Below are 144,179 nucleotides of genomic sequence, written 5' to 3' on the forward strand. Positions count from 1 at the left end.
AATGGGTTCCAACCAGTTTGCATTTTCTGAAGAGCAATCATATCTGGTCTCTGAACTGAAGAACTGAGCAGTTGATTGGATTCCTTGATCACCAGCATTGTAACTCAAAGTAAAATCTGAGGAAGTCTGCCAAGCATTGGCTCTCAGAAGATTAGGATAATAACACATTGATTTTCAATAAGTAGAATTCAACCCGTGTTGCAGTCTGTATATTCACATCCAAGCAACTGAGAGGAAATAAGCCATTAGAAGAATTTCTATGGAAACTTCTTTGTTTTGCTGTTCTGTATTCCTAAAATTTTCTGATAACACTGGACTTGGAAACATCAGTATGCAGCCTGCAGATTGGATCAGGCAAGAATAATCCACGGATTCTAAAAACAGGGAGAAATTTAATGAGGAACAGGATATTTGAATGGATTTAAAGTGTCTGTCCACAGAGTCCTTCACTGTTGTGGGGGAGACTGAAACTTTAGTAATTATGCAGTGAAGACTCAGGCCTCACTTTGTACCTTGACTGGTCATCAGAGTTACTGTCACTCATGAAGAACTGATGGACATTGTACATCTCCAGGTGTGACATTCCCAGGAGGACTTCACATCACCTATGCAATGTTCCAGCTAAGAAAGTATAACTTTAATAAAATCATGAGGAGACAAGGCACACACCCCAAAGGAGAAGGTTTAAACAAAGAAGCGACTGTATTTTTCCAAAATGTTAATATCATGGAAGATAAAGAAAGGCTGTGGAAATGTTTCAGATCAAAAGAGGTCAGAGACATGACAAGGAATCCAACACTGGAATGCAGGTGGGGCAAGGCTATATATGACACTAAGTCAAATGACAGTTGGAATATAAATTATAGATTAGGTAAAAACATTTGCTGATACTAAATATTTGCCAAAGTTGACAACTGCACTTTGGTTATGGAATAGGATATTATCATTCTTAGGATATATACATTGAATTATTTATGGTCTGAGGCCATTATATCTTTAGTTTATCATTGAATGGTTCAGGAAAAAAAATAGATACAGCTAGATACTTAAATAGAGAAAATGAGGTAAAATATTAAAAATAGGTTAATCTGAGTAAAGGGTATATGGGTATTTTTCATATTTTCATTTCTACAATTTATAAATTTGACATTTCAAAATAAAAAGTTTGAAGTATATCATTGATCTGGGGAATGTTTATTTCTCTTGGCAAGGGATTGCTTGCTTGTGAAGAATTCAGCAAATGAATCCCTTGACTTGGGAAATCTAGTGCTTTTCAAATATGATGACTTTGCAAATTAAAATTTGGATGCAACTTTGGGATTATGTCGAGAAGGCAAGGCAAAAGGCTAATTTTATTTCTGTTTAGGGGCTATTTGGTTACAAGAAAAACAAACCCATGTTAACCAAAAAGGACATTTATTATAAGGAACCAAGAGAAATTCATGAATCCCAACTGTGGGAAGTACTGCTGGCCTCATGGGAACTATAAAGATCTTTCTCTCTCTCTCTCTCTCTCTCTCTCTCTCTCTCTCTCTCTCTCTCTCTCTCTCCCTCCCTCCCTCCCTCCCTCCTTGCCTCCTCCCCTCCCTCCCTCTCCCCCCTCCCTTTCTCTTCTTCCCTCCCTCCCTCCCTCTCCTTTCTCCCCTCCTTCCCTCCCTTCCTCCCTCCCTCCCTCCTTCCCTCTCTCTTTCATTCCCTTTCTCTCTCACCTGGTCAGCTCTGGCCAGAGCTACAGGCTTTCCAGATAGAAAAGTGAAGCTACTTCTTTAGCAAAGGTTATAGGAGGCTCTGCCAAATAATGATATGGATTGCTCAGACACCCCAGATATGTATTTTTATATTGAAACTAGAGGCTTGATGCGTGAAATTTGTGCATGGATAAGGTCCCTAGCCCTGTCCGGTGATTAGGGCTGATCTGTGGGGCGACTGGCGGGGTGATCAGGGGGCTCCCTGCTGGCACCTGTCTTGGCTGGCCTGGGGCCTGGGGGCTGGGGGCAGCTCCTCTGTTGCGCGTCTGCCCCCTGGTGGTCACTGCGCGTCATAGCAACTGTTTATTCCACAGTTTGGTCGATTTGCATATTAGGCTTTTATTATATAGGATTAAAGAAGAGTCACTGACTATTGCTCTTTAATTAGTATCTTAGTACAATGGTTTATCTTACAGTTAGTATAAGATAAAAATACTAATTTCAGCAGTGATGTACTTAGATTTACCTTTTATAAAGAACACACTGACATAACATGGAGAATAGATTTTAGAGAAGCAAAAGAGAATTGGGGATATTGTTAGATGCTATTACTATAGTCTAAGAAAACAGTGGTGACTTGGAATGGGATCATAGCAGTGGAGATGGAGAGAAGGGAATGGATGAGAAACATTTTTAATAAGTACAACGGGCAAACATTGGTGTTGTATTGAATGCAAATGATTGGGGGAGAGGAAGTTTTCAGTATCTCCCAGGTTTCCCGTAGGAGTGAATGTAGAGCCATTTATGAGATTGAAACATTAGAGGGGGAGTACTTTGAGAAAACAAAAAGGCACAAATGGAGCTCTCAGTTAGCTAGTCATAAGGGCTTGGGACACTGAAGAGAGAGCTGATATAGAGAGTGCATTGTGGTAAGGTGGTAAGTGTATCACACTTAAGCCATGGAAATTTATGCAGTAACTTCATAAGAAGAAAGAGAGGGAGATGGTAGAAGGCATTTGATCCAAACCCTGAAGAACTCCCAACATTTAAGGAATAAATGGAGGGAGAAGATCTTCAACAAGAGACTGAGAAGAAACGGCTTGAGATGTAGGAGAGAAATCAGGGGAATGTAGTGTTGTCAGATGCACTGATGGGTTTCAAAAAGATGCAAGTGGTGATAGTCAAGTTAGGTAGGGCGGTATCATTCTTATCCCCTTTATGCAAGTGAGATACCTGCTAAAGCTTAGAGAGCTTGAATGACTCAGTCAAGATCTTGAGGCTGTTAGCTGATGAAGATAGAGTTTGGGCTCACTTCTCTCAAATGCTAAAGCCTGTGCTTTCAAGCTTGTCTCATTCGTTTAGTCGATAAAAATTTATATTTACTATCCATAATGAATATTGGAGATAACACGATGAACAAAATCTACACATTCTAGGCCCATACTCATGAAATTGTGATTTGGTGCATGTGAAAGGTGTGATTTGTAGAGAATGGGTAAGCCGGTTGTATTTCCTGTTGCTTCAAAAACACGTGACTACAGCTCGGCCAGTGTGGCTCAATAGTTGAGTGTCAACCTATGAACCAGGAGGTCACAGTTCAGTTCCTGGTCAGGGCACATGCTCAGGTTGTGGGCTCTACCCCCAGTGGGGGGCTTGCAGGAGGCATCCAATCAGGGATTCTCTCATCATTGATGTTTCTATCTCTTCCTCTCTGAAATCAATAAATTACATTAAAAAAAAAAAAAACCCAAAAAACAGAAACATGACTTCAGCTTCATGGTGTGAAACAACACCCATTTGTCATCTCCCAGTTCTGTAGGTCAGAAGTTTGGGGGCTGGGCCTGCCTGGCTTCTATGCTTACAGTCGCAGAAGATCGAATGCAAGGGGGGGCGCTCACCTAGAGACCGGAGGGGAAGAACGTTTTCGGGCTCACTCAGGTCGTTGGCAGCATCTACTTCTTTGCTGCTGCAGGACTGGGCTCTCCATTTCCTTGCTGACCGTCAGCTGGGGGCCTTTCTTAGCTCCTAGAAGTCTCTTGCAGCTCTTTCCAGGGCTTCTCACAGACCTTTTCACAGCGTCCCAGCTAATCCCTTCAAAGCTGGTAACCACGAGCCCTCATGTAGAATCCCCCTTTAGAGATAAATCTCTGACTTCTCCTCTGCTGTCCGCAAGACAAACCTCTCTGGTATTTCTGGTTGTTGTTCTTAATCTTCACCTGAGGATATTTTTTCCTTTGATTTTAGAGAGAGTAGAAAGGAGGGGGATACAGAGAGAGAGACATCAATGTGAGATAGACTCATCAACTGCTTGCCTTCCCGTATGCACCCCAACTTGGGCCTAGGGATTGAGCCTACAACAAGGTATGTGCTCTTGACTGGAATTGAACTCATGACTCTTCAGTCCAAGGGGTGACTCTCTTAACTACTGAGCCAAACGGGCTAGGGCCGTGTTCGGCAAACTGCAACTCACAAGCCACATGCGGCTCTTCGGCCCCTTGAGTGTGGCTCTTCCTAAGCCTTAGGAGTACCCTAATTAAGTTAATAACAGTGTACCTACCTATATAGTTTAAGTTTAAAAAATTTGGCTCTCAAAAGAAATTCCAATCGTTGTACTGTTGATATTTGGCCCTGTTGACTAATGAGTTTGCCTACCACTGGGCTAGGGTAAACCTCTCTGCTTTTTAACAGCACATGCGATTAGGCCCACCTGGATAACTTCCCTCTGGCAGTGTAACCTAGCATAATCATAATATCTCATTATACTTATAGGTTCCAACTATACTCAAAGGGGAGGAGATTATATAAGGGTGAGAGTCACTGAGGGTCAGTCTCAGAACTCTGCCCACCACACAGGCATACAGCCCTTGTTGCTTCCTTCTGCTTGAGCTCTCTAAGTCTCTCTTTAACAAGTTTCATTTTTTTGAGGGAGAAGGATGCATGTGGGGAACAGTCCGTAGACTTGACAGCATCAGCACCTCCAGGAGAAAAGCTCGGTCTCTTTCCCTGGGCCCCGTTTTCAAAGTGGAAAACTGGAAGATGATTCTGCAGCAAAGTGGATGCTTCACTTTCCAGGACGGCACAGATGGGAAGCCGAGCTGCCTTCCTGGGAAGAGGGCCTGCTCTGGTCTCCACGGACAGCCACCCAGAAGGGAGCAGGTCGTGTGAGAAGTTGAAGAAAGAGTGCAGTGCCATGCACGAAATTCTACCCCAGCTGCTTGTCACCTTTCCCAGGGAGATCCAGACAGACCGCTGCCCAGAGAACAAGAATCCAGGATGCTGGTGATTAAGGGGGAAGTAATGCTGTGGGGATGAGCAACACCCGGGGCTTACTGCCCAGCCTCCCAGCAAGTCTGCTGCTTGCTGCTTTTCCAGGTGAGGCAAGATGTCCTTTGGAGAAAGCAAAAGGAGAGACAGGGATATGACAAAGCAATTAAGAGGGCTGTCAGCCTCCGAGAATCTGGGTCCTGAACTCTTGGCTTTCAGACTTGCAAAGCTTTCAAAAGACCAGAGAAGCATCCATGGAAGGGAAGGGCAAGCCTCTGACAAGCATTCTGTGTATGAGCTGCAAAATTGCAAACATACCTGGCATGCTCACTCAGAAGCCCAGTAGAATCTGAACACTGCTTACAGTTGTAAGTTATGGGACAGCAGGCCCTCCACTGAAGGTGGCTTTGAAACAAAGAAAGATCATCTGCCCTTTTTTTGGGTAGTTCAGACCCCCCTCCCCCCCCCACCTGCACCCCCCTCCCCCCCCCCCCCCCCCCGGCAGGGACTTTGCTGTGGTGTCTATGTCTTGTGCCTCTTCTGTAGTACAGAGGAATCACATAGAACCAGTGGCTGGCTGCTTGCACGGAAGAACGGAGGTAGCAGAAATCTTAACACATTGCGTACCGCATAGAAATCTCTAAGACATACGCCAGGGACCGCACGTTTTTGGGCAAACTGCACGTTATTTAAATCATCATAATGCACTTTAGGTGTTGTTTTTCAATAATTATAACATTTTTATTTACAAAAACAATTAAACAATTAAAGTTCCTAGTACTTTTTTAACGTATGGTACTGCGTAAAACATTTTCCTCTATGAAGAGGGACCAAACAAAATTTACATAAGTATCTAGATTCGCTCCTTTTTCCATGGGCGTGAAAAACGAGAACACTCGTGAGCGGTCCTTAACAGATGGCGCGCGAAACACGAGAAAACTCCTGAGCGGTACGAAATGTGTTAACGTGAAGAGTGTTTGGATGAAAGGACTCAGATACAGACAGGCAGGCCTGGTGGGGTTAAAACCTTTATTCGTCACCTTGCACTTGAATCCTTGTCTCATGATGTGCTTCTGAGGAATCCCAGCGAAGACAGAGCACAGGCTATGCAGAGCACAAACAAGTTGGTAGTATGTGCTTGGGTAGAGTAGGGAAGTTTTAGAGCCTTCCTTCAGTTACTGTCACTCCCTAAGAGAAGATCCTGAGCTATGGGCGGATGTGGGCTCCTAACATAACTCATTTTCTTGATGGGTAGAATGGGGGACACATTAACAGTGACTTACTTCAGAGGACCACTAGACAATTAAGTAGCAGCTTCAACTCACCATGACATATTAAAACCTTTTGCTCTTATTTTCTATGGACAAAACAGCTTTTGGCACATTCATTTTAATTTTTGTATACTTTTCCCTTGGTTAGACCAGAGAGAGGCTTAAAGGCAAAGGGTGGGCATGGTCTTAAAATAAGATACTCTTGCAAAATTTTGAGCAGTAAATAAATATGACCTCTAAGAATTTCACAGGCAATTTGTCACTTACTCATTGTTACTATTATGATTTCCATCTTACAGTTGCAAAAGCTGAGAGCTAAGACTTAGAATACTATCTAAAACATAGTAAGCACACAATAAATCCTAGCCATTATTTTTACTAAAAATGTTGATTCTATGATTTAAATATCATTTCAATCAAATAATGGGACAGAGACAAAAGGCTTGCATTTGCAGCAGAAGTGGAAGGAATAACTAATATGCTAGTTAAAAGACTCAGGTTTCAAATATCTCAACATTTTTAATTTAGGCAAAAAATTACAGCACAAGTATAGGATGTGGGAGCCCTGGCTAGACAGTAGTTGACCACAAATTTTATATGAGCCAGCAGTGTGATGTGGTTACTCTAATGCAATGTTCAGCATCATTCTAAGAAGGCATCTGATCAGAAGATGGGTGCAATCCTCCTCGGTCAGATCAAATGTGTTCACTGGAAGGACCCACATTTAATAAGTGCTCTTGCTGAAGTGGGAAGCGACCCGAGGACTTTCAGAATGGTCAAGTGTTCTGGAAGCCCTGCTGTGTGAGGAACACTTGAGGGCACTAGTGTTTACACATACGGGTCTGGGAGGTAGAGTGTAATCATGAACTGTGGAATCAGACCTGAAATGAAACAGCTCCTCTATTCTGTAACTTTGTGACCTTGGGCATGATACTCTCTGCATCCAATTCCCTTTTTTTTAAAAAATTGGGACACTTACATTTCTGTTTACATATTCAAACAGAGTATTTGGCATATACCAGATGTGCAGTAAATAGTGGTTTTCATTCTTTCCGATATTTGGAGGGTTGTCATATAAGTAATGAGCACCCCCCTCCCCCCAAGATAGAACTAGGGCCAATCAGTAGTAGTTACAGGGGAGTAAATTTCAGTTTGATATTGGGAGTAGCTTAGTAATAATTAAGTTGTCTTACAAAATTCAGATGCCTCAAAGACCTGGCCTCTGTCTAGAGCGCCATACTTGTTTAGCCAGCTCTTTGTATGGTGGACATCTCAAACATTATGTGCTTAAAGCAAAATTCTTGGTTTACCTACATTGCCTGCAAGCCTGCTCAACCCTTAGTTTTGCACATATCAGTAAATTGTTCCACCACCTGCTCGGTTCAAATCAGATATCTTGGATTTCTTCTTTCTCTTACCCCCCTATCCCTATCTCAAATCACAGTCAATCTAACTAGCTTTGTTAACTGTATTCCCCTAATCCATTTACTTCTTTCTATCTCCAGGATTATGACCACAAACCAAGCTATCAAATCAAAATCTCTTCTCTGATTTACCACAATAGTCTCATATTTTATTCCCTTCTTCTACTTCTCCTGTTTTGAATTCTATTCTTTACATATGAGCAGTATTTTAAACTCTCCTGTTCAGTAGCTTCCCTCTGCACTTAGAATAGAACCCACAATCCTTATCACAGTTGTCAAAGCCCAACATAGGATGGTCTTTGCCTATCCTTCCAGCTTTGTCTACCAGCACCCTGAATCTAGCCCACCAATTTCCTGTCACATTACTTATTTTTCCTCTTTCCTTTGCTAGGACAACTGATTTCTACCTTAGGCCCTTCATCTCAGCTATTTCTTCTGCTTTGGCCACTTTCCCCCCTCAACTCCAGTATTCTCTCCTACCAGAGGCCATCCTTGGCCACCCTCCCTGTAGTAGTTTTCCAGTTACTCTCACATGATTCTATTTTAGCATGTTGAATTGCACTTGTCACTGTCTGATGATCTTCCTATTCATTACTTTATTCCCCATACATATGGGTGTGTTAAATATGTATTTAATATACAGATGCTTTTTTTGGTGATTGTATAGGAACAGATATTACGGAAAAGATTCTTGCCCTGAGTCAACAATACAACTAGATGACTATTGAAATCTCTGCTAGTTCCACAGATTCTATGCTCTTATCGGCAATTTTCATCTTCAGGAACTCAAAAGTTGTTTTAATGGTCAAGAAATCCTGCTTTGTTTGCATATTTAAAGAAAGAATAAAAAAAGAGAAAGAATGGAAGGAGAGAAGAAAAGTGCCTCTAGGACAAGTGTAAATTTGGAAATGAGTGCACCAACACAAGATCAGTTAAATATAAAATGTGTTTAGTTGATAGACCTGAAATAAATATCACATAGGCTCCTCAGCACTAATAGCTATGGATATCTGTCCACACATAACCTTCTACCATGTGCAGTTTTATCACTGTGTCTGTCGCAGATGTTGGAATTTGTACTTTTCTATGAAAATCAAAATGCAGATTCATTCTCTTCCGTCGACTTCATCTATTCCTTGTTTCAACTATATAAATATTATTTGCATGTCATGGGTTTCTGACCTTTACTGCTGGAGACCAAATCGATTACCTATGAGCTGCTCAATTTGCAATCATTTAAAATTCCAGACTTTCTCTGGCTCAGAAAAAGAACAATGGAAACTTGTCACAGAGCTTTCTCTTGTTCTGTTTTTATCCCTTCATTTTTTTCCACTTTCCCTTTTTATCCCCAGCAGTTTTCTCCTTTTCCTTTCTGCATGTCCCATGAGCCTCTTAGGGAAACTCAAGTTCTTCCATGAACCCATTAAATTCACTGGGTTGGTAGACCTTGACTCTGCTGATACAGGTGTTCTGGATTTGAAGGTGGGACCCAGGCGACCCAGGGACACTTCTGCCATGTGAGCTGCATGTGGTTTGTCTACCAAGTAGCAGCATCTCTCACTCTCACTATCCCAGCACCGCTCTGAGGACAACCTGATCTGTCTTTAATCTACGCCGACCACAGAGCAAATGTTTTAAATAAAATCTCTGCATGAGTGAGTCACTATGCTTCTGGCTTCTATATGACATACCGAAGAGTGATGGTTTACTTTGCCTGAATAACAAAATTAATATAAGAGAAACATTTTTGTTATGTGGTATCTTAAAAAAATACAACAAGAAGAAAGAAGAGACATATGGGCCTGAGCAGTAAAAGTTGGATGAAAAAGTTCCACTTGACACAAGGAAAATAAGGGAAAAAATGTAGTAAATTTTCTTGGCAGAGAAGGGTAAAAAAAAAATCAACAGGAAGATGTAGAAAAAATACTTTCACTAAACAGCTGCAGTGACGCCAATACTGCCACTTATGTAAGGTCACAGTCTCTAAGAAGATCCATTTATATTAGCATTTTAAAACGATGTTTTATATTTAATTCGTTTCAGTTCATAGGTTGCTTGTAAGTTGGTGGAGTCTTCATGACAGTAGAGGACCATGTTGATGTTTTTGTCTCTCCTTGGGGAGCTGGTTTATAGATAAATGCAGGAAAAGTGGTTTCCTCCTCTGGCGTGGATGGAGGAGATGTTTATGGCGCTTGGAAGTTTCTATGCTGTTGCATCTGACCCAAAATGTCAGATTCCTGTAATATCAACTCAGTTTTCATGATTCTAAAGCCCCAACTCAGTGTTTTACAGCCAATGAAAGAGATATGGCCTGAAGACAGGCAAGATGCTCTGGGTGCCTCTAAGACCACTTAAGAGTGTGGATTAGCTTGTATAACAGATTTTTCCATGAATTGATTCTGATTCCAGAATGAAAGGGACTTTCTTTTGGTCCAAATCATTCTTTCATCAATAAAGACAACCGATAAAAATGGAAATACTCCTGCCTAGCTCAGCAAATGTTGTGAGGAAAGAGAATTCCATGATGAAATGGCAGACCGATGGAAGGTCAAAGAAAGCTATAAAGCTTCATATTTGAGAGAGGACAGGCTTAGTGTGGGCCCGTCTCTGTAGCCATAAATTGGGTTATTCTGCCAGTTATTATCTTTGTTGCAGACAAGTTATTTTTCCTCTTTGAGATTCATTTTCCATCTCAACGTGAGGCTACTCACACCTACCCTATTCTGTACAGTGGGAATTATTGACATCATGTATGCAGAGTGCTACCATGTTTCTGGTATGTGCAATTAATGATTCAATAAATCTCAACCTATATAATAAAGAGCTAATATGCAAATGTTCATCATGCCGTCATGCCGTAACGGCTCAGACACTCAACACTGGGGAGAGAGGAATGGGGACCAGCCAGGCACAAATGAGCTCATGAGAGGAATGGGGGCCAGCCAGGCACAAATGAGCTCACGAGAGAGGAAGGGGGACCAGCCAGGCTGCAGCCCGGGAAAGGGACATGCCAACTGCTCTGCTGTCCTGGGCGCCAGCAGCTGCACCTGGGCCTGCAGCCTAGGAGAGGGACAAGCCGCATATCCCACGGTGCCGGGTGCCAGTGGCTGCACCTGTGCCTGCGGTCCAGGAGAGGGACAAGCCACCGACTCCGCGGTCCTGGGTGCCAGCGCCTGTGCCTGTGACACAGGAGAGGGACAAGCCGCCTGCCCCGTGATCCTTGGTGCCAGTGCCTGCCGCTGTGGCCCAGGCGAAGCCGCCCACCCATGGACCCCTGCAGCTGCAGCCAGCCCAGATGAAGCCAGCCCAGGTCCCAGGTGCCTGTGACCAGTCGGAGGAGGGAATCTGGGTCCCGGATTGAGAGAGGGTGCAGGGTGAGCTGAGGGGACCCCCCCCCCCAACCCCGCATGAATTTTGTGCACTGGGCCTCTAGTATTTATTATAGAATACTTGCTGAGAACATCTTTTAAAGGCCCCTTCTCTTCTGCCTGGCATGATTTCCACAGGCAGCTTTTCCTTCTTCAACTCAGAAGTCAAGAGTGGATGCTCCATAAGTAGCAGCTGTATGCTTTGTTCCTGAAGTAGATGCAATTATTACTCTACAAACACAGTGGAAAAATTAAATTATTTTTACAAAATTTGATGAAATTTTACTCTGTTTCTAACTCACTGGCTTAGCAGAAAATTGAATGTCAATAAAAATTGGGGCTCCTGTGGTTTGAATGATCTTCACTGGCATTAGGTAGTATAGGTCATTCAGGGGCTAACCCTGGCATGGGCTTGTGGTGGGGGGTGGGAGGGCTGAAGCTTTTTGCCCCCTTGGGCATTGGTATCATTGCTAAGATCAGGACCTGTTTTTTGTGTGTGGGATTTTTGGAGTCTAGCCTCCCTAGGTTGATCCATTTTGCCCACTGAGGTCTGGCCACTTTTCAGGAAACTGAACAGAAACAGGTCTAGGGTCTCTGTTATTCATAGGACTCTTAAGTTCTCTGTGTCAGAGAATTTGGGGAACCACACTTCTCCCTTTTTCTCTTCTATATCTCACCTTCTCTAGTACTTCCTTATTTCTCTCACTCCACATGAGGATCACCTACTATAATCTACTCAAAGAATCCAGGATTTTGAAAACGTAAGCCAGAAAGCAAAGCCATCTCAGGCAACTTCAGATTTTGCCCTGTGATACAAACTCCATCACACAAGGGAACACTTCAACTTCATTCTTTTCTCATAGGGAGAAATCATGTTTTCATCACCATGGATTAGCTTCCATGTGCCCATTTTGAGCATGATCAAAAGGGGTGTTTGACAGCATTGTTTTCAATTGGCATTTTACAAATTTAAAGTGGTTAGAAACATTCCTTACTTAGGAGGAGGAGTGGGTGGTTGGAAAAGAGAACTCAGCCTTGAATTATTTTTTGAAAGACACTACTTGTTTTAGAAAAGTTTGGATTTAGAGAAGAATTGTGAAGGTGGCCCAGAGGATTCCCACATACCCACACCCAGCTTCCCCCATTATTAACATGGCGCATTTGCTCCATTCTGTCCCTGATTTTTGAATTAAACAATTGACGTGTGATTACTAACTGAAGTCCACATATTATTTAGATATTTTGACCTGTTGTCCTTTTCAGGATCCCATGCAGGACACCACCTTACATTTAGTTGTCCTGTCTCCTTGGGTTCCTCTTGGCTATGATAGTTTTTTAGGATTTTCTTGTTTTTGATGATGATATTGGCAGTTTTGAGTACTGGTCAGATATATTGTATCATCTGCTATATTGCATTTTTTTTCTGATATTTTTTCAATGTTAGATTGAGATTATAGACATGGAGAGGAAGACCATAGAAGTAGAGGGCCATTCTCATCGCATCACATTGAAGGCACATGCTGTCAGCATGACTAACCTTGATTACCTAGCCGAGATGGTACTTGTCATGTTTCTACACCATTTCTTTACCCTCACTTTCCAATCTGTACTCAATGGAAGGAAGTCACTATGTGCGGTTCACTCTTATGGGGTAGAGAGATTTGCTCCATCTCCTTGATGAGGAAATATGTACATAAAATATTTAGAATTCTTCTCTATGGGAGATCTGTTATCCCATATTTAAGTAATATATATTTAAGTAATATATATCCATTCAATATTTATTTAATAACTTCTTTATAACAGTACTAGAGGCCTGGTGCATGAAATTCATGCACTTGGGAGGGGTCCCGCAGCCCAGATTGTGAGAGGGTGCAGGCCAGGCTGAGGGACCCTACTGGTGCACAATCAGGGCTGGGGAGGTACGTGGGAGGTTAGTCAGCCGGGGAGGGACTGTGGGAGGGCTCCAGGGCCCATCTGGCCCATCTTGCTCAGTCCGGATTAGCCAGATCCCAGCAGCAAGCTAACCTACCGGTTGGAGTGTCTGCCCCCTGGTGGTTAGTGCATGTCATAGCGACTGGCTGGCCAATTGATTGCCCCCTGGTGGTCATCATAGCGAGCGGTTGAGTAGCCTTAGCATATCGTTAGCATATTATACTTTGATTGGTTGAATGGATGATTAGATGACCAGACACTTAGCATATTAGGCTTTTATTATATAGGATGGACTCCTGGTTATTTTACATGTTGGGTTATAACCCAATACTATGTTATTTATTTTGCCCAAATATTCTAGCTTTTACATTTAGCAAATTTCCTGTGCTTTTTACTCAGTGCCACCCCATCCCTTTCTCTTATGAAAACTGATATGAAAAATTAAGATTGAATAATTCTCCTTTCTGTAAACACACATAATGTCAGGTGATTTTTAGGAGTGGAGAAAGCAAGTAAACAAGTGTCACCAAGTTTAGAATGCACCCATGAACTTCTGAATCTGAAGTTGTGAACTAAACACTATCCTCCCAAGTTTCTCAAGTTAGTTTACATTGGGCAGAGGGCCACTTTCTGCTTTTACAGGAGAGAAAACTCTACCAAGATCTGAAATATCAAATGGCTCTAAAAAGCAAAAGTTGGTTCGTAGAAGTTAAAAGATTAGATATAGATGGATTTGATTTCCTTCAAAATACATGCAAATTGTGAAATCTATAATAATAAAAAAAGCATAATATGCTAATTAGACTGGACATCATTCTGGACGTCCTTCCGGACGACCTTTCGAATGAAGCCTGGGCTGCGAGGGAAGTCTGGGTCCCGGGTGCCAGAGGGAAGCCGGTGCCAGCAGCCGGGGGAAGGAAGGCCTACTTTTGCACAAATTTCGTGCATCGGGCCTCCAGTTAAGGTATAAGAAGACTCAAGGCATAGCCTCAGTTTAGGTTGTTCCCCCTTTTCCTGTCTTAAAACTTTTGAAAAATAGTTCGAGATATTTAAGCATTACCAAAATCATTCTGGGAGTATCTTCTAGTAAGTTCAATATTGTCCTCTGAAACTTAAATTTGATACCCGTAGTGTTCAAAATATTTAATAAAATTGTGGAGTAGGGTCATCATATTTTAGCTCTAGAGATAGGTTGGCTAAGTCAAATAATTACCTTATGTACTTTATGTGTGACCCTGTATATCAAGTTCTGTATATAGGTTCTTCTGGCTTTTGGTTCTGTTCAAGATGGAACAATGCATCCTTTTCTCTTATGGCTCTGATTTGCACAACAGGGGAATGGAAGGTAAAAACTCCAGTAGTGACCCCACTTATTTACCCACAGAAACTAAAAAAAAGGTACCCCAGTGGTCTTATTAGTGGGGGACCCTGGCGTTTGTTCTTTCTTCCTTTTCTATCTTGTCTGGCCTGAGGGTGGGCTCTGTCACAGAGGAGCGGGTGCTCTCAGTGCTGGCAGCTAGCATGCAGGCAGAAGCCCCTGTTTCCATGAGTGTGTGAGAGTGTGGGGCCCAGAGAGAAGATGGCTGTAGAAGAGGAACCCCAATTTTGTGTCTGAACTTACACTCATTCCAGCTTCACCTCTTAAAGGCAAATTTGTGAGACCCAAAGAAACATAGCACAGGCTTTGAGACCTGGACTAGGATTTAAATGATACTCAAAAATCAATGACACACACTATGTCAGTGGTCGGCAAACTCATTAGACAACAGAGCCAAATAACAGTACAACGATTGAAATTTCTTTTGAGAGCCAAATTTTTTAAACTTAAACTATATAGGTAGGTACGTTGTTATTAACTTAATTAGGGTACTCCTAAGGCTTAGGAAGAGCCACACTCAAGGGGCCAAAGAGCCACATGTGGCTTGCGAGCCGCAGTTTGCTGACCACTGCATTATGTCAAAAGAACGAAGAAGAAGAAAAATGTGTGATCTTTTTTATAACATTCAAAACCTGTTCATGATAAAAACCCTCATGAATTAGGGATAGAATGATGCTTCCTTAACCTGATAGTGAGCATCTACAAAAGGCCTGTAGCTTCCATTATGCTTAATGGTGATAGATTGCTTTCCCCGCAAGATTAAGAACTAGGCAAGGATGTCCACCCTCAGAACTTCTATTCCACAGCACACTGGGCGTCCTAGCCATGCAAATGCACAGGCACAAGGAATGACAGGCCTGGAGATGGAAAGGGAGGAATGCATGTGTAAATAACCTAACGACCTACGTAGAAAACTCCAAAAAGATACAAAGTGGTAAATGGTTTTAGCAAGTTTACAGAATATGAAGCAAATATACAAAAATCCATTGTATTTCAGTATGGTAGCATTGAAAAATTATACATTTCAAAACAGTATCATTTACAATGGTACAAAACATGAAATAGGTATTTCAGTTGCACATGATAATTTCTCACTTTAATTTGTTAATTTATTTTTTCAGAGAATATCAGCATGTAACCACCAAGCTTAATGCATGGTTGAATGGGGCTGACCGAAATGTTTGGACAGGAATTTTAACCAAACCTGTAGATTAAGTTAGAGCTGAAAATGTGAACATGGGAGTGAATTTCGTTATTTTTTATAGAGGCAATCCTGTCCTTTTGAAGGTAGAACTGAAAATAGCCCGCTACTATTGCCCCAATATTGAATCCATGACCTTAGGTGGAGATTTTCAGACTGTCTTCCATGGAGCCACAGGTTTTGTAGAACTGCCTCAGGGTCAGGGTCAAGAGTAGGTCTGTTTTTGTGTGTACCTATATGCGTGCAAATGTGAGTGAATGGAGGTGTGTGCATGTGAGTGCAAGTGTATTAACGGGGGTATTAATTTGAATTATACAAATGTGAGTGAATGGAGGTGTGTGCATGAGTGTGTTATGTAAATGTGAGTGAGCATGATTGTGTTGTATAAAGGTGAATGAATGGTTTCTGAGCATTCAAATGAGTGTGTGTGTGAGTGTGTGGTGAGGAATGGGAAGGCTGTCGAGGGAGGTTCTGTCTGCATTTCTGTTTTCCCCACCATCTCAGTCATAGCAGCTTTATTTGTGTATTATTAGAATTCTATATAAAATTTTTTCTTTAGAACACAAAGAGTTTCATGGTTAAAATAATTGTGAAATCCACTGATCAATTGGAGAAAAGACTAACGAAATATGCAGGGATCCTGGGGACAGGCGGCAGGTAGACAGCGCAGCTCTGCTCCCGGAGCTGGCATTGGCTCAGGCAAGAAGAATTTTTCCATTACCTAGCAAGGGTAATTTGGGCTTTGAGGACAGGAACCTTAAGTACTGAGGAATTAAAGGACTGGTAGGGAGTTCAGTTGTTGATAGGAAAATTACAGGGAACTAGTTGGTAACGTCATTGAGGCAAGAACACATTTTGTGTTAAATTGGGCTGTAAAGGTCTGAACCATAACCATCAGAAATATGATCTGGTAAACCATGGCTTGGGAAGAGCTTTGGGCCCAAGGTCTGGGCTGGGGCCAAATCTGGCAGTGCCCTAATGTCCCCACGCAATGCCCTTCAGGGAGTGGGTCTTGCATCATTTTATTAGCATCACCTGGGAAGTCTGTTTAGCAAGCAGGTCCTGTATCCTCCACCAATTCACTGAATCAAGACCTTGGGCTGGGATTCAGAACCTGCTGTTTCTAACAAAAGCTCATCCTGGGGAATCTGATACCCTCTGAAGTGTCAGAACAACTCAACAAGTTCCCCAAGTTAACTGTTGCTAAGAATCCCATTGGTGCTGGTTAAGCTTTCAGCTCTTCAGGCTCAGCCCCTGAAGATAGCTGCTGGAGAGGAAGCTGGGCTGTTTCTTTGCTGGACTCTTCTTATCATAGATAATAGCCCTGGGGACAGTGAAGGAAGAATCATGTTTGCAGAATTCCTAGTTTTTATTGAAGAACCATTGTAACATTACAGATAACTTGAAAAGAATATTTTAAAAACTATTTTCAGATAATTTTTCTCTCACTAGGAACAGTCTCATGAGATTGAGAGAGAAATACTGTATGACACAGAGTGTTGGTTTTGGTGTAAAAATCAAGGGGCCTGTTTGTCATTATTTTCATAAATATGACATGTGATTTGCAAAGTAAATCAGTCGACATCAAATGCCATTACTTTTCATGCCTGTTCAGAGAACCATTTGTTAACCTCAAGGGATGCTTCATTTAGATGAAACTCCTAGGGGTTAACATTTTTGTGTGCATTTCTCTTGGAAACTTACTGTATAAAAGTACAAATAAATTATTTCTCAAAGGAGAGGGTCTGTGCTCCTCCATCTCACAGGTGAGTCAGTGGGACAAAAAAAAAAAAAAAAAAAAGCTTCACCTGCTGAAGTACCTCCACCAGGACTTAGCCACGTGGAGACTTGAACCACATGGAGACTCTGCTTTGGTCAACGTGGACTTGAGAATGAGATTCTGCATAGTGGCTGGGGCAGGATGCTGGTGGCATTGCCCCGGCAACACGAGCCCAGTGTCCCCGCCCTGGCTGTGCGGTGGGAGGGGAGAGGCCTCAGGCCAGAGGCTGGGGTGAGGGACACTGACGTCGTTGCAGGCTGGGCTGAGGGACCCCCCCCCCCATGCATGAATTTCATGCGCCGGACCTCTAATATATATATATCTCGTAATAATTACCACAATAAGGTTAGTGAGTACATCCATCACTTCACACTATTGCCATTTTTTAAAAGCAGTGAGAACTTTTAATACCTACACTCTTAGCAACTTTCAAGTATGCAATAAAGTGTTGTTAACTGTAGTCACCATGCTGTACATTACATCCAAGAGCTTATTCATTTTATACCTGGAAGTTTGTGCCTTTTGACTAATGCCACGCATTTCCCTTACCCCCCATCCCTGGCAACCAGTAATCTACTCTCTGGTTCTATGAGTTTAGATTTTTAGATTCCACATATAAGTGAGAGAAAACAGTATTTGACTTTCTCTGTTTGACTTATTTTACTTAGCATAATACCCTCGAACTTCATCCATGTTACTGCAAATAGCAGGATTTTCTTATTTTTCATGGCTGAATCATATTGCATTCTGGGGTGTGCGTGCCTGTGTGTGTGTGTGTGTGTGTGTGTGTGTGTGTGTGTGTGTGTGATTTTCTTTATTCATCCATTGATGGCAACTGAGGTTGTTTCCAAATAATGATGCAAGGAACATGTTTTGATTACTGTAGCTGTGTAATACAATTTGAAATCAGGGATGAAGAGGACCATACTTTTCTAATACAATCAACAAAATTCAATAATTCCCTTAAAACGCCTAGGATTTCTTTCAAAATAATAAGGAGAGGCAAATCAGTTGGTGGATTTGACTTGAGCTTGTTTCCTCCTGATCCCTACTCTATCACACTGCGGTTGTCCGTAAGCTTTCTAAAGTAGGTGTCATCATGCAGCTGGCGTTTCGCCGTGTTTCTTCCCGTGACAGTGGGAAAAGTTTTATTTCTCTTTTGCAGAACGTAAGTGCTCACCTTTGTGTCCGTGGCTGCAAAAATTAGATGAGTTTTTAATCTCAGCAGAACATTAGTTTTCCCATAGAAATTATAAATTTAAGTTATGCACCGTGAAAGGGAGTACAAAAGCTGAGAAAAGTTTATGAGAACAAAGCCTATATTCAAGTTTCCTATTATTTAGTATTTTAAAGTGCACATTAATTGAAGACTCTTGGTCTTTTCTAATGAAATTTGGAATAAAGGGATTGGAGAGTAGAAGCAGACTGAAATGGGATGTCCCACTGCAGTTTCTTTAGTAAATAGAGAAACTTTTATAACTTCATTCACAATTTTCATTTGAGTATTGTTCAGAGAAAAAGCTCCCCCATATCCTCCTTCCCATTCTGTTACTTCATCTTCTTAGTCCTTTGGCAGAAAGGAAAACTGAGAAGTCTGGACATAGAAATTCCAGGTTAGTAATGGAGAGCCATGCCTTTGACTGTGACTGGAGGCTTTCATAGGTTTACATGGAGTTCCTGCAAAGTGTTTCTGTGGCCATTGCCAATCTCACTGCCTCAAGGTTCTGATGGGCCTGTTTTCAAATACTGAAAGTGGGGAAATTTCCATGGAAGTAACTCTGAGAGGTCTGCAATTACTGACAGTGCCAGTGGCTTAGCAGTGCCCGGCAGGAAGAGGTGTTCCTGATGAGTAAGGCATCGGGCTGCTCAAGGCATCCAGGTTGGCCTGGATAGATAGTAACAGATAAGATATGGTCAGAAGTGCTGATACTACTGCCTTGGAAGTTTTGGAAACAAACTTTGCATCCAGAGAAAAAACAAACAGGCCAATAAACAAAGAGTAAAATAAAAAAACAAGAAGCAAGCAGCTCCTTCATACACAAAATTAAAGGAAAATGAGTCACAGATGAACATGTGCATCGCTTATTTTACTCTCACTTTTCAGACATGGCCCTGATCACAGGCTAGACTCATGCATGATTTTGGCCGCTGGGCCTCTAGTTCTGTAATAAATGAGCTCACAAAGATGGCATAGCAGCGAAGCAAATGCTGGCAATTTGGGTAGAATTTGAGATTTCGAGTAAAATTTCAAATTAGTAAATAAAAAATAGAATAAAGTTAAAAGTTGTTGCCTAGAACACATGACCTGGGTCCCAGTTCTCACACTTGTGATTTCAAGGTGACCTTCTGTGACTGAGGGGCAAGGTTCCGAAGGCACGGTTTGTTTATAAAACATTATCAAAGTCCAAGCAGAGGCTCATCCTAAGAGATGGGTTCTTTTAGAAGAGCGAGCTTTTTTCTTTGTTTTGTAGTTTCCGTGTCTATGAAACCAAGGTGGGGAATCTGGGCCCCTGTCCGCCCACCGCCTTCACCCCATCTCAATTCACTGTTTCTCTAGGACTGTTTCCACAGGGAGGTAAACGCTAGGGCAGAGGGGCTGCTTCAAAGCAAATGAGGCCCTTAATTTATCATAAAAAAGAAGACTGGTTGTTAAGGTTTTATTGGATTACAATAAAGGCCCCTAGTGCTGGGAGTCTGTGGTTTAATTCCCGGCATCGCTGGGGGAGCTTGAAATCATAACCACAGATTATAGCAATGAGCTTCCAAATTTCCATCTCCCAAGCAAAGATGCTGCTTTCCTGCAGCTAATGTGGAATTACATGCTCTGCGATTTCAGGATGTGTATTGGAAAATCTTCTGTTTGGATATCACTTCAGGAGGGCCGCCATTCTCTCATCACCTCTGCGGTTACAGCTTCAATGTTCTTTAAAAAGGGAAGAAAAAAGGACAAAGCAAAACAAAAGATGATTGTTGTGACTCCCTCTGTCCAGTGCTCTTATGCGCTTTGAAGGTTTTCATTAATTTTTTGCTTCCCCTGAGTTCAGTGAAAGTTCTTATAAGGTCACCCCAGGTTGTAGCAGAGGCTTATGCTGTTCTCCTAGGTCCCCCTGTCTTGCAGGCGTCCCCTTATGAAGTTGTATTGTATCAGCTAAACAGACTCTAAAATCCACTATCTTGGATGCAAATTGGACATACATATATGTATATATGCATTTAGTATTATTTGCATATTGTTTACGTTTTTAATTTGGGGGGGGGCACAAACAGACCATGTTGGACCATGTAGGAATGAAAGAATAAGTCGAAGACATAAGCAGATACATTTTATCTTTCTTCTTGTATATGGGACTGGTAAAGAAAAAGGATGTCCACTTGAGTTCCTTTCTTTCTCAGATTTTTGGTGCACATGCATGTGTTTAATGAAATGGAAACAAAATCTGTAACATGTATGTATCATTAATCACACTGCTTGAAACCCCGGATCATACTTGTCTCCCATGTCAAGGCTCAGAGCTATCTCCAAATTATAGGAAGCTGTGGTCTACTTTCTTCCTTTTTAAAAATCATTTTGATTCTTCAGTTACAGTGGACATCCTATAATATGTCCGTTTCAGGTGTACACAGTTGGGTAGACAAGCTGCGATCTGCAGAGTCGGTGTTTGGAGGGAGGGGGTTGCCTTTCATCTGGTCTATCAACAGTGAGGTCTTCTTCCTCCACCTCCTGATAGGAGCAGATCATCAGGGCTTTTCTCTGTACTGGCTGGGACGTTCTTCCCTAGAATGTGTAATTCATAGAGGACTAGACTTAAGCCATGAAGAAGCATGTTACCTCATAGAAGTGGGAATCCAGACATGGGATCCTGGGAGTCCTTTTAGGGGTGGCTCAATAACGTTATCCAGGACTTCGGCTGATTTGGTTTTTTGTTTCCAAATCTACATTCTTTCTCTGTAAATGGGATTAAGCATCTCTGCTCATGTTCACATGACGTTCCAGTCCCCTATGGGAAGAGTAGGCTCCACTCCCTCCACCTCTTCCTTGCCCCCCTCCCCCCCTACTGATTTTGGGCTTGGCCCACAAAAAGCTCTGGCCAGTGGTGAGAGAGCAACAGGACACGCCTCCAGTCTCCACAGAAACTTGAATGGAGTGGGTTGGCTCCTCTTTCTCTGCAGGTTGCTGCCTTCAGCTGGGAGAACAGCAGGTTTCAACAGCAGCCGCTCCTTAGCTGGGTCTGGAACCAGAAGACATTTGGGGTTGACCAGGGTCCAGGATCCCACAGCCTTCATATGACAAAGGGAAATGAATTTGTGTGGCCGGAAGGCACTAACACATTAGAGTTGTTTATTGGCACAGGAAAAATTACTAGAAGGGATCATTGGGAAGTAAAAGGGGATGTCTGTAATACTTTCAACAATAAATATTTTTTAAAAAAGAAGCCTACCCATTCTTAGACAGGATAGCTGAGTTTAGAGGGATAAGAGATTAAATGAAGTAATTTGGACGAAAGCATCTTCAAGAAAGGCACTAAGCTTTAGACTGCAAACCCCTCGAAGGAACGAATCACAGAGCTACGCTATAACAGTGTGAGACGTTCTTATCATTGACAGGTGAGCTGTGTGACTCCTTTTAGGTACAAGTTTCCCAGGAATAACAGCGTAGTCTGCCCTCTGTTCCTGCAGAGCAGGGTGTTAATCTTCACGTGGCTCCTTACTGGAGTGTGCGTGCGCAATGAATGGCACCACCATGGCATCTACTGGTGTGTTTTCTGCTAGTTGCAGCTTCATTTGACCACAGCCTCTCTTTGCTCTCATTGACTGTTAGTGATGTCAAAGCAAAAAGCCTGTGCTAAGGGACAATTGGAAAATAACTCAGAGAGCGTACTGGTTCTTTTTACTTGCAACTAACTCAGTCAGTTTAACGGGAGTATCAGGATTCCCCAAGGAAAAAACTCAAATCACTTTATGAGCACTTGTGTTTTCATGGAGTACTTGGGAAGTGATACTGAAGACAACAACGTGATTCCACAAGGACAAGCCCTGACTGCAATTTTTTATAAAATGAAGGTCAAGCCTTTTTTCCCCTCAAAAATTTTAAGTACTAGCTCCCAATGGCACTGTTATTTGCCATAGCCTTGGACTTTGAATTTTATGATAATTTTTATGGGAGGAAGGACTGCATTTAATAAAACTTGACTAAAACAACATTTTTCTTCATCATCCAAATAACAATGAACCTCAGGACATTTGCAGAAAAGATATGTGCTGGGTTTCTGGTTAACTTGGCATAAGGAAAGTGAGAAAGACCCAGGAATTTTTTTTAAAGAGGGAGAGAGTGGAAGGGAGAAAGAGTGAGAGAGAAACATCTATGTGAGAGACACACGTTGGTTGCCTCCTGTAGGAGCCCCAGGGGGAATGAACCTGCAATGCAGGTCCATGCCCTTGACTGGGGGGCGGGGGGTGGGAATCAAACCCAAGACCCTTCAGGGAGAGGCCCATGCTCTACCACTGAGCCACACAGGCCAGGGTGTAGGGACCTTGTATCTCTTCTCCCTTAATTTGGACTTTGCCTTGCTCTTTGAGAATGGGAACTGGATGCCAACTGATTTGGGTCTGGTTTTCCAAGTGACTCTGGAGGGTGAGATTGCTGTGGTTATTTTTCACAGTTGGAAAGAGAGCTCCCTAAGTTTCCCACTGCGTGGGGAGTCATGGACTTCTCATAAATGGAGTCTTGAATTCCTGACTGTCTTGTGTGAGGAGGATGGGGGAAACCATGGGTGGAGACCTTTCTCTTCTAGTACAATTACCCTAAAAGGTTCAAGTCTGTTAGTCATTGAGTATGTACTGTTAATTAATCGTATCATCAAATTGCTTTTATCTTTACAAATGGCAGGGATCAGGACACTTATTAATCCTTAATTCAACAAAGATTGTGTTGAATTATGTGGCCTGAAGCATTTTACTAGGATTTAGGCATTTGCTGGGGGTGGGGAAGGGACATGAATAAGTTAGGAAAAATCTGGGAGAATGGAGGACTTAGGGTGGGTACTTTGGACAGCTACAAGACAGCAGAAAGACTGGGCTATTTAGAGTTTGGCATGGTGTGGTCTGAGGGTGTGTGTGCGTGCAGAGGTGCTGGAAGGAGGGCACTTCCCTGTCATTTGGTATCTAGAGCAACAGATGCTAACCATCCTACAGTTACAGGGCACAGGCCCCTACAAAGAACTGCTGTGCCCTAAACACAAACGTGCTTTTGTGGAGAAACTGGTTGAAGAAACGCTGAACCAGGAAACCCAGACTCCCCATTCTTGGCAGTTTTGCTCTGAGTCCTGGTGGCAGCAGTAGAGAGTCATGGTCTAATTTATGTAGTGCTCCGGATTGTGGTATTTTCCTAGCTCGTTGTTGTTGCCTGCACTTGAGTCCAGAAATCAGTGAGTCAATGGAGAGGTGAGTCAAAGCAAAAGTCTACAGCAAGAGCAGGCGGGTAATTTGTCTAAAGCATCATAAATTACACCCAGCGCAGCAGATCTTCATATTGTAAAACTAAAAAATAAAATCCCTTGTGTGTTTGCAAGCAAGACATCAAGAACCTAGTAATCTTCTATCCTATTTTCTTTTCTCTGCTGACTAGTTGCATACTGATTCCTTTTAGGCATCATTGGAAAAGGGTGCTTTAACTTTTGTCAGAATGGTAGCAATGCTTTAAGTATCTAAGCAGACTGATAAGTCACTGGTACGCTATGGATTAGGAACTTTCCCAGTGGAATCAAGACAGTAAAATGTACCTAAGTGATAATGTGCCTATGAAAAGCATCTCTAGTACCTATAGTTAATGAGGTGGTTTGAATTACTCATTTCAAAAACAGGAACAGGTTGGGACCAGAGCAGCCAACATATGTTTTCAATTCTGGGCAGACACACCTCTGCTGAGCCCCCCTGTTGCATGGCTGGCCTTTGCTCGGCTTTGTTAGCCTCAACACTCCTGAGTGATTTGTGTTGGGCTATTAAGCATGAAAGGAAAGCACTGTGATCTTTTTTTCAGGGAAAGAATAGATAGACTGTCCCTGTGTAAATACTAGAAGGGCATTATGACTTCTAAAAGTTGGCTCAAGCTACTTCCATGTAACAACGCCTGGGAGGCCCCTTTGAGTGGTATCAATCATGGGTAATGATGTACTAATTTCTTGAAAATACAGTGTGGAAAACCAGTGTCTGTTTGCAGATGTCAGGTCTGATATACAGGAAACCAGCATTGCTACTCTTTGAGAAGGATCTGTGTATGCAAACGGAAAAGAATTTCTTATAGCCCTCCATGAAGACCAACAGATAATCTGACAAACAGCCCGGGAAACAAGCAAGACCAGGGAATAAGACAGTTTTGGCAAGTGATATTAAGAATCAGTCCTGGTAGAAGAAGCTGATGCCCAAAATACTCCATGCAGTCTCTTCATTTTTGGTTCAGATTGCTGAAGAAATAGATTACAATGGGGTTGGTAAAGGAATATAAACAACATAGCTCCCTCCAGTACACCCCCAAAGATCAATCAAATAAATATGCATTGCTAAACAGGAGGGACCCTTTTGATGGCTTGAACCTATGTTTAGTTCTTATCCTTAATCTGTTAGGAAGGTCAAAGGCAAATGAAGAACTGTCTTTCGATGACACAGAAGGTATAGTTTTCCATCAACCTGCACTGCATATCTATGTATTGGCCTCGATTCCTCTTTCTAACAGCAGTGTCTCAACTGGCAAGTATTATCTTTTTCACATAAACACCGCCTTTTATGCATTGTAAAGGAATAAATAGGCTGTGTTTCTTGTGTGAAAAAGACAAAGCTGTGGTACATGTGTCCAATAGACTATTACTCGGCCATAAAAAGAAGGAAGTCTTACCATTTGCACAGCATGTGTGGACCTAGAGAGGGTATTATGCTAAGTGAAATCAATCAGACAGAGGAAGATAAATACCACATGATTTCATTGATATGTGGTATTTAAAGAACAAAATAAATAAATAAAATTGAAACAGACTCACAAACACACAGAATTGGTTGGTGGTTGTCAGGTGGGATGGGGTGAGGGGACTGCGTGAGAGATGGAGGGAGACTGGGGATGGGTGAAACAAGTGAAGGGATTAACAGGTACAAATTGGTATCTACAGAATAGTGATGGGGATGTGAAGTATGGCACAGGGAATATAGTCAATAATATTGTATTACTATCTAAGGCATCTGATAGGTCCTCAACTTGGCGGGATGATCACTTAGTTATATATTGTCCAATCACTGAGTTATCCACCTGAAACTAATAAAATATTGTATGTCAACTATAATTAAAAAGTAAAAAAAACCATATTTATACCAACACCCATTCTTTCACAACAGTCAAGTTACCAAATAGGTGGGTATTATTTGAAGGTGAATTCCTCTATCTCTTAGAGCAGGGAAGTGAATGTAGGGTCTGTGTCTACTACACTGACTTAGAGTCTTCCCAGCCACAAGTCAACGGAATAGGCTATAAAGGTGTGAAAGGCCCCTCCCATGGTTGCCTTGGGCCTGAAGAGCTCTCACAGCTGCCAGCAGCTCAGGCCTTTCCAAGACCATGAGGAAGCTGATCCACCTGAGCTTTCTGTTTCTGGGGAATTAATCAAATGGCTAGGTTATAATGCTCTTTCAAGAGAATTACAATATGAACGCCTTTGATAGATGTCCAATGATTCTGAACTGCATGAAGTTTATGAGTTTCTCAGGAAATTAAGTGTGACCCTTATTTTGCCAAGGTTAATTGCCCTTGCAATTCTGGCACTGCAAAGCCTATGTCCCACAGGAATTTGATTGAACTTTGTAGATGCAGAGCTCTTGCACCAATTGTGAGTTTGTGTTACGTGATTAGAGTGACAGAAAGATTAGGGAGAAAAAGAATTGGAAATGTGATATGTGACTTAACAGATTTAAGTTTAGATTTGGAAGAGAGATGCCAACCACAGGCTCTGGCTCATATTCAATTTAAAGGGGATTATATCCCATTCCTTCTAACCTCTAAGGGTTTACTTTCTATGGCAATAATGGTGAAGATGAAAGTAAAAGACAGCGGCAGAAGGAAGGTCAAGTTGGTGTGACTGGCCTGGGTTGATGAGTGGAGTGGCCAGGGTGGGTTTGCCCAGACCAAACCTTGCCTGCTCAATACTTCAGCCTCACCGTTTGTGATGACAAGAATTCCCAAGAGGAGGCTCTGTGCTCCACAGAAGTTAGTATCTGGGGGCTGGAGTTAAGGCCCACAAAAATAGTTGGAGGTGGAGGAGATGATACCATTAACTGGCAAATACTTTTTTTCTGGAGCTCAAATTGAGAAGATCAACGGACTCCCCTTGATTCCAGCAACTATCCTGGAAGATCACAGTATTTATTTACACTGGTGTCCCTCTCTTAAGGAAACACAGCACAGTAGATCAACTAAGTAAATATTATAGGTCATTGTTCACTTTTGTTGACTCTTAGCACTGAGGTGCTGTGACCTTTGCTGCGGAGTTCAGGATCTGAAGGAGGGGCTGATGCACACATGAAAATGCTACACAAGAAATATGAATTTAGAAGGCATTGGGGGCCAGGTGGAGCCTCTTTCTTGAAGAGACACATGGACTTCTGGCCTGGTCTGCTATTTTATTTACTTGAATACACATTTTCCCTTTAGCAATGCATACAGGCAGATAAAAGGTAAAGTTAGGTAAACAGTAAAAGGATGATCAGGAATTGCCTTGAGCCACCACTCTCTCAACAATTGGGTGCTTAGCGTCAGCCCTGCTAATTCCCAAGGTCCATCAGCCTTCTGAGTTCCTTGGTGTACTGACAGTATTGGCAAGCGGTGGCTTCCCGCACTGAGGTGAATCAGGTGATTCAGCTCCAGGTTGGGTGAAAAAGGGCAACTAATGAAAAATCATCAGAAGGCCATTACCATGAAGGTATTCACTGATTCCTGCTGTAACTCTGTCAGTTTCGTTAGTTCTCTGTGAAAGGCAGTCGCAGCTTGGAACGGGTTTGGTAAGAGCGCTCTTGTTGATGCTGTGTCTTAAGTGCAATCATTCAAAGATGTATTTTCAGGATCGGAATCAAAGGAACATTCCTCTGCAATCTGCACAAACCTGCTTGGCACGTGCTCTTGTTTATGGAAAATCCGAATGTATATTTGTGTTCTTTTGAAAGGGGTAGGAGTTGGAAGGGAGGTCACTCAGGAGATTAAGACTAGCTTTCCACTCAGCAAGCTGAATTCTTGAAGCCTGATCTGATTTCATAAAGTAAGCAGAAGTTTGTGCTTGGTCTGGACTCGGGCTGCCATGTAGACAAAAGAAGGGAATCCACTCCATTCAGGGCCGTAGCAGATTCTACCTGGAGGATGCCCTGGGATGGAGGAAGTAATGAGGCCACAATGAAGAAAATCTTTCCTGCTTTAGATGCATTATCTCATTTATTTCTCACAAACAACTCCAAGAGGTAGCAATCACTGTGAAAACTACAAAGGTGAAATAAGCTCAGAGAGCATTTTGCCTAATGCCACACAGCTAAGAAATGGTAGAGTCAAAATAAATATATGCTATGCAAAATACATTTTGGAAAATGTCATACATATATTACAATTTACTTTCCTGAACCCATCACCCAAGTTGCACAAATTATCATAGCCAACCTGTTCACCCTTACTGTGGCCCCACCCCCCAAATGGGTTATTTTGGAACAAATCCCAGATACCGTATTTCAGTATGTATTTCCAAAAGCTAAACATGTACTAAAGATACAATCACAACACTACTTTATACCTAAGTTAAAATAATTCCTTAGCACCATCAAATGTCTAGTAAGTATCTGGATATTTCTGATTGTGGGGCTAGGACTTTAACACACAAAGTGTGAGGTGTAGGTGTGTGATAAGGTTCATGGAGATAGTTGGTCCACTTTGAAAAACTTGAGCTGCAACATCCTTGTGTCATAATTTCTTCAGATGGAAATCTGTTCAAGATCAGCTATGGCTCTCTAGGACCTCTCACAAGCAAGCAGTCATTCTGCATTTAACTTAATTTATATATAGATATAAAAAGTAAGGAGAGCCTGGCCGGCATAGCTCAGGGGTTAAGTGTCGACCTGTGAACCAGGAGGTCATGGTTTGATTCCCAGTCAGCCCACTCCTGAGTTGTGGGTTTGATCCCCAGTGTGGGGCCACAGAAGACAGCTGATCAGTGATTCTCTCTCATCATTGATGTTTCTATCTCTCCCCCTCTCCCTTCCTCTCTGAAATCAATAAAAAATATTTTTTAAAGTAAGGGGAATGAGGGGGAGGTCTAGTTCAATCCCTCACCTCAGTCCCCCCAGCATATCATTGGTATTTGGGGAAGGGGAGGATAGTAATATAGACAGGAAAACAGAGAAGGGCTGGCCCATCTTTTCCCCTCAGAAATAAAGCAGCTATTTTTTATTCTGAGCCAGGAAGTAATATTTTTCATGATCACTTTGTTCTCATCAACATGAAGCTAAGTAATAATTATGTAAAGGAATAAAATGAGGTTTTGTTGTCATTTCTAGAAAAGGATTTTAGCTGAAGCATTAGGTCACTAGCCTCTGATTTCTGAACTTAGGTAGAAATCCTGTTTTGCTCTTTGGTCCTCCTTTCCTGCATTCCTGGAATTCGTGAGCTGTGCCCTGGTGTTTCTGGGAGCAAGGGCTGAGGTCTGGACACGACTTTTCAATTAATGCAGATCATGTCTCCAGGTCTCTGGGATGTTAGTATGTGACCTGGCTGGAGGCCTTCAAATTACTGAGGGCAGTGATCAAGGAAATGCATGTATGCTCTCGAATATTTGAAACATGTGACAAGCACGTGCAACTGGAGCTGCGGCTGGCCATGCTTGGCTTTCTCACCTACATGCTTTCTCCGCTGACAACGTGTGTGTTGCTCCGTTAGACTGAGTTTGCCTGGTCAGGTCAGGAATGCAGCTGTGCTTTTAGCTTTCAGGTGGGGGAGGAAAAGTCACGGAATGGGCCAGCTATACAATCTACAGGGCCCGGTGCAAAATAAAAATGCACGGTTCCATGATTAAACATTATTAAAGCTTTCAGGGCAGTAATAGCAGAGCCCCTTTAAGCAAGGGAGCTGAGCATCCTCTGGAGCAAGGACAGTAAAGTTGGAAATAAGCAGGTTAATCTTTCTGGTGCTTTTAAGAAGGAGAAAAGTGAGCTGAGATCTGACTGGGTGAGGCAACAGTAGTGAGAAAATGCCTCAAGTCTCCTGACACAATTTCAGGTAAATTGGTCTGCATGCTCCCTAACCTATGGAAGTGAGAGAGAGAAAGATCAGGGGTTACCTTGCAGCAAATTAAAGCCTAAGTAAAGGGTGAGTTCAAATGCAGAAGCAAAGTGGAAAGCCTTGTGGGAGAGGACCTGTCCCACAGGAATGAAAAGTCCTTTCTTTTCGCCCACTTCTCTCTCCTGCTGCGATCCCCTTTACAAGGTCCTCTTAGAGAGAAAAATGTTCACAGTCCAACAACAAAAGACCCAAAGCAGGTTCTCACAGTCTGCGAGCTGATCTTGGCCTTTGCAGGGACTTGTACTTCATAGAAAAAACATGTAGGCCCTTCCTCCCGATTTTGCATCTGGAAAGGGAGGCCCCCCCCCCCCCCCCCCCCCCCCCGTCCAAGTGTTGAGTGACATCTTCGAGCTCATTTCGTTCCAGTGAAAGTGGAAAATATCAACTAAGGTTTCAAAGGAAAGGAAATGTATTTTCTCATCAAATTTGGCATTATCTATTTAGCAGGCGGGTCTTTAATCTTTGGTGCGGTATTTTTCCATTGTATAATTCTGAGTTTGCCTTAAATCTGTCTCGCTCTTTTAACTTCGGCCTTCAAAAACACGAATGTGGTTTGCACAACTTATCTCCCTTTTTCATTTGTTTCCTTGATACTTTTGATTATCACTCACCAGGGTTTTTTAGAGAAGCTTATGATTTTGCCTCTGCAAATGTTGAAGGTAACACAGATAAAGAGCCTTTTTAGTGTGAATTCATTAATGACTTAGATAAAAAGAACTTTCCACTCCAGCATCCCCAGAGGACTAAATGATTTGGGGCCTGTTGATATGAACACATAAATGAGGAAGTGCAATAATAGACTTTTAAAAAATCCCATTAAATTTTTAAATGAGAAGGAAAGCCAGTCACTTCTGTTGCAGTATTTGAGGACTTGAGTGAATTTTCTGGAAACCCTCCTTCCCCTGAGAACAGGAAAATAGAAATATGAGGTTGATCTCTAGGAGTTGAGCTTTAAATTACGTACATTATTATGCAGGTCACTGCAGAGCCTTGTAAAGACCAGTTAAGGGGAAGGAAAGACTCTTTGGCTTAGAAGTCAGAACTGTAACCTGGTGAAATGTATTAAAAGCATATGTCAGTGGGATATGCGAGCAATGCAAACAGAAAGCTCACCAGAGGTGCATGTTGGCAGTGTCCCTTTAAATGCTAACCAGTGGGGGTGGGGTGGGGGATGAAGCCTTAGTAGATGGACTTCAAGCACCCTTGACACACTGGTAAGTCTAATCCTGTGATTGAGGTGGCTTTGTTGTATTTTCTGAGACTGATTTCACATACCAATGGGACTACTTATTAACTCTCCTGGTCAGTATTCTCTGCTCAGCCTGATGAGTGTGCTTGGCTAACTTTGTTGGTCAGCTTTGATTCACAAGTAGATCATTCCGTTTCTGAGATGATTTCTGTTTTCAGTGTAAATTCAACTGAAATTTTGGTCTTATACATAAGATGGGTGGTTAGGTGTAGTGAGTCAGCCCTCAGAGGACCATGCCGGGGTGCTGGCGTCAGGCATTCATGGCTGACCTGCATCTCTCTGAGTGTCCTTGACCTGTCTTGGGGCCCTGAGCATTCTGGGAAGTTTGGATGTTTAGCAATGCCCTCTTCTCCCTCTTAGTCCTTGTTTCTATATATTTTGTTTACTCCTGAGCCCCAATTTAGATCTCATCATACAGCAGGGCTCCAAGGCTCCAATCAAGAATGACACAATCAGGCCCCAGGCTTTTCCTGTTGGATGCAATTTAATCACGGTTCATGGAAATTTGTCTAGAAAAGGCCATCCACCCATCATGACTTTGAACTCATTCTCTTAATAAATGTTACCTTTCTCTATACCTCCTCGATGCTGCCTTTGCTTATCTTGGGTGGGTACCTCCTGATCGGTCACATTCTCAGATATGCTTTAGCTTCACAAATCGGGTTTTCATGCATGTCTCTTGCTCATATCTTCTGACAGCTTATCTCAATTCTCTATCTATATTTTCAGCTCTCTTACACCTCTCAACAGTGACTCCTTCTGATGATCATGTACACTCCTTCCTTGGTTCCTCTTCCTTGGTCCACCTCCCCCCACCACTCGTCCAGTCTCTCCAAGCTTTAAAAATCGCCTTTCAGAGCTGGATGAAACTTCCTCAGTCATATCATCCCTTATTCTGTGGAGTCTAACCAAAGAACAGCAAGGAGAATTTGGAGAAACCAATGAAACATGATAAAACAACCTGATAAACCCGGACAAGGGAATATTCAGTGTCGAATGGCTGTTGGGCAGATCTGGGCAAGGCCATGAGGGCTTGCAGATGGCAGAGATTTTTGGAAGGAATGGAAGGAGCACGAAGGTGTCATGGCTCCGGGGAGGGAAAGTGTTCAGTGGGAATCCCCCTGTGGCAAATTCCTGGGCACCGAGGTGGGCTGACCTGCATCTGGAGCAGGTGGAGATGAGCCACCAGGGGATTGAGCGTGAGCTGCTCTAGGCAGGAAGCCTCACCCACACACCTGTTTTCCATCCTCAGCAGGTGGTGACTCTGTGGTCACATTACCTCTGCTTTGGAAAATATAGGTTGATTTGCAGCATATTTTCTTGGCATTAGGTAGGGGGCCTGGGAGTTCATTTTAATTCATAGGAATTCTCTGGGGTTACAAGGATAACAGTGAGTATTTCTAGTCTTATGAAATTTCATATTTTCTAAAAACTTGAAAACAGAATGTCAGACTTTGATTTTAAAAAAAAAATCTTTAAAAAATTCATCCACATTCTATACTCTACTACCCCCAACTCTGCTGCCATTTACACATTTTCCCATGGCTGTAGTTGAATTAAATCTTGCCGTGATTAGCTTTCTGTCAATCAGAATCCCATGTCAATAATATCTATGCATTTTGTTAAAACAGCAAACATTTTTATAAATGACACACATTTAAAGGAAAAAGTCACCTTTAAGGTAAAGCACATTGACAAATGTTTCTTTAAGTGAAGCTAATTGCATGGAATATTTTATGACCTTTCCATGGAAAATGTTACAGAACATCTCTAGAGGATTTCAGGGGAACTTTTATGGCGGTTTCCTGCTCCATCAGCATTTACAGAATCCTGTGGAAAGCAGGGGTGCTTGCTGCTGCATCTGGTAATTCCTCGGCATCAGTTCCTGTTGGGTAACGGAGGAGCCTGGAGCACACACACATTTGTGCAGAGTGTCTTAACATGGTGTTGAGAGCTATTGTGACCACAAGTAATCAGGGGTTCTAGGATCGACTTGAATGAGGTGCTGTTGGGTTAGGTGCTTCTAGAAGGGAGAACCTGACCAAGTGTCCACTGAATGTAGCCCACTGAAGTGCTGTTCACTTTGTCCCCGCAGCCCTCAAATGAAAGACCTTTAAAAAAAAATCTCACATCTAGTAGAAACTAGATATTTTAACCCTGGTATTTTATTGAGAGACTAGAGGCCTGGTGCACGACATTTGTGCACTGGGGGTGGCGGGGGGGTGCCTCAGCCCAGCCTGCACCCTCTCACAGTCTGGGACCCCTTGGGGATGTCCGACTGCTGGCTTAGGCCTGCTCCCCACAGAGTGGGCCTAAGCCAGCAGTCGGACATCCCCCAAGGGATCCTTAGCGCTGCTGTGGAGACAGGAGAGGCTCCCGCCACCACCACTGTGCTCACCAGCTGTGAGCCCGGTTTCTGGCTGAGTGGCACTCCCCCTATGGGAGTGCCACTCAGCACTGAGTGTCTGCCCCCTGGTGGTCAGTGCACATCATAGTGACTGGTCTGCCGTTTGGTCAATTTGCATATTAGCCTTTTATTTTATAGGATTTTAAATGTCACTATATGACCAAAAAATTGGTACCTATTATATTGAAGGCCTACTACATGTAAGGAATGCAAACCAAGTACATGTGCAAAATGTACTGCCCATTGCCGAAACCTGTTTGGCTCAGTGGATAGAGCATCAGCCTGCGGACTGAAAGGTCCCAGGTTCGATTCCGGTCAAGGGCATGTACCTGGGTTGCGGGCACATCCCCAGTGGGAGATGTGCAGGAGGCAGCTGATCGATGTTTCTCTCTCATCGATGTTTCTAACTCTCTATCTCTCTCCCTTCCTCTCTGTAAAAAATCAATAAAATATATTAAAAAAAAATGTACTGCCCATAAACTAATAATCTGTAGTCAGTCATGGCTTCATTCACATTTGCTCACTGTGGTCACCACTCAGTGTGACAGGCACACTGTGAAGCCACTGTGCTTCACATCACTCCCATTTCTCTGCAAAACAAATGTTAAGACAGTTATCAAGGCTCCCGCATTATCATCTCAGGATGATTGAAAACAACCCTTTGAAGTATTAAATTGATTGCACATGATTATATCTTAACTAGACAGTGATTCTATGTTACCCTATTCACACATGATGTAAACTCTTTAATCTGACTTTGTAATAGAGAGTAATTGGCAGCATCAAGGGAGGACACCTGACATGAAATCAATACTAGGGTGTCTGTGTTGTTGGCAGAGAATCTGTGCAGTGGAGTTAGGAGATTTGAGTTAGAGGTCCTCTCGGCTGTTGGGTGTTGGATGAAGCTCTGACATTAATTGCACCGTGACATCACTAAAGCTCAGGTTTTTCTGATTCTTGACCTACTGTCTGCACACTTTACCACTCTGTCTTCTCTTGAAGGGGTCTAATAATTGGAGACATTGATAATACCACTTGTCACTAAATCAGAAAATGTGATTTTCTCAACACTTCCCTACCTACAATGATACTGAACATGAGTGGAATGGAGATTATTATCTCAATTTTTACAGAAGAGAAAGAACGTTTGAATGACCTGCTGTAGTGCACAGGTCTCCTTGTTGAAAAAGGGTGGGTAACAGAACCCAGGGATGCAAAGTCCTAAGTTTCAGATATTGTCCAGTGACTGGAACATGTTGACTCTCTGGAGGAAATTTTAAACGTTGTTAATTTCTTAGGATAAGGAAACACCAATGAGCTCAGATCTTAGTCTCCTTAAGTTTTTTAACATCACTCCACATGGCCCCTGCCTTCCCCAGTTGCTCCTATGTTGTTTTCCTTGTTCACATGGTGGTGTGTCTCCATGATGCCAAAATAACTAATCAGTTCAAGATATTATTTGAAAAAGTAAAACCAGTAGTGTTTAGTGTCATGGAGACAAAACAACCAGTTGATTTGACTTTTATCCATTTTCAATCAGCGGTTTTAGAACCATGAAGAAATAGCCTGTCTTTTCTCATTTTATGAGGTGTTTTTCCTCCTCCCCTCCCTCCCTCATATCCTCCCTCCCTCCCTCCCTCCCTCTCTCCCTCCCTCCACTTTTTTAAAAAAACACAATTTACTTATTTTCCATCCCAGGTAACAAATGGTTATTATGGAAATTTGAAATATAAAACGTAGAGAGAATACAAAAGTTAATATAACTATAGTCATATAGAATACTCAAGCATTTTTCCAACATGTTTAAAACAAGTACTATGGCTTTCTCTTTCCTATAATTAGCTTGCTGAATTTCCACTACATGTTGGGAGTTTCCTCTTTGTTTCTAGTTTATTTATTATATACCGCCCGATATCTGACCTCACAGACGTCTGATGAATTTTCTGCAAGGTCTTTATAAAATTCTCTTTGATCTAGCACTAGTTAGCAGTGAATAGTGGTGTTATCCTATTTTTACTCAGACATTTTACTAATTTTTATTATTTTTACTATTTTTACTCGCTAAATATAGTCTGAATTGGGAAAACTAAGTCTTAGATTTTGAGACCCAACCGTGTGTGGGAGTAATTGAGTATTTTTGCTATGTGATGTCATATCATGTCATTGATTCATCCAGAAAGTATTTGTTAACTACCTCCTGTGTTCCAGACACTGTTCTAGGTAATGGGGGTGTGGTTATTGATAGGGAGCCCACCAGTCACTGAGGAAGATATGCATCAAGTATGTCATTACCTGGGAGGACAGGTAGGAGGGAGAAAGGAGGAGAAGTGTGCATACTGGGCTGAAAGCCAGATGTAAAGGCTGACATTCTTAGGCAGGGATTTATGCCTGAATCCCATGGATCTGAACATCTTACATGCTCAACTACACACACTTCTCCAGCTGTCTGGGTGTCCTAACACTATGAATTCAAAGATCCTCCTCCTGCTGGTGTGGTACAGGAAAGAAGCAGAGAGAAGATTAACTTTAAGAGTTCCCTGACACAGAAAGAGGAAGTATTCAGTTTGATGTATACACATGTATAAACATATATACACTCCCTACCTCCATCGCTTCCTCCCTGTCTCTCTCCCTCACTCATCTTTTTCCTTGGGGTTTGACAGATACAGGTACAGGTATTGCTCTGCAGGCTTCCAGTGTCACTGACCTCAGTTCACATAAAGTGAGCATGGAATTTCTCTCCAGCTAAAGGTTTATATGACTAATTGCTTGATAGTTTTGGAGGCCAAGCATTGGTGGGGAGCAGCTGTGTGGCAAGATCCTTGACGGGAGGAACAGAATTTGTAGCAGTTCTAGGTCGTTCCAGCTGGAATGGACACCTGGAGGTAGAGTCACACAGCTTCACACTAAGGAATTCAGGAGCGGATGCTTTAGGAGGTCCTCAGCTGGTTTCATGCTGGGCCTGGGCCTAGGGGAACAACCTGGGGTAGGAGTTAACGTGGGTACAGACTCACTTTTGACATAGTTAAGAAATTACTGATAAGTTTTTGGAAAACACTGTCACAACAGAAAAATACTGAAGTCCACGTTGGAAGAGCTGGGTTCTAGTCCTGGCTCTGTCAGTAACCACGTGACTGTAGGCACAGCATTAGGCTGTCTCGGCCTCCGCTTCTCCATGAAACACGAGGTTATGAACTAGAGGACCCATGGCATGCCTTCACACTCTATGATTCTGTGACTCGAGAAGAATCCAAAACAAATTCACAAAGGAGAGGATTTCATCAAGATGACTCCCCTGAACTCTCCTTTAGGACTTGATGGTGGTCACGAGGCAGAACCCTTGAGACATGTAAGGGACAATGCCGTGTCATAAAAAGAGCTCTGGAATTGGAGTCAGTGGACTCCGTTTAGCAAGCATGGGCCCCTGTGAGGATTATTCTTAAATTCTTTGAGTCTCAGTCTACTCATCTGTAAAATAGGGCAGAAACACTCACCCTCACAGGTCCCTCGTGAAGATCACATGTGATGACACGTGTGCAAATCCACGGCACAGCACCCGACACACAGCAGAGGATCAGTCGGCCAGTCTCCTCCCCTCGCATCCTCCTGAACATAACTGGCTTTGCTTACTAGTATGATGAAATCAGAGGTGCCCCTTATAGTCCAGTAGTCCACAGCCCTCTACAGATGGTGGGCTGCCCCCCCAATCATTATCTGCTCTGGAATGCTGCTTTTGATGGAAACTGGACATTTTGTTAGATTGAATTTTTGTCCTGGGCAGCTCTGCTGTTGGGAAATTCTGCTGGGACCACTGGTAGTATCATCCTCTGGGTTAGCAATTACGATAACTTCCCAACTTTCTACTAAATTCAGCCATTGGAATATGCCACAGCAGCATCCCCATCCATCCCAGGGCCTTGTAGTAGCTTCCCGGGGCTGTGCGTCTCTGTGCTCCTGAAAATGCACTCTCTTATGGGAAGGATGTCAGTAGCCGTCAGCTGACTTTTTGCCTGGCTAACCATATATATGTATATTATTTTTTAAAAAATAATTTTTAAAAAAGTATGAGAAAAGGAGCAGAAGAAAGGAGAGGGAATGTAAAGTAAAAGAAATGCAAGCAGGGAGGAAGGAGAGATGTCAACAGCCTTTTCCAGGGGACTATAGATTCCCTTTCTCTGACTTAGTAGAATCAGGATATAATTAACAGGGGCCTCTCCCAAGCCACAGACTTTCGGAAGCAGAGAATAATATATTTCTGTACTAACTCAATAGTTTGGGAGCGGTTCTAAGTGCTGATTCTCTGACACAAGCCCATAGATTCTGTACTGGGGTCACCTGCGAGCATTCTGTTACATACCGATTTCTGGGCTTCAGACCCAGATGGACTGACTCAGAAGCCTGAGATGGGGCCAGGGAGTCTGCATGTTAAAAGGAGCACCCCAAATGATTCTGACTTGATGCTAAAGTCACTGTTTCAGGAATCTAACAAGATGGTATATCATCTTTTCTCAGAGCCAAAAGCTAATAAAAACATCCTTTTTATGTTATTTCAGTTCTTCAGCAGGGGGTATGGAGATGGGTAGGTGACCCTGTCACCTGGACGAACATTGTAGATATATGGATATACATCTATGAGACGCTCAAGATCATGGGAATGGCTATATCATATCACTGTGCTGTATGTGACTTAGCAATAGTGGGATCATAGGTGGCAACCTTCAGATTTGAGATTCCCTCTCTTCTCAGACTCCTCATTGTGGGAAGGAAAAAGCAAACACAGCTGTCTTTCTTCCCCTCCCTGCCATCCCTTGTATGAGAGCTTCCCTAGCAGCACCTCCTGCAGACCAAGCGAGGATGCTGGTGTAGCCAGGGAAGTTAGGGTGCCAAGCCCCTGGAACACCAGATGGGGGTGGTGGGGACTACCACACACTTTCTGGTATGGATGTTTTTTTCCTGAATCTCATACACCAACTGACTTCACCCTTGCCATCTCTCTAAGCCTGACTTGATGTACCACCGTCGCTTTAAAAGTTCAAATCCAACACAGTGTGTTTATAGAGAAGTTTTAAACTGTAGCTTCACAAAGCTGGTCACCTGTTTTCCTGCATCTGTGAGCCCGAGTGACCTCTAGCAACTCCCTTTGCATATATTTGACACCCAATGCAAATGCCCTTTGGATTAATGGCACACTCCACTGTGACTGTTATTTTCCATTGGCTGCATCGCACTCGATGTGCACAAAAGACAGAACCACAGCCAACCCACAGCTGCTTATAGGGCGTGTACTGTCATTTTGGTCAAATTCCTGGACTGTCATCCACCATCTATCACAAGTGTCTTTCTTCAAAGGGAGAATAGGAAAATAAACTTTGACTTTTGCAGGCAAAAAGAGCAAAGAATTGGTTCAGTGATATGAATTTTATTAATTATGCAACTTTTTTGGAGAAGAGGTAGAAGTCTGCTCTGTGTTTGGAAACACCAAAGAATTTAACAATTTACCTCCTGATTTAAGCAAAACACTGCCATAGGCTAATATATACCCCTTAGTCCGCCTCCTGTACACCCCCTCCTGGGGATTGAGCTGGCAACCCAGGCCAGGGCTCTCTCACAAATATAGCCTTGTTTCAAACAAGTATTTTGCACAGCTAGATAAAGTACATACAAAAAAAAATAGTGATAAAGGGGGCATTAGTGACTGCTTTTTTAGGGTTTACGCCTAGGAAAATAAGGTTTTGGGTAAACATTACAAACAATTAATTTAATTGAAGTTGAACTCGCCATACTGGGAACATTTTACCACTTGGCAATTTTTTTTTTAAATAAAAAAAATTCTTTGAGTGCTAATTTAATTTTTGGTACCTGGGAAGAATAAATGTCAGAAATGTTGGGTTTATATGTATAGTATATTTACTATTTTTATTTTAGTTGCAAAGCTTAGATAATATGAATATTATTGTTTATACTATTTCTTCCATCCATATAGAAGAATTCTGATCTTTAATAGTAATTCAGCTTCAACTTTATTTCAAAAGAAAAGAAAGAGAAACAGGGAGAAGGCAGGTATGATGTGTTCAATATACTGGTCATAGGTTCCTGGCTACACCCCCTTAAAAAAGAAAAAGTCTACCTTCTGCTACAATCCTGATGACTGCTGGGAATGCAGACCTGTTAGCAGCAGGTGCTCATCTGCCACAGGGATTGTTTGATTCCAGCTGGGCTAGTCTGATGCCCCTGAGAACTAGGAATTGACATCCAAATATCAGTTAGGTGGCCTGTGAGGAACAATATTGGAGCTAGAGTCAGTGCCACGGCCAGGTGCCAATCACACTACAGGAGTATGTGAAAGCTAAAATCGTTGTAGAGAAGGCTGTCTTTAGCAGAGAACCAAGCATGCACTTGTTATATATTGCCTCATAACAGACTAGCATAAACTTAGAGCCTGAAAATAATGGACATTTAGTAGCTCACATTGTCTATGGGTCAGGAATCTGGGCATGGCTTACCTGGGTCCTTTGACTCAGGGCCTCTTACAAGGCTGTATTCAAAGTATCAGTTGGCAGTGAGGTCTCATCGAAGACGCTTCTGGGAAGGATCCACTCCCAAGCTTACTTACATAGTTATTGGCAAGATTCATTTGCTAGCTTGCTATTGCCTCTGGGCCTCAGTTTCTTGCCAAGTGAGTTTATTTCTTTTTAATTTTTATTCATTGATTTTTGGAGAGAGAGAAAGAGAAGAAAAGAGGAGAGAGAGAGAGAGAGAGAGAGAGAGAGAGAGAGAGAGAGAGAGAGAGAGAGAGAGATATTTGTTGTTCCACTTATTTATGCATACATTGATTGAGTCTTGTATGTGCCCTGACCGGGGATTGAACCCACAACCTTGGAGTATCGGGATGAAGCTCTGGCCAGCTGTGCTACGTGGCCAGGGCTGAGAGTCTTTTCTCTTTTCACAGACATGATTAACAGTAACTGCTAAATTAGGTTGCATCTACAACGTATGTATAATTTAAAATTATGGAGCGGACAAAACCTTTATTCTTAAATCACCGAGGCTCAATGTTGACGGACCAATGAAGCAGGTTGCTTGCTGGAATAGCCAATATATATAGCAGGTGAATTTCAAATCCATGTGCCGAAAAATTTCCTTAAAAGCTAGTGGGTATATCGGGAGGCAGAAGGAATTATTTTAACTCTGCCTCCTCTCACACCCCCATGCTCCTTCCCACGCAATACAAAGCCCCTGATTGAGTGATTGGATCTGTACTTTGAAAAGAAAGAGACTCAGATGGCCTTTCTTTTTTCCTTCTCCTTCTCCCCCTTTTCCTCACCATTCTAATGAAACTTGCAGACATGGCCAGGAAACCGAGTTATTTATAGGAGGGGGAGGAATGTGTGCGCTAATTGTGCTTAGTCTATTCCTAAGTGCGTAATCTGTTTGCTATTAAATTTTACAATCTTTCAGCAATATACAGATTTTTTTAAAGGGGAGAACTTCATAAATCTGACAAAGAAAAACCAAAGTAAATTATTCTAAAGGTTCAAACCTTCTAATCAAAGTCAGGTTTAAAATAAAAATTTATTTGTAGGATTAACCTCTCTTATGGCCCTGATCTCTCCCTCCCCCCCAAGTTTATTTTTTTTCTTCTAGATTTGGAAGGTTTGATATGACTGCTCATGGCTGATACAGGTTTTCGGTGGTGAGTTATCAGGCATGCGTGTGCCCGTCTGCACAAGGAAAACTGGGTCAAATGGGAAATTACTACATTCAGTGTCTGAAGAAGGCACTAGGCCCTTAAACTGTAAACCCACTCTTTTGACAATTTAATAATGAGGGTAACTGGAATTTTTTGGTCCATCATAAAGTCATTTGGGTAGAAAATTGTCATGGGAAATATTCCCAGGCCTTCCTCCCCCCCCACCCCCCTTATAGCCTCCACTGAATCCCCGGGAACCTGCTTATTGGAAATTAAATACTTATTAAAGGAACTAGAAAAATCAGAATCATTCTTAGGTGAATTTTCCATAATGGGAATTATTTCCTGTTTGAAATTTGTTTGAGTATGACTGTCAAGACCTCAGGGAGTAGAAAATTACTCAAATCACTTTAAGAAAAAATCAGTTTATTAAAAGACTGTAGCCTCTTAAACCCATAACTGGCAAACCACCAGGAAACCTGGAGGCTGGAGGGGGCCATGTGGAGTCTCCAACACACAGCACTTTCCCTATTTCTGTTTCTGCCTCCTCTGCCCCCTCCTGCTTCTGAATGTGATTGACCAGAATTCTTCATTATTTTCTTCTACCTTATAGCTTCTGCTTGTTCATACTGTTTTACTTCAGGCTTTTTTGTAGCTTTAGTGTATTATGATCTGTCTTACCCCTCTTACCATGCTGTCATGTGATAAGTTTCTTCTCCTTAGTTTCTTCTGCTCAGTTGGCTTAGTCATCCAGTATTTTTAGTTAAAATTCTTGAGAGGGAATCTGATGAGTTTACTTTGATTTTTTAAAAATGTCATTCCATTCCATGCTGTAGGTTGCAGGTCAGTTGGTGATGTGGCTGTTTTTGAGTCAGTTGCCAACTGCTTTCAACCATCTATGGCTTCGGGTTGGAGGGAGCAGCCAGGTGGTCCACACAAGGCCCCCTCTGCAGTTGGAGCTGTAGACATGTTTTGAAGGTTCACTTGCTCTTCTCCAAGGAAGGTAGTAAGTACAAGTCAGAATTACAACCATGATGTGAGTCTGATCATTTGCTATTTCTGAGTCTCAGGGTGGTTTTTTTTGCAAATGAGATAATATTTACTTTTCAGAGCATTTTTGGTTATCTGTTGCTGAGTAACAAACAACCCCAAAATTTAGTGGATTAAAACAATAACAAATTCAGTAAATTAATTTTTTTCCCTCATGATTTATGGATTGACTGGAAAATTCTGTCTCATGGGGTGTCACTGTGGGATGTCTGGAAGTTCAAAATGTCTTCACTTACATTCTTGGCAATTTGTGCTGGCTGCTCCCTGGCAGCTCGGCTGGGACCAGGGTCCTAGATTTTCCTTCACATGGGCCTCTCTGTCTGACTGCTCCAATGTGCAAATCTGTGTCAAGTCTCCACTGCATTATTCCTGCTAATGTCCTATTGGTCAAAGCTGGGCACATGGCCAAGCTCAGCCTCGATGTGGGTGGAGGCTCACAAAGATGTGAATACTGAGTGGCATGGTTCACCGGGATCCCTGAAATCATATTCTGTAATGCAGGTTTTGTTAAACCAAATGAGGCAACAGATAGATAATGGTTTTTAATGCACATAATTGACACTCAGTAACCACCTTAATATTTTCATTGAAGTGTTGACAGTTTTCGACATATAGCATAGCTATATTGTATTGTATGTTTCTGTGTTTAAAACATGAATGTGTTCAAAATAAGCATCAACATTATATCACACATTTGGTAAATTTGGAATTTTGGTAACATCGGGAATTTCTTCCTTCTTACAAGACATTTCAGGTTTCTCAGAAATTTCATCTAGACTTCTCTCATTCTTAAGAGACATTGCTTCTTATCTCCAGAGACCTCACAGTAACTAAGAAAACTACTGAAGAATACTGTTTGAGCACAGGTATTCAGCGTTCCCAGAATGAGGTAAGCTAGTTAGGGAAAGCATCTCAAAGAGGGAGCCTTGAGCACTTCTTAGGTGAACAGGAATAATCATTATATCAGCCCTGGACTCTGAACTCTTCTGATTTCGAAAAAGAGGAAACGGAAGCTTAGAAAGGAGAAGCAATCTGCCCCAGATCACTGTCAGTGAACAAACCAGAATTTGAGCCATTATCTTCTGATACATTTACCCATCGACAAACATTTACTATATATTAGGTTCTGTATGTATGAGAAAGGACAAAAGAAACATGTCCCTGACTTTGTGGAGATTACAGTTTAACCTGGGATAAAGGCAGCAAATAAGGAAATGAGTTAACTAACAAGTAATCCAAAATTGTGATAAACTCTATAAACAATCCCAACAGAGTAGAGTGATTGAGAATATTATTGGAAAGAGAGAGGTTGGTCAAGAAAAGCTTCTCTGATGGGGTAAAATTTTAGTTGCATCCCAGTGGGGGAATGAGAATGAGGCAGCTGTGTGAAGAACAAGAGAGAACATTCCAGACAGAGGGATTGGTACTTGTCAAGGTCCTGAGCCTGGACATCAAAGAGGAAATCAAAACTAAAACCCCTGAGGCTGAGCACCACGAATGAAGAGATGATTGGCACATGATGAACTTGGAGAGGTTGGAAGGCCCAGATTCTGCAGGGCCTTTTAGGTCATGAAAAGGAATTTGGATTTTATTTTAGGGACAGTGAAAACCAACTGAAGTATTTAAGCAAGGGAGTGACACCATCCAATTTATATTTTAAAAGGCTTACTCAACAAACATTGATTGAAAGTCTATTTTCCAGGGACGCTGCCAAGTGATAATTGGCAGAAAATTAACACATGGACCTGGAGGGACACAGATAGCATAATGGATGGGAGTGTGTCTGGGGAGACAGACACATCCATTATTGGTCACAAGAGGGTGGTGAGTTACATAACAGCCTATTTTGTTGTGTTGCTCACAAAATCTTCCACGAACCTGTCCATGGCTGTACTGAAGTGAGAGACCTAGGGAGCTAATACTATAGAACCCATTTCCCAGCCACAGCTGAGTCATCCAGGTAGGACACCTGACCCGAGGAGAGCTGGCCCACCCGAGACCAGGAATACACTAGGTCCCCACTTAAGTATATAAGCCGCACAGAGACGGTAATCGCTGATAGTGAGCACTGGCCTTGAAGGTGATGCAGCCACAAGGCTACCATTTATGTTGGACACTGCAATCAGAAGAACCAGAAAGGCAGAGAGGAGCAGAGGGTGAGGGATAGCTAACTAACGATGCTTGAAAGACACACTGAAGAGTATAGGTTCCTAGGGGCTTCTCAGTTCCAGCCTTAGTAACTCCAGGATCATTTGTTCTTTTGCCTGTGAAGCTGTCCACTGGATTCTTATGGATATTTGTGCCTCTCCTCGCCTTCCATACTTGGGTTGGATCTTCAAAGATTTGTATGCTTTTCATAATCTGGAAGCAGAAGAAAGAGGTTATAGGCAGAAATAATAGTTTCTTCAAAGGCATTAAATCATAATCATTCTGACTGAGCTGTTGTAGAAGGTGCTCTTGGTAAACACTGTATGCAACCTGGGTATAACCTCCAGTCTTGATGATGGAAGCAAAAGAGAACTTGAGAGGATGTTTGGAACTAAATTTCCATTTACAGGTCGAATAGTTGGTGGTGATGGAAAAAGTGTATTTTACCCTACTTCTGTGAATTCCCCTAACCATATAAAAATCCCATGCACAGTTGTCATTATCTACCATACCACCTGGAATTTATTCCTGTACCACCAGTCCACAGCCACTAGTAAACATGGGCTTATTGCAAATTGAGGTCCAAGTTGTGTACTTAAAAGGTAAGAACCTAAGCATGCAGTGGCATTTACAATAAGAAGCGTAAGTTCTATTACACCATGAACAATAAACCGACTTCTAGTTGGCCAGTTGCCACGCCTTTCCAGTAGCCAACTGGCAACCAGCTCACCCCCATCCCTCTTGGAATTTATAGATGTTTGCTGGACAGTGTGGGAAAGGGTGTTTTACAGCAGCAATTAGTTTATTCCTGGGGTAAACAGTAGAACTCAAGGATAATTGCAGCAAGAAATTTGTTTCCTACTGCAGTGTGAATAACCTGTGGGCAGCCAATTGGCTTGTTGCCCTACAAATCCCAAAAAGGACGATTGGCAACTGTTTTGCATTTGTGCCTTGTAGGGATTTACAGATGCACAGTGGGGAGGGCAGAAAGATGGGGGGCTGCCTTTTTCCATATGTTTGCAAAGCCAAGGATGGTTTTCTAGGAGGGGTTAAACCAGAAGGAGCAATTCTGGTCAGTGGAAGGGGAGAGCTTGTTTCTCTTTAAGATTCAGCTTGTGTGCCAGTTGGCACCTCCTAGATTCTGCTATAGGGCCAACCCAACACGCAGGCAGCAGAGTCACTTAATCCTACTGACTTTGTTGTTTGCTGCCTGTGACTGTACTGAGCTTGCTGGAGCCTGAAGCAACATGCGACTCAGACTGCGAGCAGCCAGGGGCCCATCTGCCCTGGCCTTGGGTGAACTGACTGTACCACCCTCTCTACTTTGCTTGCCAGCCAAGTTGGCTATTGTCCCACATTTCTTTTTCAGGTGTGGCATCGCAGAAGCTGTCATTATTGTTGTTGTGTTTGCATTTTATGAGAACACAGACGCAAGAGTTTCCAGCCCTGTATTACTCCCTCCAGTGCAGGCTATCATTTGATTGTCAACTCAGGCAGCAGCAGTATCACATATTTGGATGGCCATTCCTTTTATCATTATTGTGTCACTAGAGGCCTGTTGCAGGAAGATTCCTGCAAGAATAGGGCTTCCTGCTGCCGGAGTGAAGCAGAGAAGGGAGCGAAACCCACCGAGGCGGGCTTTGCTCCCACCTCTGCCTCCATGCTTGCTTCCCTCCCGCCTCCGCAGCCCTGCTTGCTTCTCTGCAGCTTTGCTCCCTTCTGCAGTGCTTGGCTTCCTTCTACGTTGTCTTCAGTCTTCGTCCGTGTCCATGTATGCGAATTAACCACCATCTCTGTTGGGTTAATTTGCATACCCATCTGATTGGCTGGTGGGCATAGTGGAGTGATGACAATTTGCATGTTTCTCTTTTATTAGTGTAGATTATGTTTTAATATTTACATATGATTCTGAAGGAAGGAGTTCTCTCTGCTGTAGAGATGGGCAAAATTACTAGGAAAATCCACAAGAGAGCTAAAGTTAGAGATCTTGGTCCTTGTTGGTAAGGATCATTTGATCTTTCCATGTCATGGGGTGATGTGCAAACTCTTCCTTGAATAATTGGGAATAATTTCTCCCACTAACTCTGAGCCCCACAAAAGTAGCCATTGTGCCTTTTGCATCTCTTGCCTCCTAACTGATTTCCGTGTCTCTTCTTCTAGCCTACAATCTGTTCTGCATACATGGCAACTCTGACATCAAGATTAAAGTAATTTAATAAGAGCCTACTCTTTTGGAGATAAAGCTCAACATTCTCGCATGGTCTTGATTTGGCTTCAGTCTCATCTCTTAGGCCCCTCAAATCAGTTCTTTGTGATCCAGTCATGCTGGGCTTTTCCTGTGATCCTCAAATGCATCCTGATTCCTCTTCTCACAGGACCATTGCACACTTTACATACACTTCCTAGAATACTCTTCCCACTGGACTCTGTAGTAGTTAACTGCTTCTCATCTTTCAAATCCCAGCTCACACATCCTCTCTTCCCTGAATCTCCAGACACTGGCACGCTACCCCGTTATTCCCTCACAGAGCATCTGTAAATCTCCATCACCCTCATCACAATCTGTATTTCCACATGAATTTGTGATTGCTTGGCTGATGTCTACCTTGCCCCCTCAATGAGAACAAGGACTGCTAGTGTCAGGCACCTTTTTGCCCCTGGTGGATGATTGAATGGAAGTGGTGAACTCTGTGGGTAGAGATAGCATGAATACTGTCAAGAGGGAGGTGCCAAATTTAAAGTTAAGAAGAAGTAAGAGGAAAGGGAACTGAGGCATACAGTCCAGAAGGGCCTTTGAAGGACACCAGTCAAGGTCAGCAACAATTTTAGTGTGCATGAACTAATGAACAAGAGGTGAATTTCAAGCCAGCAAACCTCTGGACTTCATTTTCAAGTCACGCATTAATTGTTGGTTTTGAAGAGGCAGCATTATAGAGGTAGGATCACTGATCTCCAAACAAAGGTATTTTCTCTTTGTCAGGGCTTGCCCTGTCCTAAGTGTGGGCAGACCAGGATTGGTAGGTAGCTCAGGTGGCCAACGCTGGTGCCAGAGCTGTGGATGGTTGGGCATAGAAGTTCCTCTGGGGCAGCCCTAAGGGTCTTGCAGCAGAATGTGATTGTGTATGTGCACAGAAAAGAACAAGAGAAGAAGGTTAACTCATAGGGCAACAACCACAGCACAAAAATGTCAGAGAAAAAGGAAGGAGTGAAGAGGAAATTGTTGGCAGAGATGTGGCAAATTCAAGAGAACAGAGCTCACAATTTGCCCGGGAAGATGGAGAGATGTAAGAACAAGGGTGTGGTGAAGGAGGCCAAGAACATAGAAATTGCCTGGAGATTTATTCAGGATGAGGTTGTTGATCATATTGGAAAGAGCAGTGCTATTTGAGTGTTGGGGGATGGAAACCAGAGATCAGGCTATTGAGGAGGGGGTTCCGAGAAAGTGGGAAGTCATGGAGGTACACTCGGGTTGAAAAATATTTAAATCTTTCAACTAAGAAAGTTGCCAAAGGCAAAGACCCTTGCCTGCCATGGAGCTGTTGGACAAATTGTTCCATTTTTCTCATCGCCGTTCTCAGAAAGCCCAGGGCCAATCGCATTCCCGCCAGATGTGTGGAGGGTCAGGCCTGAGATGGACATCTTGGGAGGTGATGTTGAGGGATTAGGGTGTTGTGTGCTAACACTCTTGGCAGCGCCAGTGGGCACGAGTCCATCCTCAGGGATGGTTCTCCTTGGCCTCACCCGCTCTTCTTCTTGTTAGGTTCTTATTTCCAGGAGGACTAAATCTACCACAGAGTATTAAAACTGGTGTTTGGAATATGATCTAATTAATTCATGTTGCTTTATCTGAATTCAATAGCAGCAGAAGTCTTGGCTTTTAACTTTTGTTATCGCAGGCTGTGCAGCAGTACCGGGGCAGCATACTGAGATTTAGGAGGGATGCGTTTGCTTCTGGACACAGCCAAAGGCCTGGTGGGGATGGTAGGAATCAGCATGAGTTAGGTTGACTAGCAGAAGCTGGGCCATTGATGCATTCAGTCCGGGTATGGTTACAGGTGGAACAGGTACATACAGCACATCTGAAAAGCAGGTTCACTTTGTGGAGGAGAGAAAACTCTGCTTAAGATGCAGATAGGATTGAAACCTGGCTATTGGTAAAGTTGTAGGGCTAGAGGGAATTTCAAGTGTGATATGATTTTATGCCATCGGAGTAAGGACTTGCATATCATCCTGCAGATGGTCTACTGTCTCCAGCAACTGGTAAAGGGCGGCATTTTTGTTCCAGGCTGCAAATGGCCTGGGCACAATCTTCAGATTCCCAGGCAACCTGTCCCTGATGATTCCCAACCTTTACATGCAATTTCAGAAAATTTCAAGCGTCTTAAAGTAACACAGCACAAGAATTCAAGGCACAACTTCTTGGCAGTAGGATAAGAATGCTGGGCTACATGTTAAGTAAAGACCTTTCCCAACCTCATGTCCTATGAGTCTGCAAATTTGATCAAGTGTCAGACTCTGAGGAGGAGTCTGCAGTTAAGATCAGAACAGCAGGAGTCTACATGATGTCGCCCCAGAGCGTAAGGATTTCTGATTTAAATATTTCATCTGCTCTTTTACAAAGTCCTTCCACTGAGTGGCCCAAACAAAGAGACAATGTTGATCCAAGGATGTGTGGCTGAAACTTTTGTGAAAAGTATCTGGGTCTGCATATGGACCACAAGCACCTAATTAACCTCTATACCTCTCCTGTCCAAGACAAGTAGCTATTTAAATGTAAATTAATTAAAATTAAATTAAAACTCTGATTTAGTTGCCCCAGTCACATTTCAAGTGCTCAGTAACCACATGTGGTTAGTGGCTGTCATTAGATAGGGCAGATATAGAACATTTTCATCATCACAGAAAATTCAACTGGACAACACTGCTCTAGTCTTTTCAGATGTTCATGTTTTAGAGGTGGACTTGTAATTCAACCCGGACCTGTTAGAAAAAGCTTCACAGAGGAAATGACAACTGAGATGAATCTTGATGGATCATTCACAATGAGCCAGTAGATGACATGGGTGAACTGGGCAGAAGGAAGAAGCTGGGAAAGTCATTCCAGACTGAGGAAACAAAATAGCTTCATGAAATCTTAGTAAAGGTTTTTTAGCTTGGAGGGGTAAGTTGTGCGAGGGAGCCTGATGGAAGGCGTGATTGAGTAGGTGAACTGGTGAGATATAAAGAGCTCTTGCTTATTATTACAGGGACTTTGGATTTCTATCCTGGGCATGAAGGGGAACTATGGACAGATTCTCTGTAGGGATCCATTGGGAATGACTTTGTCAAATTTGGATTTTACAAAGATTCCTCTTGCTAATGTGTGAGGATGAGGATGAAATAAGATATTTTGGGAGAGAATAGAGGAGGTAGACTATAAAAGCGATTGCATTTTAAGGGAAACATTGAGCTCCTGAACCTAAAGCATTGGCACTGAGCCTAGACAGGAGGGGAGTGATAATAACAGTGTTTAGGAAGTGCTGGCTGTTAGTTAAGGAGGATGAGGAGGAATGAGAAATCTATGCTGACTCCTAAAATTCTGTTTTATATGACTATGTGGAAGGTGAGTCTGCTGCTGGATCAATAGCCAAGATCCTAAAATAGAAAGATGGGTTTGGGAAAGAATGATGAATGATGCATTCTTTCTTAGACAAGTTGAACTTAGATATGTTGGGACTACTAGTTGGAGATATCCAGTAGACAGAAACACAGGACCTAGAGTTTGAGTGAGAGGACCAGTTCAGTGTTGTAAATTTAGAGTCATACATGTTGATGTTGGTTGAAAGATGCTCTCCCCGAGAGAGTATGTGGATTGAGAAGATTGTCAGGTATGGAACCTTGAGGCACACCAACATGGGGAATAAGCAGAGAATGGTGACCCAGCTATTGGGAAGAGACCTCCAGCAAAGTGGTAGTGAAACATGTATGAATGGTGCTACATAATTCATAGAAATAGAGAATTTGTGGAGGAAGGAAGTGGTCAGCAGTGATAGATGCCAAGGGTAAATTTAGTAAGGAGGATTTCATTTGATATACTTAAAAGTTCATTGTTTCAGAGACTGAGGTCAAATGTAGGTGGAGGGACTTTGGCTCAGGTCTTTAAGTAGATCCTTTAACCAGGAATATTGAAAGTGTCCCTAAACCCACTGTAAATAGAACACCAATTTTCTTATTCCATTTTTCCTCAAGCATCAATATACCATGTCCATACTATAAATCTTTAGGCTTTTGTCTTTTAATATACAATATATATTCCTAAGTATTTTGCACTTCTATGGATTCTATCTTCTTAAATAGATTTGATATTTCTCAAGGGTTGTAGCCATGCATTTTATCTTTAAAAAATATTTAGTAAAAGGATTTCACATAGTAGGAGCTCTAGTAAGAAGATTTGAGACTTTGTTGTTTTAAAAATATCTAAGAAATTCCTGAAAAGATCTCCATTGACAATTTTTGGGTCATACCATGGGTAATCAATGTAGGAACATTTGTTCCAAACATCTACATCCTCAGTGACATAGAAAGAGGGATTGTAGAGAGTCTGAAAGCATATATTTCTCAAGCCACGCATCTGACAAATATGAAGGTTTGGACCTTTGGCTATTTCAGATTGGAATGATGATAAGATGAGTAATCTGAGTTTGTCATCCAGATGATAACCAAATACTGTCAGAACATGCTTGTATAATATTATAATCATTAGAAATAACAAAAACATTACAATTTACTGAGTAGCTGTTATATTAACTATTGTTTGTTTAAGATGTATGGGAGGCCAGGCACTGTGCTAAACTCTACAATACTTTGTAGCATTAAATTTTTAGGTGCTATTAGCTCCATCATATATGAAGGAAGCAAGGACATAAAGGCTAAAAGCATCCTGGCTGTATTCACATGTTCAGTTGAGGGAAAACCCAAGCTGCCTGACCCTAAAGCACCTGTGCGTGTGACCCCTAACCTCTAAATGATGTCATTTATTCTTCAAGACCTCCTGGAAGTTGAGCATCATCAACACCACTTTGCAGATGGTGAGCCAAGACTCTGTTGAGTTAAATAAATTGTCCAGGATTACAGAGCCCATAAATAGTTGAGTTGGCTTTTCAATTTAGGTTGTTGATTCAAAGCCCTTTCTCTTTCCACTGTGTTTTCCTTGTTTCTAGTGTTTCATCTTCACCAACTGTCATAGACATTACTGATAGTGAGGAAAATGAGAGAATCCAAGGCTGGCCAGGCCCCAGGGGATGAGCTCATCCCTCTCCCTAGTGCCTGGCAAGACTGGAGCACTCCCTGCTTGGTATCAGCTGAAGAATATTTTTTTTTAAAGAAAAAACATTGATGTCACTGCAACAGTATTCCATGTTCATTGAAGAAAAGCTGGAAAAGAGAGAAAAGATGAAAAATAGCCAAAATTTTCATTGCTAATACTTTGTAAAAAGGAAATATATACTTATTTATTTGTAACTTTTCTTGTGTAAAATTACATTTCCCATTTCTTTAAATATTTTTTGATGATATGATTTTGTCTATATTTTAAACAGTACTCTAATAACATTGAGTACCAGTAGATGACAATACCATAGTTTACTGAAATAAATTTGGTTGTTGTCATTGAGGTTAACATTTTTGGTTAATGTCTGTTGTGATCTGTTGTGATTTCTTTATGACCAACTCCAATAAACTGAATTTCTAGTCATAAGGAATAATATTTTAAGTCCTTTGCTATCTAGTGATATATATTGACATATATATGCATATATATTGCCTTTCAGAAAATTGGTGCCAATTGGTGCTCCTACCAATATAATATGGGTGTATCTATTTTCTGTACTCTTGCCAATTTAATGGATGAAAAATTGTATCTCTTCATTACTGTAAATGAAATTTTTGCTTACAATTATGGCAGCTGAGCCATGCTCTCCTCCCCTAAATTTTCCATGTCCTAATACCTGTGTTCTAATCACCCCTCAACCTGTGACTATGGTGCCTTATATGGTAAAAGAGACTTTGCAGATGTGATTCCATTAAGGGTTTGGGACTCACATTGATGTCCCTCCCTCCCTCCCTCCGTCCATCCGTCCCTCCGTCCCTCCCTCCTCCTTCCTCTCTCAAAGCATGTCCTGGGGTAAGGATATTACAACAGGATTATTGTAATGATTAAATGAGATAAAGCATGTGAAGAATTATCATCATATCTCATACCCAGTAAGTAAGCAATACATATTAGATATTTATCTTATGATCATCATCTTCCCTTTTATGGTTTCTTCTTTTGCTAAATACTTGAGGGTAGGAAATTTTGCATTTTATGTTTAATTCATTCAGCGTCTTCCAGTTTTATTAGTTAATACTTGCTGTTTTTCAGTCTCTATCCATTTATTCCCACCACTCATTAGAGCCATTTTCCCCTGGCTCAGGCATTGAAGGAGAGCAGCAGGTCACTGTCATCTTTACTGTGATCTCTGGTGAATGTGACAGCTTGTCATGATGGCCACCTGGGAAGACTGGCTACTGATGGATGCCTTGCTCTTTTCTTGGTGAAGTGCATGATGGAGGATGAAGGAGTTAGAACTTGGACTTTCCCCATCACCCTCTCAGCTGAGTCTGCAGAAGATCAGCTGCATTTTGATCTGAGTAATGGCAGGTGATGAAACCACCAATACATTCCAGGCTTATCTACCAGCTGGCTCAAAGGTGATATGTAGATAAAAATGAGCTGTAAGCCAAGCCTTTTGCAAAATAAAACTTTCTAGAAGTTGAACATCTGTTAAAAGAAAGCAGAATTCTAGGCAGTATGTATTTAGGAGCAATTTGTATAACCTGCCAGTGCTTTTTGTTATCATGATTTTTCAGATAAAATTTGCTTTTGGAGGTGGTGGGGGTAGGTAGACATCAGCAGTAATGTCTTTTAAAAACACTCCAAGTACATTGGGTTTTCTTCTTCGCTTTGATTTTGGATCAACATCTTTGGCAGGATTTGGAACCTGCATTTTTTTTTTTTGAAGGAAAGAACTTTAGTGCAAAGTGTTTTTACTCTCTTTATCAGCAGAATTCTGAGGTCATCATTACAGAAAATGGTGACTTGGTTGATAATGTGGCAGAGCATTTTGTTCAGAAATCTAACTATGTCTCATTTGCCCTGTGATCTTAAGGATGTTGCTTATCTTCTGTCAGTCTTTTTTTAAAATATATTTTTATTGATTTCAGAGAGGAAGAGAGAGAAATATCAATGATGAGAGAGAATCATTGATCTGCTGTCTCCTGCATGCCCCCCATTGGGGATCGAGCTGAAGACTGGGCATGTGCCTTGACTGGGAATCAAACCATGACCTCCTGGTTCATAGGTTGACGCTCAACCACTTGAGCCACAGCTATCAGTGTTTTCATAAACCAACCAACCAACCAACCAACCAACCAACCAACCAGAGTATGATAAGTGGGTTCTGTATACCTGCTGTGCCTTTAGTTTGAAGCAACAACAGCTATTGTGACAATACGTTCACTTCACCTCAAGTTGTCTGTTTAGGAATATCTGTTGAATATCCCAAGTTGTGAATAAAGGAGAGAAAATAAGGCAGGATGACTGTTCATCATGACAACAGTAGGCATGCTCTTTGTGTAACACGTGAGCAGCTCTGGGCATTTATATGCTCTGATTCATCTGCACCATCTTCTCTCTTCACATGCTTTAGGATGCACTTGCTAATCCATCTACTGGAATCCTGTATATTCCATCTGAATGACTTCCATTGGCTCAGAACTCCAGTTGCCACCTTTCTCCTTCCCCCTGTCCTCTGATAGACATACCAAGCCTCCAGCACCTCCCAAGGCATCTCCCTTTCTCCCAGAAGTGCTGCCCTCTCAGCAGAGCCATGTCTGTCCCCACATGCTTTCAATTCCTCTTCCTTTTAAAGCTCCAGTTCAGAATGCTGGTTCCTCACCTGTCATAGCTGTTCTCTGTACTTTCCTGCTCAGAGTGGGTCCCGCCCTGTCTGTGGGTAATGCTACCTGGTTGCTTCTCCCGCTTTCCTGCTTGTCGCAGATTCTTTAGCTGATCTTGGCTCTGGTGCAGGCTTTGGATTTTCTACGTCTGGTTGCAATGGATGTTTACCTTCTCACGTGAAAATCAGAGTCCATCATATTTCTATCTTCTAGTTTTGCAATAGGCACGGGCTGTGGCATATTGTATTTCTTCTGCTTGTTGATCTGCATGGTGTTTGGTGGATGTATGGACAGATTTAGATCAATGTGTCCCCTGTCACTCTGGGGCATGGTTTTCCTGATGAAAAGAAAAGAAAACAGAATCTTTCTATTGTTATCATTAAAGGAGAATTCCTCGCCATGCCCTTTTTGCAAAGCTTACAAAAAATCTTACAAATATCCTAATCTGAACTATATTCAAATGTTTAGCCCCACAGTCTGGCTGATAGATCTGATATGCCTTGTTCATATAGTTACTTAGAAATAGAAAAACAAATAAGTTCTCAAGATATGGGAATTTTCATTTCCCCCAACCCCTAAACATCTTTTGTTGAATCACTTCTGGTTCTTTAAAAAATGTTCTGAAAGTTGTGGTTCCAAGATCCTATAATTAATAACACTCTTAGACCCAGGCAAAAGGGCTCTTCTGGGCTCTATACCTTAGAGGCCATGCATCCATATCTCTCTCTCTCTCTCTCTCTCTCTCTCTCTCTCTCTCTCTCTCTCTCTCTCTGATCTAACACTTGATGCTAGCACACTGTTAGCAATAGCCCTAAACATTTACTCTTATGACCAATATTGTTTAAGCCCCAGAGAAAAACTCCTCCATATTTCTTACCAAATGTCCTCAAAATAAAAGAAACTGCATCCAGATGCTATGAAGGTTTGTGGCTTGACCCTTGCTGACCACAGAGAAAGCCACTGCTTTGGAGTGTAGGGAATATGCTTTGTAGCTTATCTAAATTCAAATTTTAATTCAGAGGAAAGACAAATTAACGTGTGATGAAGTAGATATACTGTTTTGTCAGAACACAGTAGATTCTTGCATAAACAAAGGGCCCGGTGCTCATTTTCTTGCTTCATGTTCTCATTTGCTATTCCAGAGGGACTTATAAATTCTTGCAGGATCCACAGGCTGAGAAGTGTTTCCCAATATTAAGTAATCCATATTACTCTTCAATATGTATACATGTCAATAGCATGCATGATGTGTGATGCTGATTCTTTACAATGCCAACTGGTTAGATACTAAATACTAGAATTGCAAATAATTTTATTTTTACTAAAAATTTAATAAATTTTAATCTTTTTTATATTTTAATAGATAATCTTGAATCCTTAGAGGAAAAATAACTCTTTTGAGAACAATTCATTTTTTGTTTTACTTATAATTTTTTAAAATGAAGATGCACCAGAATTTGTATATTTTGAATGCAATTAAAAGTTGTGTTTTAATCCTTTAGAGACTACTCTCAGTATATCATAAATTATGTGAAAATCAGTATTGTTACAATATAATAAATTTGCTGAAATAAAAAGCTAGAAAAATAATAGGATAACTTTATATAATGTTATTAATTATATATTTTTTCTATTTGGTACTCTTCCAAATATTGCCAAACTTACCCAGGAATAATGAGAATTAAACTCAGTCCTCCCTCTTACATACTTGGTCAGTTCTTGGTTTTATGGTAACTGTTACTTTGTGTATTTCTTATTTTGTCATTATGAAGGTTTATTTTTCAAAGTTGAGGTTAGGATATTAAAATCAAGCTTTTATTTATAGTACTAGGGGCCCGGTGCACAAAATTCGTGCACTGGGTGTGTGTGTAGGGGGAGGTGTCCCTCAGCCCAGCCTGCCCCCTCTCACATACTGGGAGCCCTCAGGCGTTGACCCCCATCACCCTCCAATCGCCTGATCGGCCCCTTGCCCAGGCCTGACGCCTCCGCCAGAGGTGTCAGGCTTGGACAGGGGACCCCCATCTCCCCCCGATCACTGGCTCTGACCCCCGCCCAGGCCTGAGGCCTCTGGCCCAGGAATCATGCCTGGGCAGGGGACCCCCATCTCCCTCTGATCACTTGCTCCACCCCCCGCCCAAGCCTGACGCCTCTGACCCAGGCTTCAGGCCTGGGCAAGGGGACCATCATATCCCCCCAATCCCCAGCTCCGCCCCCCCAGCTCCCCGCGGTTGCAGGCTCTGCCCCTGCCCAGGCCTAACGCCTCTGGCCTGGGCGTCCGGCCCGGGCAGCGGGGACCCGCAGCTGCAGCGGCCCCGCGATCCTGGGCTCCGCTTTAGGCCCAGGCAAGGGACCCCTAGCTCCCGGGACTGCCAGCTTCGACCGTGCCCAGCTCCCATCGCTGGTTCCACCCCTACTTCCTGCTATCACTGGCCAGGGCGGCAAAGGCGCCTGATTCTCCGATCATGGCTAGGGGGCAGGGCAAAGGCGGCCCCGGGGCCGCCTTTGCCCTGCCCCCCAGCTCTTAGCTCCCCCCTGGGTTTCCAATCACTGTCAGTGGCAGGGGGCTTCTTCCTGCTTTCCCTTTCGCCTCCCTGCATTGTGCCTACATATGCAAATTAACCGCCATCTTGTTGGCAGTTAACTGCCAATCTTGGTTGGCAGTTAATTTGCATATAGCCCTGATTAGCCAATGAAAAGGGTAGCGCCATACGCCAATTACCATTTTTCTCTTTTATTAGTGTAGATTGCTCCAGGCCCTGCAAATATTTGGGGACAGGTCTGCCTATAACCTTTCATGGTAACTTATTGTAAAGATTTTTCATTTTGTTATCCAAAAAATTTTTCTTGTGTCAAACAGAAGTCTTTCCTATCTTAACTTAAGCCATTTCTTATATTTAAGGACACCCCCCCCCCCCCCCCCACACACACACACTCTCTCTCTCTTATATACATGTGGTGAAAATTACATTTTATAAAATGTATCTTACTAACAATGTACCCGGAAAAGGCAAATTTGAAAATTATGTTGGTGTTCTTACATTTTTGTGATTAATTTCTCAGGTCTTAGCTCCCTACCACATACATAGGTGTTTCTCTGTTTTTGAGAGGTCAATGTGGACTCCTTCCTGTTATGAGAATATCACTGAAAACTGTATAGTATGTGGGGAGGGCACTTTAAAGAAATACATTGGAAATACATTTTACAGGGTAAGAGCTCATTTCTTTGTAGCTTATCTAAATTCAAATTTTATTTGGCTCATGTACTGCTAAGCGACTGTTCGGGGTGTGTGTCAGCTTAGCTGGCTTGCAGGTTACTGGCTCTGTCCCCTGAGGACTCCATCCTGCTGGCTGGAGACTTAGCTGCCCATCCATAAAATATAGAGCTACTGATTCCAATCCACTACCTGTCTCACAGACATGCTGAATGTTTTAATGAAAAGTACTTTCTCTTGGGGAAGAAAAATTAAAGGATTCGCTCTATAAACAGATAATTGTTACCAAAATGTTCTTTTCATTAGTTCCTTGGATGCCCTTATGAAGGTTCCAGTCCATCTAAGGATGGGGATTTATAGATAGCATTTGTAAGAGCACATCAAGCACACTCAAACATTAAACAAACACAGATGCGCAAATGAGATTATGAAGTTGCCCAACAGTGGTACAGCCTGTACCTGGGAATTGATGGGAGGGACTGATTTTTCATTCCTCGATAATTATTCTCACTCCCTACCATACGTTTGAGACCTAAACTGCATGAGCTGGCCAGCACTGAAATGGCAATCTTTTTATAAAACCCTTGACAGTCCTCCAAGGTCAGAGCAAAATTCGGAACAGATTGTCTAAAACGGGGTCTACACTGTCCCTTAGAGTTTTTAGAGATTATTAATTTTTGACATTCAATACTATTTTATATTAGTTTCAGGTTTACAGCATAGTGGTCAGTTATACAATTTATGAAGTGATGTTTCTAGTACTCATCTAGCACCATGCGTAGTTATTACAATATTATTGACTATGCTGTACTCTACATTCCCATGACTATTTTGTACCTACCAATTTGTCCTTCTTAATCCCTTCACCTCAGCCCCTCTCTGAATTGACAATCCTCAGTTGGTTCTCTGTATCTATGAGTCTGTTTTGTTTGTTTTGTTCTTTAGATGCCACATATAGGTGAAATATTATGGTATTTGTCTTTCTCTGTTTGACTTATTTCATTTCACTTAACATGATACCTTCTAGGTCCATCCTAGAAGGTATGGTAAAATTTCATTATTTTCATTACAGAGTAATATTCCATTGTATTTGTGTACCACAACTTTTCTATTTACTTGTCCATTGATGGGAACTTGGGTTGCTTCCATATTTTGGTTACTGTAAATAACACTTCAATGAACAGAGGGGTGTATACATCTTTTCAAATTAGTGTGAATATATATCTAGAAGTGGAATTGCTGTGTCATAAGGTAGCTCTATTTTTAATTTTTTGAAGAAAGCCCATACTGTTTTCCACAATGGCTGCATTAATTCGCAATCCACCAATAGTGCACGAGGGTTCCCTTTTATCTTCATCCTCCAACACTTGTTGCTTGTTGCTTTATTGGTGGTAGCCATTCTGACAGCTGTGAGGTGATTTCCATTGCTCTGCTGATTAGTGATGCTGAGCATCTTTGTGTATCTATTGGCCATTTGTATGTCCTCTTTGGAGAAATGTCTATTGAAGTCCTCTGTCCATTTTTAAATTGGATTGTATGTGAGGATTTTTGGTGTTGAGTTGTATGAATTTTTTATAAAAGTTTGGATATTTGAACAACAACAACAAAAAGCAACCCAAGGTAAGAAAGGAAATAATAAAGATAAGAGCAGAAGTAAATGAAATAGTCTAAAAATATATAAAAGGTCAATAAAGCCAAGAACTGCTTCTTTGAAAAGATAAATAAGATTGACCAATCTTTTACCAGTCTCATCAAGCAAAAAAAGAGAGAGGACCCAAATAAATAAAATCAGAAATGAAAGGAAATATAACTGACATTAAAGAAATACAAAGGATTATAAGAAAGTATTATGAACAATTACCTGCTAACAAATTGAACAATCTGGAAGAAGTGGATAAATTCTTAGAAATATATAGTCTTTCAAAACTGAATCAGAAAGAATCAGAAAAATTGAATACACAGATTATAACTAATGAAATTGAAACAGAAAAAACAACAACCCGGCAAACAAAAGTCCTGAAGCAGATGGTTTCACAGGTGAATTTTACCAAACATTCAAAGAACTAACACCTATTTTTCTCAAACTATTCCAAAAAATTCTATGTATATGGTAGCTCTGCTGTGTCTCCCATTTTTGTTATGGCTTATATAGTAAGTGTCCTGTGGGGACCAGTGGCACAGTCTCCTTGATCACCTGAGCCAGATGCTCCAGGAGTGCCCTTTGGGTAGGTTGTGCTCTCCTGTTGTAGTTGAACCTTGATTGCTAGTGGCCTATCAGCTGGGGTGGGTGGTGGGGTGGACCCTCAGGCTGACTGCTGTGAGGATTGGCCAGGACCACAAGCTGCTATCTGGATGCTGACTCCATGGAGTGGGATTTGCCCCAACGGGGTCTGGTGCCCCTTTTTAGGTGTGCTGCTTTTGGAGCTAATCGGATGGTGCTCTGTCCTCTGAAGCCAGCCACCAGGTGTGTTGGGTCTAGTGCCTCTTGGGTGGGGCTCTGCTGTAGGCCACTATCAGATACTGCCTGCAAGCAGCCTGGGGCTACCTGTTAGGAGCTACAAAGCGACACATAGTTGGCAGCTCTCTTTACTGGTCCTGTATGCATGTGGGAGAGGCCACACTGCCAACTGAGGCTGGCTGCCACCAGTACTGGGCCTGCTGCCACCTGCTAGCTGCTTGGCTGCCCGTAAGGCTCAGCCACTGAAAGAGCCTCAGACAGTAGGCGAGGTTGGTGAGGCAGGGTCCCGGGGAGGCACCAGGGTGGGGCAAGTGGTGTTTACCAGGTTAATGCAGATTCACATTTGGTGCCAGTGATGAGCCTGAGGCCACTCAGCAAAGGTTTCAGGGTGCACTGAGGCCAGCTGCCACCAGCTGGGGCCTGCAGACATTGCCCTGGGCGGGCCTCAGGGAGTTCTCCTGGTGGGGCTAGTTGGCTGTGTGAGGGTAGAGCTCAACACAGGCACAATGGGGGCAGTGTCTGTAGCCCTCACCCTGAAGCCACACAACTCAGTTTCTCCCTATATGTCTCTGGCACCCACTGAACGTGACCAAATCTGGAGAGTTTTTTTTTTTTAATATATTTTATTGATTTTTTACAGAGAGGACGGGAGAGGGATAGAGAGTTAGAAACATCAATGAGAGAAACATCGATCAGCTGCCTCCTGCACACCCCCTACTGGAGATGTGCCTGCAATCAAGGTACATGCCCTTGATGGAATCGAACCTGGGACCCTTCAGTCCGCAGGCTGACACTCTGTCCACTGAGCCAAACCGGTTAGGGCAAATCTGGAGAGTTTTTAAAGAAAGACGTCAATGCAAGTCCAGGCCGGCTGCTGGAAGAGCCTTGGGTGAGGCATGAGTTGGGTGGGGCTTGGTGTCAGGACGTTGTCAGGGAGGAGCAAGTGAAGTTCACTGGACTAAGGCAGATTCAGATTTGGCTGCATTGGCGGGGGGGATGAGGAGGGAAGGGGAAGGGCTCAACATGGAGAAGATGGCACCCATCACTATTTAGGAGGTGGGCTCAACACAGGGACAATAGCAGCTGTTCCTACAGTTTCCGCCCTAAAGCCACCCAACTCAGTTTCTCCCTGCATGTCTCTGGTGCCCCTTGACCCACTCACTGTCCTCCGCTGGAGCCCAGGATGAGAGCCTGTGAACAAGAGTTTGTGTGTGGGCTCTTTTAAAATATATATTTTCAATTTATTTCAGAGAGGAAGGGAAAAGGAGAGAGAAATAGAAACATCAATGATGAGAGAGAATTGTGGGTCAGGTCAGCTGCCTTGCCTCCTGCATGCCTGTATGTGGGCTCTTTCAGGGGATGCCTGGGTTTCCAGGAGCCTTCTGTCTCACCAGGATGGACAGAATCCCTGCTGATTTTCACAGCCAGATGTCATGTGGGCTTTTCTTCCTGTCACTGGGGTTCTGGGCTAAGGAGCTCAGCTTGGGACAGAGACCCCTGTCTCCTCGAGGGAGACATCCACAGCTAAGATATCTCTCCAACTCTCAATCACCACACATGGGCGTGGGCCAGCCTGGTGCCTGTTTCGAGCCTTTGCCTCTCTTACCAGTCTCACCGTGGCTTCTTTATATTGTTAGATATAGGACTTCTGTTCACCTAGTCTGCAGATGGCTATCAGGTTGATCTGTAATTAGTAGTAATTTTGTTATTCTCATGGAAGGAGGTGAGTACAGCATCCACTTACTCTTCTGGCTTGTCTGGAACTGAGTTTTGAGAGATTTAAGAGCTCATTTAGATTGGTGCAGATGCCAAGCATTAATCCTGAAGGATACAGAACTAGTTACCTGTGAGCCAAATGTGTAGGCTTTGCAATTCCTGTAGATTTCAGGCATTGCTGTAGCAACAGTTGAGCTTTTGGAGCACCTGAGAGCTGCCTAGGCTTTTGTTCAGGCACTCCCTGTACTGCAGCCCTGCAATGCAGACCCGAGGGCATGGACCAGAGGTCTTGACTTTGGGGATTTTATTACTTCTTCCCTCATTGAGACCATGAATGACACAAATGAGAGGAGATTCTGATGAAGATAATAAAACATTGATTTGGATATCCACACCGGTGGCCTCCTCTACCCCAATTTACTAAACTGTTGCTCAATCCTCTACTTGACTCTCACTCACACTGGCCATCTTCTGTTACCATTTGGCAGAAGGCTTCTGCCCTACATGTTCCTGTCTTGCACAATGAAAATGGTACCCATAAGGTCTCAATCAAATTGTCATGTGAATTAGTTTACATTTCATGAGGAAGATAAAAATAAACTCGATTGGGATTGGAAAAACCATTTCATATCATCAACCTCAAGCAGTCTTCATCTGCAGTTATTCCAGTGTGGTTTCATCTACTTTCTAACCTATCGCCGAATGCTGTCCTTGACGGTGACTCAGGCCATGCTTGTATTGCCCAATTCTTGTTACGACTTGGGAGGTTGTTGTGGTCAGTTTGTTTTTAATATGTTGCCCAATCTTTCCATTTTTAGTTCCAGACTATTGCTTTTAACCACTTTCAACTATTTCATTCTTCACAGAATGACACAGTACTGTATACAATCTAGCTCCAGTACTTTTTCAGTCTAATTCCAGGGTGGTGGCCACATACCATGGACTCTACGAGAATGGCAAGTGGGAGATTATTATACCATTTCTTTTCATCCTCTTAAGGGTCCACATGGAGGGAGCCTACAATGATCATTGCACTGATTTCCCATAATAATCCTATGATGTAGGTGACATTAAACTCCCATTTAATGTAGTTGTGGAAGCAGAGGGCAGGAAGGTTTAGTCAACTACCCAAGGTCACCCAACTAGTAATTGATAATGTTAGTGACCTGAATACAAGTCTAAGTGACTCCAAAACCCATCTTTGTCGGCTGTTTGTTCACCTGCCTCCCCATTCATCTTTTCATTTTTATTTTTGGGCCTAGAGAAGAGCTTCACTATATTATACCAACTGCAGCACAAAGCATAATATTTACATTTGGAAGGAGTACCCCACCTAGGACCTGGCCCAGATGCCCTTCAGTAGGAATGTGAGGAATGAGGGATCCCTATGAGGAGGCAGGGACTAACCTTTAAAGCAGTGGTTCTCAACCTTCTGGCCCTTTAAATACAGTTCCTCATGTTGTGACCCAACCATAAAATTACTTTCGTTGCTACTTCATAACTGTAATGTTGCTACTGTTATGAATCGTAATGTAAATATCTGATATGCAGGATGGTCTTAGGCGACCCCTGTGAAAGGGTCGTTCGACCACCAAAGGGGTCGCGACCCACAGGTTGAGAACCTCTGCTTTAAAGTGAGGCACCTGAAAACACCCATCCACTGTCCCTGAAGGATGTGCCTAAAAGAAAAAACAAATATCCTTCAGGAGTCAAAAAGACCTGACTCCTAATTGAACTTCTGGGCTGATCAAACATAAAAACGTGTGGAGTTCCTAAGCAAAGTCGTATTGCCAAAATCCATTCCTATTTCACATTCAAAACACAGTTTTATTCTGTTTTCATCGGAGTTCTTCCTACTGTCATGATCCATTTGGCTTAAGAGAAGGAAGCCCCACACACCACATCTGCCCCCATCCTGCTCCTGCATTGGAGCACCTGTCCTTAGAAGCCACACAACTAAACTATCACTGAAAAAATGCAACGGCCATAGAAATCTTAGGAAAGGCATTAAAATAACAAACGTGCTGGATTCTGAGTTCCAAGAAAGCGGTTTGATCTTTTAGTTCAATTAAAGAATGTTAATGGAGTCAGAGCATTTCCCATGGAGCTCTGTTGTACCTAGCTTTGCGGTCCTTTATCAAATATGCATTTTAGCATTGGACTTGGTAGTGAGCCATTGCTCATTGGTGGGAACTACTCTGTTGAAGCTATGTTTGTTCTTCAAATGCAACTGCAGTTGTTTGATAACCTGCTGTCTCTGTATGTAATAATAGAAACAAATACAGCAGTGATGGTAATTTTTTTCCCATTGAAATTTCACTGTCAGTTTCATTCATGCATAGTGACTGAGTGTGAGGTTACTTTCTTACAACTATTTGTATTCTGCAATGTGTTTTACTTTAATAAAAATCAGGACATCATTTTGCATATTTCATTGGTCTACATGAGCCTGGTTTTCATCCGGTAGCTTCACATGTTACCCCCTTACTTAACTTTGAGTAAGCTGGTACTGTAATTAATCCAAATGCAACAACAAAAGGTTGAAAAATTGAACAGGATCTCAAAAATAATGCTCCTATCATCGCCTCCAGATTTCTTTTTTCCTTAATTCATAACATTTACTCTCGTAAATGTATTTGTCTTATTCAGTGAGCAGCTGCATAAATCATTAGGAAATGGCCAGGAATGCAGAAATGCCCCAAATACCTTTCTCTGTCTTGTTAATATTTTTTTTAATGTAGCAGAAGTAGCACAGGTGCAGCCAGTGTTTTTATAAAAAATTCGAACGAATTTTCTTTCAATTCTTCAAGCATCCTCTAAACCGAGGACATGGAGCTGTAGGTCCTCAACCTCTGTATTTTGATGGACAAATCTTTTTCTACTGCAATAGGTGACTTTTCTGATATTCCTGATTTTATATTGTTTTGTGGAAGATACCTAAACTTCAGTTAAGTCTTGGAGGAGAGAGAGAGGGAATAGTGAGTGAGCAAATCATTATTAACAATTAAATTCTATAGATCAAATAGATTATATTAGAGCAGAGGTAAGTGATACTCAAAACTTATCACTTACTAATAATTTTACTATAATCTGTGCTCTTTTAAAAAATATATTTTTATTAATTTCAGAGAAGAAGGGAGAAGGAGAGAGAGCCAGAAACATAAATGATGAGAGAGAAATCTTTGATTGGCTGCCTCCTGGGCATCGAGCCTGCAACCCGGGCATATGCCCTTGACTGGAACTGAACCCAGGACCCTCCAGTCTGCAGACTGATGCTCTATCCATTAAGCCAAACTGGCCAGGACTTATCTGTGCTCTTGAGGTGACTTTTTTTTTTTATCGTGTCTGTGTGGTGGAAATACTATATAGTGGTGTGCTACTGTGCCTCCTTCCAGCTCTGCGTTCAGAGATGTCACATTGGTAGCTAGACATTGGTTGTGATGGGAGTATTTACACCATGGAAATTGGAACACACTTTAAAATGTGTTTTTTAATGAAATAGTGGAAGATTATTTCACCTTAAAAAAGAAGGAAATCCTGCCATATGTGACAACATGGATGAACATGGAGGAGATTAGTCACAGAAAGATAAATACTGCATGATTCCACTTATGTGATGTATTTAATATAATCAAATTCATAGACACAGAGAATGAAATGGTAGTGCTAGAAGTTGGAGTGGGGAGAGAAATGGGGAGTAGCCATTCAATAAGCATGCAGTTTCAGTTAACACAAGATGAATGAATTCTAGGTCTGCTGTACAACAGTGTGCCTAGAGTTAACCAAATGGCATGGGGCACTTACAGTTTTGCAATGAGGGTAGATCTCATGTTAAGTACTCTTACAACACAACAAGAGCAATCACAGTGACAATAACAGTGAGCTCTCCAGGGGATTCTCATGCCCAGAGAAGGTTGAGAACCAGTGGAACCCACCTAAGGAGTTGTCATGAGGAGAGACTTCCTGGAAGGGGCAGCGGCTGCATGGAGACTTGGAAAGGACACGCGAATGATCCAGGGGAAGAAGGAGGTCCGTTCTGGGCATTCCACTTTGCTTCTTCCATAATGCCCACACAACATACTGTAGTTACTCCACAAACTCTGGTTAAGAAATAACAATAAAATTGTCATCCTACTTGTGAGTGTTCACCAGCACACCCCAGGGCAGGACCACATATGTCAAAGAATAGATGAGAGAAAGATCAACACCTAGGTGTTAGTGTAATAGGAACTTCTGGAACTTCTTGGAAGTGTCTTTGGGGGTATAATTTTTGAAGATGGAGAGTGTGTGGGGAAGAGGGTAGGTAGGTAGGACCTCTCTCTCCCATTTATCCCTAATTTAAAAGAACAACTCCACTGTTTTAATATTAGATTTCTGAGTAGCATTACTTGAAAAAAGTTTCTGTTAAAATAATGTAGTTTTTCAAAGGACTGGACTGGAAACAGGATTATCTTGGAAATCAGGCAGTCCTGCAGCCAACTGAGCAGTGTGACCTTGGACATGCTCATTCACCTCTGTGCCTTGAAAAATATAACAATACTAGATACCAGGGCATTTGTGAGGATGGAAAATAGAGGTGAGGCTCTTAACACTGTGCCTGGCACATGAGAAACATTTTTATTAGGGTGACTATGGCTCTTCCCTGAACGTCACAGAAGTCTTAAGCCTGTTAAACTTCATCTCCAGATATTAGCTTTATAAGCCAGTGCGTCAATTTGACCATCCTTTCAGTTTTAAAAGACAATATTTAGTAGTGTGATAACTTCTAGACTGAGCTAATGGAAACTTTCAATCTCAAAGAATGTAATAGCAACAATAATGATTTATCTTGTGGCTTTTGATGGCTCTTCACATCCTTCTCATTTGAGCTTCCACACCATCCAACTGGGCCAAAGGGGAAACACAGACAGCGTTCTCATTGTTACGGAGTAAAATACAGAAGCACAAGGAGTAAAACAACCCACTCATCAAAGTTACTGTGGGTCTTACTTTTATATATGTACTAGTATACGGCAAAAGTAGGTGTATAATTGTGATACGAATAAATAACATAATAATGGATAAATAATAATACAAGGATGAACTGTTTCATGTATTTGAAACTACTTTTGTAAATCTACTTTTGCCCATCTATGCATATATGTTTTTACATAGACAGCCAGTCTCACTCTATTTCCCTGATTCATTCTGACCCAAGAAATATTGAAATAAAGGTCACTTCCAATTCCACCCACTGCCACATAATCTACGAGGCTTCCTTATTCCATTTTCTGTTTTGGACAGAAATTTCCAAATTCCAAATGTGACCTGGAATTTCCCCCAAACACTTCCTCCTCCTGCCGCTCCTGTGCCTGAGCCCCGGCACTGCACCAGGAATTCCTAGTTGTGAGAACAGCCTCCTTCCTCTGCTTGCAATTCAGGTACAGCTCTGGCCAAAAGTGAGATTGAATGTTGTGATCATCATGGAGTTAGTCATTTTCCCGCAAGTGGCTTTCTTCCTGTCCTCCTGCTTCTCTGTCCCCTCCCTCCTCTCTTCTGTCTGTCCAATGTGGTCTCCTTTCCTGTCCTCCTCAGGGTCCTGCACAGCTGTGCCTCACCTGCATAGAGCAGGTGTTCACCATGCATTGAACTCAGCATCAGGACCAAACCAGACACACACAGCTCTCGCCATCCTGACCCTGCACAGGGATGATTGTTAATACGATTGTCAGCAACAAGGACCCACAGGATTTATTCCTACAGTAAATCTAGAATCATGGGAAGACTGTATATAACAGGAAGCATATTAATGCACTAGGCAAATCACGATAAACAGCGTGCAAAAATATAATAATTGTTATGGTGTCTGGTGAGTACAAGGTGTATTGGGGGAGTCACTTGGTAAGTGATATAATTGTCTAATCACCCTTGTGTACACCTGAAACTAATATAATAGTGTACAGTAACTCTAAGTGAAGACTAAAATTTTCAAAAAAGGTAATAGTTGAGGGCAAAGGCATTCCTTTAAGACTGATTCTAGGTGAAATTCAGAGTAATAATTTATAGACCTACAGAGAAAAAATACTGCGGGGGAGGGGGATGAGGTATTAGAAACATTATTTTCCCCTGGAAGGAGTACAAAAAGGACCTGCAGAGAAAGTTAACTGAGGCAGTGATATGCAGAGAATTACAGAGGACGTGATATGAGGAGAGAACAAGGCAGGGCTAGGGAGAACTTTGAAAGGGTGGAAACTTGGACTTCCCAACATGGGGAGGGATTGGTGGATAGATGTGGTTAGAAGCGAAGCTTGGCATTAACACTGGCAAAGAATCGACTCAGGCATGTTGGGAAGATGGATGAAAGAACGCGTGAGATGAAAGGAAGGGAGATTGAGTAATAGTCCTTCATTCCAAATAGTCACTGCTGAGGGGAACTGAGCAAACAGCAGAGCTTAAAAGGACTCATGACTGGATATGCTCAGGGAGAGTTGAAACCCCTTCCTTCCATTCCTGTTTGAAAATATAAACAACATGCAAATTCAAATTAAAAAAAAAATTCTTCCTGCGTCACATTGAGAAACTCATTTTTCTTTGTTGTTGTGACTCACTCTGGGACTATTCTTACAAGAATGCAATTTGTAGGAATGAGCAGACCTGTCTGGGGGGAAAACTGGAACCTCTGTGGAATGTTTACCCATTCCTGGGACCAGAGATTTTTTTTCCCCCCTACAGAGGTCTCTGTTCCTTTTAAAAGACTCTCTTTTGGTTCAGGCTTGAGGAAGAAAGTTTCAGATATCACGTCATGACTGGGGACATCTTGAAATAGCCCTAAAAAGAAAGCAATGGATGATGCTCAATGACTTATGTCAGTTTCCTTAAATTAAACTTTGCCCAGAAGGGTGTAGAGAGACGGCCAGACTTGGAGAAGGGGTGGGATGGTCGATGGTCTCTAGTGGGGCATGCTAGCACAGGAATGAAGAATGATGGGACAGAAAGTTCAGGGCTTGTTTCATCAGGATGGTGGACAAGAAGGATATGGGGAGAGCAAGTGGTAATTATTGCTCAAATCAAATCATCAAATCAAATCTTGTGTTTCAAGGAAAATCTTTTCATGGTACACAGCATTTGCTTCAGGGGCTTAAACGTGCAAGTTTAGGCTATTGCCTCAAAAATTGAGCTTTGTTTTGATACTCTTCAAAATACCAAATGCCTTGCCTCCACCCCCTTGGTTTAGAGGCCCCCACACAGCCAGCCCCCAATGCCCGATGTTCCAGTGTACTTCCTAGAACTACCTAGAACCTCCTAAAACTCTGTTGACTCCTGTCACACCTCTTAGTCTTTCCTGAATGCTTCCTATCTCTTAACAACTAAAATTAAGATGTAAAATTGTGTTCGCCATTGCTTTATGTGAGGAGGGATGTGAAGTGTTTTTACTATATTTGCCAAGTATAGTTGTGAAAGTCTAACTCTAAGTACTATTATAGGGCATATAAATAATTTACTTTGAAGACTCCATGGGAAACATGTCAGAGAGATATTGAGTCATCCTTTGTAAGAGATGTGACCAGATAGACAGAGGTCCTACTGACTGTTCCCAGCAGACATGAAATCCAAACTGAGGACCATGGACAGAGAACACAGCGGGCCCACACATGAGCCCCAAATTCAGTCTCAAGAATCAAGTCTGAAGTGCTAGAGTTTCCGTGGTGGCTGTTTCTCACATCAGCAGCTAACTCCATGATGCAGGGTAACAGCAGAGAGGCACATATTTAACCACACTGAAGCATAAGCCTCAGCCTTGCAGGGAAGGCCAGGTAGTATCCAGGTAGAACCCTGGAGAAATTCCTGGGACATTCACTGGCTTAGAAGATTGAAATCTGCATGTCTGATTCTCTTCTTCCACTTATAGGTGAGTTATATTCCTGGGAGAAAGCAGATCTCTCTTATATTATCATTGAATGAGCTTGTGTTCATAAGTTTTATTTTTCCCACTAAATTTCAGCTCGATGTCATGTAATACTTTTATATACCGAGCACCTCAGAAAGGAGTAGGCACAGAGGAGTTGTTAATTAAATTTTTTGGTTAAATGATTTAAATGGAAAAGCGGGGTAATTGAATCAGACTCAACACAATTCTAGAAGGTTAAATTTGTAAATTTGAAAAAAAATTTCAAATTGTTTTGATCATGCAATGAAAGAGAATTGCATATTTTTTTCAGCAGGGTTTGTTTTGCAATCTGAATTTTTTGGACTTTGCTTTGAAAAAGGTTGAAACGAAAGGCATGGCAGTGAATCAGCAAGTTAAGAAGGTTAACGATTAGTCATAACTTTAATGACAATTACACCATCTCTACCTTTTAAAAATAACCATATTTTAATTATATTTTAATCATAAAGGTCAGAGGTAGTGTAAGTTTAGAGAATCAGAAACACAGACTGTGTTGGCAAAACTGCTATATCTCATATGTGTTAAGTTGGTCAAATTAACTAAAGCAGATGATGAGACGCTTTTGTTTCATAAATGTCACTTGCTGATTGGGTGATTTTAATGATCTTTAATGTTTCACACTGAATTGGCTCTGGGGAAACCTTTGAGTCAGTCAAACTTGGTCTTTGACCATTAAGATACATGGCCACTCACTAGATCAATGATCATTGATAAAGATTGGTTTAAATTGGTTTCATCCTGGGAATTCTGGGAATATTGTTCTTACCCTTACAAGTAATATAAAACTCAACTCAAATTAGTTTAAACCAAGAGGAAGCATTTGTACAGGGCTATGACTGGCCTATTGCATCAGTTGAATTAGGCTTAAAGGAAGTCAGTAGGACCCATTTCTGGCCTCTAGTTTCTCTAGGTACCTCCATTGTCAAACCCTTGTGGTAGCCACTTTCTTAATGTGATATTCAGAGAAATATTGAAAGGAAAGACTTTTCACCAAGTAGCTCAAATGGAACCCTCCAAATCCACAGCTCAGGTTGGTCTAATTTGGGGTAGATGCTCACAGCTGGACTTGTGGCCTGGGACATGGAAAATCACTGTTGTCTGAGCCTGTTGCACTTTTGGAGCTGAGGGCTGGAACTTGCTCCACCAGAAACACAAGGGCTGAAAGTAGCAGCATGTATTACCCTCAAAACAAACACAGAGGGGGGTAGATGGTGGGCAGCAGCACCAACACTTCTCACAAAATAAACATGTCTTTTCTTCCTTGGTTTTAACTTGCCTCTCAACACCACCAACCCTATTCCTTCTGCATCCCCTCAGCACCTAGGTTTGCCTGAGTTGTCAAGAAAAAGTAAAGTTATACAGCAGTGGTTGGTCTCCTCCAAATTGCCATCTCTCACATTTTCACATGGGTCTAATGGAACATATTATGTGCCTCCAGCTCAAAAAATACTCTTTCTAAAAATAGCCCCCTTTTTCTTCTGTGCCATCTGCACTTCTCCTTCTTAGTGTAGCCAAAGGGCAAAAAAGCTCTCAAACACGTCCATTTACACAAATAGACCCTGAGAGTATTCAAATTATTATATACTAGTTTCTATTTATAATCCTTGGCCCGAAAAGTAGGATTATGGGAAGGGAAGAGGGGGAGGAAGGAAATAGACAGAACGATGTATATTGTAGAGAATGGAAAGGCATCACTTCTGTGGGTGATGGTTACATATCCCCATTCATGGGAATCATGCTTGGTCATGCCTACTCTATAGGCTCAAAGTCCAAAAAAAATCAGATATTTGGATCAACGTCCTACTTCATTCAATATGTTTATAATGCTGTATAATAAAAGCCTAATATGCTAAGTGTGCAGTCGTCCGGTTGTCTGTTCAATCAATCAAAGTGTAATATGCTAATGATATGCTAAGGCCGCTCAACCTCTCACTATGATGTGCACTGACCACCAGGGGGCAGATGCTACTACTGGTAGGTTACCTCGCTGCTGGGGTCTGACCAATCAGGACTGAGCGAGACTGGCCCAACATGCCCTGGAGCCCCCTGCGGTCCCTCCATGGTTGGCCAACCTCCTGCATCCCTCCCTGGCCTCGATGGTGCACCAGTGGGGTCCCTCGGCCTGGCCTGCACCCTCTCGCAATCCAGGAGGACCTCTCAGGGGATGTCAGAGAGCCAGTTTCAACCCGATCCTGCAGGCCAGGCCGAGGGACCCCACTGGTGCATGAATTTGTGCACCAGGCCTCTAGTGACAAATAAACTTTGGAAGGGACCAAGCTAAACACATTTTTGGAAAAAGAGTATGAGGTGATGTGCTGCCTTAATTAGTTTCTTTAAAGTAATTTGATGTCATATTAGCTCTCATTTCTGAGGTTTGTACTTTTAATTGGAAAGAAGACTCATAGTGAGGGTTGGTATATAATATTCCATCTTTTTAATGTGAAATATATCTATCTTGATACCTAATATAGACAACCCTTATGTACACAGAAGTATAATGTAATCATAATTGTTGATTATCTGGGGACTGTGGGGGGGCAGTAATCACATTTTTTTCTTGTTTGAATCATCTGGAAAATCAGTATTTCCTAGGAAATATATTCCCAGACAAATTAGTAATCGTAATTTTCTTGTATTCTTAATTTGGTATAGTAGCAACTTTGCTTTATGGCATGCATTGCTTTCTGAACATTTGGTATAAACGTTGGGAATATGAGAGGCATAGGGTATGGTAAAGAAAGGAGTAAAACAGAAGGGTATTTTCATTTATTGAACGTCTAGAATGTTATAGGTACTGTGTTCTAAGTACTGATTCTTTGCCTAGTTTGTGACCAATTTCCTACTTGCTCTCTCCACTGTCCACACTGGCCTTCTTTCTCTTCCTTAAGTTCATGAAGCTCATTTGTACCCTGTGGCCTTTTATATTTGCTGTTTCTTCCATCTGGGAGACTTTTTCCAATGTCATCTCCTCAAAAAAGTGATATCTGGCCATCCTGAATAAAGCTGTTTCCTCCAGCCCCCAGTAGCTACTCTCTTCCCTCTTCTCCTGTTGTATTTATTTCTGCTTAAACTTTTTATTTTTAACTAGTTTTAGGCTTAAGAGAGAAGTGCAAAAACAGTACAAAGAGTTCCCCTATATCCCTTACCCCTCTTCCCCTAATGTTATCATCTTGCATAGCCATACTCAAAGATCATGAACAGGCAAATTAACATGGTTACAATATTATTAACTAAACTGCAGGTCTTAATTCAAATTTCACCGATTTTTCATTAATGTCTGATTGTTCCAGGATCCTGTTTTATTTTTATTGTAGCCCTTACATCATCAGAAATGATACTATTTGGTCATTTTAATTATTTTCTTTTTCCACCAGTATGTTAAGGTTTGCAAAGGTAATGAATTTGCTCCTTATTTATCACCGGGTCCTCAATGTTTAGGAAATTGCCTAGTGTGTAGAAGGTACTAAATATTTGTGGAACAGAAGAATGGATAAATGCTCCTGGCAGGTAGAGCTAGCATGGCCTGAATGTAGTTTTATTACTTCCTGCATCTTGATAAGAAACAAATGCCCATGGAATAGTTGGAAAGGGAGTGATGCTAGTAAGGCTAATTCTCTGCCTTTGTTGGACGCTCCTTACTTCTCCACTATTTTTAAAATATATTTTTATTGATTTCAGAGAGAGAGGGAGAGAGATAGAAACATCAATGATGAGAGAGAATCATCGGTTGGCTGCCTCCTATACAACCCCTACTGGGGATCGAGCCCACAACCCATTCATATGCCCTGACCGGGAATTGATCTGTGACTTCCTGGTTCATAGGTTGACGCTCAACCACTGAGCCACACAGGACAGGCTCTCCACTATTTTTTAATGCTTTTGTGTCCATGAAATAGTGAGCAAGTGGTGATGAAGGTGAGGCTGTTCTAGTAAAGTTTGGATTCCAATCAGTGGTAGGATCAAATGCTAACTGTGACACCAGTCACAACTTATTGAATTTTCTAAGACATCCTGAAGAGATTACCAACATGATGGAGGAAAAACTGCTTCTGGGGAATGAAGTGTTGGAGACCAATGTCTTTAGCTGCTCCTAGATCAGTGTAAACTTGGATGTCTGCATATAGCAGTGCAAAACTGTGATTCCCTTATAATCCAATAGCACTGAGCATCTTCAGAAGATTCTTGCACCTCAGTTTGGCATTTGCTTCATCTGAAATCTGATCATCGCTTCTGGCCAATGGAGTGGTTTGTTGTTGTTTTTCTAGTTAAGGAAAATGGAAAACATTCCATGTGTAAGATACCATGACCTGTGACTTAGATACAAAAAGTCAGTCTTACCTACAGAAAGTCAGCACTTGATGGTAACAAAAAGCATGCATTAGCTTTTGTACAGAAAGACATACAAGAACAAAACAAGAAACGCCTCTCTGTGAAAAAGACATACCACTGTTATAGTGCAGAAGTTTACTTGTCTTCACTAGAAAAACAGGAATCATTTCACAAAAATCTGTTTCGATCATATCAGATTTAAGGATTTTTTTTCTTTTGGGTTACAAGAAGAATTTAAGACATTTCCTATGAAAAAAAAGAGTCATTTGTTTAACCACCCTGTTAGTGTGTGCAGCGAGACTTCTGTTACATAAAGGAGGTTACCCAAAGGTAAACTGTGAAGCAGCATGTACTAATTATTGTTTAAATATGAACTGATGATTCACAAAAGAACCTGGTAAAAAAGTTAATGAACATCTCTTAATTTGGTAAGTCTTGCTGTGCCTAAAGATTGTGTGTTAGTTATATATTATTGAGTTCGTGATTTTCATCCCCTTCTACAAGCTCCTCCCCGCTCTGGCAGTGGGGAAGAAAAAAGCTCTGGAAACTGTGAATCCCCCACTCCCCCAGATTCATGGCCAGCTTCCTCTTGTGTTTCACTAACAGAGAATGCAGAAGGACTCCCCAGGAAGTTGGAATACTACCTTGTTAGTCCACAACAGCAAAGGGCTCCTGACCTAAAAGCAGCCTATTTTTAGGATTTTGTCCTTGGAAGCCAACCTGTTATTGAACAGTTGGAGCAGGAGAAGCTATTGCAGTTTCAAGGAATTCATTATAATCTGTCTCGCCCTGTTAAGGTATTAATTAAAGGTGGTGTTTTGTTCTCTTTCATAAAAAAAATGTATGCATTTTAGCCTCTTGTTGAATCTGACACAGGCAGTGGAATAGAAGTGGCTATCCTATTTGGTAGTGTATCGGCTTAAAAAGAAATAAAGAAAAGAAAATCCCTGAATGGAATTTAGGCATATCTTCTCTTTGGAGCTGCCTTTTCAATAGTACTGTCATTGTTATGGTGATCATTATTATTCCGAGATTTAGTCATTTAAATAAATAATTCTCAATGCAGAGTTTAAATGTTTCCATAGGAAAATCATCTTGATATTTTGTGCTCAATGAAAAAAAAATGAAATGGGAAAGAGATCTAGGGCAAATTTTTAATAATATGGATTTTTCCCCCTTTCACATAGTGCGAAAGTCGCAGTGATTGCCAGCAGCTCTAAAGCAGTTAGACCACTTTCAGAAACTCAGTCACCTCTTAAACACTTAGAGGCCGAATTGAGTGAAAACCCGTTTTCAGAAGAGTTTCCAAGGAAGTAGAAAGTTTCCACACCCTACATCTTGTATGGAAAGAAATGGAAACTGGGCCCCATCTGCCAAAAAGTCTGCATTGTTGTGTCACAGGCTGTTGAACATTATAATCAGTAATAAAAGCATGAACATGCGTGATGCTGTGTTAAAATACACTTTGAAGAGCTTCGCCTAATCAAAGTTTTTGGATTTATTTTATTTCATTTATTTGCAATGCTAACAGTGTTTTCCACATTCCCAATAACAGTAAGAAAAGCAAGAGAGGGGAAAATAAATAAAATTGAAATAGAGAGCTTCAGAATTGAAATACTAAAAACTTTTTTTTCTTTCCCTAAAATCACTCGGAAAAATCCTAGGATCGTCTATCTAATGAGCCAAAGACCAGGAGTAGAAATTTTAGTCTATATTTTAAAATTAGGAACATAGTATATACTCATATAAAAATTTAAATGGTTCAGAAAAGTAAAAATGACTCCCAGATTTTTCAGATAACTACTGTTAATATTTCTAGATATAATTCTAGACATCTGACCACACACATGTATAAATACGTAGTTTATATATAATATTTGTATATGTATTATTTTACATAAATGACTACACGCTTCAGGTGTTTTGTTTGTTTGTTTAGTTTACCCAACTTTTTCTTCCTCAACAGTATCTAATTGAAATTTTTCCAAATCAGTAAGTGTGGATATATTACTTGATTCTTGCTTTTATTCTTTTACTTATTATTCTGTTATATGGATATTACACAACTTACTAGTAGTCAGTCAGTTGGTCATTTAGATTGTTTTATGTTTTTTGCAATTTGAATAGTATTAGGATAGATATCCTTGTAGTTTGATTGTCTTATTACATACATTTCTAGAAGCCGAATTCTTTCATTTGTTTGTCCATCTTTCAACAAGGATTTTATAGAGCGCCTATGTTATGGTGGGTGGTGAGGTTACTGATAATGACAAAACCCAGGGTGGGTCTCTGGGAATGCTGAAGTGGGCTGAGGGAAGGATCATTGGAAGAAAGGAGAGAAGACTGAGAGGACAGGGTATTTGGTGAGAGATTCATGTGGATGTTGAAATCATTCACAAGTGTGATAGGCATAGGAATAGGAAGGAAAGAGTGAATCAATAAAATATCCAACATATGAGAGAGAAATAGAGCAATCAGAATAGCATAGAGGACAATAATGACAAACATAGGGGACAGGTATGGTCTGGTGGCATTTAATTCAAAAGAAGCAGGTAAGTTTGGAAATGACAATGCAGAGGAAAGAAAGCATAATCACTTCACCTCTAGAATCTGAAGACCTTGGGTTTGAGCAAAAATCAGCCTAGAGTGAGGAGATTACCGGAGGCAGTGTCTTCAGGGAACCTCAGCTTTACTTTGCAGCAGATGTGAGGGAACAGACCAGAATTGGAGTTGAGGATATGGAAGAGGTTGCTTATTCTGGCCTTGAGTTCCATGGGGCAGACAGAGTGCTATGAAAATGGATTAGGAGAGAGACTAATGTAGGAGCTATGTCTTTGGTTTGAATGCAGCAGAGAAAAATCACGTTGGGTTGACACAGTACCCACAGCTCCCCGTGGGACAGTCAGAGGTGGTTCTGTGTGATCCAGACACTGGAGGCTATTCCCAAGGGACAGCCAGTGTGATGGACTGGATGAAAGCCACTGTGAGGTCTGTTTACCCAGGGAACGGGAGCTGTCTGTCTCCCCCTAAAGATGCCAAGTGGAAAACCTCAGGTGAAGCGGCGAATGTGCTTTGAAGGCAAGCTGACCACCCTGTCTGAGGACCACGGAACATACTTTATAGCCCATGATGTCCAACCATGGGGAAAGAGAAACTCTGAGTACTAGTTTCATGGAGAATTGGAATGGACAGTTGTGACATTGGTTTGTCTAAAATGGGAGTGATAAAGGCAAGAAGGGCTGGTTTCCAAGCCTTCTGCAGTCTGTGCTCATGCTCAACACAATAACCTGAACTTGCAGTGGTGTCTGAAGTATGTGTGTGGGGAGGCAAGGGACAGTCTTGTAGGACTGAGCCCTTAAACTGCATATTCTGACACTATCTCCAGGTGGAGAGCATCAAAATTGAGTTAAACTGTAGGACACCCTGTTGATGTTGGAGAGTTACTTGTTGGATAACGCCCTCCCCACCCCCCACCCCCCCGCCCCTGCACACACACTTGCACAGATTGGAATTGGTAACCAGAACCTTCTAGGCAGGAAAGAATTGGGGAGAAAGAAGTCTGATCAGAAAGGGAGATCATGGATGGAATGAAGCACGAAATGTTAAAGATCTAGGGGTCTCAACACATCTGAAGGCCATGTGTGCTCCAGGAATAAGGAAGTAAAAAGGCTGGAGAATCTGAAGAGGCAGGAGGTTATAGTCAGAGAGGGCATGAAACACTGGAAATTGAAATTCAGAAGTAAAGAAATGGGGTAATGCCATGTAGACCATGGTCTTAGACATCATATAAGGGGAAGCGATCAAACCAATTTGCAAGTAGAGTGTTGCAGCTTGGGCTATTGGTCACTTGTTGCTGTGGTAGCAAGTAACCTCAGTGCCTGACAGATTTCTACAAACGAGAAACCCTTTGCTCATGTCAGGATGAGGTTGGTTGTGACCAGGCTCTGCTGGGCTTGGCTGCATGTCCAAGCTGACCACTCAGCTCCTGTTTGGTATGTGCTGTTCGTTCTGACGGTGGAGGACAAAAGGAAAGAGGTAGAACCAAATTATAGAAGCACACTTAAAGGTTCAGCCTATGTGCGGTGTAGCTCCTGTTCACTTAATTCCATGGGCCAAAGCAAGGGGTATGGTCCATCCCCAAATCAATGCTATAGACATTTATTTTGCCTATAGGGAAATATGGTGAACAAATAATACAATTTACCCTGGTTGATAACATGGACACTGAGGTAGTTCCAAATGTTTCAGGTTCTTACTAGGAAGAGGAAGATTGTAAGCCAGTTGCCAATCATTGCAATAGCTAGAAATGTATAGTTAATATAATCATAAAACTGTCTTAAACATTATGTTAGTATTGAGATAGTAGCCAAACTGAAATTTGTGTACTTATATCCTCTTATAAAACTATATTCTTCAACTAAAAGCCAACTAAGTGCTTCAGCAAAGCAAAATAAATGTAGTGAAGTAGACACAGATCTGTAAAAGCTCCTTACATTCGCTGTTTTCTTCTCTCAGCAATTTCTTATTTAAAAAATCTTCATAATCCTTTTCCTGTTGATAAAAGTGGATGAGTGAAATGGCAGTCCATTGTGTGAGTTGGAAACTCTTCATGTCTACAATCAAAAGCTTGGCTAACTTCTTGCATTTCTTTTTGTACTTAATTAGACACTAAAGATATAGAGCCATTCTTTTCTTGGAAAGTCCAACTAGTTGCATGACTAAGCTTTAATTAAAACAAGAATCTGGTTCTGCTCCTGCTGTGTCCTGTGGGGGAAGTACCCATGGGGATCCCTTGATGAGACTCTCATCGGGACTTTATAATTCAACTTGTTGCAAAGGAGTGAGAAGTGACTAGTACCCATTCCTACCTACCATCTTCCCTAGGAATATCTGATACTTTCCAGATCTTTTGAAGTCATAGAAAGGGAATACTATATGATGTATCATGCTATAATAATGAAAATAGCTAACATTTATGGAGCTATGTACCAGGCACTTGGTTTGTGCACGGACTACCTTACTACCTTAATTGAACCCTCAGAATGACAATTCTATAAAATGTTGTTATCAGATCCATTTTGTAATTGAGGAAAGTAACACATAAAAAGTTTAAGTTACACAAATTACACACACACACACACACACACACACATAATATATGTAATAAGTAGTGGAATTGAGTTTCAAATCTAGGTAATGTGGCTCAAAAGCCTAAATTAACCAATACAAAATAGGAGTGGTTCCCAAATGATGTGCTGAAACATTCAGGGATACTAACTCATGAGTTTGACAATCTCTTTGCTTGTCACCTATCAATCATGGATTCCCTGTTCCTCAGCCACATGGCTTGACTTTTCTAAAGCCATTAAACGTGAATCTTTACCTTGTTCCCCACTGAGTAGTAGTAGCTGGAATCTTCCTGCCCAGTAACCTGCCTGGAATTGGGTGACCTTGTTGATAAACAGAAATTTTATGGGCTGAACGTTTGTGTCTCCTCAAAATTGGTATATTGAAGCTTTAATCTCCAATGTGATTGACGTTTGGAGATGAAGCCTTTGGGAGATAGTTAGGGTTACATCAGGTCATAAAGGTGGGGCCTCATGATGGAGTTGGGGCCCATATAAGAAGAGACACCAGGGTGACCGCCATAGCTACGTGAGGACAGAGAAAGAAGGTGGCCATGTGCAAGCCAGGAAGAGAACTCTCCCCAGAGCCTGACCACGCTGGCACCCTGACTTCAGGCTTCCAGCTTCCAGAACTGTGCGAAAATGAATTTTAGGCTGAACAGTCTGTGGTGTTTTGTTATGGCACCCCTAACCAAATAATAAAATCAGGTACTGAAAATTTTTATTGTCATTTGATTGATGCTTAGCATACTAATGTTTTGCTAACTGATTTCTTTTAACTCAGCCTAATAACCGATGGGCACTATGAACTGGATAAAGTAAGGTCATAAAAAACTTGAGCAAAGCATCAACCTCTTTTTTGCCTGAAATATACAGACAGATCTTCCCATCTTCTTTCCAGTGGGCTGCAGCAACCTAGTCACCAGTTGATGTCTTCAGAGTGAATTCACAAAGGAAGCGTAGACAAGCCCCATAGACACTATTGCTCAGCAAATGGACCACATTTGCTGCCATAACACATAGCTCAGCCCTGAGTGAGACTGCAGCTTGTCTGTGGCTACCTAGGAGAGATTCCGACTTTGCTTCAAACGTTAGAACACACCGGGATGGTGCTAATGGTTGTAATAACAAGAAAGCAAACAAGCACAATCACATTAAGCCTAAAAAGCAGAATGTGCTGGCGTGACAGATGACTCATTGCATTTTGTGCTGCAACGAATATAATTTTAGTACTTTGGGGGAATGACTCTCTATAAGAGTGAGTTTCCTTTTTTGTTATTTTTTTGTTGAAAACTTTTCTGGAAGATGAGCTTGTTCATAGTTGCTTTAGTGACTATTAATTGAGAATTGAAGGCAAACCTTAGCATGCTAAGAATCCTGCATTTCTGTGCAAAGGGGAAAACTAAGCTCTGTGGTTATTTCATGCTCCATTGCGCTTGTGAGTTCAGATAAGTTTAGTGTTTAAATATTCATATAAATTTCTGTATGCTTTAGTAGTGTATCCTATTGCAGATGTACTGGAGAGTTCTCTTACTGCATTTATATAAACAAGATCTTAATTAAAATATAAAAGTAAGACAAAATACAAAAGCTTATTTTTAGCCTTGTAAAAGATGTTGATTTATTAATTTCATCGTTTTCCTTCATGGTAACTATTTTGGTAGGTCTTTCTGATTTTGACCCTCATCCATATTGTATTTTTCATATTTCATACTTAATATTTTTTACCTCATTTTTATTGTTGACACTATTACATATGCCCCCATTTTCCCCTCCTTTGCCCACCTCCATCCTCCCACCCCCCTTCCTTCTGGTCATCACCACACTGATGTCTGTGTCCATGGGCTCTGCAGGATGAAAGGGCTAAATAAGATAAACCACCAATCTATAATAATAATCTATGATAATAAAAGTGTAATATGCTAATTAGACGGGACATCCTTTCGGACAAAGCCCGGCCGGAGGGAAGCCCGGGTCCCGGGTGCCAGAGGGAAGCCAGTGCCAGCAGCTGGGGGAAGGAAGGCCAACTCTTGCACAAATTTCGTGCACTGGGCCTGTAGTGTTACATAAGATCTTAAATGTCAGCTCATCATAAATGTTCATGAATATCCTATATAATAAAGAGCTAATATGCTAATTAGACCAAACAGTTGAACGACCATCTGGACAACATTTTGGACGAAGCTGAGGCTGCGAGAGGCTGCGAGGGCTGAGCCCCTTACACGAACTTCGTGCATCAGGCCTCTATTCATATGTAACATTAAATGTCACTTTAATAAGACATTGTACTCTCAGAAACACGCGTCACGTCACTCAAACATAGCATTCTCTCTGCTCTTTTCCCCTGAGGCTTGCTTACCTCTCCCCATTCTTTAATTCCATCAGATCCTTTGGAGACCATATATCACATGACACATTTGTAAGCAAGAAGGCGATTCCTAATACAAACCAACTGACATGACAATGCAGGACCATTCACGATGATGTGGAGGGGCCAAAAATTTTTAAAATCCCAATGGTCTTGCTTGATTGCTCTGGAAAATTAGAACCAAACTCTAGAAATTTGGGAATGGTTTGACTAGAGACAGGTGAAGTGCTTGGTTGTTCTAGAATACTCTGTGGCTTTAAGGTTGAGTCTCTGGTAGCCTATGCATGTTCAGACAGAGCCCATTTCAAGATGTGCAAGGGCCAAGTCTGTGCCTCCTCTAGGCAGAAACATGGCTTCAACTTTGGGAATGAAGAAGTCTAAGGCCTTACAATGTGCTCTCCAAGAGCAAAGATGCTCTTTGACGATGAATTCCTGACAGTTCATGGATTTACTTCATTTAGCTCAGTACACGACAGAGATAGTTAAGAATGACCAGTCTTTGATTATGTTTGGGTCATCTGTCTCTTCCTTTTTGTGTCTTTAAAGGGAGTGATCTTCATTAGATACTCAGCTGACTTTTATTCTATACCATTTTCCTAAGTTTGTATAAGTTTCAAACACTAGGCAGCACATTTTAAAGTTGTGTTTGGTTGCATGGATTTTTGGATACAAGCTACCTACTGTGCAATATCTCATTTTTATCAAAATAAAATGACGTTTGAAGTCCGTAGAAAGCAAATGAATTTTGTTGCTATGGATATGGTCTGGAGGAAGCTGGGGGTCTTCAATGTAAGACAGGCAGAGTGGGGAATGGAGTTTGCAGGTGTGTGCACCAGGTCTCAGAACTTCCTTGAAGTTTCCTGCAAAGGGTTGGGCCATTCCTCTTCTTGGATGGTCCTGATTCTTTCATAATCATCCACATGTTTCTTTCGTTAGCTGCATGAAAATAACAATATGTGATTCCTTCCACTTAAGCAAAATCATCCTCTTGATACTCAAGGAACTCGAAGGTCCCCAAATTATTTCAGTTCTAACAACCAGTTTTCTTTGGAATGAAATAATTTAGTCACTGGTGGAGCGATGATACTCATTTTAACACTTTGCAGAAGAAATCAGTTAAGACTTTTTCCAGAAAGGAAAATTGTGGAAATGTAGTGTTGACATACGGGTTTTCTGTCACTGAATTGATCAGTCTGTAACCTGAGATTGTTTTGGGGATTTCGGCCATCTCCAGGCTTTTACCTTTGATGCTCTGATGATACACTGATTTTCAAGTCAGTTGACATTCAGAGAGTACATGAACCCACTGAAGGAAACATTCCACAGCCTTGTTTTTCATTCCTCACTCGCTCTCCTTGATTTGTTTACACTCTTGCGATTACTGTCATTTGATTGTCCAACTACTTCCCACTGATAACTGTTCATGTTGCAACGATTTGAAGACAACAGGAAAGTGAACACAGTGTACTCAGTTCTGTCTACAGTCAGACTATAATCTTGCGGCTGCCTTTGGAGACTATCACAGAATAAGATGCACTTTCTTCTAAGTTTGGCAGAGGGCTAATGTTTGGATGGGAAAATATGTTCGAATTTAACTGAGATCCACATTTCACATGTTTTTGCTAATATAAAGTAAGGTGGAGATTGGGTAATTGATGAATTCAGAAAAAAAATAACTTCACATTCAAGGCAATTTACCTTGTTAATCAAACCCAAACACTATAATACTTTTTAAGCATATGTAGGAATCATCCATTGCTGTGTTGGAAATATATATATATTTTTAATCTTTACCTAAGGATATTTTTCCATTGATTTTTAGAGAGTGGAAGAGAGAGAGAAAGACTGAGAAAAACACATTAATTGGTTGCCTCCTGCACACGCCCTGACTAGGGCCCGGGCAGGGGAGAAGCCAGCCACCAAGGTACATGCCCTTGACCAGAATCGAACCCAGGACCCTTTGGTCCACAGGCCGGCGCTCTATCTACTGAGCCAAACTGGCGAAGGCTTAGAAATATTCTTGATGAATCAGTAGAGGGAACTAAGGTATTTTGAATGTTTAATCAAAATGTTCATACTGGCCCCGCCGGTTGCTCAGTGGTTAGAGCGTCAGCCCACAGTCTGAAGAATTACAGGTCCCATCTGGTCAAGGGCATATACCTCAGTTTGCAGGCTTGATTCTTGGCCCCACTCAGGGCGCTTGCAGGAGGCAACCAGTTAATGTGTCTCTCTCACACCGATGTTTCTATCTCTCTTTCTCTCCCCTCCCTTTCACTCTCTAAAAAAATTAATGGAAAAATGTCCTTGGGTGAGGATTAACAAAAATATTCATAGTGTCCTCTGAGTTGGATGACTAAATGAAATAAGATGAAGGAGGATGCTCACTTTCAGTTTAGGTAAAATTGGTTTCATAGCTAAGAGAGCTGTCTCTGGTTTTGATGTAATATTTCTAGGACACAGCCAAGAATATCAGATGTGGATATCCTTTCTCACTTTCCCTTCTGAATCTCAGTTAATTTACTGTTTTTAAGGAGCTAGGTTGACAGGGAGCAATAACGGATGGAGGCCATATGACCGGGTGGGAAAATTGACGTTGGCTATATTCTGTTCTCTTTCCATGCCTTGAACTGACATAAAAGTCTTTATTTCAGGGACCTTTTACAATGTTTAAAACATGTCTATTGCTCATGATAACATGTGCTCATTCATAGAAACATCTGAAGTGTTGGAGAGTCTTGATTCAATTAATGTTGATTGACATGAGGCTTCTGAAGTGAAAAATTGGTTGTCCTGCTTATGACTTTTCCTCCACACACTCTTTATGAAGTCAGTATTTTCAGGAAATAGCTCCTCAGTTTGCCTTCTCATCTGGTTCCCATAGATGAATATTACATAATATACATGGACAGTGACGATCTTATTTACTCACAGTGTCCGACTCATCTCTTAAGCATTTGTTCGAAGGAGTTTAGACATCTGGGTCAGAAATAAGTTCATGGTATGTTTTCAATGATTTCCAAATGTACCCATTCAGAGTGGGGTAAATGAGCAGAGAGAGACCTGCATGAGAGTTTCTTCAAATCTCCGTAAACTCAATTTAATACATATTTCCCGGGGCAGGGGGAGAGGGGTGGAGACAAGTCAATTTCTTCTTAATATGGCGATTTTCTTGAATTTAGTGAAAGGATAGCCTTTGTAAGTCTTTGGATCTCACAGGCAATCATGGTTCTTGGATACTTTAACAAAAAATAAATAATACTGTTAAAAGCACCATATTAAGCTATTACAAGACTTTTCCTGTTTTGTTTTGTTTTTACATGGGAACACCTAAGGAATTCTGAAACCATGTCAACAGCTCTGGATGAATTGGTACAAGCACTTTCTATTATTTAGTTTATTTTCAAATGGTTCAAGAACTGGACTGCTTTCTGGTCCTGAAGTGTCCCTTAGCTGCAGGCAATGAAACGGCCACACAGGTCCTTTTTCCCTGCTGCTACTTAAAACCAAGCGCTGAATCATTTGTGGGAGTCTGAACTTTTTCTGGGAGTCCACCAACATCTAATTTCTGTATGTGGATACATTTAAAAGGATAATTAGATTTAGTTAGTCTCATTTCCTTATTTTCCTAAACTATTTCCTAAATTTCAACAATCAAAATACCATACTTCTGAATGTGTTTGTTTTGTTTTCCATCTTCTTTAGTGGTCGGGTATGTATTTTCCCTTTACAAGGCTTTCACAACACTTTTCCATGCCCAAGAATTGATGACTTAAAAAAAAATCCTCACCCAAGGATGTGAACAGATCACTCTAAAAAATAAGAAGTGTTAGAAATAGAGTACGGAGTGGTGGTGGAGGAGGAGAGATCTTTCAGAAAAAGGGAACAAGATGTACAAAGATGTAAAAATGAACAAGGATTAAAATGGTACATGGCAGGTGGAGGAGATGACCCTGGACAGGTGGAAAGAGGGTCGAGGTGACCTACAGAACATCTCTCCCAAGTGCAACAACCTCTGCTAGAGATGAACAGGGCAGGCTTTCTGCCATTACAATGTATTCAATCTATATGAAGAGACATGTAATTTTTTTTAACCATTGTGTAAATAAATTGGTGTGGGAGCCTGGGGAAGCAAGTATTTGTTTGGTTTGGGGAATCATATAAAGACTCCTGGGGGAAGTTGCCCTCAGTTGGGCATTGCACGTGACGGTCCTAGAACCTCTAGTTTCTCTTGTGGCTCCACCAACCCTATGGTGTTATTATGACCCATGGAAAACAAAATGCTTGCATTTATCATGTTTGGTTTGAGGGGATCTGGCTTTTTGCCCTTGTTGTGAGTTGTTCCAAGCTGGACGTGGTATGTTTCCTAAACTATTTTAAAAGTGGTTGGCGTTATATAAGTTGAGATTTTTGAATCATTTCATGCAACCTGAAAATTCTGCATGTTTGTGAAAAATGAGCCTGTTCCTGGACATCATGTGTATTTCTCAGGTGGCCGCACTGTTTTTAAAAATAAAGGACTTCAAAACCTCCCGCTACGTTTTTCAGCCCTGACCCAGTGTTCCTGAAGCACGTGCAAAACAATGACACAGGGAAATCATTGAGCATAGGGAGGGTAGGGAGGGTACTGAGGTGTGGGTGTGGGGGGGAGGGGGAGAAGCGGGGAAGCAGTTCAATTTAAAAGTTTGTTCACAAATATTGTGATTTGTTACTTAACAGTTGGATGCACTTGTCATTTGGAGCTTTTCTCAAGTGCAGGAGCGTGTAATGTATTAAGGTTTATTTGTGTATTAAGCAAACATCTTTGGTTGAAATGTGGCCGGCATATTTAACTGAATTGAAATTGAGGAGACAACAAATCCTGGAGATTGATAATATTTTGAGCAATATTTAAAAACATACAAAACATTTAGTTAATGCTCCAGGATTTTCTGGACCTACTCCTGTCTATAATTTTTTTTTAAATGAGGAACATTCAAAATAATTATCTGGGTATCTTGTTTTTCTTATGATTCGGCATGGACCATACTTGTAATATTTCAGTACACTGTCTAATCCTGTTGAGGCTGAAGCCCCCCTGGGCTAGTGTTGACCTCTCTCTCTTCTCACCATATTTTGACTAGTTAATTTGCCTGTGAGCTTATTTTTTCACAGGCATCCTTTGTTCCCTTCTCCTGTGAGGTGTAGAGATGTCCAGATGTTTGTCTCTTAGAAGGATGAGTTGCTGAATGCATGGTTCATAATGGAATGAATGAAGGATGGGTTTGTGAGATGAACTCGACACCTTCTGTTGCAAGATACAATGTTAAGTATCTGCATAATTTAAGATTAGCCGCGCTTTTGAAAATAATGAAGCCACTCAGACACACTGAGGACTGTTGGATTTTCATCACCTTATAATCATTTACATATATTGCATTTGCATACCCTTGTTAGAGATTTCTCCAGTTCTCTAATATTATTCAAGAACAGAAAAGAGAACTTGAAAAAGGACCGGAGTAGTGGGTCCCCAACGCCCTTTAGGAAAGCAACTAATTTTTAATGGTAGAACTACTGGTTGAGTGAGTAGGGGGCTATGTCTGTAGACTCCTCCTCATTCTTACTCACTTAGGTAGCTTGACCTTCATTAGATTTCCTGAGGAGACTTCTTTACTAACAAGAGAATGTGTTGAACAGCCAACTTGAATATCAGTCTGCTTGGCATTCAGAGCCTCATAAATTATTCTGTTGGTTCTTTGACACAAATCAGTCTCATGTGAGTTTGAGTTGCCTGATTACCACTGGCAATGCTGATCATTAACTATCAAATCTGTGTATCTGTAACCACAAAGACAAAACTCTGGAGTAAAGGAGGATAATTGAAAACATTTTTAAGTACCCCGCATCCATGTCACCCCAACTATTAAACATGGGCTCATTGTGTAAACAATTGTAGCTCATTATATAAATCATTGTAGACAATCCCTATAGCCATTGCAGAATATTATGGACAGGCGTAGATGCCCTTTTTTCTAAGCATAAGGTTCTCAGCTAATATTAGACAAATATAGCTTACACTTATTGAACACTTATGATAGACTAGGCACTGTTTAAGTGTTTTACTAATTTAAATCCCTAAAACAACATCATGAAGTGCATATCATTTTCCCATTTTCTAGGTCAGAATACTGAGGCCTTGAGATTTTTAATAACCTGTTCAATATCACAGAGCCAGTGGAGCTGTGATTTAAATTGAGATGGTGTGACTTTCATACAAATTCTTAATCATCATTAGGCTTCCATATTTATTTATAATCTGTGCCCTGATATTTCCAATTCACATAAGTTAATGCGCTCTCTAAATAATTGGCAAGCTTCGAAAGCCTTCTTGACCATCAACCAATTGCTCATGACTACATAATCCTTAATCTGGTTTTGCCCTGAGAAGATTCAAAGTTAACTTTGCTCCTATAAGTAATGAAATACTTTCTTCCAAATAAGAGTAGCTCATGAAAGCATTTTCAGTGATGTCTCTGTTGCCATCCCAATGATGTCATCTTTCTTCTCGGGTGGCTCAGGACAGTATTGGGCACATATACAATGGTGCAGAATAATAAAAATTACCTCCATAGGGTCATTGTTTGTAAATGTAATGAATTATTCAGGATATGGGAAAAATACTCTGAAGTAACAAATATATATATATATATATATATATATATATATATATATATATATATATATATATATATATATATATATATATATATTTGGGCTTATCTTCCAATTCTACCAAATTAAACTTGTTTCTATATAAAACCCAAAGCTTTCAGGGACACTGACATGGTTTTAGGTAGTCCAGTTCAGGCTGAAGATGGTTCTTTTTCGTTACTTTTGAGAGAATGATTTCTCATAGGAGAGAGTTTTCATGTTTGTTTTTGAAGATAAACTTTGGGTAAAGCATAAGCTTATACTGTGTTTCTATTGCATACACTTTACATTATGGAATGTGGTGTGTACATCAAATCAGCCCGCATCTCCCAGCTTCCTATGCCTAGTCTGAAAATGAGAGGGTTGGCGATGTGATTGCTGAAAATTATTTCAACTGCAGTGTCTGTATGAAATCTGCAAGTTAGCTTGGTGGGAATCCTATAAGAACAAAGGCCAATTTTTTGATAATTTCAACAATTTTCTAGATAAGTTAAGTGAATTTTCAAACAGTTTGCTAGATTAAGTAAATCAAACAATTTTCTAGATAAGTTAAGTGAACCACTTTTCTCATTTTCCTGAGTCTCCCCCTTCTTTTCATATACCATCAATGCAACCAAACTAAAGGACAGTTTATGTCAAAAGTAAATAATGAGTATTTATAATGTTCACAGCCCTGCATTTAAGAATCTTGATCCTAATTGATCATATAGATCTGGCCTCTGAAGCCCTTGTCACCAGATTGAAAAGAGATAGGTGGGATGAGAAGATTAGATCAGCTCTACTCTAGCCCTTGAAGGAAAACTTCTGTCCCCATCTTTTTCATGATCTGAAATTTTGAGTTTAGTTTTCTGCATCATTAACGTGAATAAAATTAGTTTGTGGGGGAAAATAGCAGAGAAAGTCATTTGACCAGTTTTGAAAAAGACTGCTTTTGTCAGACCAATAGAACTTTTCATCCCATGTTCCCAAGAGTCTCCTGAACCTAGGGGACAGGGATGTGTGTAAAATATAAGACTAACAAAGTAGCAGGTGAAGATTAGAGACTACAGGAGCTTGGAGAATGTAGAACCAAGTGTACCATCTGCCAAAATAGATACAGAGACAAAGAAGCATGGAACAGTCTGTCAAACTTCAGCAGGAAGGCAGGGCGGGGGTGGGGGGTGGGTTAAGAGATCAACCAAATGACTTGTATGCATGCATATAAGCATAGCCAGTGGACACAGACACGGGGGGAGGGGGGAGGACATGTGCGGGGAGGGGGAAGGCCGGCGGGGAGGTCAATAGGGGAAAAAAGGAGACATATGTTCTATTTGTAATACTTCAAACAAGAAAAACAAAGTAAAAAAGAGAAAAGTAAAAAGTTTACCACTGTTGATCATGCCCACCTGTCAGGACACTTTTCTAACTCTTAATGAATATTGTAAGATAAACCAGTAATAGAAATGAATTCATAATAAACACATTAATGTACTCTTCAGTAGCATGGAGTGCACGTGAAAGCCAGGTATTTAGCATCGCAGGACCTGAGTGTGCTGCCTGATTTGCCATTATTCTGTTTCTGTAGTGTTCCCATCTGTATGGTGGTTCTGATTTTTTCTGCCTCCCTAAAACCCACCTCTGATGTGGTATCTGTAAAAGCTGTTCATCTCACTGGGATCAGGACTGCACACCAGTTACATAAAACAGAGGAAAAGTTTCTCCTCCCCTTCTGATAAATGTGGGTTAGATTTGGCACCAAGTCTGGGTTCTGGAATGTAATGAGCAACTCAGTTATTTCTTTTGAGTTTTGATAAGTAGAAGGTAATGCTCCTTACCTTTGAAATCTGGCTATAGAATCATACTACACTCCAGAACATTCATATGCCTCCACATTTTCCTGGGACTCTCTGCCTAGAGCCTGTTCTTTACTTTCCTGGACCATTTCTGTGACTTTGATCCTTTTGTATTGGTTTGTCCTTCTGGGCGAGAGCACTGGTGCTAATGTGAGTGTGAATGTAGGATCGGAACCATACAGGTGGAGCTGGAATAGGATGATACATTACAAGAGAGAGGAAGCCAGTTTAGGAAGACAAACTTTCCGAGCTTATAACTCACTCCAGCCTTATGAGATAATCAATGTGGGGGTGTTCTTCAGCCTGCCTGTTCATTTGTGTAAGCTGATGATAATCTGCAGTTTGGCCATTTCAAAGGAAAAGGACCACAGAGCATCTTCGGCCACCAAAGAGCTCATCTCTTAGAAAATATTTTGATGAGCTAAGTGTAATGAATCAGATGACATACGGATTGAATTTCCATCATTATACTCATGGGATGCCTTTTTATTTTATTTTTTAAAATGAGAAGAATGCAGTTGACAAACAAGGGTTAGCTTTTTCTGAATTGAATATTTAGAAACCAGTTCAAGAGATTTTCCTGACTCTGAATGAACAGCAATTTGTTTGCCCATTCCTCATTGTATCATTTATTTGGACTCTTTTGGCCTTTATTTGTCCATGAGGCCAAAAGAGAAAATAACTGAACTTGAGAAAGCTGATTGTAAAGGTAAGCATCCATTTAAGAAAATTCCTTAATAAGATTTAGCTGTTTCAGAGTTTGCTGTGTATTTATCTCAGGAGGAAATTTTTTTAGGATGTCAGGGGAACTTCCATCTTAACGATGTTGGATGGTCAGATAAATTGCATTTAGGATTGTCTTTGGCTCAAATTTAGATGTAGTGGGCTTTATTGCCTATTCTGTTCTCATTTTTGGCATTTCTTCATCCTCCTTTGATGTCCTAGTCCCGTGGTTGGCAAACCCCAGCTCTTTGGCCCGTTGAGTGTGGCCATGAAGTTTCAATCGCATTGTACGTGCACTCCTGCACGTGGCATTTTATGGAAGAGCCACACTCAAGGGGCTGCAGTTTGCCGACCGCTGTCCTAGCCTACCTGAAGACCAGTCCCCTAGGCTTTTACATTGGGGTGTCCCCACTGGCATGACAAGAATCCCATTATCAATGCTTTATACTTCTCCAGTATCAATTCCACAGTGTCCAAGCAGTATGTTAACTTAATTATATAAATTTCTCTGAATTATGTCCAAATCTTTTTTATCTGGGTACCCTTTGCTAACTTGAAGTATCATCAATATGTGTAAGCTAATAAGGTATCTAAGTGGTTACTGTAGAGGTGAGGGTTTCCAGAGGTCTGGCCAGTCACCGTACTCTCTCACTGTGATAAACTGCATGGATGACCTCAGTTCCTCTCTTTTCTTGGAATCCCCGCCCTTTGCCATGTGACTCTGAAGCTTCTCCCACTTGGGGTGGAGTGTGTTTTTTTACAACTTGACTTTGAGTTTATCCATGTGACTGCTTTGACCAATAATATATTAGTAGACATAAAATGACCAAAGGTTCCAGAAACTCTTAAACAACTGGATCTGGATCACTTATGTGTCTGTCTTCTGTCATCACGAGAAGAACATGCTCAGGCTAGTCCAGTAGAAATATGAGGCATACATGGAGCACTGTAGTTTCAACTAAACTGTCCCAGACAAGCCCAGCTGAGGACATCTGACCCCAGAAGCATGAGTGACCCCATTCAAGATCAGTAGAGTCAACTGACTGAGCTAATTGAGATCAGTCAACCTCTAGTTGATCACAGATGCATGAGCTAAGTAAATGCTTATTGTTGGATGCAACTAAGTTTGTTTGTTATGTGGCATTACTCTGAAGGCATTTAACTGATACAACCCACTATATCCTCTTCCTAAAAAGTTCCTGAGGTTAAATTACCATATAACTTGTAAAAGTCATAATAATTTTCCAATTAACCATTAACCAAAGTACTGTTTAATTAAGGAAGCAAAATATTTTACTAGTTATTTGCATGGCTTTTACCTATATTATTTTTAAACTAGGGGCCCAGTGCACGAATTTGTGCACCTTGAAAGGAACTGTGGGCTGTGAGGCTGTGGTGGGCACAGGGGCAGCCATTGGACTCCAGACTATGATGTTTGGAGAAATTAGGAAAAAATAATTACCCTTGTTAATGAATGAATGAACACATGGAACTGGATATATCTGAAGTAGAATCTGGATGATAGTCAATATGGAATATCATGACTGACTCTTTTATTTTAATAGATTTTTTTTTGAGACAGAGAGAGACATTTGTTATTCCACTTATTTATGCATTGCTTGGTTGATTCTTATATGTGCCCTAACTGGGGATCGAACCCAGGACCTTGCATACTGGATGATGCTCTAACCAACTGAGCTACCAGGCCATGGCCAGAGCTGACTCTTAATTAAGGAGCCTGACCTTTAGTCTTTATTTTATTTTATCGTTATTCTGTTTTTAAAAATATTTCTATTGATTTCAGAGAGGAAGGAAGAGGAAGAGAGAGATAGAAACATCAGTGAGGAGAGAGAGTCATTGATTGGCTGCCTCTTGCACGCCCCACACTAGGGATCGAGCCCGCAACCTGGTCATATGCCCTGACTGGGAATTGAACTGTGACCTCCTGGTCAATGCTCAACCACTGAGCCACGCCAGCTGGGCTAGCCTTGATTTTAGAAATGAGATAGAAGTAAGAAGTGCAGAGACCCTCAAGCTTAATCTTTGCAAATTATTTTCTAAGGCAAACCCAATTAAGAGGAAGGCATTTCTCAGAGAAATAAGGAGTCTAGGATGTGTATACAGAGTGAGTTGCCCAGGGGGATGGAATCAAGATTGGACCTAATAGTGGGTTAAAGTAGCAGAGGAGCAAAGATTCATGAATTGGGCCAAGTCTTGAATCCTTTTTCTGTTTCCTATTGCTTTTGTGACCGGGACAAATTATTACTTTTTGAGCTTCAGTTTCATGACCTAAAAGGTACAATAATACCTACCTCTGAGTTAAGACTGTCATGGGAACCCAATGAAATATTGTATATAAAATGGCCAGCAGTGAGTATGATTCCATATTAACTTCATTTCCTTTTCACTTTTTCTTGCTATTGGAGACTGTGTCTTAATTAAATTTATATTCCCTTTTTGTATCTAGCTCTATTCCTGGTCCTTAATAAAGGGTTCAGTAAATGCTTGCTCTCAAATGAATGAGTCAGTGGAGCACCATAAAAGGACTTTGACGGTGCTCTCTGAAGTGTGACACAGGTATTAGTGAACCTGGCTGGGTAAACAGGTGCCACTTAGAAAGCCTGCTTCCCTTTTTAAAACGTTTTTTATTTTTAATTGCGGTAAACTATACATAACATAACATTTACCGTTTTAACCATTTTTAAGGTTACACTTCAGTGGCCTTAAGTACATTCACAGCGTTGAGCAATCATTACCACCGCTATCTCCAGAACTTTTTCATCTTTCAAAAGTGAAACTCTGCACTCATGAAACACTGCCTCCTTCTCCCCAGCCCACGCCCTGGAAACCTCCATTCTATGTTTTGTCTGTGAATCTGATCAGTCTAAGGACCTTATAGGCATGGAATCTTACAGTAATACTCAGTCTTGTGACTGGCTTATTTCATTAGCATAATAGCACCTAGGTTCATCCATGTCCTGGCATATGTCAAAATTTCTTTCCATTTCAAGGCTGAATAATATTCCATTGTGTGTGTGTGTGTGTGTGTGTGTGTGTGTGTGTGTGTATACTACATTTTTATTATCCTTTCATCCTCCATCCATCCACTGATGGACACTTGGGTGGTGTCCACTTTTTGGCTGTTGTGAATAATGCTTCTGTGAACATGGTCCACAAATACCAATTCAAGACCCTGCTTTCATTTTTTTATATGTACCCAGAAGTGGAATTGCTGGATCAAATGATAGTTCTATTTTTAGTGTTTGGAGGAACTGCCATATTATTTATTCTCCATAGTGGCTGCATCATTTTACATTCCCACCAGCAGTGTGCAAGGGTTCTGAGTTCTCCTTATCATCACTGACCCTTATTTATTTTTAATGATAGCCATGCTAATGGATATGAAGTAGTATCTCATTGAAATTTTTTTAAAAGCCTCATCCAAGGATATGTTTTTATTGATTTTAGAGAGAGAGAGGAAGGTGAAGAGGGAGAGAGAAGCATTGATGTGAGAGAAACATTGATCTGTTGCCTCCCTTTCGTGCCCAACCAAGGATTGAACCCCCAACCTATGTGCACTGACCATGAATAGAACCTGCAACCTTTTTGGCTTACCAGACAACATTGCAACCAACTGAGCCTCCTAGCTAGGGCTCATTGTAATTTTGATTTGAATTTTATTAATGACTAACGATGTTGAGCATCTTTTCATGTGTTTGTTGGCCATTTGTATTTTTTCCGGTTCATTTACCAGAGTTCAGCAATTCATATAGTACTACTTTATCTCTTTCCCCATCGATCCCATTTTCTCCAGAGAAAGCAGAAACCACCTGTCTTCAAAGTTCTGAGTCTGTGGCACGCAGCAGCCAGAACTACCAGACAGCCTCTGTTTTTGTTACATTGTGCCAACATACGGAAGGTCTCACAGTTGGTGGCCAGATGTTGGTACAGATTCTCAGTCAACTATCTCTCCAGATCTGCCTGGCTCTACCAATGTGCAGCTTCTTCAGAGGATCCTGATCCACGATCCCCCCAAATATGAACTTCTGCCCATCCCTAAACCTTCATGCTCCTTTCTGCCTGTAATGCAAACTCAGTATTTTGGCCTAAGAGCTCTTTTCCATGAAGTCAAAAAAACCATCTCAGTGGAGGAGGATGCCTCCTTTGGTATGTGAATTACTTTATTGATAGACAATTTTAAAAAGTCTACACTGAAGAAAATGGGTTCAAAATGTAGCAGAAGAAATGTGAGCTTGATATGAGAAAGGTCTTTCCTCCAGCAAATGCTAACTACTGAAACGGGTGTTGGAGAAAAGCTAGTGTTTTCCTTGGAGAAAAATATATCTCTTTAAAGTCTGTCAAAATGTAGAGTCTCTATCGCCCTCTAAGCAGTGGTCTCTATGATTTTTGTTGCACACCCATGTTTGAGTACCATGCCTCGATGGTAGGAAGCATAACGCTAGCCATTGGCCATCTCAGGAAAGTGCAGATAATTGTAAATTATACACACACACACACACACACACACACACACACATAAAACACATGTAATATATATAATATCAGAAATACATAAATAATAAAAGAAAAAATCTCATGCCTTAAATTTGGCAATTATTTTAAATATGGCAACTACTATTAGAAAGATTCCCAGCCATGCGCTATTTTAGAGTATTATATTTTATGAGTATTATTTCTGTAAAAATAAGCACATTGATGCCATCTGGTAGCACTTTGTACACTTTGACTCCAATTTCTTCGCTGTGAATCTGTTTGAGGTGTTATGCTGTCTTTGTACATTTACTCTGGGATCCTTCCTTCCATTCAGAGCATCCTCCTTCTCAGTGCTTCCGTATATAGCATTTTCATAAACTTTAAAAAAAAAATCAAGTAGTCCTTCATTGTTGAGAATATACTTTCTCAGTTACATCTTGCCTTTATTGGTTCAAAAGTATATTTAATTATTTGAAATATAGTTTATCAAGTACAGGTTTAACTAAAATCTGTTAGAAATGGTTTCCCCCCCCCATTCAACCTAATCTCTTTAATAGTAATACTCATAATAACTTTATTCAAATCTTTCCAAAGTTTCTCTGTGTGTATCAAAAGAATTTTCTGATGAAAAAAATACTTTCCGTGTATCATCTTTGCTGTTTTTATGCTGTTAGGAAAAATCCTTGCATTCCCATAGACTATGATGTGTTATCATTTGCCATCAAGTGGAAAGCCCCAAATTCAGCCTGTGAACATTTATCATCAAGTTTAGGGAGATTTTGTAGAATTTGGATTTTGCATAGCAAGACTTTAGAAACACTGAGGAAATTGCAGGTTCACCTTCTTATCCCAATTGCTAAATTGACCCCCCCCCCCACATATCTATATAGTCTGTGTAATTCTTATTATTACCAACTAGTCTTGATCATTTTGGCTTCTCAAATCTCATTAGATCATCAGTGCTTGTTGCCCTTGTGAGAAGGATAATATTAAAAGCTATTTGTTTAAAGCTCTAAGTATGCATTTCAGGCTTTTCTCATTTAATTTGCCTGACAAGCCACTGCTGTAGGGATGAGAGTTTCACGTTGCATCCTATGTGACAGGGAGAGACCGATGCACCAGGAGATTAAGTAACTTCCCCAAAGTCACTGATTTAGGATGTGTTCCTGTCGGGAATCTGAGCCCAGGGAGTCTGGCTTTGGAAAGACACCCTGAGCCCAGGCTCTTCTGTTTCAGCCCTGCCACTCAGTCCTTGTTCTTGTCTTGTGTCTGCACTAGCAGCAGGGTTTCAAACCCTGGCTTCTTTGTGTGGGTCCTGGAAGCCACCTGTCCGTTCTGTGAAAGTTAGTTTAGTTTGAATTAGGTAATAGAATCCATAATTCCAGTGGGCTGGATTTGAGTAAACTGATAAGTTGCAAGGGGATGAGAGAACAACATGAGGGTACTGGTGCCATGCCCTCCTGTGCTGTAAGGCGACACCCCCTCCTGTGATGTAGGATACCTCCCCTTTCTCTGGGAGGCCTCATGTGTCCTAGCTAAGTACCACACTTAAAAAAAATCTTTTTATTGATTTCAGGGAGAGGGAGAGACAGATAGAAATGTCAGTGATGAGAGAGAATCACTGGTCCGCTGCCTTCTGCACGCCCCTCGCTGGGGATCAAGCCCACAACCTGGGCACTGTGCACTGACTGGAATCGAACCGTGACCTCCTGGTTCATAGTTCAACGCTCAACCGCTGAGCCACGCCATTTGGGAAACACCACTCTTTTTTATACAAGGCAGCACAGAGAGAACCCATATCCACTCTGTACTCTGAGTAATACTAAAACTTAGTTCCCTTCTTATTTTCAGATTAAAGGTCAGTATAATAGCAGTTCTAATAGTTTCTTTCCATACCCACAATAAATTGTCCTGGGCACCTTCTGGAGGAGAAGTAGCCTGCTTGGGAGACCACTGCACTATTGCAAGCTGAAAATTTAATTGAGATTGGAGAACACATAAGCATTTAACTCTGGACTTAATTTTTAGGGAAGAGTCAAAATTAAACAAAAAGAAAAGAATGGAAGAGGTCAGTTAAGATGAATAGCTTTAAAATCTCCCCTGATCTCCATAGAAACAGCACATTCAGGCAAGCAACTCAGCTCTCCAAGAGTTTTGAAGGATAAAATGTCTCCAAATGTCAAAAACGATTATCAGGCTTCACTGGAATTGGTTTGGAGCCTCAGCCTGTGGTTATACAACACTCATCCTTCACATACCCTTTCCGCCAGTGGTGGCCGACACTCAACCTGTGAGAAGTGCAGCCGGTGTCGCGGCTGCCAGCAGGCTGTGCTGCCAGTGCAGGATCGTGGCCTTGGAGGGGTCAGGGTTTGCCGGCAGTGGAAGGCTTGTGCATGCAAGGACACGAGGCCAAATGGTTTATTAAAAAAAGTTCATGGTTAACCTCTACGTTTTTCCACTGGTGAACCTTTTCTGCTTCTTGGATATGAAAATAGCCGATAATTTTATTGACCTGAACATTTACTCTCATCTTATATTAAACAGCTGAGAGATTTAAGGGGTGTTCAGAGAATTACTGCGTCTCAGCGTAATGAATGTCTTATGTTACTGGGTCTGAGCCAATATACCCACTGTCTTATAATTTTCCCCCTGATTACTTTGCTTCAGGGCTTTTGTGTGTTGCTAACAAAAAAACTGGATTTCACTGCTCACTCCAGTGTGATGTTTTGAAAATTCCTGGAGGCAATTCTGGCTTACTCTTTCAAGTAACTCTCTCCTTTCCTCATTTATCACTGTCTGTACAACTTCTGGTCTTACTGATGACCCACTGATCTGCCCTTACCAGGGAAGTGGGGCTCACGACCATCTAGAGATGAACTGGAAAGAAGTTCGATGATGTGTGGACCCCCTTCTTAGGGTATCCCTTGGCAAGTCCAGTTGACTTTTCCATTCCTTTCATTGCAACCCTCATTACTAATGAACTCCTTAATCTCCCTCCCATTCTTGGTCATTCACAGCATAATCAGCCGGTAGAACTGAACTTCACCAGGTGTTTGTTTTATATTTTTAAATTATTATTTTTATAGATAACTGTTAATGTCACTAGATTATTAGTGCAATGAGTCACGGGAAAGTAATAGTGACAAGAGATACCATTTTGAGCTTGTCTAAAGCCACAAGTAAGGAGATTTCATTTTCCATGATTTACACAAAACATCAGCTTTGATCCTAAGAATCCTCCATGAAACACAGGGAAAATGAATGACATGATACATTTTAAAGAGAGTTTTGTTTACTAGTATATACACACATTTTACGGGTCATATCTGATATTTAAGTAGATAAATGTGCCTCAAGTTCATACATTTCTAGTGTCATCAATGAAGAACCTCAAAGATTTCCCAATGCATATTTTTTTTAATATATTTTATTGATTTTTTACAGAGAGGAAGGGAGAGAGACAGAGAGCCAGAAACATCGATGAGAGAGAAACATCGATCAGCTGCCTCCTGCACATCCCCCACTGGGGAAGTGCCCGCAACCCAGGCACATGCCCCTGACCGGAATCAAACCCGGGACCCTTCAGTCCACAGGCCGACGCTCTATCCACTGAGCCAAACCGGTTCTGGCCCCAATGCATATTTTAACTGGAAGAAGGCTCAAGTGTCTAGAGTAAGCCCAACAACATGCTAAGAGAAACAAATTCTCTGCTATGAAGATTAAACAATAATAATGTGCATTTGAATTGTTAAAATGCATTTTACCAGGTGATGCAAAGCATTTCTATGTTGGGACCCATATAAAAATAATAACAGTACTGTGCCTGATACTTACTGAGTACTTAAAGTTTTAAATAAAGGCCACTAATTCCCAAACCCCAGCTCTTTACTATCTGCTCTACCACCTCTTCTCCTATCAGGTGTGTAACCAGAAATCGGCAAACCAGGGTTGCCTTCTATCAATGGGAAGACAAGGGATTTTTTCTAAATTACTGCAATTTATAGAAAGCCCAGGCTAAAATGCAGTTAACAAAAAACAATGCCATTTATAGGCAAGACTTTCCTGTATACTTCTTATAGATGAAAAATAGTAACTAATATCTTTATGGCAGTAATTATATACCAGACACTATAGATTAAGTACCTTACCCTTTAACTCTAATCCTCTCAACAACTTAATGAAGTAGATACTATTATTAAACCCATTTTATAGACAGGAAAATTGAGGGCCAAGGAGAGGAAGTAATTTGCCCAAGATGACACTGCTAGGAAGTGAGGGGCCTTTACATCCAGGTCATCTTGTTCCACAGTCTTACCTTTCCCCTGACTCCTTAGTAACTGAGTACCAAGCCTCCCGGTGAAACTCCAAGGCTTTCATTGAAGTCCATTATCTTGTGAGTTGATACAGACCAAACAAATAATGCGTGAGATCAGCTAATAAGAGATCATGGAAATACTGAGTAGCAGACAACATTGAAGACAAAATTAGTAATTTTATCATGAGAATATGACCTAATCTGGAGCCCCATATGGTTCAGATTGAATCCAAACTCACGGAATTTCAACGAATTTCTCCCCTTTTTATTTTGCTTTCACTGTGAAGTCTATGTTGGCGAGACAGATATTACTCACTTTGTGTGTATCTGTTTGATGCCATTCCCTCCCCTTTGTTCTTTCCCGCCAGATTCATAACAGAATCATGCAGGTACTCAGGCAATTCCTTGGCTAATTCTGAGTAGAATTCTGTGGCTGATTTTCTTCTATGTGGTCAAATTTGGAATTCGAGATTAAGAGTAAGGAAAAGACCACAATATGTTCATCTCGATATTAAAAAGAAAGAAAGAAAAAAAGACTTTTAACAACCTTGAATCATCTAAGCTAGAGACACCGAGTGGCTGAGACGATGCAATAAACTTGGCTGGTGTAGGCAAGGCAGGTCACAGCAGCCCGAGCTTTCCAGCTCCTGGGGTGACTCATTTTGTCCATGTGGCTCTCCAGCTGACCGAGCCCCATTTAGTAAGAGGGTTGCCTCCACACAGCAGGGTGGCCTTTGGTGTGTGTCAGGAAGCACATAGATGGGGTCTGTATCAATGTAGTTCTGTGCTATGTAGTCATTTTGTCTATTTTTGTGCCAATATTGCCTTGTATTAAATACTATCTATAATAATAAAAGCATAATATGCTAATTAGACTGGACGTCCTTCCAGACAACCTTCCAGACGAAGCCAGGGCTGCAAGGGAAGCTCGGATCCCGGGTGCCAGAGGGAAGCCAGTGACGGCAGCCGGGGGAAGGAAGGCCTACTCTTGCATGGATTGTGTACATTGGGCCTCTAGCAGTTTTATAAAAGGTCCTGAAAACCTTTATTGTTTTTTCTTTTATAGTTCTATTGAAATGACCGAGGGTGCCATTTCACTCTTGCTATCAATAGTGTAGCTATTGATTCTTTTTGCTGTTGGGGAAAATAACATTAAATTTGAGGTTTTGGGGTTGTTGTTTTTTTTTGTTGTTGTAGCTTTCTGCTATTCCTAGTTTTCTAAGAGTTAAATTTGTGTTGAATTTTGTCAAATATCTTCTTCTGCACCTGTTGACATGGTTACATCATATTTTACTCTTTGTGTGTGTTGAATTACATTGAGTTTTGAATATTAACACACACTTGCCTATCAAGAATAAACCTCACTTGAACTTGGTATATTATTTATTTTCTCTGTTATTGGATTCAGTTTGCTAGTAGTCTTCATTGTTTCCACAATTTTCTGATGCCTCTAAATATATAATTTTGTAATTTATTCTTTTTTCCTCAGTTGCCACTACATACAACATCCTCTCTGAAGGCAACTTTTATTATTACTAATAATTATTATTGATTATTTAGAAAAATTGTCTGATTATTGGTAATGAACATATATTTTCAGACTTGTTCTGTCGAGAAAAACTAAGTTATATGGTGTGGAAGGAATTTCTACAGCCTGTCTTCTGGCTTGATTCCCCTTAAACGTCTGCCTTAAATCTTTGTGTGATAACATTGTGTAGTCAGCAGAGTGAGCTGCAGGAATTTTTCTGGAACCCATTTCTATACTGAGACGCCTAGCAATAATTTAACTGTACACGAACAGCCTGTGAATCATCTACATATATCCCACTAGCTCACATGAACTGTACGTATTTTGCTTCAACTTGTCACTTGGATTACCAAAACGCCTACAACCACTCCAGTGGCAACTGACAGCAGTCAGAGTGGAAAGGCAGCCATGGTGGTCTCAGCTGTTTACAGGGAAAGCATCTTACTTTTACAGATTTTATAAGAATATATGACCATGTGACCATAGTTCGAGGGATTTTCCCAGGCTATAGAATAGGCCCAAATAAGCAAGGGGCCCTGAAATGTAAACTCTCTTAGCTTCACAAAATCCATCTTTATCAGTAACATATGTACATACAGTTACCAGCACCACAGTAAATACATAAACACAACCAAACCCAAACCAGTGACAGAAACAAGGTTAGCTGATATCCCAGTGGGTTTCTGCTAGTCCGATTTGCCTCTATGTTTGATAAAACATCTGAGGAGCATACAACTTAAGAGGTTTTATATTTGCTTAAATATTCCAGGAAAATGGACACTCCTAGAAGAAAAAAGGTATCATGTCATCATGGCTATAAAGCCGGGGATTAAATCCCAGCACTGCCGTGTACTAGCCGTTGGATTGGGCATGTTTGTTAGTCTTTTTTTATTTAATGCCTTAGTATCTTCATCTATAAAATGTAGGTACCTGTATGTAAAGATACATACTGGTAATACATACTTATGTGTGTATCCATTTATATATTGATATGCATTATGTCTTTTTATTATATTTCAATCTCTATATATCAATATCTATATAGATCTGTCTATATGTATCAAAAGAGCACTTAGCATATCATAAGTGTTACATAATGTTTACAATTATTGTTATTTGGATTTATTCTTAAGTGAAATGAAAAGGTAATTCTCTTTCAACTAGATTAATATTGCTTACCATATTTAATAGGGATTTCATACAATTAAAACTGGGAAGCTGAAAGGCATTTTACAGTATTTTGCATACAACTCATGGAAGTGTGTGCAGGTCGGGATGTGTTGAGTCAGAGAGCCTGCCTTGGTAGACCCTGAACTGCACAGCTTGGCAAAGCGCCTGTTACAGCTGTCCCCTTCCAGGCCGCCTTTGGCTGGGCCTTCCCTTCCGGTAGTCACAGCGTGTGTGACCCTGAAAGTTAACCTCTGATTTTCACTTTGCTAAGAGTGAGTAAAATTAGGAAACCCTTTAAGGAAAAAATTATCTCCAAGAATAAAAAATGGCAGAACCAGAAAATCCACCCTTGAGGTCTTGCTTAGAGCTATGATAACACTGGAGAGGTATTTCATCAGCAGCATGAAATACTAATGCTTAAGTTTTTAAATATTTTCTCCGTTTCATTCACTTGGCTTCTCCAGCAAAATTTTTTTTCTTTACAAATTATTTTGTCAGGATTATAACTGTGAAAAACTCAATGCTCTTCTCAGCTCACACTGCATGACTCAGCTGCAATTGGACACATAGTATGTCAGAATTCTGATAAGTTTGCATATCTAGAAAAAAGAGTAATTAATTCGTTTGATAGTCAGCTAGCTTCCAAATCTGTCTCAATATCTGGTTCTGATTGCAAAGTAGAAAGACAAAATATTGACAAAAATTCTAAGTTTTGAAAAGTGTGCTGTTTAATTTAGGGGTATATATGGGGACCTTTTAGGCATATGTAAAATACATTTGTTTTGGTAATGCAATAGGCTATAAGTAGAACATTTTAGAGATAGGAATAACTTCTTATTTGGAATTGTTGTGTGAGAAACTGTATGTAAACCTGTCTTGTAAATTGAGTGATTAAAATGTGCCAATAAGATTGGTTTACCTGCATAATTACCCCTTAATTTAGGTAGATAAGCTATCCTGTTACCATACTGGATGTACTGCAGTTGAATGTGTATGTTTTGTCTCTTCCACTACACTATGAATTTTTTGAGGACAGTGACCTTGTTTTCTTCATCTTTGTATCCTGATTGCTTCACATAGTGCCTGCCACTTAGAAAATGTTGGTTGTAATGAGCTGTGTATAAAGTGACAGGGGTATTTTTGAACTATCAAGGTGGCCCGAGATTGTTGGCAGGATGCAAGGAGATGGGTCCTTAATAAAATGGTGTGCTGAGGAACCATCATCAAGAAGATAGGCGGGGTTAGTGAGGGGCATCTGCAGAGGACACTGAATATGTGGCACCCAATGACCTCTGTGGTTATTGGCTATTGGACTGTGGGCCTTGGGACTTGTGATCCCCAGATAGCATGTGACCTGGGAGTTGGATGCCAACATTTCAACCCAATCTCTGGCTGTGACTCAGGTTCATGGCTGCCTGGATCAGGCTCCCAATGGTTCAGAGCATTGCTTCCTGCTGGAATATTCTAGGATCCTAAGGTTGTATTTTGCTCCCATGCCTGTGCTATTCCCACTGTCATTGCTTTTTATGGCTTCCTGATTCCAAACATGTGTTGCTTGTCCCATGTGTGGAGGCTGGTGTGGAGGCTCTGCTCTTAGGCTAGGCTCGGTTCTTCAGGGCAAGGCTCTGCCCTTTGCGCCTTACTTCTACCTGGGAGTCCAAGTCTAAGAAGCAGTGACCTGGCACTGAAGGAGCAGCATGACCAATAGGGCATCCGGGTCCCAATACTGCAGTAAGAGTGTGGACACTATTGCGATATGTGGTAGCTCCCCACACAAGTGGGCCTGAGGAGACCGAGGGAGGGGGTAAGTGGGCAAGATCGCTTCCTGCAGCAGTGAGAGGGCCTGACTCATGGATTTCCGATCTCCTCTGACTAATGTTGGGCTACCGACCTCTGCTCAGAGCCTGGGCTCCAGCTTGCTCTCTAGCAGGTCATTCAGGGCAGGAATTATAATTTCCTAGGACACATTACTAAGGTGAAAGGGTTCATTGTACCAACAAGAATGACACAGTAATTTAAGCCTGGAATTCCATTTATTCAGCCTCCTCATTTCCTAAATGAATCCAAATTATAACAGCTCTTTAAAGGACAGAGCTGTAGAAATGTTGGTTCTTTCTTTCATTTTAGGGAGCGGGTAGGTGGGGCATGGGGTCATGATAGTGGTGGCCATGGGAAGGAAGGGGGGGAGGAGTCTCCCCATAGCTAGGACTTGAAATGACTAAATCAGGCATTAGGTCCAAGAAACATCAAGTTCTGACAGTAGCAAAGGGTTCTATGCTGCTCAGACAAGTCCAGGCCTGTTGAATCTTTGGGCTCTCCCCTCCCCTCCCCTCCCCTTCCCTCCTCTCTTCCCACCCTCCCCTCCCCTCCCCTCCCTTTCCCTTCCCATCCCACTCCTTACCTTTCCTTCTCTTCCCTTCTCTTCTTACTCCTCTCTACCTCTGCCCTCTCCTCCCTTCCCCTCTTCTCCCCTTCCCTTCTCTTCCTTCTCCCTAGGAGGCACTGTTTGTGAAATCCAGCACAGTTACCAGGCTCACTTTGGGGTTTATTAACCATCTTGAACTGTTTTCCAAATGTTTTCGGTTTGAAAAAACCTAAACCACACTGGGCCAGCCACTTTTTTCTTCTTCCCTGTTAAACCTATGTGTATTTTAAGGGAAATGTAATCCATATGTTTCCGATTTCTTTACACTTAACTCATCAAGCGGGATTTGTTAAAGCCATTTGATGTTTTGGATGCTTTTTTGAGCCATTTCCTTGTGACTTTCAAAGCCTTTTATGCTCCAGAAATGGGAAGTTGCATTTTATGTAATGTAAATGAGCTCGAACCCTCAAAGGTCTGATTTGGGTCAGAAATCTAAATGATTGGAATTAGTTAATAACACGGTCTGCTCTATTCCACTCTTTTAAAGGAATTCAGGCTCAGGGAATAGCTCCACATTTTTCATACGATTGCATAAAATTGGCTAAATCTTAATTAGAACATTCTTGGAAGAAAGAAAGGAAAAAAAACATTTCATAGCAAGAACATATATTACTAATGAAAATGGGTAAATATTTCTGATAAAATAAGAACTACCCAGCTAAATTAACCTTAAAATGAAGTAAAATAAAACTCAACCAAATGAATCTCCAACAACCATTAAGCTCAATCCTATTGGTAAATTGCTGTTTTTATTTTCCGGCCCCAAAGAGAATCTTAAGTCAATATGTTTTTCCCCCAGTACCTCCCACCAGGACAGTGCAGAGAATTCTCCAGAAGCAAAGCTATGTTCATATCTTGGAGAAACACCCTGTTCTCCTTGAGCATCTTTTCCAGCAGTAGAAAATCAAAATTAAAATAATTAAATGTATAATCTAAGTGTCATCTCCTCTCCTCTGTTGCGGGGAAGAAAACTCCAGTTGAGTGTAATGGTCTCACACAGGGTCACTTCTGAGTCTTTGCCTTTGTTTCTCCGCTTAGAGCAGTCTTGCCCAGAATGATCAGGAGTCTGGCTCCTCTGCCCTCTCTTCACAGGACTGGCTCTGACTCCCCCTTCTGTGGCTCCCTAATCCATCTCTCTGTTTTATGTTTTCCACAAAAATTAGCACTATCCTCAAATTACTTATGTCAATGTTACACTTAATGTTTCCTCTCAGCACTGGGAATCTAAATCTAGAATGTGGGCTGGCCAGTGGCCAATCTAAATCAATCAATGTGCACTGATTTTAATTGCAGTCATTTGTTCATTCAGCATCTAGTGACAAACAACACCTATTGACATGAATTTTATCCCAGAAGGGACCAATTTATTTCTAGTGGCTTTGATGAATGTGGTCTCAAGCAAACAATTTTACCATACACGTCTCATATGAATTTTAGGATTTCCTTGTAAATTTCTGCAAAAATGGCAGCTGAGGTTTTCATAGGGATTGTGTTTAATCTGTAGATCAATTTTATAATTATTTCCTTCTTAAAAATATTAAGTCTTCCAGTCTGTGAGCACATGATATCTTTTTATTTATTTACGTTTTATTTAATTTCTTTCAAAGTGTGTTGTAATTTCTACATGAAATGGAAGGGACCCAGTATAGCCAAAGAATCTTGAAAAATAAGGACAAAAGTTTTAGGACTTGAACTTCCCAATTGTACAACATTAAAAACTACAATCAAGCCTGTATAATACTACCATGAGGACAGGCATATAGACCAATAGAATAGAACTCAGAATTCGGAAATAATCTTATATTTATGGTCAGCTGATTTTTGACAGGAGTGCCAAGACAGTTCAATGACGGGGGCGGGGGTGGTGGTGGTGGTGTTATATAAATGGTGCTGGAATAACTGGCTATGTGCATGAGAAAGAATGAAATTGGACTCTTACCCCATGCCATATGCAAAAGGTAACTCAGAATGAATCAAAGGTCTAACTGTAAGAACAAAAACTGTAAGAAAAGACAAATCATTTTGACTTGGATTAGGCAATTGGTCCTTAGCACCAAAAGCATAGGCAACTAAAGGAAAATAGATAAATTGCATTAAATGAAGATTGTTATATTTCAGAGGATACCATTAAAAAAAGTAAGAGAGCAACTCACAGAGCAAGAGAAAATATTTGCAAATCATACTAGTATATCTAATAAGGGATAAGTCTCCAGAATACACAAAGAATTCTTACAACTCAACAATGCAAAGATAATAAGACTAAATTTAAAAATGAAGAAAGGATTTTAATAGAAATGTCCACAAGAATTCGTATGAATCCCTAATAAGTACATGAAAAAATGCTCAACACTTAATTATTAGGGAAGTGCAAATCAAAATCACAATGAGATGCAATTTCAAACGCACTAGGATGAGTACAATAATAATTGTTAAAAAACAAACAAACAGAAAAAGAACCATTATTGGTAAGGATGTGGAAAAATTGGAACACACATGTAAATTGCTGTTTGGAATGTAAAATGATACAGCTGATGTGGAAGCACTTTGGTGTTTCCTCAGAAGTTAAACATGGAGTTACCATATGACCTAGCGATGTCACTCCTAGATAGATATCCATAAGACTTGAGAACATGTCTATACAAAAACTTGTACATGAATGTTTACAGCAACATGATTCATAGTGATGAAAAAGTGGAAACCACCCAAATGTCCATCAGTGGATAATGGTAAAACAAAATGAAGTGTGCCCATACAGTGGAATATTATTCAGTCATGAAAAGAATGAAGTTCTGATAAATACTATGACACGGATAGATCTTGGAAATAATACTGTAAGTGAAAGAAGCCAGATATAAAAGGCTTCATAGTGTATGATCCTACTATATTGAAGGAAATGTCCAGAATAGGCAGATCCATTTAGACAGAAAGTAGATTAGTACTTGAAAAGTACTGGGGCTCAGGGGAATGAGGAGTTACTGCTCATGCGTACATACAATGTTTCTTTTGGGAAGGGTGACAATGTGCTGGAATTAGATATGGATGGTGGTTGAAAAATTTTTGCAAATATGAATTGTATACTATAAAAGGTGATTTTTATGGTTTGGGAATTATGTCTAAAAATATAACTCATTTCACAATTACTCAATTCTTTTGTTACTGTGTCAGTTCCCATGGGAGAAATCTAAAGGGAAAAGGAAAAATGATGTGTTTGATTTGAGAACTAATCCTGCTCATTGTTCATTGTCTTCTTTATGGGCTTTATCGGTTGAATATGAAAGATGGAACGATAGTAGAGAAATGTGCTACAAAGATCTGTGTGTTGCGTTCTTCCCAGACCTACCCTGGAAGAATCACAAAAGGGCTGGCAGATGTCTTGGGAAGAAAATGTATAGATAACTTCTTTGTTTTGTTTTTATAACCTTCCCAGAAGACTTAATTTTTGGAATCAGAAATTTATAGGTTGGCATGTAACACTCTCTTAGTTCAGGACCATGACAAATGGTTAGCTACTGGGAATAGAAGGGTTTGATATTAGCTCATTGGCAGAGTAGGGAGGTCTCAGCCAGTAACAGTGGAGTTAAAACAAAAATAATAGGCTAAGTATGCTCTAATTCAAGCCAGAACAGAGACTACTGCCTATTAAAAAAAAAAAATCTGTTTTCAAAGGACACCTAAGTGAAAATTGTCCGTAATGATAGAACATTGGTGGGTGGGGCATTGCTCATGGCACATACAGTGTAATCTGGAATAGCAATTCTAATACTACTATGCCATTTTAAAATGCTATTTAACTTTTAATGAAAAAATAAAAATAAAATTTTTTATTTAGCCTTAAAATGCATTGGTCTGTCTACCAAACAGCAGATTTGATTAATTGTGTTTTCTCATGGTTATATGGAATGAGGCCCATGCCTGCTGATGTGGGCAGACTGCTTGGTGGGATATCTGGGGTGGATGTTAGTTACACTGAGATAACTAAAAGGTGATGGCATTTAACGTCTATCTACTGGTGACACCATACTCATGACGATGTATACAACGGGGAAATTAAATAATGGCAACCTTCGTTTTCACTTCAGGATGGGGCTTGATTGCACGTGCGTGTTTTTCCTGTGGTTCGCGTCTGCTCTCCACCACCTGCAATCCCACTTTGACACAGAGGAATCTGATTGTGGGCGCTGTTGTTCCTCTCTTCACTGTCAGTTCATATTTGCACATAAGTATGAGTTTTCCTCTGAATACAGTTTTTGAGTAACTGCTACATACTGTGTATTAGGATGTACTGTGTACCACACGTTGATGAGCAGCTGGACAACCCCCTGCATTTAGAGGTTAAACTCTATGGGGTAAACAACCCCCACATTACAGTGCAGTGATGTGAGATGGACCACAGGGGGAATACAAGATCCTAGAAAGGAAGGCATCTGGAAGACGTACCCTGGACAGAGCTGGCAAGAAGGCAGACCCAGATTATTCAGGGTTTTTAAAACCAGGTCAAGTTGTTGCGACTTTATTCCAAGGACTGGCGGAAATGATTAAAGGGTTTTAGTCAGGAAATGGCATAATTAGATTTGCAGTTTGGAAAGGAAATTTGCTTATATGTGTAGTAATCCTATAATTTATTATCCAAACCAGGAAACTTTATAGAATAAAAAGAGGTACAACAACCAATTGTGCTGGCACTATGGATATAAATCCTGACTGTCTTGGACAACGGGATGCATGGTTAATCTGTTTATAGGGGCTGCAGTGGAAGAAAATGGGTATGGGAAGATAAGTTAGGAGAGAAGGTAGTAGTTCAGACTACGATGAGACAGTCAATAGAGCAAGTTTGGTAAGTATCAGAATTCTTTTGGAAAAGGAACATGAAAAGTCTGTGATTGAATGAGAAAAGGGAGAGAGAGAGAGAGAGAAGTTGAGTCTACCAGGCATCTGGTTTGAATGGACGGTGGAGACATTTACTGAGATGAGGAACGTTGGGGAAGTTTTAGAGGGAAAGTGATAGTTTTAGATATGTACACGCTGAGTCAAAGGTAGCCTTTAGGCACCCAGAAGGAGCTGGTATCAAGATTTATGAGAGCCAGTCCTGGCCAGGTATCTCAGTTGGTTAGAGCATCATCCCGATATACCAAGGTTGTGGGTTTGATCCCTGGTCAGAGCACATATAAGAATCAACCAATGAATGCACATATAAGTAGGGCAACACATTGATGTCTCTCTCCCTTTCTCTTTCACCCTTCCTCTCTCTATATAAAATCAATATCTTTAAAAATTTTTAAAAAGATTTATGTGAGCCAGCACTTTGCATGCAGAGCTGTCATCTTAGGCGGTTAGCTGGCCTGGAGCAACATTGTGGACTACTGAGCACTGGCCTTGGCCCAAGTCTCTCTAGCACACGGATGGTTCTAGAAATAGCAAATACTCAACCTATTCCTACTTTGTTAACAATTTATCCTGATTCATTGGCTCAAAGGAGAAAAATAGATTCTAATTCTGTATTTTCATATGATTCACGTGGAGAAGCGCCTTAGGAGGATGTTTGAAGATGTCTGATATGATGGTAGTTCAAAAAAACCTTTATATGCTATGCTTCTGGGATCTGACAGTCTTGATAGATTAGGGAGCAGGGTGCTTGGTGATCCAAAATGAAGGGTCTAATGTCCACGGAAGGTACATTTGCCTTGATTAGACTCAGGTCTGCAGTAAAACCAGTAAAGATTTCTGTTTTTTAGAAAAGAAGTGATTAAAGGCTCACTGTAGGAGACAACATAAAATTGAATGTATGGGCTAAAAATGGATGCCTTTGTGTGTGTACCTGTGGTGGTGGCAGTGGGAATTCACTTTTTGTTAACAGAGGTTGGCCCCTGTAGAAGCCACATGACTCTTATTTTTCTCACTTATTCTAGGTAAACTTGGCTCTCAAATCTTTAAAAGATTGTCCTTCTGCTATTAATATGAATCTTGCATTTTTCAATGAAAGATGGATGCAACTCAGTAGGTTAGAGACTTGGATGATTGTGTGAAAGACATCAGGAATAGCATACGTGCTTTCCTGTGCCAGCTTCTCCATTTGTTTTGTGTTTCATTCCACTGTTTTAGTTTGGTTGACCTGCTGCTTTCGCCCTGACCAGTGCACTGACGGATCATCAGGACCTTGAAGGAAACTATACAAATATTATGAGAGCTCATGCCCATTATGAGCCTTTGAATTACAGACACTTGGCATGTAGAGCAAATGTGATTAGTCTTCTTGTTTAAAGAAATGAATAAGTGAGGTGTGGAAGACTGCACATTGAGGGTCCAAAATTAACTGGGCAATGGACACTCAGAAGGGGCCGTTGTCCGAGATCTTAGATCTGAGACATGGCTTTAATGCTAGAGTGTTTCCAAAGCTCAAATGTGGATCTTGTTAACATGTGTCTAACCCACCTGAATGGCTGAGCTTGGAGCTGCCAGAGCTTGTCCCGGGCACTGGGAAGCACCGAATATGGTGCCGCCAACCTCGTAATTGATACTGGGATGGAGCCGATCCATTGGAGAAAAATTCCCCAGCATTCCAAATTAGGTTTGTCTCCTCTTCCTTTGCTTGAAGTGGGCAGCTGGTGGGGGGACTTTGCTTCCTTTCATATTAATAGCAGAAGGACAAAATTTTATTATATTTAATTACAATGTCACCCTGCTCTTAGAGTACATACTAGGGATCTTTGCCATCCCTTTTTCATGGAAAAAAAAATTGTATAGGATGATTTACTTTCTAGGCTTCTCAAGCAAAAATTTTTCTTGATTTGTTTAACTGTGGATTCAGTTTGATTTGAAAAGTCTTTAAGGGTATCTGACTCAGTGCAGTTGTAAAACATCCATCTCTTCAACAACGTATGAAAGTTGGGCATCCGTTGTATAATCTCTAATGTGAAGATAAGTTCCCAGGTTTCTCAGCTCCAGAAAAATTCTAATTCCTTTGGTAAACCTTATCTAAGGTTTCACCTTAGAAGATTACCTGTAGCCTCTTAAGAAGTAAACTTGCCTTTCTCTTTCTTAAAAATTATTTTATTGCTAGTATAGTATGCTATGAATAAAATATTTTTGTTCCATTCGTCTTGCAAAGCGGAAAGTTTTAAAATAATGATGTTGATGCCTCAAAAAGAGGGACTCTAAATGCTCTAGTCTTGGAAATTATCATTGGTAGTTTAAAATCGGAACGTGCTGCGGTTGGTCACTTGTCCTTGTACAGCCACAGCCTGCAAAGCAAACAATAAAAAAACAACAACCAAAAAACCCAACTTGCTGGCTTCATACTAATGGCATTTCATTCATAAAAAGAAATTGTGCCCTGAGATTTAATTGAGTGGTTCCAGGGCCATGCCAGCAGAAAAGCAGCTGGTTGGGCTCCTATATAAACACGATGACATGTCGAGGGCGGTGTTTACTTTCTTATAATTAAAGCAAATTAGAAATTCCATCATATTTCTGCAGTGCATCCTGGCAGCGACATGCCCTGGGAATTGCTCATGCTGCTTCTGGAGTGAGGCTTCCCTTCATTCAGCATTCATTTTCCTTCATTTAAATTCACTCCCGGCGCCACCTGCTCATGCCGGCTCTGAGGCCTGGGCTTCTCAGGGGCCTTTGGAAATGAGACTGGAGGACATGGCGGAATTCACACCAACCACTTGTGATGACATGGGGTGTTTCCAGGCTGGAGGCTGATTCTTTGTGGGCCTAGTCTGTTCTTCCCCCCTTCCCTCCTATCAGTTTTCATAACACGGAGGCAGATCTCCAATCGACTATCTTGTTTGGCCCCAGAAGATCATTTGTAGGGACCCACACTATTTTTGTTATTGTTGTGGTTAATCCTCATCTGAGGATATTTTTCCATTGAGTTTTTAGAGAGAGTGGAAGAGAGAAGGAAAGACAGAGAGAAACATCCATGTGAGAGAAACATATGAATTGGTTGCCTCCTGCATTCGCCCTAACCAGGGCCTGGGCTGAGGAGGAGCCTGCAACCAAGGTACCTGCCTTTGACAGGAATCAAACCCCGGACCCTTTGGTCCACAGGCTGATGCTCTATCCACTGTGCCAAATGGGCTAGGGTGGGGCCCACAAGATTAACAGAAACAACTGATGCCACTGAAAATGTATCAGCGGCACAGCAAACATGGGCACTTCCTTACCTAGCGAAAGGCTCTCTTGAGCTCTAATTGTACACAGGGCTGTATAACCTAAGCAGACATTGTTTTTCATTCATGATACCCTCATCTTAGATTTTTAAACCAGAAACCAGGTACGCGTGAGTTTTGACGTTTTAAAAAACGTAATGACCATTCTACAGTTATATAACACTGGTAAGACACTTTCAGAATTCAGTGCCACTTCATTAAAATCCTGATTAAGAGCAGCGCATTTAATTAAAAATGAAATGCACGGAGCTCATTAAAACACAGTTCAATTCTAAAATCATAGTCACATTTTATTGTCTCGATTTGTGTTAACTTACAGTTTCAGGGCTAAATTGTAAGTGCCAGAAACCTTGCAAGGAAGGTCGTTCTCCGGGATCTTCACCCCAGTGTTGTTGACAAAGAGGTTCGGATAATGTCACCCAAGGTGTGGAAAAGCATTGGAATTTTTCCATATTCCACTAATTCAGGATTGAACTCTGGAGCTTGCTGAGCTCATTTATAAAATGGAATGAAGGACTTTTACAGGCTGAACGTGAAGAAAACCACAATCCATTCTGAGGCTTTCTACACTGAGAGAGGAGCAGGTGCGCGACTTATAGCGAGTACTGCTTGTTGTGGTAACTGGTATATCATTATGGAAGCAGAAGTCAGATGTTTTCGCTATTTATGATTGTCAGTATTGCCAGAAAATTTACAGCCAAATATATCGGAAACAAAACTCGGATATCAACTCTAAATTAATATGAGTAGGAGTGTTTCTAAAACACTTTTTTTCTCTCGGACTATTCTGATGTATCTCAACTTGTGCATCGGAGAGGGGAACAGGAATAACGAAAGGAGAAGAAATTTCACTCTTACGCATGTAAATGTTGTGACCTTTGAGTAGTTCTTGTGAGGCTAATGGCAGGGAGGCAGACTGGATAGAATTTTGGGGACTTTAGTATTTTCGTTGTGTTCAGTTTTGTCTTGCATGCCAAAAATAATCAAGAATTGGCTGTATGTTAAATCCAGTCTCAGGGAAAGATAGCTCCCCCTCCCATAGGTCCCCAGCCCACCTGTTCATGCAGTCATGGAATTTCTCCTTCGCCTAAAATGAGCTATATATAATCAAATATCTCATAAAATGGGGGAGGGGGCATTGTGAAATAACAAGAGAGAGTATTTAAAGGATCTGACTTCAAGAAATGTGCCCAGATGAGTTTGGCCAGTTGGGGTCAGTTAAGCCTCCCCTGACACCAACCATTAGTAATATTTTCCATGCACTAAGTAAAACAATGGAAACTTCATCACATCTGGTTGCGCCTCCACTACCTATGCAGCTCATAACGGTTTTGAAATCTTGATGTGAAACAGCACCGTGGCACTCGGCGATGGCTTGTTAGCAAGCAAGGAAGGTGCACTTGTTTGAAAACAGTGGAGAGTGGCTTATTACCACTCCCCTCAGATGCTTCCCTCTGGCTCCTATTGTTAGATCATTTCATCTTGATCCAAAGGGAGTTTGGGTTATTTTCCTCCCCTTTTTTGTTTGCTGTCGTTAGAACGATCGGCAGCAAGCCTCTAAAAAAACCATCTTCTGTCCCTTCAGGGAGTCACCTTTTCCCATTGGAATGTTGTGGGTGGCTGGATGAGCCCCTTTGAAGGTGGAGAAAAGAGTTTTGGAAGATTGATAACTACAAAAAAAATATTTGCTACTTTAAAGTTCTTGAATAAGACCAGCTAATAAACGTCCTATAGGCTCTAGGAGCGATGGACCACTGAGGGCAGCGTCCACGCCTCCCTTGCTCACTTTTCCATCCCCAACATTCAGCGAGACATGGTTAAAACTCAATGCATGTTTCTTGAATGTCTGGCCGGTACCCAAGTTTTCTTATTCTGAAAACAACTCCATTTGCAGGTTGTAGTGTTAATTGAGGTAATGGATATCATATTGCAAATAAGAAATCACAAGTCCCAGTGTGAGTCCCACATTAGTGATAATAATGGCAATAAGAATAAGAATAATAACAACAAACATTTACTATGGAGTTACTCTGTGCCCGGCTCTCTGCTGATCATTTTACATACTTTAACTCGTTCTGTACTCATAACAATGTTGTAAAGTGCTTACACTGCCATGTCCAGTTTTCAAAAGAGGAGCCGGAGGCCTGGACAAGTTAACCATCTTGCCCTAGGTCACATAGGCAATAAGTGGTGAAGCCAAGGTTTGAACCCAGAACCCTTTGTCTTAAATATTGTTTTTCTTTTTAATTACTTATTGATTTGAGAGAGAGAGAGAGAGAGAGAGAGAGAGAGGGAAAAGGAAAGACACACACACACACACACACACACACACACACACACATCAGTTTATCATTCCACTTGTTAATGCATTCATTGGTTGATTGTGTGCCCTGACTGGGGATTTTTGATCAACTGAGCTACTTGGCTGGGGCCTTAAATATCATGTTTTTCAACTAAAATAGTTGCGTGTTTTTTGGGATGAATCTCCTTGTAGACTTGCTGCCACCCTTAGAAGATTAGTGTGATGATACCTACCTCAGAGGGGGAGTTCAGATGGGAACATTCAGATGGATATTTATGGGGAAGCTTTTGGATGTGAATATTCATGAGGTACTTGACTGTTCTTAAGACACTAACATTGTCATCAAATGCCACAAGATTTAGCAGGCAAGACAGAAGTGATTGAAATCTCCCTTTTTACCACAGTTCAAACTCACACTAAGCCGGGGACAAACAGTGTTCTTCAGGAAATTTTGTGGCAAACATTCATGGGAGGTGATCTACCTCCAACTCGCTCCTGTGGTTGTTGGCACACCCAGGTCCTCACTAGCAATTAACCAGAGACATCGGGTCTTTTCCATGCACGCAGGCCTCTGCAAGGACATCTGTGAACATGGCTTCTAGCTTCCAGACCAGTGGTTGGTCCAACCGAAAGAGAATGAGAGAGAGAGAGACAGCTAGACCAAAGCTTCATTTGTTTTGTTACCTGCCCTCCGAGGAGACATGCCACCCCTTTTGCCATATTTGCATTGTTAGAAGAGAGTTAGTAGATCCAGCCCACTGTCAAGGGGTGGGATTAATAAGGGCCTGAGTACCTGGAGCAGGGACCACGGGGAGCCCTTTTAGAGACTGCCAAGCACAGATGGGATGGAGTTGCCAAGGCAGAAATCCTCTGACTCTTGCCGCCTCCATGGTGGTTCATGGACTGGCGACATCCCATCGCTGGAGCACTTGATGGAAATGGAGAATCTCAGGCCCCTCCCAGCCAGCCCCACTAGGTCAGATCTGCATTAACAAGGTCCAGCGGCCCTTCACGTGCACGTCAGAGTCGGAGGAGCTCTTGTGTACAGGACCTTCACACGTCGACTCTTAAAGGAAACTGACTTTACATTGGTAATCACGTATCAGCGTCCCTATCTCGGAGAAGAAGCTGATGAATTAACGAGATTCTGCTTTCTATGCTCTTCAGAGAAAGGCTCGGCCGGCTAATCCATGGTCTTGAAATGCACACACAGTCGCCGTTTAATGGCTTAAAGATGAAGTCTGAACTTTTGTTGGCTCTCAGACATAACAATGACCACATGGACGTCTCCTATTCCTGTGCAGCATTTACAGGGAAAACCAGATCCTTTGAACTCACGAAAAACCCCAAACCCATCATCCAAGCATCTTTCATTCCTGGAGATTATCAGCGTTTTCATTACAGGTTAAATTCTTTGTAACTTTTTCATGTGGAAACTATCCTGTTACCTCCTGTTCGCTCTCCTCCGGCTGAGGCAAACGGACTGGATATTCTGCTTCCTACAGCTGCTTTGGATTTGGTTACATTTTCCAGGTTTTGAAAAGAAAAAAAAGTGCTGACAGAAAGTGGCTTCATCTACAACTCTCAACTGATTTCTAGAGTATAAACAGAAATATGTTTCCTGATTGTATGCACCAGTGAAATAAAAATATTATCTTTATATCCAGAAACCCACCAGCCACTTTATTTTTAGAAACTGGGCACTAAAAACAAACGGAAAAATATGTTGGGGAAAGGTCACAATGAGATAAAGAGCAACTATGATTGGAAAGAAAGGAAGAAAGAAAGAAAGAAAGAAAGAAAGAAAGAAAGAAAGAAAGAAAGAAAGAAAGAGAAAGAAAGGGCACACTTTTTGGTCTGCATTATTTTCAACAAAAGATATTTGCTTTATAAATGGAAAAAGTAATTTTCCATTTGCATCTGGGCAGAAAGTCAGAATCAAATCTAATTGGAAAAGCTTACTAAGTGATGGACTTAGCTTATATCTCCCCCCCCCCCAATCGATCTTCTTTGTTTTATTTCACATAATGGAGCAAAATCCTCTTAAATATATTTGAAAGCAAAATGTTCAAAAGTCACATTCTGTTGTAACAAGAGGAAACAAGTAAAGCTTAAATGGGGGCCACCAGGAGGTGAGCGTTGTGCTTGGCCCTCATGATGCCCCTCAGTAAGGAGAACATCTCTCCCCTCTGGGTTTTCAGCTATGAGGTTGTGAGTAATAAAATCAAGAACACTTTTGGGCTCTCCCAATTGGTAAAAATCATCAGGGTCTATTTTGTCAGTGCCAGGAGACCGAGTGAGTACCTAGGGGACCAGGATATACGTTGGGATTTCAGAGGCAAGGCTCTGGTGCAGAGGGCAGGAAGCGAGGACGAGGTAAAGATCTGTTGACTAAGAGAGGGCAGGTGAGCCAGGACCGAAGAGTTGTTGGATAGATTGGACTTGGCAATGGCATCTCTAAAACCCAAGGTCCAGGCTTCATAAGACAAAGTAACTGAATTATGATCCAGCAAGTCTCACACCTCTAAGATAGATGACAGAGCCCAAGCCATGGGCTGTTTAGGTATGTGGCAGGTGGTACTGTGGGGAATCTGACCTTGAAAGGGGATTGACAAATCCAGGTCTTAAACTAGGGCCCCAGCTATAAGTTTCAGGGGTCGGAGTGGGACCTTCAGTTCCAAAGGGCCCATGGGAGTGTTGATTTGCTTAATACAGACCCATGACCTGACATAGGAACGGGGTAGGAATTCTGCGAGTTGGAGAGAGGGAAGAGCTTCCATAGGGACCCATTTCATCCCTTTGGCACCAGGACACACATGAGGTTGATAAAGATGACTCAGGGTGGGCACTGGGGAGCTGGAACAAAACATAGGAGTGTCGCTGAGCCGCCAGGTTCGGTCTGAGAATGTTGATTTGTTTGGAATGCCCTCACCCACCTTCTAGAGAAGAGTGGTGTTTTGGGCTGATCTGTGAGCCCAGCTAGACCTGGGAGATACAACACAAACACAAATGAAGGTGGCGCTGACATCATCTCATGTTCCTCTGGTTGCTGTCCTTCCTTCAGAAAGTTGCTTCCAGCCGTGTGTATGTCGCCGGGCCAGGGCGATTAGCTGGGGACCTACTTCCAGGTTTCTGTTTGTTTCCTTTTATGTGGTTTCTTGGGAGCCATTGAGAAAATGCTGATCCCCGGAGCTCTCTAATCAAGAAGATGCCCTTATTAGCTCCCATTCCCGTAAGTAGGAGCAGTATCTAGTTTCCCTTGGAAGCGAGGCGGTAGAGGGGAAAGGGTATACCACCATGAAAGGCAATCTCGCCTGGAACCAATGTGCTGGAGCATTGAACTTTGGGTCACACCGAGTGTTTCCCAGCAGTGATATTCGAATACGTAATTACGCTGCTCTTCATGTGGTCTTGGTAGTGCAAAGAGCAAGTGTGTGCTCTGTATTTGTTTTCCAGGTCTCCTATTTCTCGTTCCCCGAGCCACATGACAGGCAAGGCTTACTCTACCGCATTGAAAGATAGCTGCTCTTGGCTTCAGGAAGCTCTTTCATTCCTTTCCTTTTAGTCCATCCTCATCCTTTCTGCCTTTGATTGGTGCCTAGGTGCCCCCTTGTATGCTTTTTTTTTTTTCAATAGCACACTTGCCACCAGGGGGTCATATCCCAACCCCATAATTGAATGGCTTGTATAGCTCAGGTACCTACCAACTGGAATGGGCTCTGGCCATAGTTCTTGAGCAGAAAACTAGCCCTGCTCCCCCTCCTCTGCCAGAGTTAATAGCCGACTGCGGGGTCATGGTGAGATAAAGAGGCCCGGATCGGAGAAGAGCAGGGGGCATTTAGAGCAGCAGCTAACTTACCAACTGGTGTACATGCATTTGCATATTTCAATGCACAGTGCACTCAAATCAGTGCATAATGGCTGACTCCTAGGACTGATATGTATTATGGGGACACTCTTACACCAACGTCACATTTTTAGCCACGAAGAAACTCTGATGACTGCTCCTTGGTGGGGATTCCGCTCACGCAGGCCATGGTAAGAGTTGGGATTTTAGCATGAACATGCTAGGAAGCCACAGGACGTGATTTGAATTATGTTTTCAGAATATCACGCTGGCTGATGTGTTGGGAGGTATTCTGGTAGGTGTTAGTAGAAATCTAGGTGGGTTTTTGTTTGTTTGTTTTTCTTTTTGAGATCAGGCAAGAGGTAGCTGGGCAAGGATATTGGGGCCCAGAAAGTTTGCCTGGCTGGTTCCAAGTCACCCTGTAAAGTTTGGTCCATCTCCAGGGATCTCAATACCATGGCCAACGTTGGCTGTGTGTACGTTTTCAGGATATGGCACACTCAGAGGACCTGTTACTTGCCCAAACCTCACCACTTCTGTCCCTAACAGATGTCCCTTCCAACTGGGACAATTCTGACATTGGTTGATTGATAGCCTATTGACAGGGCATATAAATAGCAGGGCACTTAAAGTGATAAGCTCGGTTCTCTTGTCACTTAGGCTCCCAGACAACACCACTATTTTTAAGAAAACCGAGAATCATTGCTGAGAAGATGATAAAGCAAAGTGTGGCTGGAAACACCCAGAAGAAACAAAGAATAGAAATGAGGCAGTTTTTCTTCCAAAAGACACACAGAACAGATGTTACAATGGCAGCTCCCGACCTCACAAGGGTTGCAATTAGGTTCTGCTGTCTGCTTCTCTAGGAGGTCCCATCCTTCTGCAGCCCGGGGTCCCGCAGTGACCGCTGTGGTAGTCATCTCTTTCCAGGCACCGTGCCTTTTATCTCTGAAAGCCTGGTACCTAAGGCGGCACCATCATATATCACACACTGGCTGCCCATGGCCCACTCACGGCTGTTTGGCCCGCAGAGTGTTTTTGAAACAGAACAAGCCATTTTCTACTGCTGGCTCATAAATCGCCATATACTTAAGACCCTCAGAACGATGCACATGTGTGATGTCTCCTTTTCCGTGGGTCAGGAGGTCAGGCGTGGCAGAGCAGAGCTCTCTGCTCAGGATCTCATCAGGCCGCAACCAAGGAGCCTGCCTGGCTGCCTTCACATCTGGAGGCTTCACTGGTGAAGAGGCCACTTGCAAACTCATTCAGGTTTCTGTCAGAATCCATTTTCCGTAGCCGTGGCATTTTGCTAGCTAGAGGCTGAAGGCTGCTCTCAGGTGCTGGAGGCACGGTTCCTTGTTCCAGGGGCTTCTGTAACATGGCTGCTTTCTCTATCAAGCCCAGAAGGAGAGTCTTTCCCTTCCGGGAGGGAAGAGTTCCTCTCACAAGGGCTTCCACCTCATTAAGCCAGGCCGACCCATCATCCTCTGCTCTTTGATTAATCCAAAATCAACTGATTTAGGACCTGAGGCATATCTTCATCTGTATCATATTCTAGTGGCTAGAAGCAAGTCACCACTTCTGCCCACAACTAGGGGTAGAGGACCACATAAGGCCAAGGGCACGAAACAGCCACAGTCATGGAAGCTGCCCCAGGGTCTGCCCACTTGTCCACATATGCAAATTAGCAGAGTGCACCTAAGAATGTCGCTTTTCCCTTTCTTTGGGAAAAATAATGGTGGCACTGGGCCCACATTCCTATCTGGCAAGAGCCCGCACAAGTGGACTGTTCACAGCCCCCTCTGGTGAGCACCTGCCTACCTGCGTGTCTGTTATTCGGCATCCCCTGCCTCTGTCTGTTCTCTTTACCTGTAGGACCTGCTTCACTCATATGGCCGTTTATAGTTACAAGTCCCGCAGTAGACTTTTACTTCAGTATAACTCTTCAATATTTTTGTTGCCTCTGCCCATGTTTTTCAGAAGGTATAGTTGTATTCCAGATGGAAGGAATAGTGGAGATCACTTAATTGTACCTCTTTTACAGAAAAAAACAGGCTCTGAAAAATGATGTGACCAGGTTCACACAAGTGGTTAGAATCCCAGACTCATGAGTCTTTCTATTCAAGTCCCTCTAAGTTTTTGAGAATACGAGAGGAAGTGAGCAGTTCCTGTTCCAGGAGATAATACCTTCTCTAGGAAAACCTACCATTTTCCAGCTAGTAGGAACCACCACAACGGTTGTGCATCAGCCCATGGGAGGTTTGGCTTCTCCTGCAGAGGGTCTGGTCCAGTTGAAGGTTGCTGGCCCATGCGCATGAGCTGTCCCATTGTTTCATTAACAGGGCCTTATTATCAGCTGTCGTATTGTCATAAACAGGGCCCCCCGTCTACCAACAGTGACCTGTAAAAACACGCACCACTTGAGCGTAGTGTCCATCAGGTGTGTGGGCTCCCTGATTGAACCTGCACCTCTGGGTTCAGGAACCACAAGGACCATATTCACATCCCAGCCCTGCCATCTACTAACTGTGTGACTGGCCTTGGGCAAGTGATTGAAATTCTGTCCCTCAGTTTCCTCACCTGTAACATGAGAATGGAACGGACTAGTTTTGGATATTTCAGGAGTTAATACATGCAGAGCACTCAGACACTTCCTGGCTCAAGGGCCACTGCTTCTGTTACTGTCACTACCTTTGCCCATGCTATGCTCCTGGGTGGGTGTTTGGAGTTGAGGTGTGGTTTTCTAGATCAGGAACTGATATTTCCAATGGGGTCAATACCACCCCTGGGGCAAAAATTTGTTTTTTGGAGGGCAAAAAGCCATCAGCTTTTAACATGCAAAGCACAGACATACATAATAGACGTACACAGAAATACAGTTGACCTTGAACCACACGGGTTTGAGATGAGCACTTACACATACATGGCTTTTTTTTCATCTTGTAAAGAGATGGTGTTAATTTATAGTATCCATAAATACCTATAGTACTGTTGTAAACATATTTTCTCTTCTTTACAATTCTCTCAGTAATACTTTATTTTCTCTAGCTCACTTCATTGTAAGGATCTAGCACACAATACATATAACATAAAATGTGTGTGTGTTCTTGCTTCTGGTCCACAACAGGCAGTTAGCAGTTACGTTGCGGGGTGGGAGCCGGGGGGGAGAGTAACAAATTATACACAGATTTTTGACTGCATGGGCTTGGTACTCATAACCTTGTTGCTCAAGGGTCAATTGTGTCATATATCTGTGTTATAATTTTATGGGGGCTTTGATTAGGGGGAAAATGTTGTCTTTGGGACAATAAGTATGGGGACAAAAGGTTGAGAAACACCGTTTTAGAGAAAGAGCAGAGTGGCTACTTCATTTGTGGGGCCCAGTGTGAAATGAAAATGTGAGGGCCCCCGTGCAAAAAGTATTCCGAATTTCAAGACAGTGAAAGCAGTGCATTAAACCAAGCGTGGGGCCCTGGGAGAATGGGCACCTGCCCAGCTCTCGCAGCAGGAAGCCACCTGCAGATAGATCATTCAGGGGTCACCCCCGTGACTATTCTGAGAAATGTCCTCATGTGTCTCCTGCTTATAATAGATCTCCCTCGCCCAATGCCATATAACCAGGATGCCAGTGGTTTGCTGAGTTCAGCCTATTCTCTATGATTAGAAGCAAACTCTGCTAATATCTGACTCATAAACAAATAAATAGATTAGTAATGGGGTAGTGATACTCAGTGGATATTGCTGTAGTTTTAATTCCCTCATTTGCATCTTTTTGTCCATTCATTTGGTCTCCATTTTATCTTCCCCCAAAATATGCAAGTTCTTTTGAAACTCATCTGAGATGAGTTTCAGCTCATCTGAGATGCAAGTGAGAGAAGAGAAAACAAAAACCATTGCTCATAAAGGAGACTATCAGCCTGGCCCGCATCTGCCCCCTCCCAGGTCCCTGGTGCTCTTGGCTCTGAGGTTTGTAAGAGGAAGTGACCTCATGTGCTGTAGCTGACGCCCAGGCCCTGCCCCACTGCCTGTGCTTCTGGCTGCAAACGCGCCATCTCCCCCTTTCCTGCCAGCTCCCAAAAATAACTCAGTGGGAACAGCCCAGCAGCCTCTCCCTCAAGGCCTGCAAATCAAAGCCCTGATTAGGTCGAAGGGTGGGAAATGTGGCTGCAGGGCTGCTCAGGGGCGTGCCAATGCCAAGGGTGTAGGAGCCTTCCGGTGCCGCAGAGGTTGGGATGGGGGCATGAGTCAGGCTCCATTCAGGGGAACTCAACCCATCTCTCTGGGTCCTTGAAACCGCTGGGGAGAGGCAGCTGCCTCCTGGACTTCCAGAAGCCGGGCGATGACCATCGTCCAATCCCCACCTGCCAGGCATCTGGGGAAGGAAAAGCTGACCTTGCTGGGGGTGCCTCATTTCCCGGGAAAACCATTCGCACTGGCCCTGCCTTGTCTATCTTAAATGAGGCCACCAAAGGTTGTCCTCCCTTTCTGATGGGGACAATGACAGCTGCAGCCAGGATCACCGGGAAGTCACCTATGGCTCAGATTAAAAGAATATGAAATAGTCTTCGCCCCATAACTAAAGACATTTTGGTAGACATTGAGGGGGAGTGATAGAGCAGAATGAGGGGGCGGTGTTGGGAATAACAGTAAGTGCTCTATAGCAGAGGTCAGCAAATTGCCAAGCTGCAGCTCAGGGGCCATACCTCGCTTCTCACCTGCGTTTGCGAATGCAGCTTTACTTACCATGCTTATTCATTCACGCATTCTCCGGGGCTGCTTCATGCCCCCACCGCGGAGCCGAGTCATCAGGACAGAGAGTATATGGCCGGCAAAGCCTAAACTATGAAATGATCTGGCCTTTTCCATAGCAAGTGTGCCAGTCCCGCCCTAGAATAATGACCACTTGTTTAGTGCTTGCTACCCTTACTAGGCAGGACAATAAGGAAAGAGGGGGAGGGAGGGAAGCATGCCATTTGATCCCATGGTTAGGAAAGGCCTCCCTGAGAAGGTGCAGTAAGACCTGAGGAAGTCATCCTGTGGATACGCAGGCAGAGTATTCCAGGCAGAAGCAACAGGTGCAAAGGTCCTGAGGCAGGAACTCCTCTAATGTGCTGGAGGAAGAGGCAGGAGGCCACTGTGGCTGAAGGAGAGGCAGCAGGTCAGAGTTCAGAGGTGAAGGCTCAACAGTATGGAACAAGGGGGTGGGGTACTGGCACCTTGAAAGTTGTTGTCATAACTTTGGCTTTTCCTCTACGAGGAGAAACCACAGAGAGTATCACGGTCTGACTGAAGTATTTACAGGGTCCCTCTAGTTGCTGGGTGAGAATAGACTCCAAAGCCTTGGAGAGACAAGTGAGGACGGGACAGGGACCTCGGCGTCACAGCTCGCTGGACGTGATCAGTTCCTGGATGCATACTGACTGTGGAGCCAGCAGGTCGTGCTGATGGATTGGCCATGGGGTATAAGAAAGAGGGGTGTCAGGGTCCACGCAACGTGCCTGTCCTGAGCAGGTGGGGACACGGAGTGAGCAGTCAGTGTAAGGGAGTGTGCCCTACTTGTGTTTTCTTATCCAGGTCTCAGCAGTAGTTCAAGGTGGATATTGTTCTCCCCACTTTACAGGTGGGGACAGAGAGGTGAGCTGGCCCAGCTCGCACAGGTGATCAGTGATGGGCTGGGGTATGAATGGGTATCTGTCGGAATCCATGTACTTTGTCCTAGCACCCTGCATTGTAGCCAAATTCCCACCTACATGTTGGTTTGAATCACTGGTTGAAAATCAAATCGCTTCCAGGCCAGGCAGGTAAGATCTGAGGGGCGCTGCTCTGAGTAAGAGGGGGTGATGTGTGTGGCTGTACTGGAAAGGACGAGCCCAGCCTGAAGGTGGTCAAACGTGAATTGCTTTTACAGAGCTGTGCCAACCAAACAAAACAGGGCCGCGAGCCTTATTAGGCCACCAGGTCCTGGTCCGTGACCCTTGCACAGAGCCTGCGTCAGGTTGGGCAAGAGGACGCATGATACGCTCAGAATGGAAATCAGAGCCGGTTTGTCTGTCCCTCCCGCCCGGGCCCACTTCTTTGGGAATATCACAGATGGCTGTAGAGGGAAAGCATGGGCCTTCAGGCCAGACAGGCCTGGCTTTTAGTACCAGCCCTGCCACCAGCCACAGTGTGACTTCGAGTAGGTAATTACCTTCTATGAGTTTCAGATTTTTCATCTTTAAAACTGGGGCTTATTAATTTCACATTGATTGGTTTGTGCTATGTGCCTGGTGCTGTATGAGTCTCAGCTTATCTCAGGAAATGGCAACTCTGGGTGGTCCCTGATGCCCTCTTTCTTATACCCCATGGCTAGTCCATCAGCACAAGATGCTAGCTCTACAGTCGATATACATCCAGGAACTGGTCACTTCTCACTATTGTGACACTGGGGTCTACCCCCATCACCACTCACCCGATTACTACAATAGCCGCCTCACCAGTCTCTCTGTGGCTTTCAAGTCTGATCTCAACCCAGCACTAGAGGGACCCTGCTAACACTCAGTCAGACCAGGCCATTCCCTGTGGTTTCTCTTTGTCGAGGAAAAGCCAAAGTTCTGACCACAACTTTCAAGGTGCCAGTGGTCTCCCCACCCCCTGTTCTATACCTTTGTGCCTTCACCCCTGAACTCTGACCTGCTGCCTCTCCTTCAGCCCCCGTGGCCTCCCGCCTCTTCCTCCAGCACATTAGAGGAGTTCCTGCCTCAGGACCTTTGCACCTGTTGCTTCTGCCTGGAATACTCTTCACCAGTCTCCACAGGATGACTTCCTCATCCCTTCAGGTCTCACTGCATGTCCTTAGGGAGGCCTTCCCTAACCATGCAATCGAACTGCATGCCTCCCTCCCCGATCCTCTTGCTTTCTCTATCTTCCTGCTTAGCACTTATCATCACTGCATATTATATGATTTATTTTTTATACTATTAACTGTGTCTTTTCCATAACAAAGTCCAAAGAAAGGTTTTGTTTACAGCAATGTCTACAGCATCTTGTGAAGTTGCCAACCCACAGTACATATGTTAGCTCCTGTTCTTCCTTCATCTCTTTCTCATCAGAAATAAACTTCTGCCACTCCCACAGTTTCATTCTGTCGGATCGAACTGAATGAGAATTATTCAAATTTCAAAATCTGTGACCACTGATAGGAAGTTAGCTCCTAAGTTGACACCAATCATTGAGGCAGTTGGGTCCCCAGACTGGCATCACAGGATCACGGGGTACTTCTCAGAAATGCAAATCCTTGGACCCCACCCCCACGTCAGTGGAACCAGGAATGCTTGGGAAGGGCCCAGCGATGTCCAGACACGCCTGCCAGCTAATTCCGGTGCAGGTGCAAGTTTGAGAACCACGCCTTGCTTGGGCAGGTTTATAAAACAAAGTCCCAGAAGCAAGTGGACAGAATGAAGTAATGAAAACCACCCTGGGTGGGATTCTGGGCCCCTCTGTCCGCAGGGCTCACTCTGCCATTGGGTGATCCTGGAGGCATCATTTCTCTGACCGGAAGTTGGGTTCTGTAGCTTCAGGAGCACAGGACTGGGGGATCTCCGGTTTGGGCATCCAGTGTGTCTATTTTGTCCTGGCTTCTTTCCTAGGGTTCTAGAAGCATCTCCCAATACTTGTCTCTCCATCACACTGTCTTCTGCTTTATGTTCTTAGCTACCTGTGGCTACTCCTGGGGTGTTGCTAAGCATTTTGCTCCCATCAGAAAAAGCAGTGCACCCAATATTTGGTGGCTTTTCTTCTTTAAATGTTACACACTTGGGGTGCTAAGCAAACATATTTGATAGCAATTATAAAACCTACAGATAGTGGAAACCCACGCTGTGTTAAATAATAAAGCCGAGGCCCTGACCTCCCCCGACCAATACTCTTTCTCCCATCAACTCGCCCGCCGCACAGGCGGAGTTGCCACCTGCGAACTACTGGTCCAGAGAACCCCAGGCGTCCCTCTCCCCAGGTCTCTCCTGACCGCTTCCCTGCGAAACACTCATTTCCTTTGTGAGTTGAGTTACTAACAACAACTGCCTCAGACCATCCTCGGCCTTTTACAGAGCCCTTCCTCTGCGGCAGCCGCGGCGTCCAGTGCGTTTCGCATCCCTCAGTCTTGTGTACTGTTCCCGGGAGCCCTGCGAAGCGGGCACAGTGATTGATGCTCCCATTGAGGAAACTGAGGCACCGGTAGGTTCAGGAACCCGCTCCAGTTTCCTCGGCAGGAAAGTCGTGGCACTGAGACTGGCTGATAAGAAATTGCTGCTACTTTATACTGAAGGCATTCTTAAGGCTGTGTGGCCTTACAGAGTAGTTATTTAGTAAAACTGGAATTGTACTCATTTCTGATTACGGATTTCCACTGAGATTTTGGTGAGGAGCTCTTTCCCAGTGCCTTTCAGTGTAGAAACCTGAACTGTTTCTGTTCTATAGGGAAATAGGGCTGACACTGAGGTCAGGGGTGTGATTTCCTTTTCTTTAAAAAAAAAATATATTGTAATTGATTTCAGAGAGGAAGGGAGAGAGAGAAAGATAGAAACCAGTGGTGAGAGAGAATCACTGATTGGCTGCCTCCTGCACACCCCTCACTGGAGAAGAAGCCGGCAACCTGGGCATGTGCCCTGACCTCCTGGTTCATTCGTTGACACTCAACCCCTGAGCAACGCCGGTCTGGCAGGGGTCCGATTTTCTCGGTGGCTCTGGCCGGGCCCGCTGCCTGCCCTGGTTCCTTGGGTTCTGGGATGGAAAAAGCAGAGGATTTTCAATGCAGAGCCGGGCACTGTGATTCAGACTCTACAAAGTTCATTAGAAGCACGATGGTAGCTGGAAAGAGAGAGACATCTGGAAACAGCCTCCCCTTGCTGACGTCGCCTTTGAGACAGTCATTACAGTCCCCTGTGGACGAGCTCTCAGGGTGGGCACCACGCTTGCCTTTTTTCATGACTGGTTTTCTCCACAGCGAACGTGCCCCCAGCTTGCCTGCGCTGTGCCAGACGCACACTCGGTTGACACAGGGTATGGAAACTCTCTCCTTCGCGTTTGTTTATTTGATGCACCAACTGACAGAATGTGGTTCCTTTTGGAGTCTCCGAGGAGCTGAAAACAATCTCAGAAATCCGACTTTATGAAGTTAGGGTTTCCGCCACTGAGAAATAGCTTCGTGTTGAAGGTTTGTTTACAAGGAACTGCTGTTTCCACTTGCCGGAGCGGCTCTTAAACATATTTTTTTTAAAGTTGTTTTTTCCAACCGCTAAGGGGATCTAAACATGAAGTGTTTCTGAAGTTGGTTTTCTAGCTCCTGGGCTCTTAACTTGCTGCCGGGATGAAACAGAAGGTCGTCCCTCCACTTAGCCACCCGTACGGCAAGTGCGGAGAAGTTTGAAGAATTTTTTTCAAGTGGCTCATTATGCAATATTTGCATTTCGCTCACGTCAGCACTGACGCTGTCATTTCACTCACATCAGCACTGACACTGTCGACACAGAGTTTGGCTGCGGTTGCCAATGGGTCCCTCCCTGATTCCATCCCACCAAGCCCCGCTCCCAGCGGTGGTTCTGCACCAAGGAGGAGGCTGACCAGCCTGATAAACCATCTGGGACAGAGCTGAGCTCACAGACCTCCCCTTCTTCTTAGGAGAGATTGGGGGATGCTCCTACAGGGCTGTTTGAAAGAGGAGAGAGCGAAAACGCCCTCACAGCCCTAGAATCAGGGCCCCTGGAGAGGGAGATAGATCGCTCCCACTCCCCTGAAGGAAGGAAACATGAAGTGTGCTGTGGTTTGGTATAAAAATCGGTATTTCACACTTCCTCACGCCTGCCCTAATTCGATAGTCTCAGTGTCTCACACCGTTTCCGCAAACCAGCTGCAGCGTGTGGCTCTGTGCTGCCTCAGCCTCAGGAGCATGAGCCTGTGGATAAAGGGATGTTGGCAGACTGGCTCCTTCTCCAGCAGGCCCTCCCCCAACACCCCCCTAACCCCCTCGCCCCCAGCTAAATGTCTTCTGTTCTACTCTGGTATTTAAAGGAGGCTAGATCCCCAGTGCACAAGAACAATTTTATGTCACTTTCTCCCTGTCCCCTCCCCACACCCTCCCCACCCACACACTCACCCACAGGCATAAACACTTCTCTGCTGTCAGCCTCTCAGCCACACTCTTTCCCAAGTTCACAGCCAGCTCCTGTTGGCAAAGGTTGCCGCGTTGTTCACAGCATGAGAACTATTCCCATATCATTATCAACGAAAAAGAATTTTCCACAAAACACGATTGCCCCTTTATCTGGAGTTTTAAATGCTGCTGAGCTCGGGGCGGGGTGGGGGGGGGGGAGACAGAAAGACAGACAGTGAGGAAGAGGATAAATGAATGTATGATTTTATGAATACTTATTGTAGGTCACTGAAACCAAGGTTAAGCCTTCAAGTAGCAAGGACAGAATAAAGGGGGGGGGGGTGGAGCGGGGAAAGCCATGTGTACTAGCTGCCCTGAGACTAACCTGGATTTTCATGATTTCTTTTTCCCTCTGATCTTTTCTCTTTCCCAGCTGGCAATAATGCAACAAAAATAACCCACATGTAGGGCTGATAGCAGGTTGTTTTGATTGTAGGAATATAACCTTGCCAGTAAGATCCCAGCCCCACTCCACGTAGGCATGCTGTTGTTTTTGGCTCAGCTGAATGATCCCAATTTAGAGATGAAGAAACGGAGGTCCGAGCATTTCTGCGTCACTGGCGAACCCACCTTCCTCCCAGCCGCTCTTGCTGCAGCCGGCCTTTTCCTTGTTCAGCCTCTGTCCCACGAGGGGTATAAATTTAGGAGAGAAACCTGCAGGTAATTAACAGTCCAGCGTGTCTGTCATTCCTTTGATAAAATGTGTTGGGTGTGGTTTCTGGACGTGCAGTTGATAAAATGCATTGGTGGTGTTCCATTTCATTTGACTTTCCATTAGCTTTCTTTCTTTTCTTTCTGTTTTTTTCCAATGAGAATGTCTTAATGGCCCGCTTCTGTTTTCAATCATAGGGGACATTTCTATGGATTTATTTATTTTTTTACATTTTCCAATAAGAAACATATTCTGATCCTTTAAAGATTACAAGGAAAGTATGGAAGGGTGGGTGATACTCAGAAGAAAAGCTTGCCTGCTGGCTTAAATTAGCAAGTATGTGTGCATGTGCATGAGTGTGAGTGTGTATAAGTGTGGGTGTACATGTGTGCATGTATGTGCATGCACGTGCATGAGTGTGGGCGTATGTGCATGTGCTTGTACGTGTGTGCATGTATGTGTGTGAATGTGCCTCTGTGTGAGTATGGATGTACATGTATGTGTGCATGTACTTGTGCATGTATTTATGTGAGTGGCTCTTGAAGTCTTCATTGAGTGCCTGACTTGGGGACAGAGATCCCACCATATTACTTCGTTTTTAAAGTTACTCTATGGCTTTAATAACCTATGACTGAAGAAAGGTACCTCGCTTCATTCAGCTGTTTAGCTCTAAGTCCATATTAGTTAAAGGTGAAGAAAATTCCTTGGGAGCTTTGAACATCAAATTGGGACTTGCCTAACAGAATACACTAGTGTGAGTAGATCTATATAAGACTGGGCCGGCAAAGGTGCAAATGACAAGAGTGATTTCCAGCTCACAGCAGCGAAAAAGCTGAGTCATCTGATTAAGTCACCCAGCTTTTTAACCCGGGGGAGCCTTGGCAAGTAGACATGTACAAAGGCCGGTGCGTATGAACCACGAAGCTTCACCAGAGAGGAGCCCCTCCTCAGAGCCTGACTTGCTCTGCAAAGGGGCCCACTATGGCCAGCCCATACTGGTTATTAGCGCTGGTTTCCTGTTCTTAAACTTGAGATGCTGCCTCTGCTCTGAATTCTCTTCCCTTTCTATCCTCCTGTGTGATAAGGATCTACAGTCTTGATCTGTGCTTTCTACATTCAAATGCCCACTCAGTGAGATTTCTGAACCTCAGACATGTCTCTCCCTCTTCCTGTGAACCAAGTTTGGGCTTTTGACGAACATCCTTGCGCTGTCTGCATAGATACTGATTCTCAGCTATGTCTCAGCCTCGTGTCCCCCTGTGGATGCGGGTTTAGTGCCCCAGTTACGATACTTGTATCATGTGTGACTGTAGCCTCTCTGGGTTCTGGGCTGAGTCACCTCTTGGCCTGCCCTTTCCCAGGCTGCCCACACACAGCGACAGCCCCGTTCCCTCGCTCAGGGACGTCTGCATGCAGAGAGTGGAACATTTTGGTGTTTACAAAATAAATAAAAAAAAGAGCTAAGCAGCACGTCCTTTTGGTACTAAAGGTCCTGCAAACTTTGTTCCTCTGTCCGTGGCCAAGTTGGAAAACCTGATGTGTGCCAGATATTTGAGTTAATAAAGATTCTGTGAGAATCTCCTCCCTCCCCCACCTGCAGCCCCACACGTTAGTGGGATATTTATGCCTTCTGCCAAGTATCTTCCCAAATCATTCTGTATGGCTGATAGTTTGTCAGATTAATAGATCCCGAGTGATGTTCCTATGTTGGTTTTATGGCAGACCTCCAGAGAAGGCTTTTACAGATAACAGGGGATATGATGAATTGTGTTGCTTGAGATCCTGATGTTTCCATTTAAGGGCGTCTGTAGGTACTCAGCCCTTTATGAAAGGCACCTGAAGATTACTCTTTATGAACCTTGTCCCCTATCATTTTTTCCATCGGCCAAGGTTATCCTGGGGCTAGGTCCTTTCATCCCTGTCTGGTGGCTGGTGAATTCCTTGGCCCACCTGCGAATGTAAAGCCTTCTCTTCTAATCCAGGTTCATCTGTCAGTCCAGGAAAATGCTTTTCCCTTTCGGAGGACCTGGACTGATTGGTTGGAAATATCATTTGGTTCCCGTGTTTGTCCTGGATCGGACATCAGACAGCAGTTGCAGACTGCACTGGCTGGCGGACTTGGTTTTCGTGGTGAGGTTCAGAGTGCAGCAAGAGACAGGAAAATCAGAGCTGTTTATACAGTCTCTCTCTTTCTTTCCTTGAGTGTCTTAAAGAGGAAGAACCGTCTTCCAAACCTGTAAGGCCGGCAGCCATGCTGTTGTGTGCTGTTCACTCTTGTTTCCTCTCCGAGTCTTCTGTCAGCTAGTGAGAGTGAGATGAGTGGAGCGGATACTGCCTGGGATGTCCCTTCCGTAGAAGACACAGTTCTATATCTTGGACATTTATTATCTCACTCAGTCCTCTCATTTTTCAGGGGAAAAAAATTGATGTTGTGAGACATGTGTCCGGAGTGGGTTCAAATGACTAGTGTGCTTTCTTTAAACCAGGGGTGTTTGTACAATGCCATGTATCAGAAGGAACCTGTGGCTTAGGTATGGGAGCCAGGTAAGCCACTTGGTATCTCCAACCCCGTCATCTTCTCTGTAGATCAAGGGTGACAATGATGATAATTAGGAAGATGGATACATGATCACAAGGCCTGATGGAAGTGAATTCTAGTGAATACACATGATTTCTAGGGAGCTCCCCCTCGTGCTCCTCCCCATTGGCTATAGTTGCCCTAGGAAGGAACAGCATTTTAGCTTCTCTGGAAAAATACCCAAACGTTCGAATTGACATGCAGAGATGTTCTTCTTGTCTCATACCAATGCATGTTGCGATCTGTGTATCCCAGAATGCAAAGCACAAATAAAATTGTAAGTCTGCATCTTCATTCATAAACTCCTCCTTGAACCTGGTGACTATTGAAACACGTTATATCTGTATCATGGAGCCTATGATTTGTTTCTTATCTAAAACTTTGAGATCCTTCTGAGTCTCTCTTAGAGAATAGGTTCAGGGTAGGGAGAGTGATGGGCAGGAGGTAGGTTTGGACAGGGAGGGAGGAGGTACAACTGATCAAGGACTCACTCCTGAGTTACTTCTCCATGTGCTTTACTGCACATGGAGACTGGAGTGGGCAGTAGGTGTGCAAGGAAAGGATGGAGAGAAGTCGGCTCTCACTTAGTGCATGTTACCATGTGCCAGGCATGCTTCCATTTGCTTTATTTCATTTATTTTTTTTTATCATCACCTGTGAGTTAGATATTTTCTCTGTAGATTCAGACAAAAATGATTTGCCTAAATTGCAGTTGTATCAAAGGCAGAGCCCAGTTTAGAATCTTTGTCTCTCAGAGTGCAAAGCTCAGGTTAAAATAAGTGACAACAAACAGAGTCAGCCCTAAAAGGTAGCTCGTTCAAGGGCTCCAGACACAGTGATCCCAAAGGCACCCACAAGAGGCAACTTCAAACACAGCCAGGCAAGCAGGTGAATTCCTAGAACTCTTGCCGATTGAACATAATAGGGGGAATAGCTTGTGGGCTGTTTAATTTTTGTAAGTTCTTTCAACTATAGAGGATAACTTGAACTAATATTTGAGTGCTACCAAGTTTTGGGGGCTGTCTTTGATCACTTCATAGGAGCTGTTTCAAAACTAATAATTTATATGCAAGTTGTAACTGCTAGGTTCTTGAGAATTGCTATATTTTCTTAGGTAGATTAAACTTCAGGAAATAATTTAAATAGTATTTACCTCCTTCAAAAAAATCTTTCTTCACAGAGAACAGAACAGTTTGTGCAAGCCCATATCCAGTGTCAGCCACATTGTCACAGATTCCAAAGGACTCGGGTCTGAATTAATAAGATTCCGGTGCAATGCAGAGTGGGTGGATTTACACAGAGTGGAGACAGAAGGAAGGAACAATCAGAATCAGATGCATGTAAGGCGGGAAATACCCTAAGTTAAAAAGTCCTTTGATTTGTCATGGATAAAGTGGAAATTCTATCTTGTGACAGTTGATACTTTGCCCTAATATAAACAGGCTGTTAGTCTCTGCAAAGAGTAAGGGTATACCAAGGTGATTTGAATTTCTGCATTGAATTTCAGTTTCAGCATGGGTTTTAGAAACAGGCAGACTGAGGGGCCAATCCGAGCCTTGCTATGTGCTGGGTTGCACCAGTTGCTTAAATTCTCTAAGATTCTGTTTAGTCCTCTTTCAACTGGGGGGAGTACTGACTCAGTTACTGGAATAAAGTAGGAAGCAAAAAAGTTGTTATTTTTATATTGTTATTTTAGTGTTATCCAAGTAGTGTTTTCTTCCAAAGTTTGTTTCATTGTGGTAAGAACTCAGCATAAAATCTACATACTTGACAAAATTTTCAGTGTACAATCTAATATTATCCTATATAATAAAAGGGTAATATGCAAATTGACCAAACTGCAGAACGACCGAACATCTTTGCATGTCAGTTCGAACGATGTTAGTGCACTGGGCCTCTAGTTAACTATAGAAACAGTGTTGTACAGAATTTATTTACTTTGCAACAATGAAACTTTATGCCTGTTGACTAGCAACTCCCCGCTTTCCCCTCTTCCCTACATGTTTATCAAGTAATTTTAAATGCAGTGTAATAGATAGTTCAATGGAAGAATTTTGAATAACTGATACATTCTCATTCATCTATATGTTTTTTAAAATAGTTCACTGATTTTTAGAGAGAGAGTGAGGGAGAGGGAGAGATAGAAACATTGATGCGAGAGTGAAACATTGATTGGCTGCCTACTCCACACCCACTACTGGGAACTGAGCCTACAACCGGGGCATGTGACTTGATGGGGAATCAAACTGGCAACCTTTTGGTCCACAGATGACACCAAATTCCATTATTTCCTTCTTAAAAAAAACAAACCCTGGTAGAGGAAGGTGTGAGAAGATGGGGGGAGATGGTTTGTTGGTCAGTGGAGGGGCAGGCACATGCTGAGGCTGTAAGGGAAAGCTAACTTAGCGCTCTGGTTCTCAGTGAAGCCACCATCAGATTTGACCAAGAGAAATCCTTGAAAGAGCTTCATGGCTAGTTAAATCTGCTCAAGTACTAGAAAGAAAGGCCTGCTAACATAAAAAGACACATCTGCAGTACATTTTGGTTGCAGTAACAAAATCTGGACAAGTCCCTGGCCCATTCAATCACTAAAATTTGCTTTCCCCTTGTGAAAGTTGGCCATCGTCCATTGGTTCTTGTTTGGTGCCTGAATGGGACAGTAAGTAACTGAAGCCTCCTGGCTGCAACTTTCTCAGCAGCGTAGGGTGCAATTTCCATTTCCCCACAAGCACTTTAGACATTTCTCCGGATGATCATTTAACTTAGTAATGCTACGTTCATAGAATATCAGTTTCTTTCATCTCCTCCTGCCCTGTTTGGAGAGAAGTAATTTTGTATAGAAACAAAACAGAAAAACCACCCAACCCCATGTAACTTTCCAGGTTCAACCCCAAATCAGAGTACAGTAAGTGGATATACAAAACACATTTCCCATTGGTCCAGTCAGAAATGCCGTAAAACTTTTTTTTTTCTCTTGGGCTGTGCCCTTCTGTAACTTTCAAAGGAAACTGGGCAGAATAGCAAGGAAAAGCCATACCCAAAACACATAAAGGGCACAAGCTACCTGTAGTTTATAGTATTCCTTCCCGGTTGAATTGCATGCCTCGGGCGGCTCCCTCTATCACAGAGTGTTCCATTTCTGAAAGCAGAAAGCAAAGGAGGAAATATCTAAGCTATAAAATGTCAAATTGCTTTCCAAACTTGTTCCAATTTCCAACCACATCAAGAAGGGTGTCTGAGAGGACAATCAGCTTTTGCACTAACCCAATACATATACAATTATTTATTTTTAAAACATTTTCCTCGGGAAGGCATCATCACCAAAGGAACATTTGGGGTTATTCTGAGGCTATTTGCCTCCAGTCCTTTAAAAATCTAGTTTTGTAGCTACAGTCTATTTGCCTTTCCGTTAAAATTTTTGTAAATCAAATAAGCCACAATTCAATTTATTTATGAAAAAAAGACTGAGCACTGGATATATTTTATCCATTTTCTGGGAATAAGATGCTGGTGCCCTCCCCCAGAGCAACTTAGGGAAAAACAATCAAAACTTTACTTTCCCCCCGAATGCTAATGGGTAAAGGTGAAACCTCCTGGAAGAGACTAGACGTGTTTCGGGGGGCACAGTCACTTCCATTTCCCAAGACCTGGGGTAGAAAGTCAGAGCTCCCCCTGCACCTTTCAGAACGTGGATTTCGTGAACAGATATTGACATGTGACCTTTCATGCTATTTCCAGTGCCCAGTTTTCTGCAGGTATCATCTCCCTTGGGCCCAAAGAAACTTATTTTGTGTTTTTTGTTTGTTTTGTTTTTTGTTTTTTACTGGTTAACTGGTGACAAGTCTGCTCAGGTTTTGTTGATGTGAAATGTCCTAATCTTGTCTTTCTTTATGAAGGTTTCTTTGCTGGATATAGAAGTCTAGGATGACACAGTTTTTGTTGGTCTGTTTTGCCCACAGCACTTTACACTTGCTCTTTCATTGCCTAGCTGGCTTTGTTTCTGATGAGAAGCAATGACATCATTTTGTCACTATTCCCCTGTATGTTTTACATAGATTTTTTTAAAAACAATCTGTGCCTTGTCTTTCTTTTTTTAAAAAATAATGTATTTTAAAAAGACTACCTCTTAAAATTTGTATGAAGTCCAACCCTTTGTGCATCATGCCCATGGTGTTATATATAAGAAATCTTTGCATATTTGTGTTATAAAACTCTTCTTTCCTCCCGTGTGTCTCCTCTACTGCTCATGCAGAATGCATCACTTCAGACACCAGGATGTGGGGGACTTTTCCTCCACCAACTGGCTGTCTCCAATTTAACTCAGTTCCAACAATGTCTGTCTGAAGATAGTAAGGGCTCAGTCCCATGATATTACCCCCTACTTCAAATGCCAAGCACAACTAGTAGGTCCCAAGTTTACCTGACAATTCTGTCCAACTTGGCTACAAATCAAGAGCCCCCAAGGCCTTTTCCTCTTGAATGTCATTATTTGCTAGTGTGGCTCACAGAACTCAGGAGAAAACTACTTACATGTATCAGCTTATTAAAGGATGTGATAAAGGACAGAGATGAACAGGCAGTTGAGGAGGGTGGGTAGGATAAAGCATTCTAAACCACAGGAAGAGAGTGAACAAAGTATATAGGGAGGGGCATCCAAAGAGTGTATGGGAAACATCGAATTATACAAATTGAGTTTTATTTAAGATTAAGGAGAAAGAAGATGACAAAAACAACAACAACTCTGAAAATGTCCATATATTTTATTTATACGTTCGGACGGCCTAATGGAATAGGTAAATACCTGTTCTAAATACCTAGAAATATTTTTTGATGGTTTGAATGGCTTCATAAATATGTGCCCTGACCTGGGATTGAACCCACAATGTTGGCATATCGGGGCGATGCTCTAACCCAGTGGTTGGCAAACTCACTAGTCAACAGAGCCAAATATCAACAGTACAACGATTGAAAATTCTTTTGAGAGCCAAATTTTTAAACTTAAACTATATAGGTAGGTACATCGTTATTAACTTAATTAGGGTACTCCTAAGGCTTAGGAAGAGCCACACTCTAGGGGGCAAAGAGCCGCATGTAGCTCGAGAGCCGCAGTTTGCCGACCACGGCTCTAACCAATTGAGCTCCCAGGGAAGGGCGGTGAGGATGGTTTTGGATGAGATTAAGCTTTCATCGGGTGGGTTGAGTGAAGAAGATTGCCCTAGCTGTGTGCGGGAGGGCCTCATCCCACCAGCTCAAAGCCTGAATAGAGCAAAAGGCTTACCTTCTTCTGAGGAAGAGCGAATTCTCTGGCCTGAAGGCCTCCACACATTGGCCCTTTCTGCCTGATGGCCTTAAGAGGGGCACCAGCACCTCCTGGTTCTGTGGCAGCTGAACTGTCCCATGGCCTCTGCAGGTCTTTGTGTGAGCCAATTCCTCGTAATTTCTCCTAATGAAGAAATGTATGCACATAGGACACACACATATGTCCTGTCATATATTGTTAATGGGGCTCAGAGCCCTAGAGCATGTGCATAGGATGTGTATTGATGTCTTATAAAGCACACCTATACATATAGGACATATATAGAGGACTGTTTCTCTGAAGGATTCCTGGTTAACATACAAGCAAAAATAGAATGAAAGTGTGAAAAATAGTGTGTAAGGCTCCCTGCCACCTGTGCAGTCCAGGTGAGAGTGGAGCGCCCTCCTTCCTGCCAGCAAAGGACCATTTCTTAGAATCTGACACGACGACCTGGCAAAAGGGCAGTGATGGCTTTTGCAGGGCTGGGGAGAGAGCCTCGTCCCACTTGTTCACCCTGACCCTTTCCGTCCTGAGCCCATCTGGTTGGCTGTTAAAATGCTCACTGCACTTGCCTTGGCAAACATTTTGTTTCCCTGAGTCGGACCTAGAGTCATAAATACCTGTATGTAGCTCAGCTCTTAAAAATAGCCAAGTAGCATCCCGCAAACAGTACACACTTCCTGTTGAACCAGACAGAGAAGTAGGCAACTCACCAAGCCAACGTGGAGAGAGCAGCAGCAGACCATGGAACCTGGCCACTTGTGCCAGAGGAGCTGGCTGAGAGCGGAGCATAAAATGCAGTCTAGACCTGGCCCAGCCTTGAGCTCCTCCAGTGAGGAATTTGGGCTCTTATTTTCCCTGGTGGGAAAATACTTAGAGATCATTCATATGATACTGGATGATTATGTGTAAAAATCATGCTTTTCTTTTTCTTCTTTGAACTCCTAGCATTGCTTTTCTCTTTGGAGTCCCCGGCCCAGCTCTGTTTTTCTAAGCGTATTCCTTCAACAGCATGCGCATCCTTTGCGTGCCTCTGCCATAGAGAGTCTTCTTTCCGAATCTCTGAGTTCATATTGATCTCTATCTCTGCCATTTTCTCCATTGGATCCTCCAAAATATATCTTTCTGGTCACTCGACTCTATCTTACTCATCTCCTTTGCTTTTCTCTGGCTTGATGATTTGTCCCTTTCCCCTCTCCGGTCCCAAGGAGCTTGACCTAATGTGGCAACTATTTCCTTTACATAATGACGGGTTGGGAAGGAAGAGGTGGGTTAACTTTCCTAATAGTCAGCAATTGGAAGGAGTTACCTCCACCCATGTCAGTTGGCTCTTCCCCTCAATCTTGATATTTTTTTAAATATATGGCAACAGGGAAGGCCTGTGCCTTTCCTTTTTTTTCAAGTCAATAAGGGAAGGGGGATTCTTAATGGATTCCTCCGATTTTTCTCCGTTTTCCTTGCAAATCTGATGGGGAATGCCTCCTTTTCTGGGTCATATATTACAGAAAATTCTGGTGCTTTTGCCTTTGAATTTGTGGCTAACCAGAAGGTAGAAAAGGGAGATAATGCAGTTTATTGAAGTACTTAGCTGACAAGCATGTCTTAAGACATAATGAACGACTTGTTTTTCATGAATAAAATATGTTTTTCACACACTCATTGAATCCTAGAAACTGAGCAATTCCGATTATGTCAGATATAGAAAAGTATTTCTATATTAATTAGTGACTCACATGTTTGCCAAAATCTAGCAGTAGAGTCATTTCAGGACAGGGGTTAGAAAACTTTTTCTGTGAAGGGCCAGGTAGGAAATATTTTCTGCCTCCATCTCTGTTGTAAATACGCAACGCTGCAATGGTGAAAGTAGGCCCACAGGATACATCAACACATCAGGTGGCTGAATTTTTTAAGAAAATTTATTTGCAAAATCAGGTGGCCACCTGTTTTGGCCCGAGGACTCCTTGTTTTAGGACAATAAGTTTCAAGTAATAAAGTCAGAGCCATATACTAGTATATTGTTCAGAAACACTTCTTACAAGAAACACGATAGAAACGAGTGTGGGAGAAACCTGGAATGAAAGCTAAACACGCAAATTGAGAGACCCCTCTCAGACTCACAGGTGCTGAATCACTGGCAGATAGCACTGGGACTCTACATATCACCCAGCATCCCAGAGTGCTTTGCACAGACTTGACATTTGCTGCCACTCTAGAGCTAAAGATGTGTGGTTTAGCTCACCCACAACAGAGCAAATGTAGGAGGCAAGAGGTTGTCTTGGGCACCTTCATCTCTCTGTGTTACGAGTTCCAGGAGGTTGAATTGGTTAAGGGAATGGGGTTTCGAATCACATAAGCATGGCTTCAGATGCAGGGAATGCCATTTTACTCATTGGGAGACCCTTGACACACCATTTAATTTCAATTTCTAATTTGGTGAAGTCAAGATCATCCCTATGATAGGCGGCCACCATGAGGAATAAGGAAATAAGGAATAAGGAAATAACAGTTGTAAAGTGCTCAGCATCCTTCCTAGTCAGCCGTCACTTTGAATGAGAGGTTTTGATCAAGTTGCTACACACTTCTGGTTCTGTGGTCCATGGAAACCTGTTCTGTTCAGGATCCCAGCGGAAGTCAGCACATGTGATGGGGAGGGAAGGCTCAAAGGTGCAGCCTGTGGCTCAGGAAGCACATGGAGCGGTCCTAGCCAGCACCTCCTCCTCTGTGCTTCAGTGGCAAGTCACTAGGTCTCAACTCTGGGGAGGGCAGGGCAGGTTCCCTGACGGCTCACCCAGTTAGAGAAAGGAAAAAAAGAGACGAGTGGGTTCATGGGTTTGTCCTCGGAAGACTGATCCATTCACCATTTCAGAACTCAAAGCCTTTACTTTTAAAAGACTATTAATAGAATGCTTCCATCTTAAAGTAATGATGATACTGACCCCATGAAAGTGACAGATGCCTCCCATATCTTGCCTTAGTCCTCACGACACCATGGAGGGGTAGGTACCTGTCCTGCTGGCTCATTGGTAAGAGACACGAAGATGGGAACACTGGTGGGTTTTGTCAGTCTGCGCAGTTGGTAACCTCAGAACTGAGGTTTGCAGAGCTACTTGTCTCAGATCCTCTCCTCTGCCATCATTTTCAGCACTTGCTATCCATTGTAATCAACCCCTGAGGTTTGAAAACAATGAAACTACTCCCATTATGCCCTGGGGATTCTGACTCAATTGGCCTTATGGGGGGGGGGGCGCAGACATTTGCATTTTATAAAGCACCCTTCCCCCTCCCTTACTGTCTGAGAGGTTTCCACTCTGTGTAAGGGTTGAGGACTACTGTTCTCCATACTAGTTCGTTATTTAAAATCGCACATTTTCCTTCTGTAAGTGACCTCCGTTTGCTTGTATGTGTCAATATTATTAACTACAATGTCTATAAACATCTCAAATGCTAAATTGAGAGCTAGCCAAATACTAGGATATTTAAAAACCTTGTCTTGACGTCAAGCATGGAAGATCAAATACACTAACTTTGTGGTTGCTAGTAAGCGTTCCCAGTGTTTGTCTAGCTCCAAAAAAATCACTGTATTTGTTTTTTTGGCATCGGAAGCAAGTCAGTTCCACAAACCGCGTTCGCTTCTGATCAAAGGCAATTCTAGGTCACTGGCTGGGTAGAATTGGTCCAGCCAGTTGTGCCCAATCCGATGGTGTCATGCACTCTGAAGAAAGTGGACAACACTAAACTAAGCCATGTCAGGTGAGTTAATATGACTTACCTTAATTAGGGATTTGACTCTGGTAAGCCTTTATTTTTCTATTCTACTTTAGCCTGCAGACTCCTAGCAGGCCTGGTATATGTCAGAGCAACCTGAAGAATTGGAAAAGTGAGCAGACTGGAATGCTTCTGGAAAATACTGATGGCAGCAGATAAGACTGCCCGCAGGTGAAGTTTCTGGAGGAAGGGCAATGGAAGGAGTGGGGAGGAGAAGTAGGTCTAGCTGGGTTTGGTTTTCCTTTGTATAACCTTGGCCATAGTAGTTCATTTGTTTAAGCCGGAAATTAAAACAAACACAGAACAACAACAAAAAAAACACCTTTAACCTGGAGAAAATAATACCTGCCTCTCAAGGTTGCGTCTTCGTTTTGAAGACCATGAAGTAGCACATAGAGGGAATTTGATAAGGAGTGGTTACTTATGATGATGCAGACCAGACTTTTTATTGTGTGAGCTATGTGTGTGACATTTATTTACTGCCTTAGCAGTTGTTTTAAAAGAATAACTCTGTTTTTGGCAAATAGGGAATAAAAGTTTTGAGTAGTGAAAGAGCTGAACTGGTGATATTTAGAGCAAATACCTTAGTCTGTCACATCTTTTTGGATTGATTTAGTGCAGAATTTGGGTTGATAAAGTTCTATTCCAAAATGAGGTTGCTGTATTTTTGCAGAGGGAATTTACCATTTTGTCATTTTTAGTTTCTTACGGAATTCTTTTCCAGGTTTATGGGTGAAATTATCTTTCTTATATTTTGTTAGGTATTTGAACTCATAATTTATATATCAGGAAGTATAATAGAAAATATAGCTAATGTTCCATGTGTTTTTGAGGATCACCAATAAAGTTAAATGGTATATAAACCCTATGTTGATGAATCGGGCTCTTTATTTCATGAGCATACATGTGAGTGGAATGACAGAGTGCAGTTCCTTATGCAGGATGAAGTGGGAATAACCAAGGTGATTAGGGATCCTCTCACGGACTTGGGTTTGGTTTTATTTAAAGCAGCTCATCCTGCATGGATCTGAGGGAACAGTGCTTCATGGTCTGAGATGCTTGGGGTTAGGCTACTGGAGCTCTAGCCCAGAGTTTCACACCCTGGGTGCAATTGACATTTGGGGCCACACCATCCTCTGTTGTTGGCGAGGGGGGCTGTCCTGTGTATTGTAGGATAGTTAGCAGCATCCCTGGTCTCCCCTCATTATATGCCAGGAGCGCCCCTCTCCAGTTGTGCCAACCCCAAATGTGTCCAGACATTACTCAAAGTCTTCTTGGAGGCAAAATTGTCCCCCACTCTAAAAGCAACTGCACCCCGGGGGGAGATGCTCTTATCTGCTCTGCATGATTATTTGGGTCTGGGTAAGGTAGTCCGTGTCCTGAATAAGTTCCTAATCAGGAGTGAGGGTTCAAGGAATGTTGGGTTGTTTTATATGCTCTCCAGAGGCTACATTAAAAGGGGACCAGTGTATGTCAACAAGATGCAACCGTTCTGGGTTTGGATCCTTGTCTGTGCTCTAAGTCCTAAGACTTCATCCACCTCATTGTGCTCCTCTGTGCTTCCATTGTGCTTGACTGGAGGAACTAACATTGTGCATTGAGCTGCATGAACTGGGATGCACATGCCTTAAGGGCACGGCCTTCAGCTGTCTTGTTCTTCATTTCATACCAGTGGCTGAAAGGGTGCCCATCATGAAGTAGAGCTCAATAAATATTTGTTTAGAAAAAAATGAATGGACACACAAATAAATTGCATGGAGGTAAGTAGGTCAGGAGATCTGGGAAAAATACTTGTTCTGCTATCAGTTTGGTGAGCAAGTCACTTCACCTTCCTAAACACCCAGATCCTCCTCCAGCTGTGAAATCTTATGGCTCTGGCTAGGTACCAGACAGTGTTGTGTAATTAATGCGTGCTATTCCTCTCTCAAATAAGGATGAAATCTTGAATGGCTAGTACAAAACTAATCAGCAACTAGGTTGTGTGGAATCAGGAGAGAATAATCAACTGAAGAAACAGTCCTATTCCCATGCAGTTGAAACATTGGTTATTTCTTTGCAGGTATTTCTGAAATAGGTAATAAATAAATTTTCAGTACATCTCTTAAGATATATGTTGCAGTAGAAATGAGTCAGTCCTAAAGGTGTTATTTGACTAGCTCATGAGCTGTTTGATAATCATAATCTTAGCGAGTCACGACATCAAAAAGAATGCCAAGATGAATAATCGATGTGGAAAATTCATTTCCCAGACTGAGGGCTGGAGAACTACTTCCACAGGAAGCCTGATTACCACCCACATAGACTAGTCAGTAACAGTGACCACAGTTTGACACCGCTCAAACTTGGAAAGGTAGAGTACAAGCAGATTGCATATGCAAGCAAAGCTGCCCATAATCCCAGAGCAAATCCGGATGTGAAACCAACATGGTTCAAGTTGCCTACCCATGCCAATTTAGCCATGGTTATGTAGATAATGCTAATTGTAATTTATGGCTGAGGCAGATTTATCTGGCAATGCTCAGGATTTTCTGTGGAAAGTTAGAAAAGGCAGAGGCTCCTGAATGTTATAACAAACCTTAAGTTAGGAAAAGTTTGGTTGATGGCAGGTACGGTGGATGTGGTTATTCACATTGGCTGCTGAGGGTGGTTGAACAAGCAGTATGGCCAGGATTGGCTCTTTGTGTTGTCATGTGGTGCCAGCCATGTGGCAGTCTGGGGGGAGCAGAGAACCCAGTCATGGGGAAGGGAGAGTGTGCTGAACAGGAAAGTCCCAAGATCACAGGAAAATGGCTGTAGAGTTATGATGGTATTGGGGATGGGGGAGCCGAAGAGTCCAAAGCTTCGCATGGGTCATGAACCTACTACCAGGGTGAATGTTGAGAACAA

Source organism: Myotis daubentonii, chromosome 16, assembly GCF_963259705.1.
Source record: "Myotis daubentonii chromosome 16, mMyoDau2.1, whole genome shotgun sequence".
Lineage (NCBI taxonomy): Eukaryota > Metazoa > Chordata > Mammalia > Chiroptera > Vespertilionidae > Myotis > Myotis daubentonii.